The sequence below is a fragment of the Neoarius graeffei genome, chromosome 19, assembly GCF_027579695.1.
Source record: "Neoarius graeffei isolate fNeoGra1 chromosome 19, fNeoGra1.pri, whole genome shotgun sequence".
Classification (NCBI taxonomy): domain Eukaryota; kingdom Metazoa; phylum Chordata; class Actinopteri; order Siluriformes; family Ariidae; genus Neoarius; species Neoarius graeffei.
In genome coordinates this window covers 18965416-19087311 of record NC_083587.1, presented here as the reverse complement: position 1 = coordinate 19087311, position 121896 = coordinate 18965416, and the positions used below count along the sequence as shown (strand labels likewise).

General features: G+C 41.7%; 2 protein-coding genes across 3 annotated transcripts; one reads left to right on the top strand and one right to left on the bottom strand.

Annotated features, from left to right (window-relative positions):
• Positions 1–3674: 3674 nt before the first annotated feature.
• On the bottom strand, positions 3675–33441 carry pdha1b (pyruvate dehydrogenase E1 subunit alpha 1b). Its single transcript, XM_060899786.1, has 11 exons — positions 33302–33441; positions 25275–25343; positions 13738–13911; positions 13430–13556; positions 10099–10190; positions 9915–10007; positions 9653–9808; positions 7506–7577; positions 7352–7419; positions 5215–5323; positions 3675–5049 (listed from the first exon to the last, which is right to left on the bottom strand). The coding sequence occupies exons 1-11, from the start codon at positions 33347–33349 to the stop codon at positions 4885–4887; spliced, it is 1173 nt and encodes a 390-aa protein (XP_060755769.1). The 5' UTR covers positions 33350–33441; the 3' UTR covers positions 3675–4884.
• Positions 33442–49934: 16493 nt separating this feature from the next.
• On the top strand, positions 49935–74122 carry ythdf3 (YTH N6-methyladenosine RNA binding protein F3). 2 transcript variants are annotated; one of them, XM_060899784.1, is made up of 6 exons: positions 49935–50293; positions 50764–50788; positions 52887–52966; positions 53162–54802; positions 71756–71842; positions 72491–74122. In XM_060899784.1, the coding sequence occupies exons 1-5, from the start codon at positions 50270–50272 to the stop codon at positions 71840–71842; spliced, it is 1857 nt and encodes a 618-aa protein (XP_060755767.1). In that variant the 5' UTR covers positions 49935–50269; the 3' UTR covers positions 72491–74122. The 2 variants fall into 2 exon arrangements, with proteins under 2 accessions (XP_060755767.1, XP_060755768.1); XM_060899785.1 differs by lacking the exon at positions 71756–71842.
• The last annotated feature ends 47774 nt before the right edge of the window (positions 74123–121896 follow it).

Below are 121896 nucleotides of genomic sequence, written 5' to 3'. Positions count from 1 at the left end.
TAATTAAGCACTATATAAACAAACTGAAAACTGAAGACGCAAAGGCTACCAAAACTTCATTATATATTCTTCATGCATATTTACAAGAGAAAAACATACCAATGGACATTGAAAAACTGGAAAATAGGTACGTCGGAGATGTAAAACTGCCGCACTCGCGAGTGACTGTGACAGTTTGTAAACAAACATGGCTGTGAGGTTTGCTTCATTAAAAGTGAAAGTTTTGAGAGAATTTTGGCTGCCAGGTCGCTCCATTGTGTGTCGCTGTCAAAGTTGATTTTAAAGGTAACTCAGTAAATTACATCAGGAAATGAATACTTAAGTCTGAGTGAAAAATACTGTAGCGAGCGTGCATGGAAGAAGAGTCCGGAGACAGAAATCTTAGCTTCTCAGCCTGTGCTAGCGGCCTTTGCTAACACTAAGGCCAGATGCTACACCGGCTGGAAGGTAACTGGACCGCCGCGCTAACAGTACTGAGTCACGGGTAAGCTTGTGTTGGCCTTCGAGAATGCCGATATGAAGAATGTGTGTATGTACAATAATAATAATAATAATAATGGCTGACTTTTTTCGTGGTCTATCAGATATATTCCATTCAGCTACTCGTCTTCAACTCGTTCAGTATCATGCTCGCTGAATGGAATATATATCTGATAGACCACTCAAAGCCAGCCAATATTATTTAACGATTAAATGTAATATCACACTCTTACAATTTTTGCATGTTGGAAATGACCTTTCCTCCTACATCTCATCTCATCTCATTATCTCTAGCCGCTTTATCCTGTTCTACAGGGTCGCAGGCAAGCTGGAGCCTATCCCAGCTGACTACGGGCGAAAGGCGGGGTACACCCTGGACAAGTCGCCAGGTCATCACAGGGCTGACACATACAGTAGAGCTGTTAAGGCCCTATAAACATAAGAATTGTGCACAACATGATAAAAGCATGAAACTTTCAGGGTTTGTTCTCCAGGGCATAACAATTAATTTAAGATCTGGAGGCGCTCTCAGTTTGACCTTGGAGGTCATTTAGAGGTCATCGACCCTTGTTATGTGCAATTTCAATGGACAGGATTAAAAATTGGGGCATTTTATCATATAAGTGTGACAAAAATTGTAATTACATGTGGATTTCCATTTTTCTAGGTCATGATGGTCCATTTATAGTGATATTACACTTAGAAGTCAAGGTTAAGATGAAGGTCACTCTAAAATATATGATGTGTTATGTCAATTTCAACAACTTTTATGATTTTGTAGCATATTGCCAAGCAGTATATACTTTTTATTCCTTTTTTTTTTTTTTTTGGGGGGGGGGGGGGGGGTGTTTTTGAGTAGAGTTTTTATTTCGTTCTCGGTTGGTTCAGCAACACGCTCCGCCATTTTGTTTTTCTCTACTTACAATATATGAGCTGATAGCCTAGTGGTAGAGTAGCCAATCAGAGTGCACGATTGCTCATAACTGGTGAATGTGGATAGAATAAATGGATGTGATTTCATCTCATCTCATTATCTGTAGCCGCTTTATCCTGTTCTACAGGGTCGCAGGCAAGCTGGAGCCTATCCCAGCTGACTACGGGCGAAAGGCGGGGTACACCCTGGACAAGTCGCCAGGTCATCACAGGGCTGACACATACAGTAGAGCTGTTAAGGCCCTATAAACATAAGAATTGTGCACAACATGATAAAAGCATGAAACTTTCAGGGTTTGTTCTCCAGGGCATAACAATTAATTTAAGATCTGGAGGCGCTCTCAGTTTGACCTTGGAGGTCATTTAGAGGTCATCGACCCTTGTTATGTGCAATTTCAATGGACAGGATTAAAAATTGGGGCATTTTATCATATAAGTGTGACAAAAATTGTAATTACATGTGGATTTCCATTTTTCTAGGTCATGATGGTCCATTTATAGTGATATTACACTTAGAAGTCAAGGTTAAGATGAAGGTCACTCTAAAATATATGATGTGTTATGTCAATTTCAACAACTTTTATGATTTTGTAGCATATTGCCAAGCAGTATATACTTTTTATTCCTTTTTTTTTTTTTGGGGGGGGGGGGGGGGGGTGTTTTTGAGTAGAGTTTTTATTTCGTTCTCGGTTGGTTCAGCAACACGCTCCGCCATTTTGTTTTTCTCTACTTACAATATATGAGCTGATAGCCTAGTGGTAGAGTAGCCAATCAGAGTGCACGATTGCTCATAACTGGTGAATGTGGATAGAATAAATGGATGTGATTTCATCTCATCTCATTATCTGTAGCCGCTTTATCCTGTTCTACAGGGTCGCAGGCAAGCTGGAGCCTATCCCAGCTGACTACGGGCGAAAGGCGGGGTACACCCTGGACAAGTCGCCAGGTCATCACAGGGCTGACACATAGACAACCATTCACACTCACATTCACACCTACGCTCAATTTAGAGTCACCAGTTAACCTAACCTGCATGTCTTTGGACTGTGGGGGAAACCGGAGCACCCGGAGGAAACCCACGCGGACACGGGGAGAACATGCAAACTCCGCACAGAAAGGCCCTCGCCGGCCACGGGGCTCGAACCCAGACCTTCTTGCTGTGGGGTGACAGCGTTAACCACTACACCACCGTGCCGCCCTCCTACATGTATAATTAATTATGAATTAAAATCTATAATTAATTAAAGCAACATAATTTAGGGAATACACCGTTTTTAACTCACTGTTTATTGCATGCGCCAGTTTCTGGTTATAATGTAGAAAATGTACAAAAATAAAGCACTCTGTAGTGAGTGTGTTAAAGCTTTGGATAATTATTTTTTTTAAATGTAACAGCTTTTTTCTTTTTTAATTATGGTTATTTTGCGCCGACGCAACAGAAGGATGAAAATGGCAAAATTATGATGACCTTTTTATTTCCAGTTTGACGGGAAATAAAACAATAAAGCAGGTCTGCCATGCAAATTAATCACACCATCGTGGTTTTCCAGTTAGCTTTTTTTTTTTTAAACAATGTCATTATAAAACAATTCCACTGCAACTGTTGGGACTGTTTTTCTTGGAATTAAATTTTTTTCGTACTTACATACAATTATATGTCAATTTACAGAATTAGGATTCAACAGACACATTCACTGCTGATAGACTCGGGGATCTTTTACAACACCTACTGACTCCACGCTGAACTTCAGCAACGTGTGTGAGCAATGGAGTACCATAATAATACATCACGTCATACATAAAAGGCAGCTCAAGGCTCTTCAGAAAGAAATTAAACGGATGAAAAAAGTAAATATGAATGAAGTCGAGATATTATGCGCGACAACAGGAATCAACTGAAATACATTTATAGCCTTTTGTCTATAAAGATTCGATACAGATGATAAAGACTAATGGCGTTACTTATAAACAGGACACAGCATGAAGAAAAAAAAGTAAAGAAAAACACATTTTTAAAAAATCCAAGAAAGAACACAAATTAAAGATGTAAAACCCAGTTTGTACTATCACAATATCTGTTTAGGACGTACCAATATTAAATAAAATTAGTTGGGAAAACGTATACACAATGAGAACCTTTGTTAAATTAAAATAACTGTTTGTTCTGAACCAGAGCTTGTTTTTGTAATTCAGACGGTGCACCACCCCTGCGAATGATGCGCTCTTCTTTAATAAATCATTTACACCACTGCAATGGAACGTTATAGTACAAATCGCTCACGTTTATTTATTACAGTACAGTTCCAGCAGTCTACACCCTGCTCCGAGTTAATAAACGACAGGATTTTCACAATCAGCAGATGGTGAGACCTGAAAGCAAAACCAACTCCAGACAGAAAATAAGCAAAGAAGTGCATTTTAATCCTGTTTATAATAGCTGACACATCACTGACACATCACTGACAGATAAACCTCTGCCTCCGATTGACTGCACCCCAGCTGGGTCTATCATAAAGAAAATAAAATGTCATACACAGAGCGAAAACACACACGTACAGGCTGATACTCTGCGTTTTAACAGCAGGAGTCGTTTGGATCGCAGTGTAAAGTGCAGTATTTGTGAAACTCCACAGTCTCAACACTGTGGGGAAATTTATCATTCGGAAAAGTCGCTGATTTAGGAAGAAGGTTGTGTTATTCAGTTATAAGATCACAAGGGTTCCTCGTTTTAATGATCATGCAAAGAAGAAAGACCGGGTTGTGTTCTTAAAAGGGATTCAAAAATTATATTTATTAATTATGTGAAACAAAAATCAACCCAAGGGTGGGGAAAGGAAAGGGAAATAAAAAAAAAATAAAAAAAATCAGAACTGCCTGGGGGGGATTAAATATAATGAAAACAAACAAAAGCACAAAATGAGGCATTTCAAATAAAGTGAAATTTGTGAAACAAGACTTTAAAAAAAAAAAATAGAAGAGGGATATCTAAAGACCCCCCCCACAAAAAAAAAACAACAACTAAAAGGTATATTTAAAAGGCACAAAATATAACATTAAACACAAAACCACAAATGCAGCTGGAAGCTGTTGCCTGCGTATAAACTGTTTAAAGGACTTTGTAAAACTGGGGCTCTGACCCAACACAGCGCTCATTTTGTACTTTTGTAGATATAGATACATTTTTTATTCGCAGTATTTTGCAATCAGGAAAAGGAAAAAAGAAATTTATTTTTCAACAGATGAAAAGCATTTTTTTTGAAAAACGAAGCAATAGAATTAAATTACGTAACAGAATTATGTAATAAAGTACGTAACAGCTGACATTTCAGAAGTGTATAAGGAAACCACATGATGATGATGATGATGTAGTGAACGAGATCTCTGGCACATGTGCGTTTTGAGCTCAGCATCAGTTTGGAGATCGCGGCTGCGGCGTCAGCGTGGCGGTGCTCTCTGTGGAGCTGCTGCTGTTCAGCTGGAGGAGCGGAGCTTGGACCAGGGGTTTGTGCCTCTCACCTCGATGGGCGGCTCGTTGTGGTAGAGATAGTTACACAGGTCCTCCAGCGGGGGCTCGGGGTCGGACGTGGCAAACTGCGTCGCTTCCTCCACCTCCTTACGCACATCCACGTCGATCTCCTGTTCAACATGAGCTCGCTGTTATTTACTCTGCGTTTGTGCAAAGTTACCACGCAACTGTGGTTTAACTGTTAACACACGCCATATATTTTATATATATATATATATATATATAAAAAAAAAATATTCCCCCCCCCTTAGTTTTAGTTTCTCTCTCACACACACCTTAATTTCCTCCACACTGGCCATGTTGTTGTTAATTAGTCGGTCCTTCAGCATGGTGATTGGGTCACTCTTGCTGCGCACTTCCTGGATCTCCTCACGTGTCCGATAACTGGATTTTAAAAAAAGAAAGGAAAAAAACCCAAAACACCCACATCCGTTTAAAAAAAATTTTTTAAAATAAATCAAATAGCTGCATTCAGGACAAAAGCTCAGTATTGTTAACTGATCAAGCGAGCATCACACTCAACTCTCTCTCTCTACTGAGAGCTGGGGTCATTTTCCAGGATCACTCATGCTGTACCCATGGTAACGACCGTTCTCAACTCGTCAGGACTGGACCCCGGGGACGATGGATCACGTCCGGGTTATCAAATAGCCCGAAAATCAAATGTTTGCTTTCTTTTATAAAAAAAAAAAGTGCTCTGGGATTTTATTTTTATCCGGATCAGTGTTGTGTGGTTTTTCTTCTCTCCATCCACATTTCCACAAACTCAAGAATGGAGCACGACATTTTAAAGCTTATTCACTCAACCACCGATGACACTTTATGTGACGCCTTCACAGAACACATTACGACACGTTCACGAGTACGACATTCCGACATCAGAGCTTCTATAAATGCTGGGAAAATGCCGGAACGTCAGAAAGTCGTGAGGACAATTCCTGATTAGAATTACAGTCAGCTGGAAGTGTTCTTCTTCTCTCCCAAATTATTCAGTTGTTTTTAGCTCAGGATACATTCAGGACACTGAGACACACATTTACTCTATCCACATTGACTGGATATGAGCAATCGCGCGCTCTGATTGGCTACTCTACGACTAGGATATCAGCTCATATACCGTGAGTAGAGAAAAACAAAATGGCAGCGCATCTTACTGAACCAACCCCCCCCCCCCCCCCCCAAAAAAAAGGGGTGGAGGGGGGGGGGCAACAAAATATGGAATGAAAGTTTTCCTAGTAAGAACGAATCTTTTTTTTTTTCCCCAAGAATTAATCACATTTTTTCACAAATTGCTCCCGTCATTTCACTGGTTTGTTTATGTTCTAAGCGGAAATGATTTTGTCGGATGTTTTGTATAAAGTCTTTATCAAATTTGCATAATAGAAAAGCAAAAATGCTCCGTTTCTCAAAATCCCGTGAATGAGTGGAATAACGGTTTTATTCTATCCACAATCTCGTCGTACGTGGCGTATCGGCTCATGCACGACTTGATTTTGTGGAATAACTGTTAATTATTTTTTCGTGGTCCAAATCCTGCGCTCTGATTGGCTGGCGAGCGGGTCCGTATCCTACGGTACGGACCCCGGTTACGGACCTCTGGTGACTCGCTCATTCACAACAACAAACATAGTAGCATTTTTTGTCAACATTTATCTTTTTTATAAGATTTATTTATAAAAGATTATCAAAAATCATAAATGTTTGCCAGCATTTCTCAGGAGAATAGCATTAATTTTACAGCATGGATAGTGATAACGACAGTGTTCACAGCGAAAGCGAGTTTTACTACCCTGAGGAAGAAGAAATAAAATAAAACATTTCAGGAGAAAGCTAAAAACCTCTAACATGCTAACAGTTTGATCTCGTTAGTTAATGAGGCCCATTTTGGACCATGTTATCCTAATACATAATATTGCGTTAGCTAAAAACTTTAAACCAGTACAATCTCTTCTTCAAAGTTTCACCAAATGGCTTTATTTATGCAATATAAACGTCATAAAACTGTATAATTTTGGTCGAGCAAAAACACTGAGCAAAAGCATGGCTGAATCCTGAATGACTCCTATTTGTATAAATAGGGGACTACATGGGTGGCAAAATGTAGTTTTTTCCTGCCATGGAAGTGCACTTGTATACCGAGGAGGAAGCCATTTGCATTACAGCCGTGAATGAGGATTCAAAATGGCGGCTCGGCTTGGTTTTCCCTTTTGGGCGCTCTCGTTTTCTGTTAGAATTTGGTAAAGAATAAAACAAATATATTATTTACCAGCTTAAGGTCGGTCCGTATGGTGAAATACCGTGACCTCGGCCCTCGCTCAGTACTTTCAAGACCTCAATAGCGTGTAGTTACAGTGTTATAAAAGCTAATTTGATGGCTATACGAGTTGGAGGTCATGTGGCTTGTTGCCTCACCTGATTCCTGGATCACTCATGCTGTGTCCATGGTAACGATAGGTCTGAAGCTCCATAAGAATTGGACCCTGGAGAATGAATGAATAAATGAATGACATCATAACAGCAAGTGGTAACATGTACTGTATGCGCGTTTGTATTTCTTTATCGTTACCTTTCCGGATCTGCAGTAGTCTGCAGCGAACCTGGTAGCCTCCCTGACGCAAAGCACGTCCATGCCATCCACCTGAACGACACCGAGAGTCAGCGTTACAGATGGGTCAGAATTACTCCTTTTAAAAGAAGATCGCGTTATTTTTCATCGTCGTCACGTCCAGGTGCTAAAATCCGGCATCGTGTATCATTTCAGAAAACCGACACGATTTAGGCTGCAACATGACACTGCAAATGTGCCCTGTGTCCGAAATCACTCACGCATTCACTACTCACTATCTAGGGAATTACTAGATAGAGGACTATACAGTGAGCTCATTGGTAAATTGGAAAAACTCTTTCGGACACTACTCTGCCACACCGGTATTTACATCATTACTGTCGCACCATTAAAACGTGCCAGATCAGTCGGCCGGTGGGTTTTCATTCAAAATAATAAACACATGCGTGCATTTCTGTGATAAATCCATATTGTACTGCGCATGTTTCCTACATTAATAAACACAAAGTACTTTGCGTCTGCTGCATCTTTCAGTTCTTTTAAATCAAGGCTGAATCCTTTCTTTCTTCTTCGCCGCTGCATTTTATTAAATCAAATTTGAGGATTTTGATTAATTCCTCGCTCTGCACTCTAACTTTTATTCTTGCATTTTATCTGTCTTATTCTATTTTAGCTTATTTTCTGTTCTCTTACCATTTTTTATTTCACTCGAATGTCCATTTCTTCCTCGGTCCATTCACCCCAACACACTTTTTTCCCCCCCTCTTTCCCCCAGCATGACCGCAATGCATGATGGGATATATTGCTTGGTTAGTGCACTACTTTTCGTGATGCATTGTGGAATACTTTGAGTGCACTATATACAGAGTGTGATAATATAATTCCCACTATACATTCGGACAGCGCTATATAATGAGCAGGGCTTTGAACCGGTTCAAGGAACGAAAACGAAAACCAGGAACTTTTTCTATTTCACATGGAACAGAAACGAGACCAGAAACTTTATTTTTTATGCTCCGGAACAGAAACGCTTATTAAAAATAATGGTAACCGGTTAATACCGGTTTTTATTTCGTTCCTCAAAGTTTCCGTAGTCTACAAATAAAAAAGTCATTCTTCTCCTGCGCAAGTTTCTATGACCCGCTGGGGTTCACTTCCTGTGTGACGTTCGCTGACTGAATGGAGAGAGCGGGAGGGTGGACTACTATCACGTCTCCACATCTTAAATAAGAGGTAACTATTGCAGTCTATCGTTATTCAAAAACGTCAATTTCAAACACGATATCAATATATTTGTCCACGTTAATGAGAGGCTCGCGAACATTAAATGACGTTAACCTCTGTTAGCCTATCAGTGCATAGGGCCTGACTAGCCTTTGGTAACACACTAAACGAATTCTCTTTCATTTTTGCCACTTTTTCTGTTTGTGTAGATGGGAAGACATACTGAGAATCCAAATCGCCAACGTTTGAAATAATAATTGTTTTGAATTATTTCTTGTCTTATTTAATGAAGGTTGTAATAGAATTAGCCTACATTTGGCTTAAGCTGGATGAGACAGAGACATAATTTTATAGCCATTTGTTAAACAGCTGACAGGGAACGTAATTAACCGTTCCGGGAACGAAATTTTTTTGTTCTAACCGGTTCGGGAACGTCTATTTAATGGTGGAACCCAAAACCGGAAACGTTAAAATTCTGTTTCTGTTTGGAACGAACCAATAGGAAAAAAATTCTGGTTCAAAGCCCTGATAATGAGTGATTTCGGACACAGGGACCGGTGTACGTGTGAGAAAGGATCATCGGTGAAGTGGCGCTAACGGTTACAGAGAAAAAGAAAACGATTGCGAGGGAAACACGATCATGTGAGAAAGGAATAAGACGATAAACCGTGCGGTTATAGGCTAACGGGGTGGTGGGATGCAGCATCACGCGCAAGCTGGAGTGCGCTATTCTACGGATCGCATACAGGAGGATATAACGATGCAGCACAGATCTCTGCTGTCAATCAGACTGACTCGTGTATGTGGAAGAGGGCAGATAGAGGAAAGCGACGAGTGTTACGCTGCCTTGTGACGCATCATAAGCAGCAGTTTGACTGAAATGTCCAAGTCAAAGGTCATCAAGGCGTGACTGTACACGTTACCCTCAGTCCAGGAATGAATTCCCCTCGCTTGTAGTAATCCGTGCTGGCGGCGGCTCGCTCCACTGCCGTGCCCATGCCGTATCTATTGTTCTCGCAGATGAAGATGCACGGCAGCTTCCACAGCGCCGCCATGTTGTATGTCTCAAAGATCTGCCCCTGAGAATCACACGTGCACGTTTAAACAGGGAGCACATCTTATTTAAATCGCTTGTGGAGGGGGGAAAGGAGGAGAAGAAAGAAAAAAAACCAAAAAGCCTCTCACCTGGTTCGCAGCTCCGTCCCCATAGAGCGTGACACACACCTGGTTATTGCCCTGGTACTTACAGGCGAGGGCCACTCCGGCCCCGAGAGGAACCTGTGAGGTGACAAATACTCTAACACACATTCGAGTAAAGAAGGTGTAACGAATGAAGCAGTTCTTCGTTTCGAGGCCCAGCGCTTCTCACCTGAGCTCCCACAATGCCGTTTCCACCGTAGAAATTCTTTGTGTACATGTGCATGGAGCCTCCTTTGCCTTTAGCAACGCCACCCTTTCGACCTGAGACAAGCGGCATTATTAAACATAATAACATCTGTTACAGTCACTGTACTCTCTACACTCCACTCTCATCACAGTCTTCTTCAAAACAGGAACGTTTTTCTTCAAATTCAGACACTTTGGCTACGTTCACACTGCAGGCTGAAGTGACTCAAATCCGATCTTTTCGCCCATATGTGACCTGTATCCGATCTTTTATTGACAATATGAACGACACAGATCCGATTTTTTCAAATCCGACCCAGGCCGTTTGGATATGTGGTCCTAATTCCGATTCCTATCCGCTCTTTTCATATGCGACTTCAGTCTGAACCGCCAGGTCGCATTCATCCGACTTACACGTCATCAACAAGCCACAAACGTCACTATTCTGCGCTGAAGTAGGCGGCGGGTCTCTCAAAAAAAGTTACAACAACATGGCGCATAATCACGGGCGCAGATAGAGGGTGGGACTCGTCCCACCCAGATTTAAATTCACCTCGTTCGGTCCCCCCCACTTATAGGGAGGAAAAAACGTCTATGCTGTCTTTCTTTGCATAAGGCAAACCTCACGGAAAAATCAAAAGACTCATTACCATTCGGTTTATTGAGGGGCACAGCAGTGTATACATAGTTGCAACAACTCACATAAAACAAAGACTGATATTCGGTTGGTTGAGCTGCGCAGACTGCACAGGTTGCGAGCTTGGTTGCTATGGTTACTAACAACAAGTTTGACAGGCATATCGGGGTTGGGGTTGGTTTGCTGGCAGCTTTGTCCCTCCCAGTTCAAAAAACGTATCTGCGCCCCTGCGCATGACATCAATGCGAGGGACGCTTCGGGCTGTGAAGGTTCAGAATCTTCTCAATGGAAGGACGCAGAGGTTAGGGAGCTGATTTCCATTTGGGGGGATGCAGCTATTCAAGCTAGATTGGATGGGTCATACCGCAACCGGGCGGTTTTACTTCCGTAAACACTGGCCATGCTCACTGCGTGTGACGTCGTCGTATCCTGCAATGCGCTTGCGGAACACTTTTAGGTCGCTTTTCGTTCATACTGAGGATCACATACAAGTCGCATATATTTGTTAATGTGAACGACCTCACAAAAAAATCGGAATTGAGCATTAAGCCTTGCAGTGTGAACGTAGCGTTTGAGATTCCTAGCAGCGGTCTTATATTACGTACGGTGGACTTATCCGCCCATCTCGCTTCCTTTTCTCTCTACAGCTTCCAGTTTAAAGCACATTTCTCCTTTACAGTGGCATTGGGCACCCTTGCTGAAAATGTCTGTTACTGTGAATAGTTAAGTGAGCAGAAGATGAACTGATCACCAAAAGGCATAAAGGTAAAGACGAGACATTTCTTTTCAGCGTTTTATGCAGGATGTGTGTATTATTTTTGTTTTGTACAATTGGAGAGTGGAAAAAAAAGAAAAGGAACACCATGCGAAAGTTTGGGCACCCCAATACATTTTAGTTCTCAGGTAACTTTTACCAAGGTTCCAGACCTTAATTAGCTTATTGAGCTGCGGCTTGTTCAAATTCTTCGTTAGGAAAGGTCTTCGTTAGATGCAGATTTCAAAGCTGTATAAATTCTCTGACTCCTCAAACTTGTCCCTAAAATCAACAGCCATGGGCTCCTCTAAGCAACTCCCTCGCATTCTGAATAATAAAATAATTGATGCTCACAAAGCAGGAGAAGGCTACAAGAACGTAGCAAAGTGTTTTCAGGTAGCCGTTTCCTCAGATCGTAATGTTATTAAGAAATGGCAGTTAACAGAAACAGTGGAGATCAAGGTGAGGTCTGGAAGATGAAGAAAACTTTCTGAAAGAGCTGCTCGTTGGATTGCTAGAAAGGCAAATAAACCCCCTGTTTGACTGCAAAAGACCTTCAGAAAGATTTAGCAGACCCTGGAGTGGTGGTGCGCTGTTCTACTATGCAGCGACACCCGAACAAATATGACCTTCATGGAAGAGTCATCAGAAGAAAACCTTTCCTGTGTCCGAGCCACAAAATCCAGCGTCTGAAGTTTGCAAACGAACATCTAAATAAGCCTGATGCATTTTGGAAACAAGTCCTGTGGACTGATGAAATCAAAATAGAACTTTTTGGCCACAATGTGCAAAGGTATGTTTGGAGAAAAAAGGGTGCCAAATTCCAGGAAAAGAAACCTCTCCAACTCTGAAGCATGGGTGTGGATCGATCATGCTTTGGGGTTGTGTTGCAGCCAGTGGCACAGGGCACGTTTCATTGGTCGAGGGAAGCATGGATTTGAATAAATACCAGCAAACTCTGGAAGCAAACATCACACCATCTGTAAAAAAGTTGAAGTTAAAAAGAGGATGGGTCCTACAATAAGACGATGATCCAAAACACACCTCAAAATCTACAATGGAATACCTCAAGAGGCACAAGCTGAAGGTTTTGCCCGGGCCCTCACAGTCCCCTGACCTAAACATCATTGAAAATCTGTGGATAGATCTCAAAAGAGCAGTGCATGCAAGACAGCCCAAGAAACTTGTAGAACTGGAAACCTTTTGCAAGGACGAATGTGTGAAAATCCCCAAAGATTATTAGCTGGCTACAAAAAGTGTTTACAAGCTGTGATACTTGCCAAAGGGGGTGTTACTAGGTACTGACCATGCAGGGTGCCCAAACTTTTGCTTCAGGCCCTTTTCATTTTTTGGTATTTTACACCTGTAAATGATGGAAATAAAAATGTACTCTTGTGGAAAATATTAAAGAAACGTCTCGTCTTTACCTTTATGCCTTTTGGTGATCAGTTCATCTTCTGCTCACTTAACTATTCACAGGAACAGACATTTTCAGCAAGGGTGCCCAAACTTTTGCATGCCATTGGAAGTCTAATAAACGTAGGACGTGCTCTCTTTTCAACACTCGATAAAGAGAAATGTGAAAATAAATAATTAAAACGTTAATTTCCATGATGGGTGCCAACAGTTACGAGGCTCCCTGTATGACGAACGGAATGTTTTCCTTTAAATCTTTCTTTAATATAAATAAAAGCGAAATATCTTCTTCTTATCCAGGTTCAATGAGGAAATCAAATCAAATCAAATCAAATGTTCTGATGCGAGAGCGCCCCCTTGTGTGCACATGCTTTTCAGGATGCTGACTCGTATAAAGAAGCACTAGCTGCAAAAATGATGTGTGTGGGCGCTTACAGACAGTCCTCTACCTTCCCTTCTATGGTGTGTGTGTGTTTTCCTCGACGTGAATCGTGAAGTGAGATGAACCTGTGAGCTCAGCCAGGATCTCCTTGACAGACACTCCTCTGGTGTAAGTGTACCCATGAGCTCGGTACGCTGTGATCAGGTGGTCGGTGAGGTTGATTGCGGCTTCAATGCCCACTGCACAAGCCTCCTAAGAAACACACACACGTACAGAGCCAGTCAACCACACGTGTGCATTTAAATCAGATAATAAAGGACAGGAATTGAATCATATCAGCTGCTGTGCTTTAAACACATCAGGACGGCCCACTATTGTAAAACAATACATTTTCGATCATAAATCAACACCGTGTCCGATCACAGAGCCTCACCTGTCCATCGTAGAGGTGGCAGAAGCCTCGGACGATCTTCTGTTTGTACAGCTGATCCGCTTTCAGCTCCATGCGTCTCATGAGCTGCATGGTGCGATAGTAATTCAGCCCCTCCTCTCGAGTGAGCACGGCTTGTGTCGGAGGACCCTGATCCAGCCGGTGAAGGTCACATGGCTTTACGAGAGAGAGAGAGAGAATCATCATAAACCATTAAAGGTGAAGCAACATCATTCACTTATCTAAATTTATTAACTTGATTGTGACTATTTAAATTACATCACAGAAATCTAAAACTCAGATAACGACACCTTGCTTCGACGTTCTGTTCATAACCACACCCCCAAAACACAAGGCCTGAAAGTTAGTGCAAGAGGTGGAGTTTTATGAACGGAGACATCAGATTGGTTAGATGTTGGTCGTCCGCCCTTTTTTTTTTTTTTTTTTAAAACAGAACCACAGAGATGTGTGCTTCTCTTCTGATCAGATATTTTACTGAAGAAACTTTATCAAATATTATAAAAAAAAAAATCCATGATTACATTATTAAGGATGGAGTGTTTAGTTTGTCCAAGACAATGCGACTACACTGAGAAAGCGATTCGACTCTGAATCGACTCCCCTGCAGGAAATGATTCAAAAATGCTCGACTGCTCTGAGGAAAGGATTCGACTCTGAATAGACTCCCCTGCAGGAAATGATTCAAAAATGCTCGACTGTACCGAAAAAGCGATTCGACTCTGAATCGACTCCCCTGCAGGAAGTGAGTAAAAAATGCTTGACTGTACCGAGAAAGTGAATCGACTCCCCTGCAGGAGATGATTCAAACCATAGACATATAAACAGACGCCGCCTTCTGCGTAGAATCATACGTCATCCTCGCCGCCATATTGGATGTGGCAAAGTGGAGATTCTTCAACCGTCTCTGATATAGCGTCTAGACAGTAGCCGAGAATAAAGATGCCTCATTCATGTGCTGCGTTTAACTGTACCAACAGGTTTACCGTCCAAACGAGATCACATGGGATTACCTTTCACAGGTGAGACTGGAAAAATACTTTTCATTGTATTTGGTCATTATAACGTAATTTTACGAACAGATCTTTCTGACTTTGTGGCTAATATGAAGTCTCGCGCATAATAGTCGCTCGGTGAAACCTGTCTCCAAACAACGAAGTATTTCCTTCGTAACGACGCTGATTGTTGTTAGTTGCTTAGTTAACTTTTCACATACTATGTAGGTTTCCCAAAAATAAAGAGATGAAAAAGCAGTGGGAGACAGCTGTGCGACGGGAAGGGTTTTCTGCTACTCCGTCATCCATGCTCTGCAGTGAACACTTCAGAACGGAGGATTTGGACAGAACAGGTCAGACAGTCAGGATCAGAGAGGGAGCTGTTCTTCAGTCTTCAGTTTCCCAGCTCATCTCCACCGGGTAGGTGTAGAGTTATAAGCAGTGAGAATTAGATAATACAGTGCCACACTATGATGAACGTTTTTGAACGTATGATGAATGTTTTTAACCTTTCTGAATGTGAAGGAATCAGTGATGTATTTTGTTTTGGTATGACGTTAGAACCTGGCCGAACTCAGTTTGGCGGTCATTCAGCTCACTTTATTCAACGAGAGTAGGTCTGTGTGGTGACTCAATAAATAAAACAGTACATTTTTATTTTCAATCACTATTTCCAGTTTTTCCACTATTTCCATCATTTATCATATTCAGTCTTGTAGGTTGGTTTTTGTGGCTTCAGGTTTTGGTAGCTTGCTACGGTATGCTGACTGATTAGCTTACCTGAGCTATCTATCGCGTATCTGTCGCTAGTTTGCAGTGTACAGGGTATTTCGAACACTATTTATAACCATCACATTAAAAGTTATATGTGTTGTTTTGATGCCTGTTTGTTTCCCAAATATATACGTGTGTGTCTTAATGGGTGAATAAAAGGCATCGAGTTAAATATTATTGTAGAAAGGGGCTTTATGAAGTTCAGTCCATTTACTTGCATTGGTTTACGGGGAAGATTTGCCACATCAAATATGGCGGACACTCTGACGTATCCCAGCAACGGGCCACCAGCTCAATGCGGCGTCTATGTTTATATGTCTATGATTCAAACATGCTCGACTGTACCGGGAAATTGATTCGACTCTGAATCGACTCCCTGCAGGAAGTGATTCAAAAATGCTTGACTGTACCGAGAAAGTGAATCGACACTGAATCAACTCCCCTACAGGAGATGATTCAAACATGCTCGACTGTACCGAGAAAGTGATTCGACTCCCCTGCAGCAAATGATTCAAAAAATGCTCGATTGTACCGAGAGATTCGACTCTGAATCGACTCCCTTGCAAGAAAAGATTCAAAAAATGCTCGATTGCATTGTGGAAAGGATTCGACTCTGAATCGACTCCCCCGCAGGAAATGATTCAAATATGCATGACTGCACTGAGGAAAGGATTCGACTCTGAATCGACTCCCCTGCAGGAGATGATTCAAAAATGCTCGACTGTACAGAGAGATTCGACTCCTCCGCAGGAGATGATTCAAGCATGCTCGATTGTACCGAGAAAGTGATTCGACTCTGAATCGAATCCCTGCAGGAAGTGATTCAAAAATGCTTGACTGTACCGAGAAAGTGAATCGACACTGAATCAACTCCCCTACAGGAGATGATTCAAACATGCTCGACTGTACCGAGAAAGTCATTCGACTCCCCTGCAGCAAATGATTCAAAAAATGCTTGATTGTACCGAGAGATTCGACTCTGAATCGACTCCCTTGCAAGAAATGATTCAAAAAATGCTCGATTGCATTGCGGAAAGGATTCGACTCTGAATCGACTCCCCCGCAGGAAATGATTCAAATATGCATGACTGCACTGAGGAAAGGATTCGACTCTGAATCGACTCCCCTGCAGGAGATGATTCAAAAATGCTCGACTGTACAGAGAGATTCGACTCCTCCGCAGGAGATGATTCAAGCATGCTCAATTGTACCGAGAAAGTGATTCGACTCTGAATCGACTCCCTGCAGGAAGTGATTCAAAAATGCTTGACTGTACCGAGAAAGTGAATCGACACTGAATCAACTCCCCTACAGGAGATGATTCAAACATGCTCGACTGTACCGAGAAAGTCATTCGACTCCCCTGCAGCAAATGATTCAAAAAATGCTCGATTGTACCGAGAGATTCGACTCTGAATCGACTCCCTTGCAAGAAATGATTCAAAAAATGCTCGATTGCATTGCGGAAAGGATTCGATTCTGAATCGACTCCCCCGCAGGAAATGATTCAAATATGCATGACTGCACTGAGGAAAGGATTCGACTCTGAATCGACTCCCCTGCAGGAGATGATTCAAAAATGCTCGACTGTACAGAGAGATTCGACTCCTCCGCAGGAGATGATTCAAGCATGCTCGATTGTACCGAGAAAGTGATTCGACTCTGAATCGAATCCCTGCAGGAAGTGATTCAAAAATGCTTGACTGTACCGAGAAAGTGAATCGACACTGAATCAACTCCCCTACAGGAGATGATTCAAACATGCTCGACTGTACCGAGAAAGTCATTCGACTCCCCTGCAGCAAATGATTCAAAAAATGCTCGATTGTACCGAGAGATTCGACTCTGAATCGACTCCCTTGCAAGAAATGATTCAAAAATGCTCGATTGCATTGTGGAAAGGATTCGACTCTGAATCGACTCCCCTGCAGGAAATGATTCAAATATGCATGACTGCACTGAGGAAAGGATTCGACTCTGAATCGACTCCCCTGCAGGAGATGATTCAAAAATGCTCGACTGTACAGAGAGATTCGACTCCTCTGCAGATGATTCAAGCATGCTCGATTGTACCGAGAAAGTGATTCGACTCTGAATCAACTCCCCTGCAGGCGTGCACCTGCACCCCCCCAATGAACAGTTTGTGATGTTACACAGACACCAGACAAGGGAAGAGAAGAAGTGAAGCTTGCTGAGAGCGCCAAATGTGAATTTAACACATGTACATTTTATTTTTACAGACTGGATTATTTTCAGAGAATCATGGAATCAATGACAAAGGCCTCGCTTTTTTGTCGCTTTCTGTCCAATCACCTGGCTGCTTGGTTTTGAGTGTCAGAGGGTTCTAAACCCCACCTTTCTTCATTACTCTCCTGGTGGACTGGTTGAGTGCTGGGACTTTTTGTACCACTAGCTAAACATCATTTTATTGCGTCACACCGACAATAACATTCTTATTCCGTTTCTACACAATCGTGAAGTCTACTTGTATATAATGAAGAGTGTAGACACGTCACACAAAGCAGTTTTGTCAGCTGATGTAATTTTTCAAACCACAAGATGTCGTTGTTTTTGATACGCAGAGACTTCGATACATTTCCCAGCACAATCAGGGAAAAGCCACAAGCAGAGATGCCTACCCCAAATTTTGAATTTCAGTATTCTTGAAAACATTTTTCAGTATTAGTAACATTAATTTATGTGCATTTCCATTATAAAGAGGTGTATACCGTATACCAATATGTTTAACATTTAAATTATTAAAAAGAACTGTTTTGTGTGAATTGAATAAACAAAACACGAGCAGCCATCTCAACTGAATTTCCACTCAACAAATTTCTAGAGCATACAATAGATCACATTTTTATAAATACAATAGTGTTCCCTGTTTGCAGACATTACTGTTGACTACCAATCATTGGTATTGAATGTAACTCCTCAAAAGTATTATATTATATTGCCTGACAAAATGTTCTACCTGTTAACGGATTCTAATAAAATTAAAAAAAATTTCTTATTTCATGCCAAAGAGAGTCCGACATCGTTATCTTAATGTCCCAATATATAAATACTTCAGCATAATGCTTCAGAAGAGACACTGAATAAAATGGCATTTATAATTGTATTTAAAACAGTGGAATGATCAATTTTTTGCCACAATCCCAACAGCACTAATCATAAAATTCTGTTTTTGATCATACTACATGTACATTTGCACTTGCAACACTGAAAAGCCTTTGAATTAAAGAAGTCCAGCCAGTGTTTGATATTTCAGTGAATAAAAATCAGACATGTAAACAGAAACTGAATAAGTTTAACTCACATTTCATGGCACTAATCGGCAAGTTCAACTCCAAGCACAGGTCAACCATCACCGCTTCAGCACGGGTCACGTTCCGTGTCTTTTCATCCACAGATTTCGTAAAAAACTGCTGGATACCCCCAGATTTACTTTCCGCCTGACTCGCCATTTCGGCATACTCCAGATGGTTTTTTTTGTAGTTGACATGCCGTGTGCAGTCATCGCGACCACCATGAGTGATGTTAATGTCAGTCCTACACAGATTGCCCTTTTGACTGGGTGTAATGCACGGCCATTCTACCGTATCGAAAATAGAGCGAGCAAATGTGCGGAATCTGCACACGTCACACACAGCATGTGCGGTTGTCGTAAAAATAAATAGCCGTGAATCGCGCATGGATTGAAAAAGTCGCTTGGACATTTTAAAACAACTCACTGGAATTTTTTAAGACTTTATAATAATTCCGTACAGAATAGCACTGTTTGCCGTAACATCGTATTTACGTAACTTTTCCGTACAAAACACGGCCAATCCGTACTAGTAGGCATCTCTGCACAAGGCTTCGTGAAGCTTCATCCGTCCATCCATCCTGAACAACAGGGCATCGGAGAATTTATCTTCACTAAATAAATAGTGACACTTTATTTACCAGTTACTGACCATTAAGCTACATTTCGATTGCGTATCATGGGTAAGCTACTTATGAATGTGATAATACTAATTTCAGTCTCGCTCACTGACATCAAAACGTAGCTTCATAGTAAGTAACTGGTAAATAAAGTGTGTCACTATTTATTTAAACACACTTTTTTTTTTTGGATGGCATGAAAGAGGCTTCTTCTCAGCAGTTTCAACAGTAATAAGGATGTTCGAACAAACACGAACGCTAGATTTGAGGAGCGGCTGATCCAACTGAAGATCAACTGCATGAGGACGTGTAAATATTTCCAAACATCAGATATGTACAGTTTGTTCGTTCTCTAATAGCACTTCCAGATAAAACCGAGAAAAAAAAAAAAAGCAGCCGTGTTGATGTATCCTGTTCTCGGTCATCTACATCTCCTTCTCTTGCTCCAGGATCCTACAGTCGTCTGCAAATGCTCAACTGATACATCAGTGAGCTAAGGCCAAGTTTACATTAGACCGTATCTGTCTCGTTTTCTTCGCGGATGCACTGTCCGTTTACATTAAAACGCCTGGAAACGCCGGGAAACGGGAATCCGCCAGCGTCCACGTATTCAATCCAGATCGTGTCAGCTCCAGTGCTGTGTAAACATTGAGAATACGCGGATACGCTGTGCTGAGCTCTAGCTGGCGTCTCATTGGACAACGTCACTGTGACATCCACCTTCCTGATTCGCTGGCGTTGGTCATGTGACGCGACTGCTGAAAAACGGCGCGGACTTCCGCCTTGTATCACCTTTCATTAAAGAGTATAAAAGTATGAAAATACTGCAAATACTGATGCAAATACTGCCCATTGTGTAGTTATGATTGTCTTTAGGCTTGCCATCCTTCCACTTGCAAGTGGTAAGTGATATGCGCTGGGATCACACACACAGCGGCTCAGTCCCGAATCACTGCTCGTGCGCTTCACTCGTGCGCTCTGTGAGCTGCGCAGGGCCGGAGTGCGCACCCTCCAGAGGGCACTCGCTGTTCAGGGCGGAGTGATTTGGAGCGCAGGATGCCTGCGGAGCCGAGCGTATCCGTGTATTGGTGTTGCTGTGTGCACGCGAATCGTTTTAAAAACGTTAATCTGATGATCCGCTGATACGGTCTAATGTAAACCCCACCTAAATGGTCCTGAGCTTTTGGCTAATTCTGTGAGGAGCTGGGTGGGGTGGGGCAAGGAACAAAATGAGAGAGACGAATGAATGAGAATCAGTGGACTCGTGCTTTTGGACGTACAAAGGAGGAGTCAGATGAACGAATTGCTGATCAGTTCAGTTGTGGGTCATTCCACGCCAAACGTCCGAATGCTCCCGCTCGACCATCTCAGATTTACCTGAAAAAATTCCACGAGGTTCACACACTTCCCAATAGGAAAAGTCCCAAATTTCAGCTCCCAACTCATTATAGTTTTGTCATAAAAAAAATATTTAGGCAGCTAACCCCAGACACGTTTTCAGCAGAGTTTTCCAGGGAGCCACTTTCACATTGCTGTATCTAGAAAACTATTTGAGCTAAGTCTTTCAAATTTCCAAGGGCTACTATCTGGCTAAAGTACTCGTAGTAGATGGACTTTTACACATGTGCTTTTGGTTTATCATAGCGTTCTGGCAGCTTGAATTTGCTCGAAAATTCAACTCTTCAAATCTGGCAGCATATTTGAAGGACTGTTGAAAGTATAATGTTAAAGACAGAGGCTTGATATTGCACATGCACCTTCCCACAAATGCTGTGTACTTTGTATTCAAAAACTGTCCCTCTGTGAAGCATGGTCTAGAAGATATTAAGGTTTAAAAATTGGAAAAAATAATTTGGTGCCATTTTTGGCATGGTATAGCAAAAAAATGATAGGTCCCACCAACATAAAATTGGCTGTTTTTGAAAGATTAGATATATGTTTCTAACATATCCAAAAATTGTGATGGTGTTTTGCCTTAATGTTGCAAAATGATTTTTTGAAAATGAGGTGTTTGCACACATACACAGCATTCATGGTCTATGAAGGCACTTCCAGATGCTAAGAACATGCCTTAAATTCATTACATACAGCTTAAACTCAATAAAATGCTTCATTTGATTCATCTCATCTCATTATCTGTAGCCGCTTTATCCTGTTCTACAGGGTCGCAGGCAAGCTGGAGCCTATCCCAGCTGACTACGGGCGAAAGGCGGGGTACACCCTGGACAAGTCGCCAGGTCATCACAGGGCTGACACATAGACACAGACAACCATTCACACTCACATTCACACCTACGCTCAATTTAGAGTCACCAGTTAACCTAACCTGCATGTCTTTGGACTGTGGGGGAAACCGGAGCACCCGGAGGAAACCCACGCGGACACGGGGAGAACATGCAAACTCCGCACAGAAAGGCCCTCGCCGGCCCCGGGGCTCGAACCCAGGACCTTCTTGCTGTGAGGCGACAGCGCTAACCACTACACCACCGTGCCGCCCTCATTTGATTCATGATAAACTATATTTGAAGGTCAACTTATATGTAATCATTAGGTATAGAAACAGAAATGTGTCAAATTGAGCATGCACACTGCAGAACATAATGTGGATGCAAGTGTCTCATACCATCCCCACATCAATCAGATTCCAAGGCACTCTAGTAAATGTTCACACCTGTATTTAGAACGAGCCACTTGCAATCAGATTGACTATTTAAATGACTAGAATGAGCAGGCTCACAGTTTTCAAGATGGCATCTTTGGCTCCATGTTTTATTGGAGCTGTGTTGGGATGTACTGAAGACTGCCACAGGTTGGATTACACCAAGAGTTATGCAATGTAAGTCTAACTACTTTAATACTTACTTTACATTAATACTTTTCTTGCAACTTTGCTGATTGACCATCATTTTGACATGTTATGCTTCTATTGTTTCAGACCAAGACAACTGGTATCCATCACTTCTCTGTCAAAAGATGACCAAATGCTCCTGAAGCACAGGTGTAGTCTGCAGGATGATGTACCACCTGATGCAACTATATGTTTGTACCATAAGAAAATAAACCTGGATTGTTACTCTTCTCTACAAAAAAACTGCAGCAACCCATATGGCTTACATGCAAGACCTATGAAAAAAAATCTTCGCATCATCTCTCTGTCCCAAGCAGAGGCCATTGGAAAGACATCTGTAAAGGCTGGAATGAAAGTATGCATGCAGTGCAAGAAGCATATGTATAAAGTGTCAGTCAAAGTTCCATTGCAAGAGCATGTTGATCATGATCATGTTGACTATGTACAACAGGAAGACATAAAAGACCAATTGGATAAGTGCTTCACTGCTATTGGACTTTCCCCATGTAAAATCTCACGAGTCAGTCCCAGGGATAAGGAAGCGTACATTAAGAGAAAGGTTGAAGAAGTTGGCCACAAGACCAAGGAAATGCTACATTGGTGTGCTGCAGTCTCTTCAACGTCATGGGCTGCTCCTATGATGACCACATCATCTGCTGATGTGAGTGATGTTGGCTATCTTGTCACAGCTTTGAAGCAAAAGTTATCAATCACGACTGGAAAGCAGGAGCAGATCAAGTTATTAACTTTGGTACCACAAAGCTGGAGTATTGCAAAGACCATTGATGAATTTGGTGTTCGTGAGCGTCTAGTCAGACGAGCAAGAGATCTGCGCTTAGAACATGGTATTTTGCCTGTCATCACACCCTCAATAGGAAGACCACTGAGTACAGACACTGTAAACAAAGTTATTGCATTTTTTCACCAGGATGATATTTCTAGACCACTGCCTGGTAAAAAAGATTTTAAGAGTGTCAAAGAAGGAGACAAGAGAGTACACAAGCAAAAAAGATTAATTGTAATGAATCTGAATGAAGCCTTCCAGCTATTCAAGCAATCAAACCCTGACCTGAAGATAGGAATCTCCAAATTTTGCTCACTCCGTCCCAAGGAGTGCATAACTGTAGGTGCTAGAGGGACACATTCTGTTTGTGTTTACCACCAGAATGTGAAGCTAATGCTTTCTGCTTTCCCAACTGAAAACCAAGCAGAGAAAATCACCCACACAGATCTCCTGAACCATCTTGTGTGTTCCACACAGAACATGGAATGCATGTTACACAGGTGTGAAGAGTGCCCAGGATCCACAAATCTAGAACACTTTTTGAATGACAAAGTAAGTGATGATGTAGACAACATTAGCTTCAAGCAGTGGGTGACAACTGACAGAACAACTCTTTTGGACTACACCATCTCAACAGAAGACTACCTGGATTTGCTCATGGAAAAAGTAAACCAACTGTCGGTTCATCACTTTATTGCAAAGCATCAAAGTCATCGTTTATGCCAACTGAAGGAAGAACTGCACTCAGATGAATGCATCATACTTCTTGACTTTGCTGAGAATTACTCTTTTATTGTTCAAGACGCCACCCAGGGTTACCACTGGGATAACTCCCAGTGTACCCTGCATCCTTTTGTGATCTACTACACGGAGGATGACCAGCTTAAATGTTCAAGTATGTGCATAGTGAGTGATTGTCTTAAGCATGATACAGAAGCTGTGTACACTTTTCTATGCAGTGTTATACCCGAAGTGAAGAAGTTGCTGCCCACTTTGAAGACCATTCACTATTTCAGTGATGGAGCTGCTGCTCATTATAAAAACCGCAAAAGCTTTATCAGTCTGCTTTATCACTCATCAGACTTCGGTGTTTCTGCGGAATGGAACTTCTTTGGAACATCACACGGTAAGTCACCATGTGATGGAATAGGTGGCACAGTAAAGCGAGAGGCTGCAAGAGCGAGTCTGCAGGCCACTGATACAAACCACATCCTAACCCCTGAAGACCTCTTCAAATGGGTGGAAAAAAACATCCTAGGGGTGAAATTTATGTGGATAAGCAAAGAAAGTGTAAAGTCCATGGCTGACAAGCTGGAAAGCAGATTCGTAAAGGCATTCACGGTGCCAGGTACTAGAGATAATCACTGTTTCAAGCCAGTCAATGCCACAACAATTGAGGTCAGCAGAGTGTCTGGAATTGCTGGATTTTTGGTCAACTATGAGATAGAACATATTGAAGAAGAGTTTTCACATGGCCTCCAGATCAGTGACATGACACCTGGCCAATATATAACCTGTGTTTATGACCATCACTGGTGGGTTGGAAGCATCAGAGAGACATCTGAAGATCAGCAAGATGTTCAGATACAATTTATGCATCCACATGGCCCAGCAAAAAGTTTCTTCTGGCCAATGAGAGAAGATTTGTGCTGGGTACCTGTGCAACACATCATCTAATCTCTACTTTCAACAGTCCTTCAAATATGCTGCCAGATTTGAAGAGTTGAATTTTCGAGCAAATTCAAGCTGCCAGAACGCTATGATAAACCGAAAGCACATGTGTAAAAGTCCATCTACTACAAGTACTTTAGCCAGATAGTAGCCCTTGAAAATTTGAAAGACTTAGCTCAAATAGTTTTCTAGATACAGCAATGTGAAAGTGGCTCCCTGGAAAACTCTGCTGAAAACGTGTCTGGGGTTAGCTGCCTAAATATTTTTTTATGACAAAACTATAATGAGTTGGGAGCTGAAATTTGGGACTTTTCCTATTGGGAAGTGTGTGAACCTCGTGGAATTTTTTCAGGTAAATCTGAGATGGTCGAGCGGGAGCATTCGGACGTTTGGCGTGGAATGACCCTTGTACGTTTGGGCGATTCATTCAAAAATGTTTATTTCTATAGTTGGCTTCTGTATTATAAAACTAAACCAAGACTCAGGAGTGAGAACCATGGCGTCAGAATCGTGAACTGACCTTGATGTCAAACGAGGCCTGAGGAGTGAAGCTGGCGTAGAAGCGGCTGGAGAGCACTGCAGAGGAAACCTGCAAAAGAGGAGGAAGCATCCTCGTCACCCAAACATTACAAACGCGCCAACAAATAATCCTTACTCAGACAACAAGTTCTACTGTTAATGTTCCTAAAATCTTGTCTTGAACATCAGTGACAGAGAAAGATTTAAAAGAGAAAAAAAGAGAGAGCAGCTGGTGCGGGGAATGACTGTTTACAGCTGCTATAATGCAAGTTGTTTTCAGGATGTTCCACAACATTACAATGCAACTCTAAAAACGGATAAAAAGCACGACACAACGTTCAGTTCATAAATTAATATCTGTCGTCATTAAGGAGTTGCTGTTGGACACTAAGAACTACGATGAACTAAATTTTGTTGTACATTTGTGCAGTGATGAAGGCATTCTTCTTCTACACTTCAGGACATGTCGTTATTGGAAATTAATCATATTTCTGGCACATTTCTCTGCTGTTCTGCCACTCGAGTAAACTTCACCCCTTCTGGCAAACACGGCATTTCTCTACTGTTCTGCCACTCGAGTAAACTTCACCCCTTCTGGCAAACACGGCATTTCTCTGCTGTTCTGCCACTCGAGTAAACTTCACCCCTTCTGGCAAACACGGCATTTCTCTACTGTTCTGCCACTCGAGTAAACTTCACCCCTTCTGGCAAACACGGCATTTCTCTGCTGTTCTGCCACTCGAGTAAACTTCACCCCTTCTGGCAAACACGGCATTTCTCTGCTGTTCTGCCACTTGAGTAAACTTCACCCCTTCTGGCAAACACGGCATTTCTCTGCTGTTCTGCCACTCGAGTAAACTTCACCCCTTCTGGCAAACACGACATTTCTCTGCTGCTCTGCCACTCGAGTAAACTTCACCCCTTCTGGCAAACACGGCATTTCTCTACTGTTCTGCCACTCGAGTAAACTTCACCCCTTCTGGCAAACACGGCATTTCTCTGCTGTTCTGCCACTCGAGTAAACTTCACCCCTTCTGGCAAACACGGCATTTCTCTGCTGTTCTGCCACTCGAGTAAACTTCACCCCTTCTGGCAAACACGGCATTTCTCTGCTGTTCTGCCACTCGAGTAAACTTCACCCCTTCTGGCAAACACGGCATTTCTCTGCTGTTCTGCCACTCGAGTAAACTTCACCCCTTCTGGCAAACACGGCATTTCTCTGCTGTTCTGCCACTCGAGTAAACTTCACCCCTTCTGGCAAACACGGCATTTCTCTGCTGTTCTGCCACTCGAGTAAACTTCACCCCTTCTGGCAAACACGGCATTTCTCTGCTGTTCTGCCACTCGAGTAAACTTCACCCCTTCTGGCAAACACGGCATTTCTCTACTGTTCTGCCACTCGAGTAAACTTCACCCCTTCTGGCAAACACGGCATTTCTCTACTGTTCTGCCACTCGAGTAAACTTCACCCCTTCTGGCAAACACGGCATTTCTCTACTGTTCTGCCACTCGAGTAAACTTCACCCCTTCTGGCAAACACGGCATTTCTCTACTGTTCTGCCACTCGAGTAAACTTCACCCCTTCTGGCAAACACGGCATTTCTCTGCTGCTCTGCCACTCGAGTAAACTTCACCCCTTCTGGCAAACACGGCATTTCTCTACTGTTCTGCCACTCGAGTAAACTTCACCCCTTCTGGCAAACACGGCATTTCTCTGCTGTTCTGCCACTCGAGTAAACTTCACCCCTTCTGGCAAACATGGCATTTCTCTGCTGCTCTGCCACTCGAGTAAACTTCACCCCTTCTGGCAAACACGGCATTTCTCTGCTACTCTGTCACTCGAGTAAACTTCACCCCTTCTGGCAAACACGGCATTTCTCTACTGTTCTGCCACTCGAGTAAACTTCACCCCTTCTGGCAAACACGGCATTTCTCTACTGTTCTGCCACTCGAGTAAACTTCACCCCTTCTGGCAAACACGGCATTTCTCTGCTGTTCTGCCACTCGAGTAAACTTCACCCCTTCTGGCAAACATGGCATTTCTCTGCTGCTCTGCCACTCGAGTAAACTTCACCCCTTCTGGCAAACACGGCATTTCTCTGCTACTCTGTCACTCGAGTAAACTTCACCCCTTCTGGCAAACACGACATTTCTCTGCTGTTCTGCCACTTGAGTAAACTTCACCCCTTCTGGCAAACACGGCATTTCTCTGCTGTTCTGCCACTTGAGTAAACTTCACCCCTTCTGGCAAACACGGCATTTCTCTGCTGTTCTGCCACTCGAGTAAACTTCACCCCTTCTGGCAAACACGGCATTTCTCTGCTGTTCTGCCACTCGAGTAAACTTCACCCCTTCTGGCAAATACGGCATTTCTCTGCTGCTCTGCCACTCGAGTAAACTTCACCCCTTCTGGCAAACACGGCATTTCTCTACTGTTCTGCCACTCGAGTAAACTTCACCCCTTCTGGCAAACACGGCATTTCTCTGCTGTTCTGCCACTCGAGTAAACTTCACCCCTTCTGGCAAACATGGCATTTCTCTGCTGCTCTGCCACTCGAGTAAACTTCACCCCTTCTGGCAAACACGGCATTTCTCTGCTACTCTGTCACTCGAGTAAACTTCACCCCTTCTGGCAAACACGACATTTCTCTGCTGTTCTGCCACTTGAGTAAACTTCACCCCTTCTGGCAAACACGGCATTTCTCTGCTGTTCTGCCACTTGAGTAAACTTCACCCCTTCTGGCAAACACGGCATTTCTCTGCTGTTCTGCCACTCGAGTAAACTTCACCCCATCTGGCAAACACGACATTTCTCTGCTGTTCTGCCACTCGAGTAAACTTCACCCCTTCTGGCAAATACGGCATTTCTCTGCTGCTCTGCCACTCGAGTAAACTTCACCCCTTCTGGCAAACACGACATTTCTCTGCTGTTCTGCCACTTGAGTAAACTTCACCCCTTCTGGCAAACACGGCATTTCTCTGCTGTTCTGCCACTTGAGTAAACTTCACCCCTTCTGGCAAACACGGCATTTCTCTGCTGTTCTGCCACTCGAGTAAACTTCACCCCTTCTGGCAAACACGACATTTCTCTGCTGTTCTGCCACTCGAGTAAACTTCACCCCTTCTGGCAAACACGACATTTCTCTGCTGTTCTGCCACTCGAGTAAACTTCACCCCTTCTGGCAAATACGGCATTTCTGTACTGTTCTGCCACTCGAGTAAACTTCACCCCTTCTGGCAAACACGGCATTTCTCTGCTGCTCTGCCACTCGAGTAAACTTCACCCCTTCTGGAAAACACGGCATTTCTCTGCTGTTCTGTCACTCGAGTAAACTTCACCCCTTCTGGCAAATACGGCATTTCTGTACTGTTCTGCCACTCGAGTAAACTTCACCCCTTATGGCAAACACAGCATTTCTCTGCTACTCTGCCACTCCATTAAACTTCACCCCTTCTGGCAAACACGGCATTTCTCTGCTGTTCTGTCACTCGAGTAAACTTCACCCCTTCTGGCAAACACGGCATTTCTGTACTGTTCTGCCACTCGAGTAAACTTCACCCCTTCTGGCAAACACGGCATTTCTGTACTGTTCTGTCACTCGAGTAAACTTCACCCCTTCTGGCAAACACGGCATTTCTCTGCTACTCTGCCACTCGAGTAAACTTCACCCCTTCTGGCAAACACGGCATTTCTCTGCTACTCTGCCACTCGAGTAAACTTCACCCCTTCTGGCAAACACGGCATTTCTCTGCTACTCTGCCACTCGAGTAAACTTCACCCCTTCTGGCAAACACGACATTTCTCTGCTGTTCTGCCACTCGAGTAAACTTCACCCCTTCTGGCAAATACGGCATTTCTCTGCTGCTCTGCCACTCGAGTAAACTTCACCCCTTCTGGCAAACACGGCATTTCTCTACTGTTCTGCCACTCGAGTAAACTTCACCCCTTCTGGCAAACACGGCATTTCTCTACTGTTCTGCCACTCGAGTAAACTTCACCCCTTCTGGCAAACACGGCATTTCTCTGCTGTTCTGCCACTCGAGTAAACTTCACCCCTTCTGGCAAACATGGCATTTCTCTGCTGCTCTGCCACTCGAGTAAACTTCACCCCTTCTGGCAAACACGGCATTTCTCTGCTACTCTGTCACTCGAGTAAACTTCACCCCTTCTGGCAAACACGACATTTCTCTGCTGTTCTGCCACTTGAGTAAACTTCACCCCTTCTGGCAAACACGGCATTTCTCTGCTGTTCTGCCACTCGAGTAAACTTCACCCCTTCTGGCAAATACGGCATTTCTCTGCTGTTCTGCCACTCGAGTAAACTTCACCCCTTCTGGCAAACACGGCATTTCTCTGCTGTTCTGCCACTCGAGTAAACTTCACCCCTTCTGGCAAATACGGCATTTCTCTGCTGCTCTGCCACTCGAGTAAACTTCACCCCTTCTGGCAAACACGACATTTCTCTGCTGTTCTGCCACTTGAGTAAACTTCACCCCTTCTGGCAAACACGACATTTCTCTGCTGTTCTGCCACTCGAGTAAACTTCACCCCTTCTGGCAAACACGGCATTTCTCTGCTGTTCTGCCACTCGAGTAAACTTCACCCCTTCTGGCAAACACGGCATTTCTCTGCTGTTCTGCCACTCCAGTAAACTTCACCCCTTCTGGCAAACACGGCATTTCTCTGCTGTTCTGCCACTCGAGTAAACTTCACCCCTTCTGGCAAACACGGCATTTCTCTGCTGCTCTGCCACTCGAGTAAACTTCACCCCTTCTGGCAAACACGGCATTTCTCTGCTGTTCTGCCACTTGAGTAAACTTCACCCCTTCTGGCAAACACGGCATTTCTCTGCTGCTCTGCCACTCGAGTAAACTTCACCCCTTCTGGCAAACACAGCATTTCTCTGCTGCTCTGCCACTCGAGTAAACTTCACCCCTTCTGGCAAACACGGCATTTCTCTACTGTTCTGCCACTCGAGTAAACTTCACCCCTTCTGGCAAATACGGCATTTCTCTGCTGCTCTGCCACTCGAGTAAACTTCACCCCTTCTGGCAAACACGGCATTTCTCTACTGTTCTGCCACTCGAGTAAACTTCACCCCTTCTGGCAAACACGGCATTTCTCTGCTGTTCTGTCACTCGAGTAAACTTCACCCCTTCTGGCAAATACGGCATTTCTGTACTGTTCTGCCACTCGAGTAAACTTCACCCCTTATGGCAAACACGGCATTTCTCTGCTACTCTGCCACTCCATTAAACTTCACCCCTTCTGGCAAACACGGCATTTCTCTGCTGTTCTGTCACTCGAGTAAACTTCACCCCTTCTGGCAAACACGGCATTTCTGTACTGTTCTGTCACTCGAGTAAACTTCACCCCTTCTGGCAAACACGGCATTTCTCTGCTACTCTGCCACTCGAGTAAACTTCACCCCTTCTGGCAAACACGGCATTTCTCTGCTGTTCTGCCACTCGAGTAAACTTCACCCCTTCTGGCAAATACGGCATTTCTCTGCTGTTCTGCCACTCGAGTAAACTTCACCCCTTCTGGCAAACACGGCATTTCTCTGCTGTTCTGCCACTCGAGTAAACTTCACCCCTTCTGGCAAATACGGCATTTCTCTGCTGCTCTGCCACTCGAGTAAACTTCACCCCTTCTGGCAAACACGACATTTCTCTGCTGTTCTGCCACTTGAGTAAACTTCACCCCTTCTGGCAAACACGACATTTCTCTGCTGTTCTGCCACTCGAGTAAACTTCACCCCTTCTGGCAAACACGGCATTTCTCTGCTGTTCTGCCACTCGAGTAAACTTCACCCCTTCTGGCAAACACGGCATTTCTCTGCTGTTCTGCCACTCCAGTAAACTTCACCCCTTCTGGCAAACACGGCATTTCTCTGCTGTTCTGCCACTCGAGTAAACTTCACCCCTTCTGGCAAACACGGCATTTCTCTGCTGCTCTGCCACTCGAGTAAACTTCACCCCTTCTGGCAAACACGGCATTTCTCTGCTGTTCTGCCACTTGAGTAAACTTCACCCCTTCTGGCAAACACGGCATTTCTCTGCTGCTCTGCCACTCGAGTAAACTTCACCCCTTCTGGCAAACACAGCATTTCTCTGCTGCTCTGCCACTCGAGTAAACTTCACCCCTTCTGGCAAACACGGCATTTCTCTACTGTTCTGCCACTCGAGTAAACTTCACCCCTTCTGGCAAATACGGCATTTCTCTGCTGCTCTGCCACTCGAGTAAACTTCACCCCTTCTGGCAAACACGGCATTTCTCTACTGTTCTGCCACTCGAGTAAACTTCACCCCTTCTGGCAAACACGGCATTTCTCTGCTGTTCTGTCACTCGAGTAAACTTCACCCCTTCTGGCAAATACGGCATTTCTGTACTGTTCTGCCACTCGAGTAAACTTCACCCCTTATGGCAAACACGGCATTTCTCTGCTACTCTGCCACTCCATTAAACTTCACCCCTTCTGGCAAACACGGCATTTCTCTGCTGTTCTGTCACTCGAGTAAACTTCACCCCTTCTGGCAAACACGGCATTTCTGTACTGTTCTGTCACTCGAGTAAACTTCACCCCTTCTGGCAAACACGGCATTTCTCTGCTACTCTGCCACTCGAGTAAACTTCACCCCTTCTGGCAAACACGGCATTTCTTTGCTACTCTGCCACTCCATTAAACTTCACCCCTTCTGGCAAACACGGCATTTCTCTGCTACTCTGCCACTCGAGTAAACTTCACCCCTTCTGGCAAACACGGCATTTCTTTGCTACTCTGCCACTCCATTAAACTTCACCCCTTCTGGCAAACACGGCATTTCTCTGCTACTCTGCCACTCGAGTAAACTTCACCCCTTCTGGCAAACACAGCATTTCTCTGCTGCTCTGCCACTCGAGTAAACTTCACCCCTTCTGGCAAACACGGCATTTCTCTACTGTTCTGCCACTCGAGTAAACTTCACCCCTTCTGGCAAATACGGCATTTCTCTGCTGCTCTGCCACTCGAGTAAACTTCACCCCTTCTGGCAAACACGGCATTTCTCTACTGTTCTGCCACTCGAGTAAACTTCACCCCTTCTGGCAAACACGGCATTTCTCTGCTGTTCTGTCACTCGAGTAAACTTCACCCCTTCTGGCAAATACGGCATTTCTGTACTGTTCTGCCACTCGAGTAAACTTCACCCCTTATGGCAAACACGGCATTTCTCTGCTACTCTGCCACTCCATTAAACTTCACCCCTTCTGGCAAACACGGCATTTCTCTGCTGTTCTGTCACTCGAGTAAACTTCACCCCTTCTGGCAAACACGGCATTTCTGTACTGTTCTGTCACTCGAGTAAACTTCACCCCTTCTGGCAAACACGGCATTTCTCTGCTACTCTGCCACTCGAGTAAACTTCATCCCTTCTGGCAAACACGGCATTTCTCTGCTACTCTGCCACTCGAGTAAACTTCACCCCTTCTGGCAAACACGGCATTTCTGTACTGTTCTGTCACTCGAGTAAACTTCACCCCTTCTGGCAAACACGGCATTTCTCTGCTGTTCTGCCACTCGAGTAAACTTCACCCCTTCTGGCAAACACGGCATTTCTTTGCTACTCTGCCACTCCATTAAACTTCACCCCTTCTGGCAAACACGGCATTTCTCTGCTACTCTGCCACTCGAGTAAACTTCACCCCTTCTGGCAAACACGGCATTTCTTTGCTACTCTGCCACTCCATTAAACTTCACCCCTTCTGGCAAACACGTCATTTCTGTACTGTTCTGTCACTCGAGTAAACACCCCTTCTGGCAAACACGGCATTTCAGAGATGTGATCAATATGAAAGTCCAGGCCATCTCTGGGCCTCGAACCCGTAGATAAAGGAATGGAATGTGTTTAAAGCTGTATTTAGTGAAGAACAGATCAAGGTCAGGGACCCTGGAGTCCGCTAGCTTAGCCGCTAATGTTAGCTCGTTCTGTTCATTCTCTTTCCGCGTCTACAGCCATAAACAGCTTATCAGCAACACCGATACTTACCTTATTCCTTCCTGCACCTCTCAACGCGACTGAAATCAAAGGCAACATGTTTTACTGACTTTCCAGCCGACACTAACAGCGAGCTTCTGTTTCTCCGCTCTTCCGCGCTTTGTTCTTCTTCTGTGGTGGCACAAAGTCCGCGTATCGCCATCTAGTGGCTGTGGAGGGAAATACACAAAACATCCTATGGAGCACTTGCATGTGACGTCACAGCCGATCCAGATTGTGACAGACGCCATCTTGTCGGTCAAACGCCATATTCCGCCTTCTACTTCTACTTCTACTTCCGCTTTTACTTCTACCTTTTCTTCTGGAAAACCCTACTATATACAATTCTACTACAACGGCTGCGGCTACAAGCTCTCCCTACCTGTGCACGTTTTTTATGTTTTTTGTGTGTATTTTTGCGTGTTGTTCGTCTGTACCGGACTTCAATATCCACTACAACCGTATGGACTTACTGGACATTGGTTTCCAGCAGAAAATGACGGTTTGTAGCGATTTCCATCGCATGCACAACATTCCGGACGAGATAGCGAGACCAGCGGGGTCTCCGTGGATTGTTATCGGAAGCAAAGCGAAGGAGGCGGCGCCGGGAGCGGAAGCAAAAGCGAGGCTGCAGGCAGAGCCGGCCTGTTGACTAAGCTCAGAAAACAGCCACTCAAACCTCCACTGCTAAGCCTTTACCTCTCCAACGCCAGATCCATGTAAACAAGACGGACGATTTGGAATTACAGCTGGAATTACCTTATTCTATTCTATAATCGGCTGGTCAGTGCTATACTAGATACTTAAGTGACTTACCCGTCCAATGAGGATTCTTGTTTACAAGATGCCACATCTGAGTCGCTGACAAATCCTGAATTTCTGTAAAGATAACTGTCCAGAGATTTATAGGCACGCAGTGCTTCACCACTGAACAGCGAGGGAAAGTTAATGAGGTAATTATACACGTCTGGGTATTCCGCTGGCAGTTCAAAATCCACTGACGCAGTCGTGAAAACTCCGTCCGGTAAGCCATAAGGGTCACTAATCTGTAGATCGTTTATTTTAGACATATATCTAGTTATCTGTTCATTAGAAAAATGAGCCGTGTAGTCCGTCGGTTGAAATTGATCCATTCTGTACACGAGTGCAGCAGTATTCAGCGGTGTTTTTGACCGACAAGATGGCGGTTGTGTACTTTCCAGTCACGTGACTGCAAGATCTCTATTAAAGGTCGTAGGCAAGGGTCGGAGGTGAAACGTAGAATATCAACTTTATTGTCTAGAAGAACGACCCAAAAAGCGAATTCAGTCTTCCTGGTGTCTAATTTGCACCCTAAAATTGAATAAAACAGTTAAAATATACTGTTTTGCCCAATTTCTGAAGGTTTGTTTCCATCTCACTTATACGCACTTTCACCGCCAGGGGACCGTCGTCGTGACATCATTTAAGCCAAACAGACTGGGAGCAGCTCTGTGTTTACTTGCGAACTGAGCACACGTGTACGGACTTTGGTCGTGAGAGGTTGTGTAAAATGTCTGAAAGCGATAGCGATTTTGAAATAGGAACTCCTCCAAATTGAATATCGAGAAGTGAAACCATATATGTATGAACCTATGGCCGTTGCAAAGCAATCGGTGAATGTGTCTCACTGGTTTGACCGTGCAGCCTCAGAATCGGACAGCGACTCAGCCGACTCTGATCGCGGTGACCCGGACCTCAACAAGACTCGCGCCCAAACGATTTATCCTGGTAGATAAATTCCTACTCTCGTCGTAATACTAAACAAGAGCCCTTTTGAAGATATAGGGAACGATTACTTGACAGTGCGCCGGTAGGCCACATTAGCCTGCCATCCGCGGCATTATACTATTTATAACCGACTCTGAGCGAGGAGATATCCCTTTGTCTCATTTCCACAATGATTGTACAGGATCCCTCAGGTTTCTTGACTTGTCAATTGCAAGCAAAAGTAAAGATGTTTACCTCCAATCTTCTCCTTTTTGCTTGAGCATTGCTGCTCCATTTCTTCTTTGACTGCTTGATTTTGTTTCACGCGCACAATCCACTCTCTCCGCCTCATCTCCTCTTTCGGAAAAAAAAAACCCTCTGGCTTCACGCACACAACCCTCTTGCTCCTCCTCTTCTCCTCTTCCGGAAAAAGCCAATCCACTCTCTCTGCCTTTTCTCCTCTCTCGGTAAAAGGTAAAAACTTCTTCCTGAACCGGTCCTGTTGTTACAGTTCACTGCACAACAATAAGGCATGGTTTTTCTTTGGAAATTCCCGAACGCACGTCTGCACTCAAGCCGAACAGCAGTGTAAGTAAATGGAAGTGGACTCAACTCAAGCGGTTTGTTTGGCTTAAATGACGTCACACGCCGAGCGGTCACGAAAATCGCCGACAGAAATTCGCCACGATCCTCGCTAACTTATTGTAATTATTATTTATTAACAATACTTCTTGGGACCAGAAGAAAATTACAGAGGGGTTTTTTAACATATAAAGTTTCAAATGTGCATAAAATTAAAACCGTTGCCTATGAGCTTTAAAGCCTGGAGGAATAGAGCAGAACAAATCCATCCATCCATCTTGGCATCTCACTACAGTGACGTGGCCGCTCTGACGGCTTCAGCCATTAAAGTCTCAGGAACATTACAGTAGTGGTTCCTGTGTTTTCTCCTCTCAACCATTCTCACACACACAGGGAATTTAGAGCCACCAATTAGCCGAACCTGCATGTCTTTGGACTGTGGGAAAAACCGGAGCACACCCACACGGGGAACATACCAACTCCACACAGACAGGCCCCCATCGACCACTGGGCTTGAACCCAGAACCTTCTTGCTGTGAGGCACCAGTGCTAACCACTACACCACCGTGCTGCCCTAGCATAATAATTAGTGTTTTTAAATTATTTTTTAAATAAATAATAAAAAAACCCTAATTATTATGCTATACTTGTTATTGTTGTGCTATACTAGACCTAAAACTAGGCCTTAATGATAATGGTACCTTTCTAAAACAGCAGAGAGGAAAAAGCTGAACAAACTGATTAGGAAGGCAGGATCTGTCCTGGGCTGTGCACTGGACTCAGTGGACGTAGTGGGGGAGAGGAGGATGTTGGCCAAGTTGTCATCCTTAATGGCGAACACCTCCCATCCACTGCAGGAGACAGTAGCAGCACTGGGCAGCTCCTTCAGTGATCGGCTCCTCCATCTACGGTGTGTTAAAGTGCATATCCTGGACCAATTTCATTTTTTTTATATGAAAGTATGTCCCTTTACACACGCATCCAGAAGGGTAATTTTGCACAAGGCCATCTGTCTACAGCAGAAAAAAATAAAACAACAAAACGTGTCTGGAAAAATCCCAAGGGAGTCTGGAGCCAGATTCGTGACGTCACCTGCGGAAGCGCCAGCAGGCTGCTGCGAGAGCTTTGCACGGTTTCAGTGCACAGCCTGTGTAGACCAAGCGCTCCCATTTCTCTCTCATTGTCCGGTCTTTTGGGAAGCGATGAGTACTAATCCCATCAAGATTGGTGTTGCTACACCCTCCTACGATACAGCTGTTAACCATTTTAATAATTACGTGATAACGTTTGCAGAAAACCACCAGGGCGTTTTCTCATAAACAAACCAGCGCTGACGTAGGATTCAGAAGGAGGTGTCCCGCACGCGACGTCACGAAAATCAATGTTTGCCGGGAAATCCAAATGCCAAGTTTTTTCAGAGGCGGACCAATTCGCCTCAAATGGCTTGATTTCAACTGAATTTTTCTGGTATCGCACAAGGTAAAAAATTGCACAAAATGCAAAATGTGACCGATATTTGACCAAAGTTTAATATAAAATAGGAGAATTACACTGATCTTGCTCCTGAATTTACCCGCGATATGCACTTTAAGGAGAGATATAGCAGCTCCTTCCTCCCTACTGCTGTGAGACTGTACAACTGGCACCTCACCAAGCACAGCACCAGTCACTCCTCACAACAATCAACAATATTGTCCAGATCACTTCTACATCCATAGAAACCCCTCTGAACGTATACTGTGTGCACTGACCACTGTAAAAAAAGAATACTTGAAATTTCAAGGCAACAGTCTGCATTAAGAATTTTATGTTTTGCCAACGATGTATGCCCATGATAATCCAAACTATGATAAAACTGTTATCTTTATTAAGAATTCTTAATTAAGTCAATTTTCAATTCCTCATTCTGCCAACATAGATTTCTCTTTTTGCTGAACAGTGGCATTCACAGTAGTACAAAAAGGCAATTGAGGTTATCAGACTTTTTTCACCTTTATTTGGATAGGACAGTGTAGAGACAGGAAATGAGCGGGACGGGGAGGGATCAGGAAATGATCTCGGGTCGGAATCGAACCCGGGTCCCCGGATTTATGGTATGGCGCCTTATCCACCTGAGCCACGATGCCATACCCACAACGTGGGTTTTAAAAACTTTATTTCAATATTGAAGTTTTGTAATTGTGTAGAACAATGAAAAAAGGCATGTATAGTTTAATGATAAATTGTGATAACCTCAGGGGCGTTGTGGCTCAGGTGGATAAGGCGCCATACCATAAATCCGGGGACCCGGGTTCGGTGCCGAGCCGAGGTCATTTCCCAATCCCTCCCCGTCTCTCCCGCTCATTTCCTGTCTCTATGCTGTCCTATCCAAATAAAGGTAAAAAAAGCCCCCCAAAAATTGTGATAACCTCAATTGCCTTTTTGCACTACTGTGAATGCCACTGTTCAGCAAAAAGAGAAATCTATGTTGGCAGAATGAGGAATTGAAAATTGACTTAATTAAGAATTCTTAATAAAGATAACAGTTTTATCATAGTTTGGCTTATCATGGGCACATCGTTGGCAAAACATAAAATTCTTAATGCAGACGGTTGCCTTGAAATTTCAAGTATTCTCAACTATTTTTTTTTACAGTGTATCAGCATCAGTACTTTACAGCGAACTGCTAGCTACACACTGTTAAAATGGCTCTTGTGCAATATACCGACTTACTTGTGCAATACTACCTGGGTAATACTGGTAATAATAGCTGCGCAATACTTACACGTGCAATACCACCTTTGTAATACACTAATGTTAACTAAATATCTGCAAACTTGTTAATTTATGCAAATTTGTTAATTTTTTTTATCTCGAAATTTATAGTTTTTCTTTGATATATATCCTTTTTTGTATACTTAGTACTTTTGCACTACTCCTTCACTGCCGTATCTTTTTCTCTTTATATATTTTGCTGCTGTAACAATGTAAATTTCCCCTTGTGGGATAATAAATACATGTTATTTACCAGCTGGGACGTCCATATCGTGAAATACCGTGACCGAGGTCTTGAAAGTACTGAGCGAGGCCCTCTGGGCCGAGGTCACGGTATTTCACCATACAGACTGACCTTAAGCTGGAAAATAATATATTTATTTTATTCTTTACCAAATTCTAACAGAAAACGAGAGTGCCCGAAAGGGAAAACCGAGCCGAGCCGCCATTTTGAATCCTCATTCACGGCTGTAATGCAAATGGCTTCCTCCTCGGTATACAAGTGCACTTCCATGGCAGGAAAAAAACTACATTTTGCCGCCTATGTAGTCCCCTATTTATACAAAATTGAGTCATTCAGGATTCAGTCATGTTTTTGCTCGGCGTTAGCAAGTTAGAGGTTTTTAGCTTTCTCCTGAAATGTTTTCTTTTATTTCTTCTTCCTCAGGGTAGTAAAACTCGCTTTCGCTGTGAACACTGTCGTTATCGCTATCCATGCTGTAAAATTAATGCTATTCTCCTGAGAAATGCTGGCAAAAATTTATAAGATTTTTGATAAAAATCTTATAAATAAATCTTATAAAAAAATGTTGACAAAAATTGCTACTATGTTTGTTGTTGTTGTGAACGAGTGAGTCGCCAGGGGTCCTTAACTGGGATCCGTACCATAGTATACGGACCCGCTCGCCAGCCAATCAGAGAGCAGGATTTGATGAAAACCGCACTGTAAAAAATAAAAGGCTCTCTTATTATTTATTTAATAAATGTATCATTATCGTTAAGGTCTAGTTTTAATCTATCTATCCATCCATTATTTGTAGCTGCTTTATCCTGTTCTACAGGGTTGCAGGCAAGCTGGAGCCTATCCCAGCTGACTACGGGCGAAAGGCGGGGTACACCCTGGACAAGTCGCCAGGTCATCACAGGGCTGACACATAGACACAGACAACCATTCACACTCACATTCACACCTACGCTCAATTTAGAGTCACCAGTTAACCTAACCTGCATGTCTTTGGACTGTGGGGGAAACCGGAGCACCCGGAGGAAACCCACGCGGACACGGGGAGAACATGCAAACTCCACACAGAAAGGTCCTCGCCGGCCACGGGGCTCGAACCCGGACCTTCTTGCTGTGAGGCGACAGCGCTAACCACTACACCACCGTGCCGCCCTCATTTTGTTTTTGTTTCACAAATTAAAAAAAGTTAAAAATGATGCCTGAAAAGGCTCTATTTCTTCATTAAATTGTTCAAAATATTCTGTTCAAAATTGAATTGAATCATGAAGCCGGTATCATAAACTGAATCAAATTGTGAAGCCACTATCATGAATTGAATCAAATTGAATATGAAGCCATCCATCTATCTGTTATCTATACCACTTATCCATTAGGATCATGAGGGAAGCTGGAGCCAATCCCATCTGATTCCAGGTGAAAGGTGGGGTTCACCCTGGGCAGGTACACAATCTATCACAGGGCTACACACAGATGATCAACCATCACACTCACATTCACACATATGGTCAAGTCAAGTCAAGTTTATTTTTATAGCACTGTTAACAATAGACATTGTCACAAAGCAGCTTTACAGAATTTTAGTGACTTTAAACATGAGCTAATTTTGTCCCTGATCTATCCCCAGTGAGCAAGCCTGTGGCGACGGTGGCGAGGAAAAACTCCCTCAGACGACACGAGGAAGAAACCTCGAGACGAACCAGACTCAAAAGGGAACCCATCCTCATCTGGGTGATAACAGACAACGTGATTATAACAATATGGGGCAATTCAGAGTGGCCAGTTGAGCGAATCCACATGTCTTTGGACTGTGGAAGGAAACCCACGCAAGCCTGGGGACAAAGGCCCCAGAAAGGCCTCAGTCCATACATGTCAACCTATACGGATTGTCCGGAAATTATACGGATTTTAGCTCATTTCAAGGGCGTACGGGCATATAAACAAAGTCTTACGGATTTTCAGTATTTTCTGACCTAAATTTATTTTGTGTATCTTACTTGAACATCGTCAGCTGATCGTCGCAAAAACATACAAAAGCTCGATTTATAGACAAAGACCAGCGTGTATGCAGGGGCAGATAACCCAGACTATGTGAAACCGGATGTTTATTCCTCAAGCCTCGTGCAGTATCACGACTGTGAGACTTCGCTCGTTCCAGTCATGCGCACGATCTGCATTTAAACGTGCCAAACGGTCATTGTTCGAACGATTTTCTCATTGTGCAGAGCGACATTGTTTCCACCTGAGAGATTTTGAATAGCGTCTGCTGAGTGAAAGAATGGGAACACCGAGAAAGAAAATGAGATACGGCGGGCGGTATCTTCCTGAATGGAAGGAGACATTTAATGGTGTCATTGTTCAGGCGAAAAATGAGGAGTACGCGCACTGCACAGTTTGTGTGCGAGATATAAAAGTTGCGGCGTCTGGAGTTTACGACGTGAGGGAACACATGAGGTCCAAACTACATCAGCGAAATTTGCACCAGAAACAGAATCAACCGCAAATGACGATGTTTGCAAAGCCTAAGACCGATGATCAACCAACAGCAGAAGTTATGATCTGTAATTTTAGTGCTCAGCACAATTTGCCGCTAGCCGTTGCGGACCACCTGACAGAACTGTTGCCGCGAATTTGCACGGACAGTACGATTGCGAAATCTATCAGCTGTAGGTGCACCAAAACAACGCAAATAATCAAAAGGAGCTTGGCCCCCGAAGCTACACTACCGATCATCCAGCACTGCCGGACGTCGCCATTTTCCTTGATGATCGACGAATCCAATGACAAAAAGACAGCCAAGCGACTGGCCGTTTTGGTGCGGATCTGCGACATAAACAGAGGGGAGAAGTCAAGAATCATAGACATGCCTGTGTGCAATATCGGCACGGGCGAGGCGATTTTCGACATGCTGGACGAAGTTCTCAGGCAAGTTATATTTACTTATTTATTTATTAAGTTTGGTGCGATTCGAAGGCTATAAGGATTTTATGTTGATTTTATGGATTTCTTCCTCTGATACTACAGGTGGACGCCCAAAGGGGTTGACATGTACAGTGGTGCTTGAAAGTTTGTGAACCCTTTAGAATTTTCTATATTTCTGCATAAATATGACCTAAAACATCATCAGATTTTCACACAAGTCCTAAAAGTAGATAAAGAGAACCCAGTTAAACAAATGAGACAAAAATATTATACTTGCTCATTTATTTATTGAGGAAAATGATCCAATATTACATATCTGTGAGTGGCAAAAGTATGTGAACCTTTGCTTTCAGTATCTGGTGTGACCCCCTTGTGCAGCAATAACTGCAACTAAACGTTTGCGGTAACTGTTGATCAGTCCTACACACCGGCTTGGAGGAATTTTAGCCCATTCTTCCGTACAGAACAGCTTTAATCCTGGGATGTTGGTGGGTTTCCTCAAATGAACTGCTCGCTTCAGGTCCTTCCACAACATTTCGATTGGATGAAGGTCAGGACTTTGACTTGGCCATTCCAAAACATTAACTTTATTCTTCTTTAACCATTCTTTGGTACAACGACTTGTGTGCTTAGGGTTGTTGTCTTGCTGCATCACCCACCTTCTCTTGAGATTCAGTTCATGGACAGATGTCCTGACATTTTCCTTTAGAATTCGCTGGTGTAATTCAGAATTCATTGTTCCATCAATGATGGCAAGCCGTCCTGGCCCAGATGCAGCAAAACAGGCCCAAAGCATGATACTACCACCACCATGTTTCACAGATGGGATAAGTGTCTTATGCTGGAATGCAGTGTTTTCCTTTCTCCAAACACAACGCTTCTCATTTAAACCAAAAAGTTCTATTTTGGTCTCATCCGTCCACAAAACATTTTTCCAATAGCCTGCTGGCTTGTCCACGTGATCTTTAGCAAACTGCAGAAGAGCAGCAATGTTCTTTTTGGAGAGTAGTGGCTTTCTCCTTGCAACCCTGCCATGCACACCATTGTTGTTCAGTGTTCTCCTGATGATGGACTCATGAACATTAACATTAGCCAATGTGAGAGAGGCCTTCAGTTGCTTAGAAGTTACCCTGGGGTCCTTTGTGACCTCGCCGACTATTATACACCTTGCTCTTGGAGTGATCTTTGTTGGTCGACCACTCCTGGGGAGGGGAACAATGGTCTTGAATTTCCTCCATTTGTACACCCATCTGTCTGACTGTAGATTGGTGGAGTCCAAACTCTTTAGAGATGGTTTTGTAACCTTGTCCAGCCTGATGAGCATCAACAACGCTTTTTCTGAGGTCCTCAGAAATCTGCTTTGTTCGTGCCATGATACACTTCCACAAACATGTGTTGTGAAGATCAGACTTTGATAGATCCCTGTTCTTTAAATAAAACAGGGTGCCCACTCACACCTGATTGTCATCCCATTGATTGAAAACACCTGACTCTAATTTCACCTTCAAATTAACTGCTAATCCTAGAGGTTCACATACTTTTGCCACTCACATATGTAAGATTGGATCATTTTCCCCAATAAATAAATGCCCAAGTATAATATTTTTGTCTCATTTCTTTAACTGGGTTCTCTTTATCTACTTTTAGGACTTGTGTGAAAATCTGATGATGTTTTAGGTCATATTTATGCAGAAATATAGAAAATTCTAAAGGGTTCACAAACTTTCAAGCACCACTGTATGCCAGTCAGCCAGGAGGGTCGAACCCAGAATCTTCTTGCTGTGAGGCGACAGTCATAACCACTGCACCGCTGAATCCTGAATATCATGAATTGAACTGAATCAGATTGTGAAGCCAGTACTGTGAATTGAATCTAATCCAATCGTGACACAAACACTGTGAATCGAATAGAACTGAATCAAGAAGTCAGGACCTTGAATCAATTTTAGCATATTGTGTCTTGTCTATATATCCTGCATATTGTCTGTATATGGTGTACTGTTTATATTGTTGATAGCGTACATTTTTGTAATATATATTGTATATTGTTGATATTATAGATATTTTGATGCTTAATATAGACATTGTATATTATAGCGAGTGTTTGAGATATTTTGTAGATATTTAGATTACAGAGATATTGTATAATACAGATATTTAAAACATTGTGTATAATTTAGGTGTTGTATATGATTTATAATGTATATAATAGTTATACTAGTTATTATTCTATCCACATTCACTGGATATGAGCAATCGTGCGCTCTGATTGGCTACTCTACTACTAGGATATTAGCTCATATACCGTGAGGAGAGAAAAACAAAATGGCGGCGCGTGTTGCTGAACCAACCGAGGACGAAAAGAAAACTCGACTCGAAAACAAAACCCCAAAAAATGTTATCAAGTATTCAAAGGGACAGAAATAGCTAAAAGAATATAGTTTTTTTGTTGTCCTTGTAGGTGCATTACTGCCACTGGGCTGGAGTTTCTTTTTTATTTTTCAAGAATTATTATTGTTATTATCATCGCATTTTTCACAAATTGCTCCCGTCATTTCGCCGGTTTGTTTACATTCTAAGCGGAAATGATTTTGTCAGACGTTTTGTATCAAGTTTTTATTTATCGACTTTGCAAAAAGTAAAAATAAAAATGCTCTGTTTCTCAAAATCCAGTGAACGTGGATAGAATAAAACAGTTATTCCACTCAATCTCGTCGTACACGGCTTATAGCCGCTATCAGCTCAAGTACAGTACGACTCGATTTCATGGAATAACTGTTAAATAATTGCAATTTTTCTTATATTACATATACATATCTTATATATGCATTAAGGCCAATTTATGCTGACAACGCAGTCCTCGCAGATGGCGTCGCAGAAGGCGTCTGCGTAGCCCCCCCCCCTTCGCAGACGCTCTGCGTGCACCTCCCAAAAATTGTGACCACCGCAGAAGCCTCGCAGACAGCGTCGCAGACAAGAGGGCTCTGATTGGTCCACTCTACATCCGCTGTACACGCACTTCCGCTTCCCTACTTTCCCGGTTTGTTTTGTTTTCACGACCGCCATTTTTAAAAACACGAGCGAAGATGGAGCAGCACGAAGAGCGGTTGATCGAGGAAGTGAGGAAGTACGGACATCTATATGACTCCAGTTCTAGTCATTATAAGTAACCGGAGGATAAACACTCCACTAACCACACCCACCAACTACTCCTAGCGATTTCGCGACTTCGCGCCCCCTTGCGTTGTGGCGGTGAATAACATCGCGCACGCCTATTACTCCCCGCTCAACGATAAATTACAACTGTCTGCGAAAAGCTGTCTGCGAAAGCCTTGTCGCAAGAGCATGCAGAGGCCCTTAGGGTGCATCAGTTGCCCCCTAAAAATGAAAAGTTCCTCCAATCATGATGCATTTTTGTTTTTATGTTGCTTTTGGTAAGAAAACACACTGGGTGAAATATTTTGACAAAATTCAAAAGTTTAATGGTGGCACCAGGAGCTCAAAGTTATGGAAAAAGCTGCTATTTTATGACTTTTATGACAAAATTTCGATCACTTTTCATGAAACATTATGGCACCTTATAGAGTATACCAAATATCTTAGATACACATTTTTAGTACATATTCTAAATATATTATCAAGCACAGTTTGAGTTTTAGCTGTTCATTGAATCATTGTTCAACTACTTTTAAACAATACAAATGTATTATGAATCACATTAATGCTTCTCAATCCCTTGCAAAGGTTCTTAACATGATCTCTGGCTCACAAGGAATCAATAAATGGAGTCCAACATTGTGATTCAAACCTTACGCGAAAACATAAAATAAGCGGTTTTTGGCAAAAAATGAACCTCATGGTGCCACCATTAGACTTTTGAATATGGTCAAAACATTTTACAGGATGTCTTTATTGGTGAAAAGGAACACCCAAACAAAAATGCATCAGATTTTATGAAAGTGAGGGCGACTGATGCACCCTAATATGCATGCATGTATATTCACACGTTTTTCCCTCCTCTGTATCGCGAGAGAGACACCAACTGCCGGAACCAAATTCCTTGTGTGTGTCAAAATACTTGGCCAATAAACATGATTCACATGATATAGTGGGGTCCACTGTGATTGGCGCAAGCTGTTGTGGTTTCCAAGCCATAATGTACAGTATGTACATACAGTATATATCTCGCTATGGCAAAAGTTCTCATCTCATCTCATTATCTGTAGCCGCTTTATCCTGTTCTACAGGGTCGCAGGCAAGCTGGAGCCTATCCCAGCTGACTACGGGCGAAAGGCGGGGTACACCCTGGACAAGTCGCCAGGTCATCACAGGGCTGACACACAGACACAGACAACCATTCACACTCACATTCACACCTACGCTCAATTTAGAGTCACCAGTTAACCTAACCTGCATGTCTTTGGACTGTGGGGGAAACCGGAGCACCCGGAGGAAACCCACGCGGACACGGGGAGAACATGCAAACTCCACACAGAAAGGCCCTCGCCGGCCACGGGGCTCGAACCCGGACCTTCTTGCTGTGAGGTGACAGCGCTAACCACTACACCACCGTGCCACCCTATGGCAAAAGCTAATAAATTAAATTAATTAATTCTGATTCTGTTTCTGATTCTGAAATGCAAAGCCAGTATCGTGAATCAAGTTGAATCGTGAAGTCAAAATCATAAACTGAATCGAATTGTGAAGCCAGTATTGTGAATCGAATCGAATCACGAATCGAATCGTGAAGCACACCGTGCTTGAGTGTGCATGTGACAAATAAAAAGCCAGTACCCTGAATCAAATCGTGAAGCCAGTAAGTATCATTAATTAAACTGGTTTCCGAAACAAGTACTGTGAATTGAATCGTGACTGAGGTGTATCATTACACCCCAATTGTAACTTAGAGTGGCAGCTACAATTATCGACAGTCCATAATTATCAACACCTTTTCAGATTTACCAATAAAAAACAAAGGTGGAGTTTCAGTTCCAACAGTTATTATTAGTTAATTAATCAGACCCGCCTCACCCTTTGACCTTGTCGTCTGATGACACAGCTCGTTACCTGAGATGGAACTTTTTTTAATCACAATCAGCAATTTTTCGGAAAACCCGGACGTTCTCATCGCAGGTAAGCATGGTGGAAAGATCATGGTCATGTTTTTACTGATCAAATTCACCGATATTTCATGATCTCCTTGTTGAAACCTACTTTGTTTCATTTGACAGTCGCCATTTTGTATCTAAACGTGCGTTTGAGAAGTCACGTGAGATGTCGATAATAGTGATCACTTTCACCGGTGTCCACCATTATCGACACCCTGCGGAATTAAGGGACATTTACAACTGTTATGGATCGATCTTTGTGTAACATTGTTGAAGTAGATGAAGCACTTAAAAAAAAAAGCGCTGTGATTTATAATTTTTTTCTGATCCATAACAGAATGGAATGTTTATAGAGTATTTGGAATCCGATTGCAATGAATAGAATTAGAGCAGAATTAAATTCCTAGTATATAAAAAAAATTACACGCTTGAAATATTCAGATTTTTCTATTCCATTCAAAACATATTTTTTTAACAGTGATGTAAATATCTCCCACATATTACAATATCAGGAGACATTTTATATTTTGGTTCGAGGAATGAGGTGTGACCTTTGACCTGGATTTTCATGTGGTTACAATCTCAATTTCCTGTTGACATTTATTGGTAAACAACAAAACTAGAAATTCATACAAACAACAACGAATGATTCACAAAATGTGATCTACGAAAATACTTAGAGACTGAAACAGAAAGATTTTCTGACGCAGGTTAAACATTATCAGTTCATTTGTTTACAAACATTAGAATTACGTCCTCATTTACGTAAACACCGACATCCATATATTTATATAAAAGAGATTTTGTAGTAAATATAAGTCTATGGAAAACATTTTAAATAAAAACTATGTTTTGCTAATTTAATACCACATACCATTTTAAAAAAAAATAAATAATCATCTGGGTGTCGATAATTGTGGAATGATGTCACAAATTTGTCACAAAGGTGTCGATAATTGTGGAACGGTGTCGATAACTGTGGACAAAGGTGTCGATAATTGTGGAACGGTGTCGATAACTGTGGACAAAGGTGTCGATAATTGTGGAACGGTGTCGATAACTGTGGACAAAGGTGTCGATAATTGTGGAAAGATGTCGATAACTGTGGACAAAGGTGTCGATAATTGTGGAACGGTGTCGATAACTGTGGACAAAGGTGTTGATAATTGTGGAATGGTGTCGATAACTGCGGACAAAGGTGTTGATAACTGTGGAATGGTGTCAATAACTGTGGACAAAGGTGTCGATAATTGTGGAATGGTGTCGATAACTGTGGACAAAGGTGTCGATAATTGTGGAATGGTGTCGATAACTGTGGACAAAGGTGTCGATAATTGTGGAATGGTGTCGATAACTGTGGACAAAGGTGTCGATAATTGTGGAAAGATGTCGATAACTGTGGACAAAGGTGTCAATAATTGTGGAACGTGTCGATAACTGTGGACAAAGGTGTCGATAATTGTGGAATGGTGTCGATAACTGTGGACAAAGGTGTCGATAATTGTGGAATGGTGTCGATAACTGTGGACAAAGGTGTCGATAATTGTGGAAAGATGTCGATAACTGTGGACAAAGGTGTCAATAATTGTGGAACGTGCCGATAACTGTGGACAAAGGTGTTGATAATTGTGGAATGGTGTCGATAACTGTGGACAAAGGTGTTGATAATTGTGGAATGGTGTCGATAACTGTGGACAAAGGTGTCGATAATTGTGGAATGGTGTCGATAACTGTGGACAAAGGTGTCGATAATTGTGCAACGGTGTCGATAACTGTGGGCAAAGGTGTCGATAATTGTGGAACGGTGTTGATAACTGTGGACAAAGGTGTCGATAATTGTGGAACGGTGTCGATAACTGTGGACAAAGGTGTTGATAATTGTGCAACGGTGTCAATAACTGTGGACAAAGGTGTCGATAATTGTGGAACGGTGTCGATAACTGTGGACAAAGGTGTCGATAATTGTGGAACGGTGTCGATAACTGTGGACAAAGGTGTCGATAATTGTGGAACGGTGTCGATAACTGTGGACAAAGGTGTCGATAATTGTGGAACGGTGTCGATAACTGTGGACAAAGGTGTCGATAATTGTGGAACGGTGTCGATAACTGTGGACAATGGTGTCGATAATTGTGGAACGGTGTCACGTGATCTAATACGCTAAGTAATCGAGAATCGTCTAATTTTTTCCCCCCAGTGTTAGTTTGAGTAATTATTCATGCACAATTTACATATTGAAAGTCTTTTCTACTTTGGCCAAAAGATCAATTAAGGTGTCGATAATTGTGGAACGGTGTCGATAACTGTGGACAAAGGTGTCGATAATTGTGGAACGGTGTCGATAACTGTGGACAAAGGTGTCGATAATTGTGCAACGGTGTCGATAACTGTGGACAAAGGTGTCGATAATTGTGGAACGGTGTCGATAACTGTGAACAAAGGTGTCGATAATTGTGGAACGGTGTCGATAACTGTGGACAAAGGTGTCGATAATTGTGGAATGGTGTCGATAACTGTGGACAAAGGTCTCGATAATTGTGGAATGGTGTCACGTGATCTGATACGCTAAGTAATCGAGAATCGTCTAATTTTTTCCCCCCAGTGTTAGTTTGAGTAATTATTCATGTACAAGTTACATATTGAAAGTCTTTTCTACTTTGGCCAAAAGATCAATTAAGGTGTCGATAATTGTAGCCGCCGCTCTATTTTATATATAACATTTCTCTCAATTTGACTTAAATACAAAAAAAACCCATCTAAACATTTTGTTAGAGAAAAAAACACCAAGAAACTTTTATTCCTCATAAAAACTAATTAAGGCGGCACGGTGGTGTAGTGGTTAGCGCTGTCGCCTCACAGCAAGAAGGTCCTGGGTTCGAGCCCCGGGGCCGGCGAGGGCCTTTCTGTGCGGAGTTTGCATGTTCTCCCCGTGTCCGCATGGGTTTCCTCCGGGTGCTCCGGTTTCCCCCACAGTCCAAAGACATGCAGGTTAGGTTAACTGGTGACTCTAAATTGACCGTAGGTGTGAATGTGAGTGTGAATGGTTGTCTGTGTCTATGTGTCAGCCCTGTGATGACCTGGCGACTTGTCCAGGGTGTACCCCGCCTTTCGCCCATAGTCAGCTGGGATAGGCTCCAGCTTGCCTGCGACCCTGTAGAAGGATAAAGCGGCTACAGATAATGAGATGAGATGAGATGAAAAACTAATTAACGTCTTCATCCATCCCGCTGTCTGACCAGTTTAAACATGGCGGAACGAGGCGCGGAGCGCGTGCGCTGACGTCACAGGCGGAAGGTCAGTGTCGAGCCGGAAGTGAGAGCAGTAACCCATCCGCCATTGTGGCACGGAGCAGCGGGGGGATTTTCTAACCATCTGATGAGCCGTTGAGCGCGTGCGGGGTGAATGTTTCCGGGGAAGTGGAGCTCCGACCAGCCGCCTCGGACCGCGCGTGACCTTAGCGCTCAGGCTAAGTGTGTTTAAAGCTCCGCGCGTGCGTGAAGTCTGATTGGCTGAAAGGAAGGAAGAGGCTTTAAACGTAACTAATAATAATAATAATTATAATTCTAATAAAAACAACAATAAGTGGGAAAAGCTATCAGAGTGAAGTGATAATAGCATCATCACGCAGCTCAGGGCTCGGAGAGGAGGATGTCTGCCACAACTGTTGATCAGGTACACCCGGGAGCGTTGCTCCGCTTCTGCTCTTCAGGCGCTGCTCTTACCTGCTCTTAGCTACATGGCTAACTCGGCTAATCATGTCGTTTCCCTATGGTACTGGTTGCTAGCATGTTAGCTAACTAGCTCACCAGGTGATGGTTTATTACTGAGCTGAACTGAAGTGTTTCTCCACCTGCGCACATCTCTCTCTCTCTGTCCATGAGACAGACTGAGCTCTATATCCAGATGTTAATTAATAGCACGAGGCAGGTTTTAAATAAAATAAAGATTGTGGGTGCCAAAACTTTTGTAACGCAGCCTATGTAAACTCGGACTTGATGTTAAAATGATTGTGAGAGCTGAAGAGCTGAGCTGAGAGATGACACCAGGCCTCGTGTGTCTGCAGCATTTCCAGTAAACATGTAAACTCCCTGTTTCACTTCTCTCTATTAAAACTTGTTTCTCTCCCCACACGGCTGGAGCAGAGACCTAAAGGCCAAGGAAATAAAGGTAAGGCTTCGACTTTATAAAACTCTCTTTATGCAGTTCTGGTTATTATACTGTACATAAGTTTTACTGTCAGTTTTGTGACATTTCCTTTGTAAGGCTGATGGACAGGAAGTCACCAATCCAGTGCTCGGTACTGAGGATTGGTACCAAACGGATATTGAGTATTGGAACTGATCCGATACAGAGTACTGAGCACTGGCAACAATCTGTTATTGAGTCCTGGTACCAGTCTGAGCCTGTGTATTGAGGATCTCTATTGACTAATCCATTACTGAGTGTTGGGTATCGGTGCTGAGTACCAAGCATTGACGCCAACCTGATACTGAGTATTGGTACCAGTTCATTACTGAGTATTGGTACCAATCCATTACTGAGTATCAAGCATTTATACTAACCTATAAGTACTGGAACCAATCCATTATTGAGTATTAATACTAACTTTTTGAGTATTGGTACCAATCCATTATTGGGTGTTGGGTATCGGTGCTGAGTACCAAGCACTGATGCCAACCGGATACTGAGTATTGGTACCAGCTCATTACTGAGTATTGGTACCAATCCATTACTGAGTATCAAGCATTTTATACTAACCTATGAGTACTGGCACCAATCCATTACTGAGTACTGGCACCAATCCATTACTGAGTATTAATACTAACCTGTTGAGTATTGGTACCAGTCCATTACTGAGTATTGGGTATCGGTGCTGAGTAACAAGCATTGATGCCAAGCTGATACTGAGTATTGGTACCAGTTCATTACTGAGTATCAAGCATTTCTACTAACCTATGAGTACTGGCACTAATCCATTACTGAGTATTAATACTAACCTGTTGAGTATTGGTACCAATCCATTACTGAGTATCAAGCATTTATACTAACCTATAAGTACTGGAACCAATCCATTATTGAGTATTAATACTTAATTTTTGAGTATTGGTACCAATCCATTATTGGGTGTTGGGTATTGGTGCTGAGTACCAAGCACTGATGCCAACCTGATACTGAGTATTGGTACCAGCTCATTACTGAGTATTGGTACCAATCCATTACTGAGTATCAAGCATTTTATACTAACCTATGAGTACTGACACCAATCCATTACTGAGTACTGGCACCAATCCATTACTGAGTATTAATACTAACCTGTTGAGTATTGGTACCAGTCCATTACTGAGTGTTGGGTATCGGTGCTGAGTACCAAGCATTGATGCCAAGCTGATACTGAGTATTGGCACCAGTTCATTACTGAGTATCAAGCATTTCTACTAACCTATGAGTACTGGCACTAATCCATTACTGAGTATTAATACTAACCTGTTGAGTACTGGTACCAATCCATTACTGAGTATCAAGCATTTATACTAACCTATGAGTGCTGGTACCAATCCATTACTGAGTACTGGTACTTATCCATTACTGATTACTGGTACCAATCCATTACTGAGTATTAATACTAACCTGTTGAGTACTGGTACCAATCCATTACTGAATATCAAGCATTTATACTAACCTATGAGTGCTGGTACCAATCCATTACTGAGTACTGGCACCAATCCATTATTGAGTATTAATACTAACCTGTTGAGTATTGGTACCAATCCGTTACTGAGTATTGGGTATTGGTGCTGAGTATCAAGCATTGATGCTAACCTGATACTGAGTACTGTGTATTGGTACCAATCCATTACTGAGTATCGAGTGTTAATACTTACCTGATGAGTATCGGTACCAATTCATTATTGAGTATTGAATATTAATACTAACCTGTTGAGTATTGGTACCAATCCATTACTGAATGTTGGATATTGGTGCTGAGTATCAAGCATTGATGCCAACCTGATACTGAGTATTGGTACCAATCGAGTATTAATTCTAAACTGTTGAGTAATGGTACCGGTTAACTCCTGAGTAACGGTACCAGTCCATTACGGAGTATTGGAAAGTACCAGTTTGTCATTGAGTGTTTAACTTTTCACTGAAATTAAAGAATTACTCGAAGGCTCTTTGCCATCAGGTGACTAATCCCGAATAGAAGCAACGAGAGTCTGAAATACTGTCAGTGCTGCTTAAAACTTGACTTTTCTTTTTCCTGCAGTGCAAAACGGTTCGATGCATCAGAAGGATTCTGTAAATGATGATGATTTTGAGAATTACTTAAGCAGCCAGACAAATCAGGTGAGCTGAAAATATTAACCTTCGAATCATTTTACTAAAAAATACTGTGTAATTTTCTAGAACCATTGATTTGATTTGGTGAAGTGGTGGATACACTGTGTTTTAAAGAGACCTGATAACTGATCTTCAACTCCAGAGCAAACACCACGTATAATCACTTTTAATGGATTTTTTTTTTAATGATTCCGCTTGCAGAGTAATAGCTACCCACCAATGTCTGATCCCTACATGCCCAGCTACTATGCCCCATCTATCGGATTTCCCTACTCTCTGGGTGAAGCTGCGTGGTCCACCGCAGGTGACCCCCCTATGCCCTACTTGACCACATATGGACAGATGAGCAACGGCGAACACCATTTCATCCCTGACGGAGTCTTTAGCCAACCTGGTGCTCTAGGCAACACACCTCCCTTTCTTAGTCAACATGGATTTAACTTCTTTCCTGGCAACGCAGACTTTTCCACCTGGGGCACCAGCGGCTCACAGGGCCAGTCGACCCAGAGCTCGGCGTACAGCAGCAGCTATGGCTACGCGCCCAGCTCACTGGGCAGGGCTATAGCAGATGGGCAGGCCGGCTTTGGCAGCGACACACAACTCAGCAAGGTTCCTCCACTGAGCAGCATCGATCAAGGCATGGCCGGGCTCAAGCTCGGATCTGACATGGCAGCTGTCACCAAAACTGTCGGTTCTCCTCTTGGAGGAACAGCTGGGATGAGCAGCCTGGCAGCCAACAGCGTGCCCCCTGTCAGCTCCTCAGCTCCTAAGCCTACATCTTGGGCAGCCATTGCTAGGAAACCAGCTAAACCTCAGCCCAAACTCAAGCCTAAGATCAATCCAGGCATGGGGAGTGGTTCCACCATTCCTCCCCCACCTATAAAGCATAACATGAACATTGGAACTTGGGATGACAAAGGTTCCATCTCAAAACCACCACTTGCTCAGCAGATGTTGCCCCCTCTGGTGCAGCCACAGATTTTAGCTCAACCTCAGCCCTTATTGCCTCCTCAACCCCAACCCCAGCAGCTCCAGCTTCAGTCCCCTCAACCCCCTCCACAGCTTCAGCCAGGTCCACCACATCCTCTCCAGCCCCATCCGTCTCAAGCTGCCCCTCCTCAGCCCCAGCATACTCTCCCTCAGCAGAATGCACCACCCCAGAACCGTTGGGTGGCACCGAGAAACAGGGTGGCCACATTTAATCAGAGCGGGGGGCAGGAGAACTTCATTCTGGGCCCCGGTGTGCCCTTGAGTGCCTCCCCTTCCACCCCTGGTGAGCTCCACCCGGTGCTGGAGAAGCTCAAAGCGCTTAACAGCTACAACCCCAAAGACTTTGACTGGAACGTGAAGAACGGACGCGTGTTCATCATTAAGAGCTACTCCGAGGACGACATCCACCGTTCCATCAAGTACTCGATCTGGTGCAGCACGGAGCACGGCAACAAGCGGCTGGACGCAGCGTACCGTTCGCTGGCTGCCAAGGGCCCGCTCTACCTTCTGTTCAGCGTCAACGGCAGTGGCCACTTCTGTGGCGTAGCCGAGATGAAGTCTCCCGTGGACTACAACGCGTATGCCGGTGTCTGGTCTCAGGATAAGTGGAAGGGCAAGTTCGAGGTCAAGTGGATTTTCGTCAAGGACGTGCCCAACAACCAGCTCCGGCACATCCGCCTGGAGAACAACGACAACAAGCCGGTCACCAACTCCAGGGACACTCAGGAGGTGCCTCTGGAAAAGGCCAAGCAAGTGCTTAAAATTATCGCCACTTTCAAGCATACCACCTCGATCTTTGATGATTTTGCACATTACGAAAAACGGCAGGAGGAAGAAGAAGCCATACGAAGGGTGAGTGAGTTCTAAGAGCGCCGTCAAAGCGTTTTTACTTTCCGAGTGATGGTGCTTTGATTCAGAAAACCAAATTAGTTTCTCCAGTCCACATGCTTCAGAGATGGACGTTAGAAAGTAGTGTCATTTGGTGAAATTAAGATCAGAAAAAGTCCTGGGACTGTCCAGGATGATGCAAGAGAGAATTCAGGGGAGGAGAGAAAAAGTTTTAATGTCTCAGCAGGTCACCGGGTGCAAGCGTCCCTTTAACAAATGAGACAATTATTAATCATGCAAATTATTACCTCACACTCAACCGCTTTTCAGTTTCATCTCTGTTTTGCATGACGGCAAAAAACACTTTATTTTTCCCCCTGAATTTCATGCACACTGAGTCAGACTTAAGCTAAATCACAGATTGCATTACAGAAGTGAGGTTTCAACTTTTAATCATCTTTTGAACTCTGCGGTTAATGAAAAAATGATGATGCTGAATCAATAGTGAAGCTTGTGCAACCGTTTACTGTCTTTGTGTATGAGAGGTCAGCACTTTGGAGAATTGGGTTTCCATCCAGAGTTGATTAAAACTGTGGCTGGATGGTGTGGATAGTAATTAAAGGGCATCCGTTCCACTGGATGGTTCCCCCTCCCCCCAGCGACGATTTGCTTTTTTTCTTTTTTAAGGACTTTGACCTTTTTCTTTTCGTGACAAGGATTTAGGTTGTGTTCCCAAATCAGGACAGACTCCAGCATTGATCAACAAATCACCTGAAATGTAATTTAGTGTCATTGTTTTAGGTTATTTAAAAAAAACCAAACAAACAGTGCTCGGTAAAAGCGGCATTGTTGATCTGCAGTCTAAAGGGGTGTTCACACGGCACATATTTGCGTCGATGCTGCACTGATGTGTTTTGTTGCGATATATCTTACACCGGTGTAAATTTTGTGGAGCGTTCACATGTCACAAACCTGCTTACTAGAGAGAAGCGTGTCAGCACCGGTGCAGCCCCACTTGCGTTCATACGGCAGTTTTTGTGACCGTGCTATACGATAGTAATAATGCGGAAATGAAATATGCGCATGCGTGAAAACGTACTTCCTTTTCCCGGTTGTCATGGCATCACCAAGCGCCGGGAAAACAATGTGCATGAAGACACCAGTGTTGCCAGATACTGCTGATGTTTTCCAGCCCACAATATGTTAAAATCCGCCAAAATGCACTTAAAACTGCCCAATCTGGCAACACTGGAAGACACGCAGTTCTGTTGTTGTTGATATTCGCCATTTTGGAAGCGCAAAATACCAGGATGCAAATTATGCAATGCCCGTATGTAATCAACTCTCCTCACGCGTAGCGAGTCTACCCCTGTAGCGTTCAGACGTCCCATTTTATATCGGTGCTGCCCCGCAAACTAGCATTTACTCCGGAGTAAATTTCTTAAACCACCTCCCGAGCAGGGTTAGATTTGCACCGGTTTAAGCAGCTTTCAGGGGCTACACCGCTATAACTTTGTACCGTGTGAACGCTCTACCGGGGCAGCCCCGGTGCTACACCGGAGTAAAAGTTGCCGTGTGAACACCCCTTATATTATATTTTATTTTTTAGTTGCCAGGAAGCCTAAAAGATGAGGCTAAAATGTGTTCGCTGACATGTATAAGGAATAAAACACTCGCAGGCATGCTGTTACCGGAAAATAATCAGTGACCGGTTGGTGCCGATGAAGCTGAAGTACTGTTACTATCTCAAGGGGTTGATTTTTATTTTCCTATCCAAGTGCGTTAATCCTGTTATATCACACCAAGTTTCCAGTGATGATTCCCCAATCTTGTTAACGTTCTAACAGCTACACTATAAACACTGGTTCTCTCACGAACTTTCAAGTGAATAAGAGAAAAACGCAACTTGTCAACTTTGTTACGGCTTTACCTCTGACTGGGACAAAGCGCTGACGCTGGAGACGTAAATAAATGACTCCGTATAGACAGTGGTTTTAATCCGTTCATGGCAGGGGGATGTGAACTCCAGCCCCGCTACAGCTACAGGCCAAAAAAGCGCAACAGTGAGAAAAGAGCTGTGCATGAGAATCCTGTTTCATTTCAAGCCAGAGCAAACGCGTGCGCCTTGCTTTGTCAAGAGACCGTTGTGGTAATTAAGGAATTTGATCTCATGAGATGTTATGAAACAACTTGTTCCAATGGAAAAGAGGATGAGAGGATGGAGAAACTCAAGCAGCTGGGTGCTGTCCTGGCAGAAACAACTTCTGGATGCAACAAGTACATTTTAAAGCGAGCACTTCAAATTACATTTATTTATTTATAATTGTTCATTTTGGTCCATTAAATAACAGGTACCATGTTAAAAAAAAAAAATAAATTCTGTCATTCCCTTATGACGGTTTCAGTCACGATCTTAACGCTTAGTATTTTGCGCAGTTTGTAAGTAATAATTTGGGGAACTGAACTTGAGGCTTCTTTGTCGCCCATTTTGTAAACATTTGGTTTATGAGGCACTTCCACTGTAGTTTGTTACTATAGAAACGATAATGAATCAGTTCAAGTGTCTTAACGTAACATATAAACCAGTGGTTCGTATGGAATGAATCAACACCTTCTGACCAATCAGGTATCCAGAGTTCAGCAGTGCAGTGGTGTAAAATATATAAATGTTATTTACCAGCTGGGAGGTCCGTATCGTGAAATACCGTGACCAAGGTCTTGAAAGTACTGAGCGAGGCCCTCTGGGCCGAAGTCAGTATTCAAGGCCGAGGTCACGGTATTTCACCATACGGACCGACCTTAAGCTGGTAAATAATATATTTTATTTTTTTTCTTTACCAAATTCTAACAGAAAGCGAGAGCGCCCGAAAGGGAAAACCGAGCCGAGCCGCCATTTTGAATCCTCATTCACGGCTGTAATGCAAATGGCTTCCTCCTCGGTATACAAGTGCACTTCCATGCCAGGAAAAACACTACATTTTGCCGCCTATGTAGTCCCCTATTTATACAAATAGGAGTCATTCAGGATTCAGCCATGTTTTTGCTCGGCGTTAGCAACAGTTAGAGGTTTTTAGCTTTCTCCTGAAATGTTTTCTTTTATTTCTTCTTCCTCAGGGTAGTAAAACTCGCTTTCGCTGTGAACGCTGTCATTAACGCCATCCATGCTGTAAAATTAATGCTATTCTCCTGAGAAATGCTGGCAAAAATTTATAAGATTTTTGATAATCTTATAAATAAATCTTATTTAAAAAAAGATAAATGTTGACAAAAAATGCTGCTATGTTTGTTGTTGTGAACTGAGCGAGTTGCCAGAGGTCCGTAACTGAGGTCCGCATCGTAGGATACAGACCCACCCGCTCGCCAGCCAATCAGAGCGCAGGATTTGACGGAAACCGGGCCGCGAAAAAAATAGAGGATATTACACGGTTCCATGAAGATATGAAGTTTACGTTCGAGTGGTGGATGTGCATATCGAGTGAGTGATGCGTTTTTCAACATGAGAAGATAAACTTCATATCTTCAAGCCAACGTGTGATTTTTCTTTTATTGTATTGATACATTCACAAAAAGTTTCACATTCACAATTCATCGATTTCTTCATGAGTGACGCACAGAGATTTATCCCAGTTTTGGTTCTCCATGTCCCAGATGGAGCTCGGATGAAAAATGAGTGGCGTATTTCCCAGTTAAACACTCGTGTCTGTGTAAATATAATATTTAACAATTATCTGCCTCAGGCTCCGTGAATATCGGTGTATGATAATTGAGCTGAAGTCGAGGTTATTATTCACTGAGCCTGAGGTGGAGAATTGTTTAAAAAAAAAAATACACAGGTGATTTTTATTTTTAAAAAAAATCTATTTCAAATTTCAAAAGCGGTATGTAAATGTAATAACGTTGCGGCACAGATTTGTGTCACTTATCTACGCTGAGTCACATCAAATCCTTTGTTTTGAAATCGATAAAATAAATCCCAACTCCACCTTACCTTCGAATAGTTTTAGACCAAACTTCGTAGCATCTTTAGCGCTTTTAGGAACGGCGTTTTCTTTCATCTGTAATTCTTCCTCACTTACGGTGACGAAGTGATTGGCCGCCGTTTTGCCGAGTCGCTCGAGGTGATCATCGAGAAATAGTCCGAATCTCTCGACCAATCAGCGCACGCGATTTCCTATAATCACCTGTGTATTTATACTAAAACTAATATATATTTGGTTAAATATTAAGTTAGTTAATTGAGTGAATACAGGCTCCACTGCTCATCTCTGCTCGGCTCAGGCTTTGCTAATATTTTGGATTTGACATTTAAAAAAAAAAAAAAAAATATATATATATATATATATATATATATATATATATATATATATATATATATATATATATATTAACTTTGTTCTGCACTTTACTTTGCTTGGAAAAAAGACATTTGTCAGAGTTGTTATTTTTTGTATGTAAAGCTTGTCCACTTCTGCTTTAAAAATAAACGTGTGATGAGTTTTAAATGTTCTTTCAGGGCGTGTTGAGCTGATTTGGTTAAAATGTCACACAGTGAGGAATTCATCATCAGATCATCAGTTAGTTTCCTGTGTCTGATCCGTGAGTGAATTTTGAATAAATCTGGGTATCAGATCTCATCACTGATAACCCGTTGTTTGTCATGTCAGTGCTCTGAGTGGTTTATTCGTCATTACCCAGAGGGCATGATGATCACAAGAACATGCTGAGGTTTTTTTTTTTTTTTTTTAATATAAATACCAATCCAACATGTAAGTTTTCTTTTCCATCATGCATCTCTTAGGCCATCCTTAAAAAAAAATCCGTTTCCTGTCCACCGGGTGAGCAAAAAAATTTTCAGTCGGGAGGGAGGGATTTTTTATTTTTTTTTATTATATATGGATGGATAAGAAATCGCAATGCTGTGTTTGCTTTTTCTTTCAGTACTTTTTTATTACAAAAGCAGACACATTTAATACAATATGACGGTTTAATCAGCTGAAACTTGTACAAAAACTTTGTTAGCATTTTAAATGCTGACTGCAACATTTGCAAAACTTTTACAAAGGCACTTAAAATGTCCGACACACGGACTTTGTGTAGTTCTAAATCGAGCGTTAGGCCGAGTTCGGATGAAATTACACTATTAAAATGATCACTGAATGATTTGTTTTTCTGAATCTTTACTATTTTGTTGTTCGCTAGAATACCATTTTGCGATTTCACACTTAAGCAAATGTTTGAAAACTCCGGATCTCCTTCCTTCATGGTGGCTGCCATTTTTTTGTGCTGCACGGCGCATGCGCAGAGCTGATTCAATTCTATATTAAGCACCGGCTGCCAGCCGTACAGCCGACTACACAATTAAGTCCAGCCGGCTACTTTAATGACTATTATTTTTGTAGCCCACAGGCTCTAAATATTAATTTTCGATTTTAATACAATTAAAATGTTCATCTAACGCACTCATTTAAGTTGTGATTCGCGCTGTTTGTACCGATAATAACCACAAATTCCCCGCCGACTTCGTTGATCAAGGGAGAGTAACTCATCCGCGGCCCTGACATGCGGTGTGTGCGCGCGCACTCGGCGGAGGCAGTAGTGTGTCGGAGGGAACGGAAGCAGAGATCACGCTTATTTTGTCTCCGGTAAACCAGTCTTCTCTCGTTCAATTACGTGCTGGCATCAAAAGACACCGTTGGTTGTAAATGAACCCAAACTGAGTGGTTGGAGTGTATTTTCATACACAAATGGAGAAATGTTGGCTGAGTGTGTAATTGTGTAGCCCCACTGCAGACCGTTGTCGTTGTTAATTTATAGCATGCTCAGCTGCGTGAATGTGTCATGCACCGAAAACAAGAGATTTACAAGCCAGGAACGCCTCATGATGCAATACGCAAGAAAAGAAAGATGATTTACTGCCATTTTACTTTGTATTTGAGTAAAGTGAATAAATAAATGGTCTGTGGAAAATGCATTTAATCCTGGGAACTGCATGCACAGGAGTTTATTGTGTGTTTAACCGACGTTTTTAACCGGCGTTAAAAAAAAATTTCAACCGCACAAACGGCACTCACCCGGCCGGTGGACCGGAAACAGAACATTTTTTAATAATGGCCTTAGTGGAATGGTGTTTGATGCAACTCTATCTCACCACTCTGGTTCCTGAATAATTCCCAGCATTAACCGAGGACTCTGTTTTTATTATTCTGATGAATTGCTTTACCTCACAGTGCTGTTGAATCCTTGATTCTGATTGGTCAGAAGGTCTTGATTTAATGACACTGCACCATTCCAGCTGCGAATCACACTTTGATATAAACATGCTAGTTATCAGTTCTGTAGTTCATTCATTCACACAGACGTTTATGGAAGGAGTCTCCAGTGTCGGTGCTTTGGGACAGAACAGTTTGTGCTTTTATGGTTTTTTTTTTTCGGTAACATGACAAGCTGAAAGAGAAAAATAGAGAGTCTGGAGAGGAAATGTCTGTTCATAACACGAACCAGTTTCATACAGGCTTGTAGTACAAGTCCGACTCGTGACTTGACTTGGACTTGAGCACTGATGACTCGGACTCGTACGTTAACTGCATTCGGACTCGTAAATTGGAGACGAGGACTCTGGATTTTTTTTTCTTTATTTTTTGTAACATGCCATAATAATTTGCCATGAGATATTTATCTCATCTCGTTATCTGTAGCCGCTTTATCCTGTTCTACAGGGTCGCAGGCAAGCTGGAGCCTATCCCAGGTGACTACGGGCGAAAGGCGGGGTACACCCTGGACAAGTCGCCAGGTCATCACAGGGCTATAAGATATTTATATCTACATTAATTTTTTATACTAATTTCATGCAAGTGTTGCACCTGCGCGCCTTGGCGCGTGCATCAGATAGACTCTTGGGCATGTTCCGGACAGCGGGCACGCTGTAAACGACTCGCACCTGCACAGGATTAAGACACAATCGGCGCACCTATATAAAGACTATGAAAACACACTCGCTTTGTGAAGTATTGAGTTGCGTTGCTGATACATTACCGAGCCTTATTTCCTTCCTTGTTTGATTTCCTGTTTCTCGGCTTTGATTCTGCCGTGTCTGATAGCCTGTTTGTTCCTCGCTTGACCTGTTTCACTGTTTTACGATTTTGCCTGCCGTTCTGGATTGTTTACTTGGATTAATAAACACACTTTCTGCACTTACATCCGTCTCCCAACCATCTCTGACAGAATATCTCGCACTCCCTGATAAAGAGAAGCACATTCACCTGTTCAGGAACAAACTAACGTTAATGGCGCTAAAACGCCTGGAGAGACGCCCCTAGGATTGTCCGCTTTACTTATACAGACTTCTCGTGCGGTGGGAAAAATGCACTGCTATGTGTTCCATATGTACAAGAACTATCGAGGAGACGACGGGGACAACCTCGAACTTCAATCCTCATTTGGTAAGACTCCACCCAGAGAAGGAAGTGACCCGCTATGTTCATTGCTCTGTTGATAGTGGGTGGAGCTTGCTGAGCAATGAACTAGCTAGTGTTAACCCTCTCTCATGTTATTGGCCCTGTTGATAGTGGGCGGGGCTTGCTGAGTGATGAACAAGCTTTTTATCTGTAGCTTATTAACTAAAACGGAGCAGTCGAGCAGTAACGTTAATCCAACACAGTAGCAGAGACGCTTTCATATAGGGCCATTTTTAAAAAATGTTCTGTTTCCGGTCCACCGGCCGGGTGAGTGCCGTTTGTGCGGGTAAAATTTTTTTTTTTTTAACGCCGGTTTTTCGACATTTTTTTTCAGGTTCGTAAATCTAAAATCGAACTTGACATTTCCGCATTCCCAGGGCTTTCCATTAAGGCTCATACTAGCCAGCCATGACTAATAAGTAGCTGGCCGGGGGGGGGGAGTAAACACAAAATAAACTCCTGTGCATGCAGTTCCCAGGATTAAATGTATTTTCCACAGACCATTTATTTATTCACTTTACTCAAATACAAAGTAAAATGGCAGTAAATCTTTTTTCTTGCGTATTGCATCATGAGGCGTTCCTGGCTTGTAAATCTCTTATTTTCGGTGCATGACACATTCACGCAGCTGAGCATGCTATGAATTAACAACGACAACGGTCTGCAGTGGGGCGACACAATTACACACTCAGCGACCATTTCTCCATTTGTGTATGAAAATACACTCCAACCACTCAGTTTGGGTTCATTTACAAACAACTAGGGATCGACCGATATGTTTTTTTCAGGGCCGATACCGATTTATTATGGAATTGGGATGCCGATAACCGATACGTGCAACCGATAAATGTAAACATTATAATTCACATGAAATTAAACATAGCACACACTGACACAGACCTTCATATCCATGAAATGTATGTTTAATTGTAAAATTGAACATGAAATTCTGTGCAGGGAGATGCCAGCAGCATTTGTACAATAAAGTTAAACATTAGTTAGAATAAAATGAGAAATAAAATAATAAAATATTCACCAGTGAAAAAATAAAATCACTCCCTACTATATTACAGCTCACCATTTTCAGTGGAAAATAAATGAAAATACACTCTGGATTCTTTTACACTAAGAACTAAGTAAGACTTGCCAACTTCAAGTAGTTTTTAAATAACAAATCAAGTGTAGGGAGCTGCCTGCAGCATTTTTTAAAAAGTCAAATCAAACAGAAAGTCGGCTATCACTCCCTGTTATGTAACAACTTAACAAGTAACCATCTACATTCTAATGCTTTTAATGCCCAAGCCTAATATTTCCAATTTAGGAGGATTATATTGTAGTGAAGGAAGCATTACATGTAGTTTCAGCGAGACTAGTTGGTTGTCGGCTAATTCAAGTGCTTCCTTCCGTAAGCTAAGTTTGCCTGGCTACAGACAATTTTAACGAGTAGTAGATGAAGAATGTAAACATATAATGATGTGCTTTTGCAACTTGTGTGTTTATGACTTATTGCGGCAAAAGCAGCGTGTCCTTACCTTGAAGTGGGATCTGCTTCTGCCCGAGTGCCCGTACGGCCGCCTTGAAACAGTTCACAGCGTTTAGCTATGCGTGTTGATTGGCTGTATCCCTTGTGCCGCTTCTGCCCGAGTGCCCGTATGGCCGCCTTGAAACAGTTCACAGCGTTTAGCTACACGTGTCGATTGGCTATATCTCTTGTGCCAAACAAATCAGATGTTGTGGTGGGCGGGACCGTGTTCTTGAATTCAGAGAGGCGAGTGCAGGAAAGGACGTGCAGTGACAGTCGCGTTAGGAACGAAATGGCTGCAAAAAGGCATGTTATCGGCGGAAATTATGGCTGATACCGATAACCCTAAAAATGCAGAATATCGGCCCGATATATCGGCCAGGCCGATTATCGGTCGACCCCTACAACCAACGGTGTCTTTTGATGCCAGCATGCAATTGAACGAGAGAAGACTGGTTTACCGGAGACAAAAGCGTTATCTCTGCTTCTGTTCCCTCCGAGACACTACTGCCTCCGCCGAGTGCGCGCGCACACACCGCATGTCGGGGCCGCGGATGAGTTACTCTCCCTTGATCAACGAAGTCGGTGGGGAATTTGTGGTTATTGTGCGCGAATCACAACTTAAATGAGTGCGGTTCAGTTTGACATTATTGTCAGTCCGTTAGATAAACATTTAATTTTATTAAAATCGAAAATTAATATTTAGAGCCTGTGGGCTACAAAAATAACAGTCATTAAAGTAGCCGGCTGGACTTGATTGTGTAGTCGGCTGTATGGTCGGCAGCTGGTGCTTAATATAGAACTGAATCAGCTCTGCGCATGCACCGTGCGGCACAAAAAAATGGCAGCCACCATGAAGGAAGGAGATCCGGAGTTTTCAAACATTTGCTTAAGTGTGAAATCGCAAAATGGTATTCTAGCGAACAAGAAAATAGTAAAGATTCAGAAAAACAAATCATTCAGTGATCATTTTAATAGTGTAATTTCATCCGAACTCGGCCTAACGCTCGATTTAGAACTACAAAAAGTCCGTGTGTCGGACATTTTAAGTACCTTTGTAAAAGTTTTGCAAATGTTGCAGTCAGCATTTAAAATGCTAATTTAAAGTTTTTGTACAAGTTTCAGTTGATTAAACTGTCATTTTATTAAATGTGTCTGCTTTTGTAATAAAGTACTGAAAGAAAAAGCAAACGCAGCATTGCGATTTCTTATCCATCCATATATATAAAAAAAAAAAAAATCCCTCCCTCCCTACTGAAAGTTTTTTTGCTCACCCGGTGGACAGGAAACGGATTTTTTTTTTTTAAGGATGGCCTAAAAGCAGCAACAGCCATCATCAAATGGTGTGGGTGGAGTCTTGTTCTCAGACTCGACTCGGATCAATAGTGGACTCGACTCGAAACTTTTCTTTCATGACTCGGACTCGAGGTTTAGTGACTCGTCTACAACACTGGTTTCACTCACGTTCCACAACTATAAACGGATAAAAATCATGTCATCCTTTAGTAAGTTAAGTGTTGTTCGTTAAGTGTTGACAAGTTGCTGTGGTGTAAAAGAGGAATAAACCACTAAGACATGCCTGGTTATTGATTATTTTCCTACGGCAACGTGATACAGTATTCTTTATGTAACACCAGTGAGTATTAAAGGAACGTTCCAGAATGAAATGTGCCCTACTTTTATTTTGAAGGAATTACTTATTTTTGCATTGTTGCTGTGATTCTGTTTACAACTGAAATATATGTACATTAAAAATCAATCTATAAATAAATCCATGCCTCTAGTGAGCCCAAAGACTTCAGACCATAAGTACTGAGGTCTTTATTAGTGGAAATCTTCGTAATAATAATCATCCTTATCATTTAAGGGATTAAATCTCCATAGCTGTGGGTCCGAGAGAGCAAAATCGGCCATGTTGTTGGGTGGGAGGGGCACAAGTTCAACGCGCTTTTTTTTTTTTTTTTTCTTTCTCTCTCTCTCCTGTCAGTCACAGCACCAGCAGCCAATCAGGAGTGGCTTGTGTGAACTCGTGTATGTGGAAGAGGGTAGATAGCGCTTTTCTCCGAGTGTGCTGCGCAGCATGAGGAGCAGTTTGAAAAAGGTTCGCGCCTCACGTGACTGAGAGAGGGCGCTGACTGGTGGGCGGGAATCAGTGAAGAATCTATCCTAAATGTGTCGTGTGAGATATCGCCTCGTTGATGCACATGGTTTACTCCTTACCTGTCAGGTGTTTTTTATCTTAGTTACGAATGTTTTGGATTATAATACATCCGAGTAGGGAAGAACAGCGAGGCGTTTGAATACATGGTGCAGGAATGAATTATAGTGTAGCGTCATTTTTTTTTTTTTTTTTAAAAGATTGATAAACAGGGCTTTGGTGTTGTCCTGCGATTCGTTAGCTGTTGAACGTTGGAGTGAAAAATTCATTATTACGGTTCTGGGTGTGATTTCAGTGCTGACGTCAGAGAAGGAAGAGTGATGAGTGTAGAGCTCCATCTCTCTGTGTGTGTGTGTGTGTGTGTGTGTGTGTGTGTGTGTGTGCGCTGACACAGCTTTTCTTCACACCCCCGAGATGGATAATTTGCCCCGTGTTACTCGCTCATAAATATTTCAGGGTAGTGTAACAGGGAGCCTGAAGCCAAGCTGTCAGAGGGGTTGATGGGTTTTATTCTCAGCTGTCCACTTCATATTAGTGACCTACAGCGTGAGACGGGCAGCCTCGTGTGTGTGTGTGTGTGTGTGTCTCTCTCTCTCTCTCTCTCTCTCTCTCTCTCGTCTGTGTGTATCACACTAATGATCACTATTATCGAGGCTTCCTAACATCCTAGAGTCTTCACTATCTCTGTTTCTCTCTCATTAGTGGCTTTTTCTTTAATTCTAATGAGTTTTTTTTAAATAATAGACTACAGTGTTGCTTGAAAGTTTATGAACCCTTTAGAATTTTCTGTATTTCTGCATTATGATCTAAAACATCGTCTGATTTTCAAACAAGTCCTCTGACTAGACGGAGAGAACAAATATTATACTTGGTCACTTATTTATTGTGGAGAAGGATCCGATATATAAATACCGGTGAGTGGCAGAAGTATGTGAACGTTTGCTTTCAGTATCTGCAGAAATAACCGCAGTTAAACGTTTGTGTAACTGTTGATCAGTGCTGCATATCGGCGTGGAGGAGTTTTATCCTGTTCCTCTGTCCAGAGCAGCTTCAGCTCCGAGATCTTGGTGTGTTTCCTCACATGAACTGCTTACACGACGCTTCTGCTGGATTAAGGTCAGGAGGACTTTGACTTGGCCATTCCAAAACCTTAACTTTATTCTTCTTTAACCATCTTATACCCTGTCCACACTAGGGATTTTGTACCGATACGAAACTACTTTCGTACCGCAACACCTGTCCACACTAGCAACTGTACCGGTACTGTAGCGGTATAACTGTATCGGTACGAAACCCACAAATGTATGGGTTTCGTATCGGTACTGCAGCGCTTCGCTGTAGTGTGGACAGATAAAGTGGCTCTGTATCGATACAAATATAATGCGCATGCGCAATGAACCATTCCTACTTCTTCCGGGTTATTCATACAATACAATACGCCCGTGCTTTCCAGCTGTAAAATGGCTCAAAATGACCGTGGAGCTACATGGAGCAAAGAAAGGGAGGGGGAAAGAGGGAGGAAGAGGGGAAAAGGGAGGGGAAGAGAAGGGAAGAGGGAGAAAGTGAGGGGGGAGAAAGGGAGATTCGTTTTCTTTGTTTCTTTCTCAACTGCCTCGCGTGTTTTATACGATTCGACTGAATAAATGACCACCAGAAATACAGACTGTACACTGACAACAAAAAGCACACACGCGTTGTTTCATCCGCCATATTTTCGGAAGGAAGTTACTCGGTAACCACGGAAACATTTCGCGCACGCGCATTTCAACTACCGTGAAAGAAAACCGCAAACATTTCTCGCTAGTGTGGACAGATGCACTAAACTGTACCGGTATACTTTGTATCGATACAGTTGTACCACTATCGTACCGGTATAAGTGTGAACACAGCATTAGATAGAATGACTTGTGTGCTTAGGGTCGTTGTCTTGCTGCATGACCCACTTTCTGTTGAGATTCAGATCATGGACAGATGTCCTGACCATTTTCCTTTAGAATTCTCTGGAATCCTTCAGAACTCATTGTTCCATCAGTGATGGTAAGCCGTCCTGGCTCAGATGCAGCAAAACAGCCCAAGTCACGGTGCTACTACTACCACCACCATGTTTCACAGACGGGATGAGGTTCTCATGCTGGAATGCAGTGTTCTCCTTACTCTAAACATTCAAAATCTGTTTTGGTTTCATCCGTCTGCAAGTTTTTTCCAGTAGTCTTCTGGTTTGTTCACATGATCTTTAGCAAACTGTATTGAGGCAGCAGTGTTTTTGGAGAGCAGTATCTTTCTCCTCGCAACCCTGCCTTGCACTGTTCATGTTCTCTTGATGGTGGCCTCATGAACATTGGCTAATGTGAGCGAGGTCTTTAGTTGCTCAGGAGTGACCCTGGGTTCCTTTGTGAGCTCGCGGACTGTTGCCCACCTTGCTCTTGGAGTGATCTTTGTTGTTGGTCCGCTCCTTGAGAGACGAACGGACCTGGTGATCTTGAATTTCCTCCGTCTGGGTTGGTGGAGTCCAAACTCTCTGGAGATGCTGCTCTTGTAACCTTTTCCATCCTGATGAGCATCAAAATCATCTGAGGACCTCCAAAATCTCCTCTGATCATTTTCCTCAATAAATACAGGGCTCTACGTTAACTTTGAGACATGGTTGCCCAAATATTACATTTTTTTTTATTTATTATTCAACCTTCTCAGACGCTGTCTGTATCAACAAGCATTGACACTAGCACCCCGTGCGAGTAATGCGGTAATTAGTCATGGAGTGAAGGACATACCAATAGTCAGTCCCCCCAGGATTCCGCAGGCCTTTTTTGTGATTGTTGTGGGCTAAAATGTCTGATGTTGCGGGCGTTTTCCAAAAAATTGCGATGAAAGTTGCGGTGTTTTTTAGGTTTTTGTTGGGATTACATTGCAGGAGGAAGTGAAAGTTGCGAGAAATTGTTGCGATTTTCTCTTTTTGTGATTAAAATTGAGTGATATGTTAAATGTTAAGTTATTACTGAAAAACTATTGATTAAAAAAAACAAACACTGAGAAATGGTCCTATAAACAACTTTACCAATATAAAAGATTACCAGGACTACAAAAATGCAGAAAAATAGGCTTTACTTATCCAAATGCACCTATTGGTTCAAAAGCTAAAGTGCAGAGAACCTCACAGCACAACATGAAGTTACCTTAAAATATAATATAAATGCCTCAGCTTTCATGTAAGAAAAAAAACTAACACTAGTACTGTGTGCAGGCAGTCTCTCCTGAAGACTAAATTAAACAATTATAAACTAATAAAATAAATGGCTCAGTCTTCATAGAAGAAAAAAACAATTTGAACAGAATCTCACAGTATGATGCTGAAGCTGCCTAAACAATGGAAAATAAAATACCATTTTGGCAAAAATGTTGGCATCCATTAATTTCTTGTATTAAGTAAAAAAAAATAATGTAAAGTGCACACAGTCCTTCACTGTAAACATGACACACGTTCAGTAACAGAATTTAAGCCTACATAAACACTGACTCACACATCATGCAGTGTTGCCAGATACTGCTGACGTTTTCCAGCCCAAAATATGTTCAAAACCCGCCAAAATGCACTTAAAACTGCCCAATCTGGCAACACTGCGCACGTGCTGCTTCTCTTGAACGTACACACGGAAGTAAGGTGGAAGGTAGTTTGTCGCCGTCACCTCAAGACGACGCTAACGATTGGTCAAATTTGCGGGAAAGTTGCGGTGATTGGATATAATTGCAACACCGCTGTTGAATTTGCGTTGAAGTTGCAAATCGCAACATCGTGAAATCCTGGAGGGTCTGAATAGAACACTGAATATTCACTATGCGATAATTATTAGCAATGGGAAACTGCATTGCGAGCCCGCGATGTGCAAATGTGAATTCCGCTAGTTGTTGAACATCCCGTAATGATAACATGGACGCGGTCTTTCCGAGTCAAACAATCGCAAATTGTGATGGAATTTCATCGTTTTTCACGTAAGTTGACATATTTGGGTAGTTGCCTGATCGGGCAAGCATTTGTGAGAGTCTGGTTGTCCGAATCTATTGAATGGTTGCCCCGGGCAATCAGGCTACTGTTAAAGGACATGGGACATGGATTTTTTTCTGGGTATAATTATGTATAAAGGACATAAGAAATGCCATCTAAATCACTGCAGGGCGTCAAAAATGTGAAAATCATCGCATTATTCAACTTTTTTTAAACATCAGCGTAAAACAAGGATTCATTAATTAGCTAAGCGGTCACGTGACCCATGACGTCACAAAAACTTTTCAAGGAGCCAGCGCTTGGGTATCTAATGTAAACAGGTTACCGAAATGGACACCATCGACAGTGACATTCCCGATGTTTCACAGAGATGTGAAGTTAGACCCTATCAATTCGAACCGATAGCTGGAAATTCACATGAACATGGATCTTGTCTTTACTCTGACGGGTCAGATGATTCTGAGAGTGAGAGTTCATTCAGTCCCCATGAAACTGAAAGCGGTCGGCTCGATAACACTTCCTGGTAAGTTAAAAACAATTCTGCTCAAAGGCTAATGATCTGTTGAAAGAAGTATTATTTTTGTATCATACATTGAAAGTTCATCATAGATCTAGCTAAAGTCCGTTGCAAGCTAGTTTTTTTTTTTTGCTGATATTTTTCGAGATTGATTGAGATACAATGCTTCCAGAGTCCGAGATGAAAACATTCAAAATGGTGAAACGAGTCAGAATTATGAGAATCAATAATTGATACACCCAAAATTATAATACTAATCCTTACCGCATGAGGCCCATGGTAAAACCACACTTCCAGGAGGGGCTGCTGTCTGCCTCCCAAGCCGGCCGAGAGCGCTCCTCGTCGGGCACGGCCAGGCGGGCGAATGCCCTGGTCCGTCCGCCCTGTCTAAAAAATAATGGTACAACTCCGAGTGAAGGTATCAATGCGCTGCCGAAGCGCGCAGAAGGTGTTAGTACGCCTGTCATTATAGTGCGGACTTTCCATAGCATAGAAAATCGCCACGTTTCAATTTGTGTAACTGAACTTGTTTCATGTCACTGGTCATATAAACCTATGTAAACAGGAAAAACGCGGAAAAGTTTGGTTGCATCTAACTACAGCCCCAAAAAATACCATTGGCCATGCTGAGCCTAGCTACATTGCTAACAGGAGTGACAGCGCGTCTGACTGACTGGGAGGTCGCAATACACCATGATGTTCAATGTACGTTAAACACTCTAAAAACGAAACAATTTTCTTGTCATCCAAGACACAAAAACTATTTTGTCGCATTCGTCATCATCACGATTCACACTTCTCCATATTCATCTACCCGCTTGTGCTGTACCCGAAAGGTTTTGTGACATATGATCACGTGACAGCGGCTCTTCCGGTTGTAAAATATGCATATCGGAGCTCGAGCAGAAATGCCATATAATCATCACGAATATAACCATTTTGTTGAATTTAATAGATAATTTTGTATTTGTTGATGCAATTATTTCATATTTTTAATGGAAAGAAACTGATACAGCGTGCATTTATGTTTCATGTCCCATGTCCTTTAATGCCGAGCCCTGCAATAAATGACCAAGTATAACATTTTGTCTCATTTGTTTAATTGGGTTTGTGTGTATCTGCGTTTTGGACTCGTGTTAAAATCCAGCAACGTTTTAGGTCCTTTTATGTACATATGCAGAAATGTAGAGCATTTTAAAGGGTTCACAAACTTTCATGCATCAGCGTGTCCCCAGCAGAATAAGCAAACTCGTATCGTGTCTCAAATTGATACTTGTATTCTGTACTAAACCCTTATTGTGCACTAATGTTAAGTTTTCTTCTCAGTGTTTCTGGATTCAAGAAACCTACCAAAACGCCGTCCGCTTTGAGGATCCGTCTTCTGGATTGTCCAGATGTGTGAATACCTTTTGAGTGAGTGTGCGGGAGAAAGTTTCACAGAGATGCAGAGCTCATTTCTTGTTCAGAGCGCCGTTGTTCTGCATGAATCACTAAACATGACAGTTCAGCTTGGAAACCAGACGGGCAGATGTTTTGGTTCTGACGTGCTCTCTGGTGGGCGCGTTGTCGCTTTTAGTTCATAAGCGAGGCAGTACAAGGTGTGAACGATGCAGCCGCGTGTGGGCATGTTTCTGTGGTGAAACCGAAGCACTTTTTTAGTGTTGATTTCAAGATCATAGTGGATCTCGTGTCATGATCGTCACAATCTCATCACTCCCTCTTTACTAGATTTGCGTAATGGTGTAGCGCATGGAAGCGCACCATGATTTGCATTTCCTGTTGCCTTTTTTATTTCGGTCAGAAATTTGCTTGGAGTCTGAACAGCACGCCCCCTCTCCTCCTCTTGTTCCTCTCCCCTTTCAATGAGAGGCAGTGATTATGCTGTAGAGTTCCCGTTTGTCACGTTGTGGGCGACGTTGCCGCACTTTCGCCTCGCTTTACAATTCAGAAAGCATTTTATTTTAAGGGGGGGAAACCTCCTGACTTGTGTTGTGTTTTGATGTAAATGTGTCTAACGCTTTTTTTTTCCCCCTCCTGTTCCCCCCCCCATTTGTTTTGCAGGAGAGAACTAGAAATAAACAGTAACCTTCCAGACATCTGTTCTGCTAGAACTTCAACACTAATAATGTAGAACCTTTGAATTATTGCCTAACCACAGAGGAAGAACGAGGGTTCTGCTCTATTTTCTGCTGAAGACGATGTACGAACACTAACACGACGACGACCATGGACTGTCGATTTTTGATGCATCTGCCCTTATTATTATGACAAAAGAAAGCAACATTGATCACATAAACTGTATCTTTAAGCACTTTCAGTCATTTAAAAAAAAAAAAAAAGGAAAAAAAAAAAAAAAAAGCTTCTTACCAACACCCTTAACTCGCACCGGACTCCTGTTTGGTATTAACTGACTAACCTGGCTAGTTGGTTTCAAGGATTTCACCAAACTTGTTTGTATTTGTAAGTCTTTCCGTTTAGTATTTTAAGTTCTTTGGGTTTTGCACAAATGTGTGCTCTCCGAGGAAACGGAAAGTGTGTAACGACAAATCTGTACTTGAATCCGTGATGCTTTCTAATCCTCCACTGTAGTACTGAGGAAAGAAAGCGATTTTTTTTTTTCCTTTTCCCCCCCTCATTTTGTTTCCCTCCCTGACTGAATTAAATTGAAGCACGAGTTGGAATAATGTGCATTTTTGTCACCCCTTCACCCTTCCTCCTTCCATCTGTGTACCACAAGAAAATAAATTATGCAGCTTGGTGGAACGCCACACGTTAAGGTACACCCCCCCCCCCCCCCCCCCCGTTTTTTTTTATTAATTAATTTATTTTTTTAAAACCTGCCTGTCCATTTTTGTTCCTGTAACCATCATCATTATCCAGAAGTGCATTAGTCGAAGGAGAACTGGGTACCTCACTCTGAAGCAGGGCCTCATCCTTGTCGAAACTTCACCGTGGGTTTTGTCCCCAAACACAGCGACGCTTTTCTCCTTCATGCTGAGTGATTCCCTGAATCCCCCCCCCCCCCCCCCAGTTTTCACTTTATTATAAAGTTGGAGGCTGTAATTAAATTTTTTTTTTTTTAATTAGTCCAAAATTATTCGTGTTGCATGAGGGTTTTCATTTAAATTTTTTTTTTTTTTTTGGAAATTTTGAACCTATGAAATATATATTAAGCATTTATATTGAGGACATGCAAAATATTAAGGAAAAAAATCTATTTAGGCCTTGATTATGATGAATTGATTGATTGATTGATTGATTGATTTTTTTAGTTTAAAAATGCATTGCTCTGGGTTGAAGTGAGAGAAGAGTGAAAATGGCCGGTCGCCGGCGGTCCCGATCCTCAGCAGCATCTGCTCACAGGAAATGCATTTCCTGTTTCTTCATTACAAGCTGCCTTCTTTATAGGTCCAGTAGGATTCTGTCTATCTGCCTCTCTGTATTGTAAAACACGGCACCTCAGTCACTTCCACGGCCGGGTTCATGTTCTGGATGGAGCAGAAGGATATCAACCCCTGCAACAAGAAGCAACTCCTCTTCTCTCTCACTCCTCCTCTCCCTCCGTGTGTTTGATTTGTGGCAATATTTGTATGGGTTACTGTAAATCGATGCTTCGTAATGATGCTAATGCTAATTGCATTATGTGATTAATCTGATTTTAAAAATAAATATAGATTTATTGAAAACTGAAAAGTGTCTCCGTGCCATGACTTGAGACACTCATTCATGTCGTCATTATACATTTCATACAGTCCTGATGAAATATCGACCTGGTAGGGCTGCGATGTGAGAATCTGCATTCTTTAGGGTGACATGGTCGCTATAAATGACTGCAGCAGGGACAGGTTTCATTACTGAAGCTCAAAACGTTGCTGGTGGTTTTTCCTCATGCGAGAGATGTGCATCAGGACAAGGATCCTGCAGAATCTGGTAAAAATCCATTCATTCGTCTTCAGGAACTACTTTATCCTGGTCATTATTACTGGTTTAAACTATTAATCTGTTTAAGTTTTGGGATATTTGGGGAAAATTAAGTTTGTTAAATATCAAGGGAAGGTGCAAACAAAAATAAGCAGTGGGCAGGAATTGTCTGCATTTTTTTGTAGGAAAGGGGCAGGATTGGTTGGAAATCATTGGGAGTGGAGAAGATTGGTTGGAATCCCTTCAAGAGTATACAGAATTAGAATTTGTTTGGGAACAAATAGGATTGGTCAGAATTCCGTCAGGGGTGGATGGGATTGGTCAGAATTCTTCTGGGTGCTGGTGTGATGGGTCAGAATTCTGTCAGGGGTGGGTGGGATGGGTTAGAATTCCTCTGGGTGCTGGTGGGATTGGTCAGAATTCTGTCAGGGGTGGGTGGGATTGGACAGAATTCCTCTGAGTGCTGGTGGGATGGGTCAGAATTCTGTCAGGGGTGGGTGGGATTGGACAGAATTCCTCTGAGTGCTGGTGGGATTGGTCTGAATTCCTTCAAGGTCAAGGCAGCATTCCGGGTGGAGAAGATGGGATTTTCAAAATTCCTTCAGAAATGAGCAGGATTAGTCCAGTGCGATTGGTCAGAATTCCTTCAAGGTCAAGTGGGATTGTTGAGGATTCCTTTGGGAGAGAGGGTTGTTGTCCTGCTTGCTCCTCTACACCACACAGCTCAACTTACACAATGTACATCAAGCTGCAGGACCATGACTACCATTAGGTGGCGCTGTGCTTGTAGACTCCTGAATTAATGCAGTACAACTCCAAAACACTAGATGGCGCTATTGTCTTATAGATTTGGATTACAAGTCCAAAGGAACAATTAAACTGATTTTTTTGGTAGTTGGTGTTGAAAAATGAAGTGATATATATATATATATATATATATATATATATATATATATATATATATATATACACACACACACACACTCATTTCATGTTTGTTATTGTCTTATTCTTTGTGCTTATTTCAGAAACATACTTAGCTGCCAATACAATAAGACAATTTTTGTCAAATTTTTTTTTATATGGCAAAGATATATATTTTTTGCAGTGCATAACTTAGACATGGAAACCAAAACACTACTGACGCTTCATAAATCCTAAACCGACTCATTTTTGTTTGTCTCTTAGTGTTGATCAAACATGAATTGTGAGACACTGCATATCGATTACAATTGCATATCGGTTCAGCTGCACTTTTGAATCATTTGTGTCAAGATTCATGACTCGTTCAGTGAATCTGATGATTCAGTGAGTGCGTGTCATTTGAGATTATCTGGACGAAGCTGGAGATGTAGGAACGTGTGTTGGATTGGATGTGAGAAATAATTCTTATAAACATGGACTGCAAGCACTTTATAAAACAACACACTAATTAGTGACCGAATCTGAACGAATCATTTAGCTGAACGACTTGAGTCACTTAAAGGAGTCTAATATTTAATCTCTCCACGTCCTCTCCACGCTGGCTTCAACGCCCATCCCGATTCCACACTGTGTTTTTCCTCTGCTACTTTTTGGGAGCTTGCACAGTGGTGTAGTGGTTAGCGCTGTCGCCTCACAGCAAGAAGGTCCGGGTTCGAGCCCCGGGGCCGGCGAGGGCCTTTCTGTGCGGAGTTTGCATGTTCTCCCCGTGTCCGCGTGGGTTTCCTCCGGGTGCTCCGGTTTCCCCCACAGTCCAAAGACATGCAGGTTAGGTTAACTGGTGACTCTAAATTGAGCGTAGGTGTGAATGTGAGTGTGAATGGTTGTCTGTGTCTATGTGTCAGCCCTGTGATGACCTGGCGACTTGTCCAGGGTGTACCCCGCCTTTCGATAGGCTCCAGCTTGCCTGCGACCCTGTAGAACAGGATAAAGCGGCTACAGATAATGGATGGATGGATGGATGGACGTCATGTGTTACGACTGAATGTGTCACCTGTGGAAATACTGATCTCTAAACTTTACCCATGGACCAGATTCTTGTCCAAGCAGAACATTGTGAAAGTGATTCTGTTCCTCGCAGTGGGAGGAAAGTGTTTTTCTGTGTTTTGGTGTCATACTCGGAGGTTGGAATTGCACTGAGCAAGCTTCAAACTGAGATTAACTCTGTCCTCCTCTCCACGCTGGCTTCAACGCCTATCCCGATTCCACATTCGCAGCCCACACTGTGTTTTTCCTCTGCTACTTTTTTGGAGTTTGAATAACACTGATGGTGTTATTAATAGGCCTCGGAGCACTGCCTCTAAATTACCCGTTTCACTCACAAGACAAAGCTGGAATATGCAAATGGAGATTTAATTTCGGTTGTGTCTCTGCGTTCGCTCGCCTTTCTCACTTACTTTTTGTAAGAGCAAAGAAACTCTTCGTTATTGTAGCTGGGTTTTTTTTTTAATAATTTGCATACATGCCCATGTTCTAGAATGAAAGTGATAAAAATATGCTAATATAACAATAATAACACAAAATATACACTCACACACACACACCTGCTCGTTCATGCAGCCATCAAGAGCTTCAGTTCATGTTCACATCGACATGGTAAACAAGCATTTCATCATGGGTGCTGGGTTTGTATATTTCAGAAATGTCCGAACTCCTGCGATTTTCACACAGGAGAGTCTCTGGAGTTTACTCAGAGTGGTGCAAAAACCAAAAAACATCCAGCGATCAGCACTTCTGCAGACAAAGCTGCCTTTTTAAAAGAGTTCAGACATGAATGACAGGACAGTAACTCGTATAACCACTCTTTACAGCCAGAGGTGGACAGTAACGAAGTACATTTACTTGAGTACTGTAAGAAAGTACACTTTTTGAGTATCTGTACTTTACTTGAGTATTTTTTTTTTTTAGCAACTCATGACTTTAACTTCACTACATTTGAAAGACAAATATCGTACTTTTCACTCCACTACATTTCTGTCAAGGTCATCGTTACTCCAGAGGTGGACAAAGTACCAACTTCATTACTTAAGTCAAAGTACAGATCCTGCTGGTCAAATGTTACTCCGATACCAGTGAAAGTTGTACAGTCAAGTACTGAAGTACTTGCTTTTAAAAATACTTACGTATTAAAAATACATTTTCTGTCAACGCATTGTTGTATTATTGCCACAATGCTTACAAAACCTAACGCCGTTACCAAAGACAGAAATGTGAATTCGCAAAATGAACGCATGCTGTGCATCATGGTGGTTTAATGTTAAGCTAGCTAGTCAGTGAAGGGCCACCTGACATGCTAGCAAACTCTTTTCAAACTCGAAATCATACTGGGTAGCTAACGCGACTAGAAAAGAAACATTTCTAATAAACATTCTGTTTATCTGGCAAGATTATGCTGAAACATATTTCTGAAAGGACTTCAGATAAGTGAACGTTATTCATGTTAGCGTAACTCCGTTTTTACATGCTAACTAACAGTGTCCAAGTTATGTGTTAACGTTAGCTGTGGACAAGGCTACGGCAACTTGGTGGGAAAATCCATAGAAAGTCATTTGACTAATCAGACCGCATAGCTACGTTTGCAACATTATCGCTAGCTCTAAAAGCACAGACAACTTCCTTACAAGCTTTCTCTTGGAATAAAACGTTTACAGACCTTAATATGCTTCCGCAGGTTGGATGGCAATTTTTTGTAGGCCGTGATGTGGTTCATTTTCAGCAAACAAAGCAAACGTTTAAAATGAAACGAATCTTTATTCCTTTCCCCAGAGCATTCTCCAAAAGGACCGCTTCCTTTCATTCTGCCATCAACTGATCGTGTTCAGTCACGCTGCTGAGAAATCATTGATCTTGATTTTATCCAGTCTATGGATGAGACGTGACCCTAGTGATTACTGATCGGCTGTCTCAGTGTCACCTGCGAAAAAACAATCACATTTTAGAAAAGAAAAGAACATCCACTTTCAAAGCTGCTTCATAGTAACGAGGACCTTGACAGAAATGTAGTGGAGTGAAAAGTACGATATTTGTCTTTCAAATGTAGTGAAGTTAAAGTCATAAGTGTCCAAAAAAAATACTCAAGTAAAGTACAGATACTCAAAAAGTGTACTTTATTACAGTACTCAAGTAAATGTACTTCGTTACTGTCCACCTCTGCGTTACTTGTTACTATGAAGCAGCTTTGAAATTGATGTTTTTTTCTTTTTTTTTCTAAAATGTGATTGTTTTTTTCCCAGGTGACACTGAGACAGCCAATCAGTCATCACTAGGGTCACGTCACATCTATAGACTGGATAAAATCAAGATCAATGATTTCTCAGCAGTATTATTGAACATGATGACATACATGTCAACCTTTGGTCAATCAAACCTGTATAACCAACCTCCAAAATCCGTATTTCCCTTATAAAATCCGTATAAGATGCAAATTAAAATAATTTACCTAAAATTTGAATGATAATTAACGATGATATATCCAAGTTACTTTTTATTCAATATTAATAACAATAAACCTTCAGAATGAATACAAAGCTCCAATGTTTGACAAAAACACAAAGTGTCACTCTAATGTTCTGAATTGTACTCCATGACAGCTTTTTTAGCAGTCTGCACCAATACCTCACGAGGCTGCATGTCACAGCAAGTGTCTGTGTTGATCTTGCCGGAGTGCCCATTCAGAATCTTTTCAGTCGCTAGTGAAAGTCGCTCAGGTGGAAATACGCGTTTCAAACAAAATGTTACTTCCCGGTTGGCGGGATTCTCGCAGTGCGGTGTGCGCATGATCAAAAGTGGAACGAAGTCTCGCTACCACAAGATAATGCGCAATTTCATAAGACTCTTTACTGGCTGTCTGTGGTGTACAGTACGTTTGTAAATGTTGTGCGCTCTTTTATCATCGTGGGAATTGATTATAGCTCTAAATAAATATTGAAGTTTTTTTAAAGAATCCGTATCACTTTATTGTACACCCGTATACTACGTTTATTGAATCAAATCCGTATAAAATATGGACATTCCGTATAGGTTGACATGTATGCGATCAGTTGATGGCAGAATGGAAGGAGGTGTTTTTTGCACGCACCCACGGCTATACCTAGAACCCATGTCCCATGTTTCAGTTTTCTGAAAGGATTAAAGATTCATTTCATTTTAAATGTTTGCTTTGTTTGCCTAAAACGGAGCACATCACGGCCTACAAAAACTCGACATCCAACCTGCGGGAGCATATTACGGTCTGTAAACGTTTTATTCCAAGAGAAAGCTTGTAATGAAGTTGTCTGTGCTTTTAGAGCTAGCGATAATGTTGCAAATGTAGCTATGCATTCTGGTTAGTCAAATGACTTTCTATGGATTTTCCCACCAAGTTGCCGCAGCCTTGTCCACGGCTAACGTTAACACACAGCTAGTTAACTTGGACACTGTTAGTTAGCATGTAAAAACGGAGTTACGCTAACATGAATAACATTCACTTATCTGAAGTCCTTTCAGAAATATGTTTTTGCATAATCTTGGTAAATAAACAGAATGTAGAAATCTTTCTTTTCTAGTAGCGTTAGCTACCCAATATGATTTCGAGTTTGAAAAGAGTTTGCTAGCATGTCAGGTGGAGCTTCACTGACTAGCTAGCTTAACGTTAAACCACCATGATGGCACAGCATGCGTTCATTTTGCGAATTCACATTTCTGTCTTTGGTAACGGCGTTAGGTTTTGTAAGCGTTGTGGCAATAATACAACGATGTGTTGACAGAAAATGTACTTTTAATACTTAAGTATTTTTAAAAGCAAGTACTTCAGTACTTTAACTTAAGTAAAAATTTGACTGGACAATTTTCGCTTGTATCGGAGTCACATTTGACCAGTGGGATCTGGACTTTGACTTAAGTAATGAAGTTGGTACTTTGTCCACCTCTGTTTACAGCTGTGGTGAGCAGAAAAGCATCGCAAAAAAACCCCAGGGATTTAAGGCGAGAGTGGGCTCAGACTCACCGATAAATATAATCCTTAATATTTTCATGTTGCTTTCAGAGCTTTAAAACAGCCTCACAAAACACAAACGGTTGGCTTTTAGGCTAACGCTACAACCCAAGCTGGAACTGGAGTTTCTCATAATGTTGATTATGTAATGTTTTGGAGGTGGATCTCTCTGGGTTATCAAAGATATATTAGCATACAATGAGCTTTTAATGGAAGTCATTATCTACATATAGAAAACGCTCTATCATTAGAGCATGTTGGGAAATTTTCATTAATAACAACAGTCAGGGGAGGGAGGGAGGGGCGGTGATATTCTCGAAATGTACGAGGCAATGTATTATTACAACTAACTGAAGTAAACACAGTTATTTCAGAGAGCAGTTGAGGGATTTATCATTTCTGCTTTCCCTCAAGCAAGAAAAAAAAAGTATCCAAAAGTGAAAACTCTTAATAGAGTTGAAAGTCGGGCAACTTTCAGAACTGGCTTTGAGTCGTTGGTCGTAGCAGCAAAGTGTGTGAATTATAAATGTGTTTATTGAGCTACATGTTTCATCAGTGTTGTTTTTACTCTTTCAGAGAGTTCAGACTGACTTCATGTATGAATAATCACGCGATTCATAAATTTTTTACATCATTTTACAAGATTCATTTATTTTCATGCGTGATTTGTACACATGATTCACTTAATTTCACATCTGAGTCTTCAACATGATTCGTTTGACACATCTGATTCTTACATTTCTTTTCAGATCTGATCCTTAGATATGATTTGTTTAATTTAAAATCTGATCATTATACATGATTCATTTTTCAAATTAATCTTACACATGATCTGTTTATTACAGATATGATTCTTAAACATGACTCATTTGTCAAATGTGCTTCTTAAATATGATTTAATTTATTGTCAAACGTGATGCTTATATATGATTCATTTAACATGATTCTTATGATTCATTTGCCAGATGTGATTCTTATATATGGTTCATCTAACATTTGATTCTTACCTAAGATTTCATTTCTTGTCAAATGTGATTCTTATATGATTCATTTAACATGTGATTCTTAAGTGCAATTCATTTGGCAAATGTCATTCTTATATGATTCATTTATCATGATTCTTATGATTCATCTATTGTCAAATATGATTCTTGTATATGATTCATTTAACATGATTCTTATGATTCATTTGTCAAATGTGATTCTTATATATGATTCATCTAACATTTGATTCTTACATAAGATTTCATTTCATGTCAGATGTGATTCTTATATGATTCATTTAACGTGATTCTTATGTGCAATTCATTTGGCAAATGTCATTCTTATATGATTCATTTACCATGATTCTTATGATTCGTTTATTGTCAAATATGATTCTTATATATGATTCATTTAACATATAATTCTTATATATGATTAATTAACATGTGATTCTTATACACGATTCATTTGTCAAATGTGATTCTTATATTTGATTCATTTAACATGTGATTCTTACGCAAGATTATTTTCACATTTGATCCTTACACATGACTCATTTACTTACAGATGTGATTTTTACATGCAATTCATTTATTTACGAATGTGCTTTTTACATATGATTCATTTATTTTTCAGCTGTTTTTATGCAATTTGTTTATTCTCCCATTTGATTTTGACACATTTTTTTCCACGTCTGCTTCTTATACATAATTATCTTAATTCCACATGTATTTATTGCACACAATTCATTTATCTTCACGTGTGATTTTCTCAAGTGAGTCATTCTTTTTCACACGTGATTTCATTTTGTGCAATTTCAGGGCACCATGTTGTAATATGATCACATATTAGTCACATAATCACACGTGTCATTTTTCCTTCAGGGTATTGATGAACTAAGTGCCATAGCAGCGATGTCGCAGATATACGGAGACGAACAGTAAGGACATGGCTAAGATTAGACGATACGAGAGAATCATAATCATGATAAAATTCAGTCCAGGTTACACAGTCAGGTTATATTATTTAAAATATATCGCTGTCCATTGTAGAATTTCAAACTGGCCCCTTTTCTGAGACCATAAAAACGCCCAGAGTGCAATATGTAATCAGCACCAAGTTTAACTCCAGCTGAAATTATGATTAAACCGGGCTTCTGGACATTTACATTTAATGTTTCATTACCCACAAGCTGTGATGGGGCGACACCAGCCCGGAGATGGAGCTGCTCTCCTATCAGACGTGTCAGCGCCTCGTTCAGAGACTGAACATATTGAGGAACACGTTGTCCCTCACTAGAAGCCATGAATCCTCTCAACAGCTCCAGTCCTCTGACTTCCTGTCTGTAATACCTAACGCAGATTAAGGTCCATTAAAGCCGCTTTGCTGCATGCGCAGTTTCTATTGATTGCATTGACTCGACTCGTTTTAGCCAATGAGCCGATTACCGCTCTCATCCCCTGCCATCCTCCTTCTCTTTATGTCACCCTGGATTTAAGGTCCACCTCTGTGCCCCGGGCTCATATGCTGACATGTGCACTTTTTAACACCGTCTTCTTAAGACACAAACTAGGGCTGGTGCAGGGCATCAACAGGACCGCCTTCACCAGGTTAGGTTTACAAAGTGGCATGGTGGTGTAGTGGTTAGCACTGTCACCTCATAGGTTCTGGGTTCGAGCTCAGTAGCCCCCACAGTTCAAAGACATGCAGTTAGGTTAACATGGGCCAGCTATGGCCTGAAGGTTGGGCTGAAGTGCCCTTGAGTAAGGCACCGAACCCCCAGTTGCTCCCTGGGCGCTGTAGCATAGCTGCCCACTGCTCTGGGGATGTGTGTGTGCTCATTGCTCACTTGTGTGTGCATGTGTGTGTTCACTGCTTCAGATGGGGTAAATGCAGAGGAGGAATTTCACTGTGTGCTTAAGTCTGTGCTTGAGTGTACGACAAATAAAGGCTTTTTCTTCTTCTTCTTCTTCTTCTTCTTCTTCTCAAGCCCAGAATTCTGTGAGACAACAAGACACAGACAAATGTTTCAACTAATACTTTGGAGTTTTCACCTTGATTTCTATCCACTGCACCAGTAGCATAGTAGAGAGGTGTAACACAATGCCTGTATCCGTATATGGAGTTAACTCCGAAGTGGGCATGGCCTAATCTGGAAAAGGTGTGTGGTTTTTTTTTTTTTTAAACAAGCGGCCGAAATGAGTTTCCTTCGCAGGGTGGCTGGGCGCTCCCTTAGAGATAGGGTGAGAAGCACAGTCACTCGGGAGGAGCTCGGAGTAGAGCCGCTGCTCCTCCACATCGAGAGGAATCAGCTGAGGTGGCTCAGGCATCTCTTTCGGATGCCTCCTGGATGCCTCCCTGGGGAGGTGTTCCAGGCATGTCCACCCGGGAGGAGGCCCCGGGGAAGACCCAGGACACACTGGAGGGACTATGTCTCTCGGCTGGCCTGGGAACGCCTCGGTGTTCTTCTCGAGGAGCTGGTCGAGGTGTCTGGGGAAAGGGAAGTTTGGGCTTCCATGCTCAGACTGCTGGCTCCGTGACCCGGCCCCAGATAAGCGGACGAAGACGAGACAAGACAAGACTTCACTCCCAGCTCTGAGCCTAACTCCACTCTGCGTCATTTTGAAAAATGGGGGCATAAACTTTTGTGAATGATGAGTCTTGATCAATGTACAGTATATTTGAAAATGAGTGTGGTTTCACAGAATTCCACTCAAGGGCAGGGACTGGGGGAGGTGATCATTTTCACGATATGGATATGTCCCAAACGGTCATCTTTACATCAGCATCAGCCTTGAAAGTTTCGAGATGATTTCAACAGTGTTTTGAGCTTTTGAACCCATAAAATGCTGGTTTTTAGAAAAAAAAATCATTTTGTCAATGATATTCATTTTGTCAGTCTGGGGCTGGGACTCACTCCTACCACAGCGTCCCCAGAAACACTGGAAAACAGACCCCCCCACCCCCCCAAAAAAATCCATCAAGACTGTAGAAATGAATTCTGGTTCTGACAGTTCCTCAAACTCAGCTACATCACTCCAGTTCATAATCGGGCTCAACATGTTTCTTGATGGATCGGTGTGTTTGTTGTTCTATGATAGGGCTGATGTTTTCCTGTTACAGTTAATATCTGAATTTTCAAAACCTCTGAAACGTACTGAAAAGTCTGCCTTGAGTTTTAGTCTTACAGTTGCGGTCAGAAGTTTACATACAGTAACGTGAATGTCATCTTGGATATGAATGTCATGGCAATATTTGGGCTTTCAGTCATTTCTTTGAACTGTTCTTTTTCTGTGGCAGAATGATTGTACAGCATACAGCTTTAATTAAAAAAAAAACACTAGAATTTGGTGCACAAGTTTTAATTTTCTTTGGGTTTTCTGAAATCAACACAGGGTCAAAATTATACATACAGGGTCAAAAATATACATACAGCACACCTGATATTTGGGTAAAATGTCTCTTCGCAAGATTCACCTTGACCAAACATTTTTGTTTACCATGAACAAGCTTCTGGCAGAATTCTGGTTGGATATTTCACAACTCTTCATGGTAGAATTGGTAGAGTTCAATTAAATTTTTTTTATTCTTGGCATGGACTCGACTTATAAGCACCGTCCATATATTTTCAATAGGGTTGAAGTCAGAACTTGTTTTAAGCTTAATGTTAGCCTGCTTTATCTTCCACAACCAGCTCTGATGCGTGTTTGGGTTCATTGTCCTGTTGTAACTCCCAAGTTGTGTTCATGTTTCTGATGGTTTATGCTGAAGAATTCTGAGGTACTCCTCTTCCTTCATTATTCCATCCACTGTGTGCAATGAACCAGTTCCACTGGCAGCAAAACAGCCCCAGAGCATGATGATCCGACCACCACCACCAGCTGGTACAGTGTCCCTCTGTACATGGTGGTCATTGTGGCCAAACAACTCAATCTTTGTCTCATCTGACCATACAGCTTTCCTCCAGAAGGCTTTTTCTTTGTCTGTGTGGTCAGCTTCAAACTTTAGTTAAGCTTGAAGGTGTCAATTTTGGAGCAGGGGGTTATTTCTTGGATAGCAGCCTCTTAGTCCATGGTGATCTGAACTGTAGACAGTGATCCATCAGCTTCCAGTTCATGGCAGGGCTGTGCCATGGTGGTTCCCAGGTTGTTCCTGACCATCCAAACCAACTTCCTTTCAGTTGAGGGTGACAGTTTGGGCTTTCTTGAAACAAAGTGGCTTGGCAAAGTGACTACACCTCACAATAACTTGCATGCAATTGTTTGAACTTATCTTGGAATTTGCAGTTGTTTAGAAATGGCTCCAAGAGACATTCCAGAGTTGTGTACATCTGTGATCCTCTTTCTCAGATCTGCACTGAGCTCCTTGGACTTTCCCATTTTACTGTGTGTTGGTCAATCCAATGAGTGCTGTGAACAAACCCTTTTTATGAAGGCCCAGAGAAGCTACCAGCTGTAGTCAATCATGATCACTAACAGGAAGTTAAAAGACCTCGGCCTTGGCAAGATAAGAGACGTTTTGGGAGTTTCAGCATCTCTGAATTAATGAGCTAAGTGAGTGTATGTATATTTCTGACCCTGTATAATTTTGACCCTGTGTTGATTTCAGAAAACCCAAAGAAAATTAAAACTTGTGCACCAAATTCATGTTTTTTTTTTAATTAAAGCTGTATGCTGTACAATTATTCTGCCACAGAAAAAGAACAGTTCTGAGAAATTACTGAAAGCCCAAATATTGCCATGACATTCATGTCACTGTATGTAAACTTCTGACCACAACTGTATATATTCTCTAGATTTGTAAATATTTCTGAATCTATAGTAAGGGTTTTTGATTTGAGACGCAGAGGACGCATGAACTTGAATGGACCCAACATTCCCAAAATATTCCATAAACTTAAAATTGTTAGCTGTGCACTCCGGTTCTGCTGAGTTTTTATTCTGTTATGCTGACGTGAACCACTGGGACTCCAATGAACATCACATGAGGTAATAAAGTACGGAAATGGCCATTAAGATGGCGATGGGGGATACTTCTGAAGTAAAATGGCGAGGAAGTCGACTCTCTGTAGAATCAAACATTGTAATAAGCAGCAGCCTGGTGTTATTAGGATCATTCGTGCCTCATTAAGCTGGAGCTTGATCAGATTCACTGTTCTGTTGGTTGAAATAATGAAGCATCTACTCGCCGAGCTGGATCTCGTTCAGTGGTGTGATCAGGTAAAGCTGCTAGATGAGTCACTTTATCTTCAAATCGAATCCCAGGAGCCTTGATTAAACAAAGAAGGACTCGTGTGAAGAGTGTGACAGAACTGGGTCTGAGTCCGCACAGCCGCTGGTGTGTATGATTACTGCTCTCTGACTCCCTCAGTTACTTGCAGTTCCTCTAAGTTCCTCCGTCTCTCTCGTTCCTGCTCTCTGATCTGACACACTCCACTCGCTACATGACTGATAGATCCAGGACACGCAAGTAGCAAATAAAACCAAGGGATTCGTCACATGTCACAGAGCGCGAGAGATCTTAGCACAGTGCATATCAACAGCAGTGTATCAACATCTCAGAAAAAAAGCACCCCTAAAATACAATGCTCTCCTACATGTTACTGAGACTGAAATAATTTACTCTTAAATACAGATTAACACACTCTGTGTCATGCTATTATCAGAAAATAATCAATGTCAGGAACAGACTTACTGTTGCAATGTTGATTATTTTCCAAGAGCAGAATGTGAATCTGAATGTGTTATTCTTCTTACGTAATAGCAATTTTTTATTTAAAACCCCCCCATCACACTTTTTATCCATTTATAGTTACACTGGATGCTGTGGAAATGGTAAATATGTAAATATGCCATGCTGAACTCGGGTTTGAGAGAACCTTCAAGCAGGAACTCTGAAGGTTGTGTTTTTTCCTGCTGGATGTCAAAATTTCCAGACACTGGAAGCTTTAATCAAGTGGAGCATCAGGTCCAGGTGGAAGGTTGTGGAGGACTGAGTGGAGAAAGTATATGACATTTCATTTTGTAAAAAAAAAGAGGAAGCGTTGCATTGAAAACAAGATCAGCTGTGAGCTACTGCTCGCTTACGTATCCCCCCGCTCTCGCTTATATCAGAATGCAAGCAATCGAAGGAATAGGACACTTATTATGAATGTTGACTTCAAGAAATAATTAACCCTGAAACAAGTAAGTAAAGAGCAGTGTCTCTCCCCAGGGATTTCAAACAGCATCCTAGTAAACTGTCATTTTGAAATAGAATTTTGCTTCTTGAAATAGCGTCAAAATCCACCCTATGTGTTTCGTAAATATGTTCAGTCGGTAAACAAGAAGTTGATGTGCGACAGACCTGAAAATGGTATACATGGTATAGAACCCCAAGCTGAAGCTCGGTACCAAATATCAAGCAGTTGTGATTTGTAATTGCTGAGAAAAGTATTAGGAACCGTTTGTAAATCCACCATATACGGTATGTTTCGTAAATACATTCAATCGGTAAACAGGAAGTTGATGTGCGACAGACCTGAAAACGGTATACATAGTATAGAACCCCAAGCTGAAGCTCGATACCAAGTACCAAGTGGCTATGATTTGTTGTTGCTGAGAAAAAGGGGTTTTCGGATGGATGGAAATACGGACAGAGGTAAACCAGTATACCCCCCTCGGAGCGGGGGCATAATAATAATTAGCACCTGAAGAAAAATCTGTAGTTTCAAGTCAGATTGCAGTTTCTGTATTTAATTTTATTTCCTGGCAATTTCACAACTTTGGCAATCCATATGATGATAACGTGGTGAATGATGTCATGCATCAAGAAAATAATGTTTAATAACTTAAGAAACAAGAGTCATCAGGAGATGGCTTTAATTAGGCCATTCCAAGACATTTAAATGTTTCCTTTTAAACCACTCCAGTGTAGCTTTAGCAGTATATTTAGGGTCATTGTCCTGCTGGAACGTGAACCTTCATCCCAGTCTCAAACCTTTGGCCGACTCAAACAGATTTTCCTCCAGAATTGCCCTGTATTTAGTGCCATCCATCTTTCCTTCAGTCCTGACCAGCTTTCCTGTCCCTGCAGATGAAAAATATCCCCACAGCATGATGCTGCCACCACCATGCTTCACTGTAGGAATGGTGTTCTCAAGGTGTTGGGTTTGCGCCACACATGACATTCCCCATGATGGCCAAAAAGTTCAGTTTGAGTCTCATTTGACCAGAGAATCTTCTTCCATGTGTTTGAGGAGTCTGCCACATGCAGTTGGGCAAACTCCAAACATGCTTTCTTATTTTTTTTTCTTTAAGCAATGACTTTTTTCTGTCCACTCTTCCATAAAGCTCCACTGTGTGGAGTGTACGGCTTAAAGTGGTCCTATGGACAGATACTCCCATCTCCGCTGTGGATCTTTGCAGCTCCTTCAGTGTTATCTTTGGTGTCTTTGTTGCATCTCTGATTAATGCCCTCCTTGCCTAGTCTGTGAGTTTTGGTGGGCGGCCTTCTCTTGTCAGGTTTGTCGTGGTGCCACATTCTTTCCATTTTGCTATAATGGATTTAATGGTGTTCTGTGGGATATTCAAAGTTTGGGATATTTTTTATGACCCAACCCTGATCTATACTTCTCCACAACTTTGTCTCTGACCTGTTTGGAGGCTCCTTGGTTCTCATGTTGCTTGCTTAGTAGTGTTGCAGAGTCAGGGTCCTTCCAGAACAGGTTGATTTTATACAGACATCATGTGACAGATCATGTGACACTTTGATTGCACACAGGTGGATCTTAATCAACTTATTACACTACCGTTCAAAAGTTTGGGGTCACCCAGACAATTTTGTGTTTTCCATGAAAAGTCACACTTTTATTTCCCACCATAAGTTGTAAAATGAATAGAAAATGTAGTCAAGACATTTTTCTGGCCATTCTGAGCATTTAATCGACCCCACAAATGTGATGCTCCAGAAACTCAATCTGCTCAAAGGAAGGTCAGTTTTATAGCTTCTCTAAAGAGCTCAACTGTTTTCAGCTGTGCTAACATGATTGTACAAGGGTTTTCTAATCATCCATTAGCCTTCTGAGGCAATGAGCAAACACATTGTACCATTAGAACACTGGAGTGAGAGTTGCTGGAAATGGGCCTCTATACACCTATGGAGATATTGCACCAAAAACCACACATTTGCAGCTAGAATAGTCATTTACCACATTAGCAATGTATAGAGTGGATTTCTGATTAGTTTAAAGTGATCTTCATTGAAAAGAACAGTGCTCTTCTTTCAAAAATAAGGACCCCAAAGTGACCCCAAACTTTTGAACGGTAGTGTATGTGACTTATGAAGTGAATTGGTTGGACCAGCTCTTTTTTAGGGGTTTCATACGAAAGGGGGTGAATACTTATGCACTCCAGATTTCTGTTTTATTCATCTTAATTATTGTTTGTGTCACAATAAAACAACAATTTGCACCTTTAAAGTGGTATGTTGTGTAAATCAAATGGTGCTAACCCTCCAAAAAAATCCATTTTAATTCCAGCTTGTAATGCGACAAAACACCAATGGGGATGAATACTTTTGCAAGACACTGTATAAGTGTAATTTAGAGATGCTGTATTCAGCTGGTTAGTGTTAGGATTTAATGCTGTGTTTGACTCGACTCAGGAGAGAAGTCTGAACTCGGAATTATGTTATTCGAGCTGCAAGGTGGGAAAAAATATGAATGCCTCTACGAAAGTGTATTTTGTTAGTGACAAGCTAACATTAATGATTATCTGTGGTTGGTTGAAGAGAGCAACTGGACTTGCTTGAAGATTCTTGAAAACGTTTTGCCTCTCATCCTAAAGGCTTCCTCAGTTCTGTCTGACTGATAGGGAGTATCCAGTATTTATCCTCTCATGGATCATCATAGAATCCGAATCAGAATGCTGATGGCTGCATTGTAGGTGGCCGATAAAAGACGTCCCAGACCCCCACCTCTGTTCAGTGATGGCCGTTCCAGGTTGACAAAAATGAACGATCCTCTCTGGCTAAGATGTCTGCCAGTTTTCTGGAAGTCCTCTCATACTCCTGCACCAGTCGAAGGGATCTCATCCCAAAGTGCGTAGAAACATATCTGTGAAGAATCTCAGTCATCCAGGTACATAGTAATCTGTGGTTGGTTGAAGAGAGCAACTGGACTTGCTTGAAGATTCTTGAAAACGTTTCGCCTCTCATCCGAAAGGCTTCCTCAGATCTGTCTGACTAATAGTCAGCCTTTGGGATGAGATCCCTTCGACTGGTGCGGGAGTATGAGAGGACTTCCAGAAAACTGGCAGACATCTTAGCCAGAGAGGATCATTCATTTTTGTCAACCTGGAACGACCATCATTGAACAGAGGTGGGGGTCTAAGACATCTTTTATCAGCCACCTACAATGCAGCTATCAGGATTCGGATTCTATGATGATCCATGAGAGGATAAATACTGGATACTCCCTTTAGTCAGACAGAACTGAGGAAGCCTTTAGGATGAGAGGCGAAACGTTTTCAAGAATCTTCAAGCAAGTCCAGTTGCTCTCTTCTACCAACCACAGATTACTATGTACCTGGATGACTGAGATTCTTTACAGATATGTAACATTAATGATTGTGAGTTTATGGTATATTTACGTTCCCGTAACAGCGAACTGTACAGTCAGTAATTACACTGCAGCCCTGCTCTAGCGAACTCCCTGGGGGACGTCCAAATAGTTCATTACACTGAAAAGTTCGTAATACTGAAATGGAGCCACTTGTCACACCAAACACTCATTCTTATATAAAACAAGACCAACTGTGTTTAATTTATATTTACGCTTAATTCACTTACATGCTTATGAAGTAAAGGAAATAACTCACACTTGCTTTTGTTTGCTTACTGCATCTTCTTTCTTTTCAGCCCGTCATGCTGATTGCAGTTATGGACGAAGTCTCAGAGCTCTTTCTCTTTAAAAGTTAAAATTGAATTTTTCATGACACCATATTCTTCAGAAAATGAATTCCTTTCTCATGCTTTGGACATTCCAGGATATGAAGTTTGTCTTCAACAGTGTCATGTCTGCATGTGTGCAGCAACATGCCTCAAACTGCTACTCGTGTGCATGCACGGAGTGCCATTAGGACTAATTACCATGCACCTGTTTCCAATTAGAGTGCAATCACAGCGCATGCTGTAAAGTATACATGCTGTACCAGGGTGGCACGGTGGTGTAGTGGTTAGCGCTGTCGCCTCACAGCAAGAAGGTCCGGGTTCGAGCCCCGTGGCCGGCGAGGGCCTTTCTGTGCGGAGTTTGCATGTTCTCCCCGTGTCCGCATGGGTTTCCTCCGGGTGCTCCGGTTTCCCCCACAGTCCAAAGACATCCAGGTTAGGTTAACTGGTGACTCTAAATTGACCGTAGGTGTGAATGTGAGTGTGAATGGTTGTCTGTGACTATGTGTCAGCCCTGTGATGACCTGGCAACTTGTCCAGGGTGTACCCCGCCTTTCGCCCGTAGTCAGCTGGGATAGGCTCCAGAGCTTGCCTGCGACCCTGTAGAACAGGATAAAGCGGCTAGAGATAATGAGATGAGACATGCTGTACCTTGTGTCTGACATTACCAAGCCTTTTGTAGCACTGTATTGATATTCTGGTTTCTGACTCTGTTTTGGATTTTGCCCTTTGTCTCCACCTTTGAGATCCTGTCTGTGCCTCGCCTGACCATTGCCTGTTTCTCGACTCTGATTTTTTATCACTGATTCGGATCCGTTTGCCAGCGTGCTTTTAAATAAAACTCTTTCAGCGATTACATCCATCTATCGCCTGCATTTTCTGACAGACAGAGAGCATCTTACGTTTGCGGGTAGCCATGACAACAATGATTACAGAGTAAAGACTTGAGTAAAACTGGTTATAGCTCATAAAATAAAGTTCTTTTAAGGGATTTTTAAAGTCAGTGATCACCGTTCTCAATAATTGCTCGTGATCGACACCTAAGCGAGGTGAGTTAAGCCTTTGTTTTATGGCATTAACATGTATTTTTAACTTGACTGCAGACTTGATTACTTAACGTATGGCTCAGTGATATTTTTTGAAGACTGACTCATTGTCATTAAATGCAAGGGACATGAACTTAGTTCGTTATGTGCGAAAGTTCATCGTAAAAGAGTTCGTTATAGTGTGGTTGCACTGTACTACTATAAACTCATTTAAAGGAGCGAAGAGATATTTTATTCACAGTTGATGGTGTGAGCGGCCATGTTGTCATAGCATCAAGGTGAACTCGAGGTTGGAGACGCCTGACCTTCTTTACGGATTTTGAGGCGGGCTTAGTTTTCCTTGTCAGAGGTCAGTAATTCCAAATGTCATTCATTTCATTCAGCTGCTTAGCGTCATAGGAATTATGTTTCTATGAGCCATGCCCTTGACAGTGTGTCACTGAGTAAAGCTCAATAAAACAAACAGGGTCTAATGCTCGTAACCCTGTCACACCCTTTTATAATACTGTACCTCCGTAGCGACGCTCCAAACAGCGTTCCTGCTTCGGTATAATCAGTTTAACTGTCTGTGTGAAGCAGCTTTGCTCCTCCTGTGGAAAAAAAACTTAATAAACAAAGCGAGGGCGCTAACTGATTTTTTTTCTAATGATCATTACGTAATTGTTTTATTTTTGCACAAATATTCATCACAATAAATTTCCTATAAAATTTCCTCAGATTTTTCTGTGAACTTCCAGAACTTTATTAACATCCCCCCCCCCAATATTTTACACATTTCCACTGATTCAGTATTCAATAGGTGAAGAGAATCTTGTGCAAATAGCAGTGTGAAATAGTGTGTATTTAACAAAATGCCAGCTTGAAAAATGAAATGGTTTTACAGTTGGAACCTATGAATAATTCATACACTGAGGAAAAGGAGTGTGACGGGGATTGGAGAGATAACACGCAGGATAATTATATACCGCGAGCCGTGTGTGTCCTTTCTCCTGACTTTGCATCGGCGCTGAGAGGTTAACGACAGTCCTTCACCGTCCTTGTCAGACATGTTTGAATGCAGTGCTTTGGTGTGTGTGTGTGTGTGTGTGTGGTGCAGCCAGGCAGATGGTCACTGTGTGAATAACGACTGTCAGACTGTGGCAGGTCCCTCAGTGATGTAGCGGAGCAGGAGGTAGACACAGGGCGGATGGGTAAATCAGCCACTGAATACTAACAGCAGCCTTCTAAACACACACACACACACACACCACAGTCCATGATTTTAGATGTTAGACGAGTGAGATGAGTTTTTTTTTTAAAACGCAGCATCTCTCTTTAGTGTCCACTTCAAAGCCACACCCACTCTGACAATACAAGAGGCGGAGTTTATCTGACTGACAGACACCCACTTGTCCTGCCTGGTTAGTCGAATGCTATATAGTGGTCCACATCTTGTTTCTTTCCCCCATTTCTTCTTCTTCTTCTTCTTCTTCTTCTTCTTCTTCTTCTTCATTTGTTCATTTCTTCTTCATTTCAATTTCTTCTTCTTCTTCTTCTTCTTCTTCTTCTTTTGTTCATTTCTTCTTCATTTCAATTTCTCCTCTTCCACCTCCACCTCCTCCTCCTCCTCCTCCTCCTCCTTCTTCTTCTTCTTCTTCTTCTTCTTCATTTCAATTTCTTCTTCTTCTTCTTCATTTGTTCATTTTTTCTTCATTTCATTTTCTCCTCCTCCACCTCCTCCTCCTTCTTCTTCTTCTTCTTCTTCTTCTTCTTCTTCATTTGTTCATTTCTTCTTCATTTCAATTTCTTCTTCTTCTTCATTTGTTCATTTCTTCTTCATTTCAATTTCTCCTCCTCCTCCTCCTCCTTCTTCTTCTTCTTCTTCATTTGTTCATTTCTTCTTCATTTCATTTTCTCCTCCTCCTCCTCCTCCTCCTCCTTCTTCTTCTTCTTCTTCATTTGTTCATTTCAATTTCTTCTTCTTCTTCTTCTTCTTCTTCTTCTTCTTCTTCTTCATTTGTTCATTTCTTCTTCATTTCAATTTCTTCTTTTTCTTTTTCTTCTTCTTCTTCTTCTTCTTCTTCTTCTTCTTCTTCTTCATTTGTTCATTTCTTCTTCATTTCATTTTCTCCTCCTCCTTCTTCATTTGTTCATTTCTTCTTCATTTCAATTTCTTCTTCTTCTTCTTCTTCTTCTTCTTCTTCTTCTTCTTCTTCTTCATTTGTTCATTTCTTCTTCATTTCAATTTCTTCTTCTTCTTTTTCTTCTTCTTCTTCTTCTTCTTCTTCTTCTTCTTCTTCTTCTTCTTCTTCATTTGTTCATTTCTTCTTCATTTCATTTTCTCCTCCTTCATTTGTTCATTTCTTCTTCATTTCAATTTCTCCTCCTCCTCCTCCTCCTCCTTCTTCTTCTTCTTCTTCTTCATTTGTTCATTTCTTCTTCATTTCATTTTCTCCTCCTCCTCCTCCTCCTCCTCCTCCTTCTTCTTCTTCTTCTTCTTCTTCATTTGTTCATTTCAATTTCTTCTTCTTCTTCTTCTTCTTCTTCTTCTTCATTTGTTCATTTCTTCTTCATTTCAATTTCTTCTTCTTCTTCTTCTTCTTCTTCTTCATTTGTTCATTTCTTCTTCATTTCATTTTCTCCTCCTCCTTCTTCATTTGTTCATTTCTTCTTCATTTCAATTTCTTCTTCTTCTTCTTCTTCTTCTTCTTTTGTTCATTTCTTCTTCATTTCAATTTCTCCTCTTCCACCTCCACCTCCTCCTCCTCCTCCTCCTTCTTCTTCTTCTTCTTCTTCATTTCAATTTCTTCTTCTTCTTCTTCTTCTTCTTCTTCTTCTTCTTCTTCATTTGTTCATTTTTTCTTCATTTCATTTTCTCCTCCTCCACCTCCTCCTCCTCCTCCTTCTTCTTCTTCTTCTTCATTTGTTCATTTCTTCTTCATTTCAATTTCTTCTTCTTCTTCATTTGTTCATTTCTTCTTCATTTCAATTTCTCCTCCTCCTCCTCCTCCTTCTTCTTCTTCTTCATTTGTTCATTTCTTCTTCATTTCATTTTCTCCTCCTCCTCCTCCTCCTCCTCCTTCTTCTTCTTCTTCTTCATTTGTTCATTTCTTCTTCATTTCAATTTCTTCTTCTTTTTCTTCTTCTTCTTCTTCTTCTTCTTCTTCTTCTTCTTCATTTGTTCATTTCTTCTTCATTTCATTTTCTCCTCCTCCTTCTTCATTTGTTCATTTCTTCTTCATTTCAATTTCTTCTTCTTCTTCTTCTTCTTCTTCTTCTTCATTTGTTCATTTCAATTTCTTCTTCTTCTTCTTCTTCTTCTTCTTCTTCTTCTTCTTCATTTGTTCATTTCTTCTTCATTTCATTTTCTCCTCCTCCTTCTTCATTTGTTCATTTCTTCTTCATTTCAATTTCTTCTTCATTTCAATTTCTCCTCCTCCTCCTCCTTCTTCTTCTTCATTTGTTTATTTCTTCTTCATTTCATTTTCTCCTCCTCCTCCTCCTCCTTCTTCTTCTTCATTTGTTCATTTCTTCTTCATTTCAATTTCCTCTTCTTCTTCTTCTTCTTCTTCTTCTTCATTTGTTCATTTCTTCTTCATTTCAATTTCTTCTTCTTCATTTGTTCATTTCTTCTTCATTTCCTCCTCCTTCTTCTTCTTCATTTGTTCATTTCTTCTTCATTTCTTCATTTCAATTTCTTCATTTCTTCTTCATTTGTTAATTTCTTCATTTCTTCTTCATTTCAATTTGCAGCAGTTTGTGGTGAGGTTAAACAGTGGGCTCCAAAACCATTCCCACATGTATTATCAACATTTAATAACATGCTTTAATTAATTTTATTTTAATTCATGGTAAACATTTATGTGGATTTATTAACCCTTGTTACCCACCAGCATATTTAGTTAAACTTTAGACAAACATCAGCTAATGCCTGTGCTAATTTGTGAACAGTTACAGAAATTATATTATATTACTGATTATATTCTGATTGGCCAGAAGATGTTGATTCATTTTCTATAACAGCAGCTCAGAAAGTAGTGCAACAACAATTCACAAGTTTGTATTCACACACTTGTTATATTCATATATTATCATTTCTCTAGTAAATTAGAGACTTCATCTAACCCAGGTCTAATATTATGATTGTCAAGCGGTAGAGAAAGTTGCAGGGAATATTTAATTAAAAATAAAGGTTGACAAGAACAAATCTATGAACAAATAAATCTCAAGGTCAGAATCCAGAATCAGGTAAAGGGTCAGGTGATGTACAGACAGGACGAGACGAGATAACGAACGTGGGAAGGAGCAAACACGAATTCACGGCTTGGGATGTCAGACATGAGCGTGCTTCAGTAGTTTGGTGGTGATTGAGTCTACGTGTCAGTAATCACACGAAATTGAATGTGTGAACTGGGAGCTGGACTCCATGGTTGGAGGTGCATTCTGGGTAATGGACTTCGGCGTCCTTTGGTGCTACCATGACAACAATAAATAGATTCAAAACCTTCTTAACCTTTCTGTAAAGAATTGTTTCACGTTTATGGAAGGAGTCTCCAGTGTCAGTCGGTTTTCCTGCAGGAAAGTCTTCAGTACAGAGGAGTTGATCCTTCTTGTTAACATTCTCAATAAGACAAAAAAATGTAAACAAAGTGAAAGGTCAACATGAACATGTGCTTGTGTAAGGGATAGTGTACAGCAAGGCGGTCATTATTGCATAATAAACCCCCACGGGGCGATGCCCAAGGGTTTAGCATCATCCTGACGGGGTTTACTGAGCAAAAATGACCATCATTCCACTTAGTACATGGCTACTTACTAAAGAAATCAATAACCTGACACAAAATATTGATTTCAAAATGTTTTTTATTGGTTTAAAAATGATTTCATTTAATGCTTCCGTGGTTCATAGCAATAGTTTGTTATAGAATCAAATAATTGACCAATCAGTATAAAGTACTCAACAATCAAGCTGCTTAAACACGTGATAACAAGAAATAACATGTTTTGTGGGCGTTCCAAGAAAGCAAGAAATGTAACTATAAAATGTACAGAAAAGTATGACGTGCCATTATTAAATAAATAGAAAATATAATCTCTGGTGAATTGTATACAAGGAAGAAGAGGAAGAAAACTCTTTGGAACAGTAACAGTAAATCCACTTCATCAAGCCACGCCCTCAAGTGTTTTATTCCTTACAATAATGTTTGTTAAAGAGTTTGTTAACTAATGCAGTAAATGATGCTAGTAATGTTCGATAACCTTCATCTATTTGTACGTATGATTTGTCTAATTACTGTAAAGTGTTTGATTTTCACGTTTATGAACTGGAGTGATGTACATGTGGTTCATCAGTCATCTCAGATCATGCAGAATTATGCATCAGGTTGAAGCGAAAGGAGAATTTCAGCTTTCGTGCGACACCTCGGCCCTGTGTGGCGTATGAAACAACATTCAGAAGAAGATGGAAAGGAAGAGATTCAAAAAAGCTCCAAGTGAAACACCTTTATCTGTGGATTGGTTTTGTTTCGCGTTGTGTGTATACGTCCTGACGTTTTCATCATGCTCTAAATAAGTCAGAGTCTGCCAGCGTAGGTGGATGTGTTCCTGTGCTCCTGATTCTTGAGAGAAGAATTCTCAAAAACCACAAAACCCAAAACATGTCCTGGAAAAGAAAGGTTCTCCCAAGCGTCAGTTTTTGGAAGAAAGAGAACAAAATATTTGAAACCTGTACACTTATTATAAATGCGAGTACATTAACTTTAACATGAACATTATTATAGTGTAATACAGGATCTTACAGGATCTGGTTTAAGTGTATAATTTCTTATAATTAGTCATATTCACGTGCAGGACACATTCAGGAAAGTGGGAAAGTACGATAACGCTTCTTACGGATGTAGTATTTGTAGATATTGAATAAAACCGTGTGAATAAGGCATACGGGCGTGGTGGTTTTGTACAGGGGCTTGGCTCTGTAATGTCGAGCTCTTTGGTATACTGCAATTACATCACAGAACGCCTCTGCCTGCAAAGCACATAAATATTCATGGCAGCACTGGAGGCAGAACGGACACCTTTGATTCGCAGGGATTCGAGGCAGCCAATGCATGACAAGCAGCTGTGGATACGGAGTGCATAATGGATTTCCGCTCAGGGAAAGGACCCCTGTTTATCCAGTAATCTGCCCAGATCAAACAGCCCACACACACACACACACACACACACACATTTCTGGGAAAAAAAAAGCAAAAAAAAAAGCTTGTGATTTCTGCAGGTAGGACGTGTGTGTGTGTGTGTGTGTGTGTGTGTGTGTGTGTGTGTGTGGGCATGCATGAGGAAACTCCACGAGTGAGAATTCTCCACAAACCCAGATATACAATATTTCCTGATGCATTCATTCTGATAAATAAAAAACGTTTGCATACAATTTGTGAATACATATACATTGCAAACTGAGATAAAGGGTTGCCAGAGCTGCATTTTTACTCCAAATTATGAGTTTTGGAACAAAATACCATGGGTCTGTGTCTCTCTCTGTTGAGTTATATGTCCATCTTGAGACACCAGTGATACTGACCTCTTCTGCTCCTCGGACCTGCATGATCCATCCTGATGCCCTACGTCTGGCTGGAGTCTCATCACGTCGCTCCTGTGGAGGACGACCCCATACCATACGGACAGTCGAAAGTCGCACTTGGAAGACGCTCTGGACACTTGCGATGGTATAGGACTACAAATGTCATGATAACTTTCGGCCTGCAGTTGTCATGAACAATTTTGCACTCAAGTTTCCATCAATGAACAGTTTAAAACTTCAACAAAACACACTTCATGTTAAAACGATAATGAATTTCCTGGTTGTACTTTTCCAGTTGTACTTTGTGACTCTATAGGACACTGTTATAGAAGCGAGTTATTTATAATCACGCTATCTGTTATCACCCAGATGAGGATGGGTTCCCTTTTGAGTCTGGTTCCTCTCGAGGTTTCTTCCTCGTGTTGTCTGAGGGAGTTTTTCCTTGCCATCGTCGCCTCAGGCTTGATCGTCAGGGATAAATAAATTTAATAGGGATGAAATTAGCTCATATGTTTAAAGTCTTTAATTTTTCATACAGCTGCTTTGCGACAATGGCTGTTGATAAAAGTGCTATACGGATAAAATGACTTGCGTTTTATTTGAGCTGGATTAAAAAGAGATGTTGTTAATAATAATAATAATAATAATAATAATACAAATTAAGTATAATCAGTTTCTGCAAACGACGTAACCTATAGCAAAGAAAGTGAAAGTGTAAGCAGATTGTGTATCTACAGTAACGTACTGAAGCATGTGTTGTAAGATGTATTGGAAAATAAAATATTAAAAATAGGTACCCTATGGGTACATGTGTCTACTGCTTATAAATAAAATTGTTTTCTGATAACATGTCCATCCAGTAAGTATAGCATATATACAGTGGATATAAAAAGTCTACACACCCCATTACAATGACAGGTTTTTCTGATGTAAAAAAATGAGACCACGATAAATAATTTCAAAACTTTTCCCACCTTTAATGCATACATGTCAACCTTTGGTCAATCAAACCTGTATAACCAACCTCCAAAATCTGTATTTCCCTTATAAAATCCATATAAGATGCAAATTAAAATAATTTACCTAAATGTTGAATGATAATCAACAATGATATATCCCAGTTACTTTTTATTCAATATTAATAACAATAAACCTTCAGAATGAATACAAAGCTCCAATGTTTGACAAAAATACAAAGTGTTATCAGCGTAGTTACGAAGGAAATACTTCGTTGTTTGGAGACAGGTTTCACCGAGTGGCTATTATGCACGAGACTTCATCTTAGCCACAAAGTCAGGAAAATCTGTTCGTAAAATTACGTTATAATGACCAAATACAATGAAAAGTATTTTTCCAGTCTCACCTGTGAAAGGTAATCCCATGTGATCTCGTTTGGACGGTAAACCTGTTGGTACAGTTAAACGCAGCACATGACTGAGGCATCTTTATTCTCGGGCGAGGATGATGTATGATTCTACGCAGAAGCCGGCGTCTATGACTTCACGGTTGGCGGGATTCTCGCAGTGCGGTGTGCGCATGATCAAAAGTGGAACGAAGTCTCGCTACCACAAGATAACGTGCGATTTCATAAGACTCTTTACTGGCTGTCTGTGGTGTACAGTACGTTTGTAAATGTTATGCGTTCTTTTATCATCGTGGGAATTGATTATAGCTCTAAATAAATATTGAAGTTTTTTTTAAGAATCCGTATAACTTTATTTATACTCCTGTATACTACGTTTATTGAATCAAATCCGTATAAAATACGGACATTCCGTATAGGTTGACATGTATGTTAATGTGACCTATAACCTGTACAATTCAATTGAAAAACAAACAAATCTGTTCGGGGGAAAAACATAAAAAATAAAAAATGTACAATAAGCTGGTTGCATAAGTATGCACACCCTTAAACTAATACTTTGTTGAAACGCCTTTTGATTTAATTACAGCGTTCAGTCTTTTTGGGTTCACACCTGCCATCAATTAAAATGACTCTGATTCACCCAAATAAAGTTCAGATGTTTACTCAGTTGCCTCCTCCAGCAAAAGCCAGCATTCACAGAGAGCTTACAAAGCATCAAAGGGATCTCATTGTTGAAAGGTATCAGTCAGGAGAAGGGGACGAAAACATTTCCACAGCATTAGATATACCATGGAGCACAGTGAAGACAGACATCAAGAAGTGGAGAAGGTATGGGACAACAGTGACATTACCGAGAACTGGACATCCCTCCAAAATTGATGAAAAGACAAGACGAAAACTGGTCAGGGAGGCTGCCGAGAGGCCACAGCAACACTGAAGGAGCTGCAGGGATTTCTGCCAAGTACTGGTTGTGTACTACATGTGACAACAATCTCCCATATTCTCCATATGTCTGGACTATGAGGTAGGGTCAAATAAAAACATCCAGGCCCGGCGAAATTTTGCAGAAAAAAAAAATCCATCAACTCTCCCAAAAGCATGTGGGAAAATGTGTTACGGTCTGATGAAACCAAGGTTGAACTTTTTGGCCACAATTCCAAAAGGTATGTTTGGCGCAAAAACAACACTGCGCATCACCAAAAGAACACCATACCCACGGTGAAGCATGGTGGTGGCAACATCATGTTTTGGGGTTGTTTTTCTTCAGCTGGAACAGGGGCTTTAGTCAAGGTGGAGGGAATTATGAACAGTTCGAAATACCAGTCAATTTTGGCCCAAAACCTTCAGGTGTCTGCTAGAAAGCTGAAAATGAAGAGGAATTTCATCTTTCAGCATGACAATGACCCAAAAAAAGTTTTGGAACGGCCCAGCCAGAGCCCAGACCTAAATCCAATTGAAAATCTGTGGGGTGGCCTGAAGAGGGCTGTGCACAAGAGACGCCCTCGCAATCTGACAGATTTGGAGCGCTTTTGCAAGGAAGAGTGGGCAAATATCGCCAAGTCTAGATGTGGCAGGCTGATCGACTCCGACCCAAAAAGACTGAATGCTGTAATTAAATCAAAAGGTGCTTCAGGAAAGTATTAGTTTAAGGGTGTGCACATTTACCCAACCAGCTTATTGTACATTTTTTTATTTTTTATGTTTTTCCCCCGAATAGATTTGTTTGTTCAATTGAATTGTACAGGTTATAGGTCACGTTAAAGGTGTGAAAAGTTTTGAAATTATTTATCGTGGTCTCATTGTTTTTTTTTTTACATCAGAAAAGCCTATCATTTTAATGGGGTGTGTAGACTTTTTATATCCACTGTATTTACTCTATGAGGCAGTAGCTACAAAAATGAAGCGTAATCCAAAAATAAACAATTTAAAAATCACAGAAGTAAAATATACCAAGTGTCTGTACTTTATATTATTCTACTCTTACAGTTTTCGAAACTGAAACCTCCGAACTGAGGCTGACATACACACGCTGTCGCCATGACCCAAACTCTTATTTCCCGGAAATGGCCCGGCGCTAGAGTTCAGTGGAATGCACTTTCCCTCTGTAATAAGCATAAACATGTCTGAAAGTGATTTCTTTAGTCTAGTCCATTTATTTCGAATGGTGAACCGAATTGTATACGCTCACCGGCCATTTTAATCGGAACATGTGTATGTGTATGCGCAGTGCACGATCGTTACACTCATTCTTACATTCTTACAACATGATGACATAGCGGCTACAGCCTCTGTGAGGCGATAGCTATAAAAATGGAGTGAATAATGTCTGGACCAAATGATGAGAACAGGGCGGATTGCATAAACTGATTGATAGATAAATAAATAAATAAATAAATAAATAAATAGCATGCACACTATGGTGAATGTATTATGCAAAAACTGAAAAAAAAAAAGAAGAAACGTATTTCCCTTTACAGGTTTTTGAACTAGGTTCATGTCTTTTTGTGCTGTTTTTAAGGTGTTGAAGGCCTGGAAAGGTAGCATGCAGTTTTTCTTCTTTGGGTCTTCACACAGGAAACAGTTTCACCATTGTGCGCAGACATTTTTATTTTCATATATAGACATATTGGGAGAAGACAAAAAAGGGGATTTATGGAGCGAATAATGTCCGTTACATGTGATGATGATGATAATACAGAAACTGTAAAAAGAAATGCGTGCACACTATGGTGAAATTGTTTCCCATGTAAAGACTGAAAGAAAGAAAGAAAGAAAGAAAGAAAGAAAGAAAGAAAGAAAGAAACGTGTCTGACTTTTCCAGTTTTCTTTTGACCTTAGCTGAGGATTCCTCAGGGTGGATTTTGTTTTGGATTTGATATAAGACACAGTCATAGTCGTACGTTGTAAACAGGTCAAAATCAAACAATTCAGCAATCAAACCAAGGCAAGACTTCGCTAAACGGGAGCAGTGAAGAGACTCAACATGCAAAATAAATAAACATACGCTCTCGGTGGCCATTTTCTCAGGTCTGAGTACCACATGCTGTAGGTATACAATTACTGAGTGCAGCTGTGTGCAGTGTGAGATTAGCACAAGAGCACTGCCAGGTAGGTATTATTTCGCTGGTGATACTGACATGTTCGTGTGCGTGATGCAAGTCCAAGTGGATCAGCTACAGCAGTGATGCGTTTAAAATATACTTGACACACTCCTACCTCATCGGTCACCTTGTAGGTATTCGGTCAGAGACTAAATGTCCTCTAGTCTTCATCTGAGTCAGCTTCTGATTACTGCACTCCTCGTACCTGGCTTTATTGGACTGTTTCTCGACCCACGCGTTACCATGTCAGTGTTACTGCTGTGCTGAGAACAAACCGCCACCCGAATAGCATCTGCTCTGTGGTGCTCATCTCTTTCTGAGCTGCAGTCAGGAAGTAATCGGACACCTAAAAGAGTGACCTAGATTGTAGGTGGACCTGAAACTTGTGCATTTTTTTCCCCCAATGTATTTTGCATGTTAATTATGTTTACTCTTCGTTTAACAAACATGACAGATGCTCATGTGCAGACTCGCAAAAAAAAAATGTGTTTAAAAAGCTGGTTTTCTTTACGTCCATGCATACATTTCCGTTAAGCCACTCAATTTAGTCGCATGTCCAAATCCACTGGGCGCACTCGTTTTCTGCAGTTACGTGGTGCGAATACAACATGGTGTTCCTCCCACTCGCTCCTGACCTCTTCATTTGTCTTCTACACGTCTACATTACATGGTGGAGGAGGAAACCTAACAATGACCTGGCACATTTACGAAAAAAGAAAAGAAAGAATAATACATAACATGCGAATAAGATTATTAGCTTTTTATTCATTACATCACGACATGTCATACTTTTTATCTGTTTATAATTACATTTTAATATTGTGGAACATCCACGAAAACACGTTCCTGTTCTCAATTACTTACCAGTAAACTGTTTAAACAGACCTTCAGTCTTTTTCTTCCTCTCTCCTGAAATTACTGCATGCTGTTGCCATATGGCAACAATTATTTTATGTCTTTTTTTTTGAAAGACATAAAACACCCATGTTTTACTATTTATTGGTTAAAAGGTGGGCTTTTCTTTTGTTATGAAACATAATTACAGTATCAGGTTATATGAGCAGGAAATGCTGTGTTTTAATTTACACTTCGCTTTTCAGCAGATGCTTGACGCCGTCAAGGTCGTCATCCGAGGGCTGTGAAAACCGAAGTATTTTTCAGTATTTAAACAAACAAACAAAAAACCCTCACAGTTTATTTTCAAACTGGATAGATATACAGTGTCTTGCAAAAGTATACCCCCCCCATGTTTGTCCTGTTTTGTTGCATTACAAGCTGGAACATTTGATTTACACAAAATGCCTACAACTTTAAAGGCGAAAAAGAAAAATTATTGTGACACAAACAATAATGAAGATGAAAAAACAGAAATCTGGAGTGTGCATAAGTATTCACCCCCTTTTGTATGAAACTCCTCAATAAGAGCTGCTCCAACCAATTCACTTCATAAGTCACATAATTAGTTGATTAAGATCCATCTGTGTGCAATCAAAGTGTCACATGATCTGTCACATGATGTCTGTATAAATCAGCCTGTTCTGGAAGGACCCTGACTCTGCAACACTACTAAGCAAGCAACATGAGAACCAAGGAGCCTCCAAACAGGTCAGAGACAAAAAGTTGTGGAGAAGTATAGATCAGGGTTGGGTTATTGAAAAATATCCCAAACTTTGAATATCCCACAGAGCACCATTAAATCCATTATAGCAAAATGGAAAGAATGTGGCACCACAACAAACCTGACAAGAGAAGGCCACCCACCAAAACTCACAGACCGGGCAAGGAGGGCATTAATCAGAGATGCAACAAAGACACCAAAGATAACACTGAAGGAGCTGCAAAGATCCACAGCGGAGATGGGAGTATCTGTCCATAGGACCACTTTAACCTGTGCACTCCACAGAGTGGGCGGGGCTTTATGGAAGAGTGGCCAGAAAAAAGCCATTGCTGAAGAAAACATGTTTGTAGTTTGCCCAACAGCATGTGGCACACTCCCCAAACACATGGAAGAAGATTCTCTGGTCAAATGAGACTCAAACTGATCTTTTTGGCCATCATGGGAAATGCCATGTGTGGCGCAAACCCAACACCCTGAGAACACCATTCCTACAGTGAAGCATGGTGGTGGCAGCATCATGCTGTGGGGATGTTTTTCATCTGCAGGGACAGGAAAGCTGGTCAGGACTGAAGGAAAGATGGATGGCACTAAATACAGGGCAATTCTGGAGGAAAACCTGTTTGAGTCGGCCAGAGGTTTGAGACTGGGACGAAGGTTCACATTCCAGCAGGACAATGACCCTAAACATACTGCTAAAGCTACACTGGCGTGGTTTAAAGGGAAACATTTAAATGTCTTGGAATGGTCTAATCAAAGCCCAGACCTCAATCCAATTGAGAATCTGTGGCATAACTTAAAGCTTGCTGTACACTAACACGACCCATCTAACTTGAAGGAGCTGGAGCAGTTTTGCCTTGAGGAATGGGCAAAAATCCCAGTGGCTAGATGTGCTAAGCTAATAGAGACATACCCCAAGAGACTTGCAGCTGTAATTGCAGCAAAAAGTGGCTCTACAAAGTATTGACTTTGGGGAGTGAATACCTATGCACACTCCAGATTTCTGTTTTTTCATCTTAATTATTGTTTGTATCACAATAAAGCAACAATTTTCTCCTTTAAAGTGGTCGGCATGTTGTGTAAATCAAATGGTGCTAACCCTCCAAAAATCCATTTTAATTCCAGTTTGTAATGCGACAAAACAGGACAAATACCAAGGGGGATGAATACTTTTGCAAGCCACTGTATGAAATGTGTTCCAGGTAATTAAAATATGGATTATTTGTAACTTTATTTTTGGAATAATATTTTCAGAATATTTTTTTAATCCATTTTATTGGATTATTTTGTAACTCAATTATTTTAGCAGTGTAAATATTTATGATTATGAAGTTTGTTGAGATTGAGAAGATTAAGATGAAGAAGGAAAGGTACATTTTTAAGGAAAAAATAGATTTTATAGCACTTTCCACCATTGCACATTGTTGCCATATGGCAACAAGAAACCAACTACTCCTGTTTAAATAATAATAATAATAATAATAATAATAATAATAATAATAATAATAATAATTTCCCCTTATTTAATAAGCCATTTTAAGGAAGATAAATACATTATTATTATTATTTTTTAAAAATGTATATGTATTTGAGGCAGTGGAAGGATAAAAAAAAAAACAACCTACAGTTTGTTCATGTTACTGAGAAACTACAAAACACAAACTCTTTTGTCCTGAAGAATTTCACTCTTTTACATCATGGAAAATGTCCTGACGGATACAGAGCGCTGTACAGACACTGACGAAAATCAAATCCTTTTTCTGTTATGAAATAAAAACACCTTTAAAAATATTTAGGAGGCGGCACGGTGGTGGAACGAATCCTAAATCCTAAATGGTTAGCGCTGTCGCCTCACAGCAAGAAGGTCCGGGTTCGAGCCCCGGGGCCAGCGAGGGCCTTTCTGTGTGGAGTTTGCATGTTCTCCCCGTGTCCGCGTGGGTTTCCTCCGGGTGCTCCGGTTTCCCCCACAGTCCAAAGACATGCAGGTTAGGTTAACTGGTGACTCTAAATTGAGCGTAGGTGTGAATGTGAGTGTGAATAGTTGTCTGTGTCTATGTGTCAGCCCTGTGATGACCTGGCGACTTGTCCAGGGTGTACCCCGCCTTTCGCCCGTAGTCAGTTGGGATAGGCTCCAGCTTGCCTGCGACCCTGTAGAACAGGATAAAGTGGCTACAGATAATGAGATGAGATGAAATATTTAGGATTCGTTTTTGACAACATCAGCGAACACTGTCTATTCACGCTAACAAGCATGTTCGAGTGTACGTCTCGTTGTACGTTGCTCTGGATAAGAGTGTTCGCTAAATGCCATGTGATGTAATGAGTGCAGCACGTAGTCGTAGTGTCCTCTACTGTCACGTTCTTGGTGGTCATTGTGTCATTTACCATCATGCTGTATTTCTGCCAACAGAGGTCCTCGTTGCTTTAAAGCCAGTGATGAAGAGGACTGGAGTAAACTACAGCAATGCATTAATACGTGTGCTAATTATTTTTTTAACACAGACCCAGAGGATTCTTTCTGATCCATGCTTTCTGATCTTTATGGATCTCTGACACGACAACGCTATACAGTCTCAGAAGCACAAATCGTTAAAAAAAAGCCCAAACCTTCCACCAGGTGAAAGCAACCTTCTCCACAAAGTGCAGCGTTTTTGTAAATGACCTGTTAGATATGAAAAGCTAATTTTGCACATTGGCTCCGCCAGGCCTCGGCTGATGTCCCACATGTTCACAGCAGCAGCAGCAGCAGCAGCAGCAGCAGCAGGAGTGTGCTCCTCTATTGAACCAGTGTGCAGAAAAAGGCTGTGTGCATTCTGCCTGTGGTCATTAGCAGTGTGTAAAGATGAGTGGGTTTGCACTGTGGGACTGAGAAAGTGGGCTGAATTCAGACTTCATTAGCAAGCAGATGTGGACACACACACGAGAACAAAAAGCAAACCCGTACAGAAAGTTCTGGCACTCCTACACAATTAGAAATGGCATCCAAGTAATAACTGAGTCAGTATCTTATATGTGTATATATAAATAAAATGTATATATAGTAAAAAGTCAACTATCCATCCATCTATCCATTATCTGTAACTGCTTATCCTATACATGGTCATGGGCAAGCTGGAGCCTATCCCAGCTGACTATGGGTGAGAGGCGGGGTATACCCTGGACAACTCACCAGATCATCGCAGGGCCGACACACAACCATTTACACTCACACCGACAGTCAATTTAGAGCCACCAATTAACCTAACCTCCATGTGGGGGAAACTGGAGCACCCGGAGGAAACCCACACAGAAAAGCCTTCGTCGGCCGCTGGGCTCGAACCCAGAACCTTCTTGCTGTGAGGCAACAGTGCTAACCACTACACCACTGTGCTGCCCCCCCTCCAAAAAAAAAATGTCAACGAGAAGGTCAAAATTTCCTCCTGTAACAAGAAAAAAATCATCATGACTATATGTTAAATAACCTCAAGGAATTATGTTTTTTAAAGCGGCAGTTTGTAAGATTCAAACTCTTTCTCGGCCTGTAAAAATCACTTCATTTTAAACATCGTTTTCAGTAACTGTTACCTGCAATGTTGCCAAGCAGTAATTCTCATTCCTTTCCTTATTTCATGATTCAGTTTGCCTTTTTTTTCTGGCCCTGAAATAAGCTCCACCTCCATCTAGAACAGGGCTGCTCATTAGTGCATGTTTTGCGAAACTCACAAAGTGGGTGGAGTCAGTTAAAAGGAATGGAAAGACTTCTCATCAGGTCTGTGTTCATTATCTCTCAGACAGCAGAGGGCGCTGGGAATTACAAACCTCTTCTTTAATTATAATTACATTACAATGACACAGATATCAGGACTATATTACGTTAAACTATATGTTATACTTTTTTAACATGCAGTGATTGAAGACAGGAAACAAGTGCTTCATTACACCACTGTGTCATTGATAAAGTCATTAATGATAATTAACTGTAAATTAACTTTTTAATCAATAAATATCATGGTTGCTTGATACTGTAATTATACACAGGTCCTTATTTGTTCAGTATTTGCTACACCACACGTGCTATTATAATGAACAGTCACACTCACACTTCACTAGTGACGCTTGTGCTACAACACACATGACATCAAGAAAATACTCCAATTATAGAACATTATAATACTTTATGAAACATTATTAATATAACAAACACTCACAAGCTTCCAATCATGACCAGATTAATACTCAGTATTACACGACTCGGTTCTGATTGGTCAATTACAGCGTTCTACAGTCCCTTATTCCTGAATCGCAGACAGTTGCTATGGACACAGTTCTGATCATAGACTCTGGAGGGTCGTGTCCAATCAGATCAATCTGCAGAAAGAAGTCTGGTAAATTTCGCTGCTTTAATAATCAAATTAACAACAACAAACATTACTCCATAAGAAAACACCATGGAAGATTTCTCATCTCATCTCCTCTAGCCGCTTTATCCTGTTCTACAGGGTCGGAGGCGAGCTGGAGCCTATCCCAGCTGACTACGGGCGAGAGGCGGGGTACACCCTGGACAAGTCGCCAGGTCATCACAGGGCTGACACATAGACACAGACAACCATTCACACTCACATTCACACCTACGCTCAATTTAGGCTACATCCACACGACAACGGCAACGAGATGTTATTTAAAAATATATCGCATCCAAATGGGCAACGATCAGTAAAATATCAGGTCCATATGGCAACGCAACGCTTGCTGAAAACGATGCAATACACATGCCACACCTCTAGGGGCGCTGTAAGACGGCCCCTTCGGAGACACCAGAACAATAGAAGAAGTAAGGACGCATGCGCATAAACTATTATGCGCGAGACTTCATATTAGCCACAAAGTCAGGAAAATCTGTTCGTAAAATTACATTATAATGACCAAATAGAATGAAAAGTATTTTTCCAGTCTCACCTGTGAAAGGTAATCCCATGTGATCTCGTTTGGACGGCAAACCTGTTGGTACAGCTAAACGCAGCTAATCTTTATTCTCCGCTTTGACCTATCCAATATGGTGGCGAGGATGACGTATGATTCTACTCGGAAGGCAGCGTCTTTAATGGTCCGGAATAAATTGAATACTACACGTTGATGGATTAATTTGTTGTTTCTCACCTGTGAAAGGTAATCCCATGTGATCTCGTTTGGATGGTAAACCTGTTGGTACAGTTAAAGGCAGCGCATGAATCTTTATTCTCCGCTTTGACCTATCCAATATGGCGGTGAGGATGACGTATGATTCTACGCGGAAGGCGGCGTCTTTAATGGTCCGGAATAAATTGAATGCTACACGTTGATGGATTAATTTGCTCCTCTACGCCCTTTTTGAGGAATGTATTGTAGGACTAAAACCAACATCTGAAGAGGTGAGATCGCTCCTTTTTTTCCCCTATTTTTGCTGGCGGGATTGACTCTGCCCTAAGGGCAGAGTCTCTCTCTCTCTCTCTCTCTCTCACTGTGCACCATTACACAATAAATATTCACAGTGAAATTATTTTGTAAGCGCGTTTCATGAACCAAGTTATAGGATTTGTTGACAACTCGCATCACATCACAATGAGAAGATCATTGGCACTACTGGTGTTAAGAATCAGACCATTTCATAAATGAATATTTTGCTGTAGAGCTGCAGTGTTTGTACAATTGCATGTTTTTGCTTCACTATTACTGTCACTATTCTGCTTCTTGCATTACTACTGTGAACTAACACTGAATATAATAATAATAATAATAATAATAATAATAATAATAATATCCAAGCTTGTGTTTCACTCTCACTAGTGCTCTGTAAGGCTTTTTCCTGGTGATATCCTGGTGATATTCGTTACACTTCTACCCGGCGTGAAGCACTCACAGTCATGTGGTTGTGACATCATCGTAAACAAATCCGTTCTACTCATCCAGGCGACTTCACAACGGCAACGTTGCCAGATCTTTCCACTCTGGAACCCGTTCTCAAAAAGATTGCGTTTTGGGCACCCAAAACGCCGGTGCCATGTGGACGCCAGGCCTAAACGATAAGCAATTGTATCGGAGTCACCTGAATCTGTTGCCGTGTAGACAGGGCCTTAGAGTCACCAGTTAACCTAACCTTAGGGTGACCAGACGTCCCAGTCCCGATTTGGGGTTGTGTGTCCCGAGTCCCGACAAAAAAGTCTGAAGGGACACGGAAATGTCCCGGTTTGCGACTGAGCAGTGTGGGAATCATTAGCGGAGAAATGTCTGCATTTACTATTTTGATGAACTGACAGGAATCACAAACTTTCCTGGTTACTGCCCCCTGGCCCTGTGGCATGGGTGTTTATTTAGCCACATTATTCCAGACAACAGAACGTGTTGCCATGCAACAATAAAATAAACATTAACTGGCGCGAATGTTCTTTGTCTAGCAGCTAGCAGCAGTAATGCCGCAGCAATTATGCTGAAAAGAAAATGTACCTTTTCCAAAGATTTACAGGGCACCTACCCCTTCCTCCGAGAGGTGCAGAACAATGCGCACGAAGCCTACTGCACACACTGTAAGTAAATATACGTAGGCTAATGAATTTTGTTTAGGGTGGGTGGATTGACAGTCGCCTTATCTTTGTTCCTGTGCTTTGTTCTTGTACTGAGTTGGGTAGCCTATGTTGCAAATGCTGTGGGCTCCTGTGGGGGCTTTCCTCGGGCTGTCGCCCCTCTCCTCCTTTACTGCTGTTTTGTTTGAGTGTATATTCTCAAATCACTTGTCTCTTTTTTGTTTCTGTTTAACATACCATTCTGACAGTTTGGCCATATTGCTGTGTTGAACAGCTTGTTGCACCTTCCATTAAAGTGTTCACTTTTGTCCACATCTTCTTGCTTTATTCATTCAGTTGTGGGGAATGGTTAGTAAGGTTGATTCTGACCTAGGCTATGTTGAGGTCACATATCTACTTTTTAAGTTCATGCTATAGTGCATACAATTTTAGAGATATAGCCTACATGTGCATATGCATTCTTCTTGGTGTTCTCACAAACAGGTGAAATAAATCAGTTTAAATGTGGCCTATGGACATAGCCTGGCCTATTCTCAGCCATTACAAAATCTGTTGTCTGACCGTAATTTAACTGATCTGTATACCACTATGCTACTAGATAACAACATGCCTGTTTGTTTTATTTCATGTGAGATGTTGATAAATGTGAGCGTCAACAAAATGATAAGAGCACCTCTCTAAGTGTCACGTTTACGTAAAAAAAAGGTGTGCGTGCACGAGCATGGTCGCGCGCAAAAGTGTCCCAGTTTCAGACTAGGGAAATCTGGTCACCCTACCTAACCTGCATGTCTTTGGACTGTGGGGGAAACCGGAGCACCCGGAGGAAACCCACGTGGACAACATGCAAACTCCGCACAGAAAGGCCCTTGCCGGCCACAGGGCTCGAACCCGGACCTTCTTGCTGTGAGGCGACAGCGCTAACCACTACACCACCGTGCCACCCACCATGGAAGATTTTTATAATATAAATTTTAATGCTCAGTTGAATGTGAATTATAATGCTAAGCTAATCTTAAGAAGGCTAAAGAGTTTACATTGCCGTGGATGCAGCTCCAATGGACTATTTTTTTAAGCGGAAGCAATGAAATCATTTTTTTTTTTTTTTTTTTTGGGCTTTTTGCACCTTTATTGGATAGGACAGTGTAGAGACAGGAAATGAGCGGGAGAGACGGGAAGGGATCGGGAAATGACCTCGGGCCGGAATCGAACCCGGGTCGCCCGCATTCATGGTATGGCGCCTTAACCACCTGAGCCACGACGCCCCGCAATGAAATCATTTTTAAATCAATATTTTGTGCCAGATTATTGATTTCTCTAGTAAGTAGCTGTGTAATAGCGGAACTCCAAACTTAAGAGAATATGGGAACGCATCAACCTGATTTCTGCAACCGTACGACGTCCATACATACGAACGACGTCCGTGTACCACCACAGGGAACCTGATCGCAAGCGAAAGACAACGTAATTCATAAATACCCGACCATCGGACAACAAAATGTGTATCTTTAATTACACAAGATAGATGGGTTTTTATCCAGAACGTATTTTTAATTTGCTTTTTTTAAAAAAATAACGTAGGATTATTTACTAAGATCAACAGCAGAGAGACTGTGACAGGTGCAGATGTGTTTTATTCCTCTTGAACACAAGTATAGTATCAAACACCGGACATCAAACACTGTACACCATACACCGAGACAACTAAAGAAAACAAAACAAAAATAATGAATGTAACCTGGTTGTAAACAAATACAAACACACAGTTTTGCAGAGTGATGTGTAGAGACTGAACGTTACACACCTCGCTCCGCTCAAACAAGGACCAGCCGAACCTCTGCAAGTTCACCAGACGTGCACCGTTAGCCCCTGTGCTCACAGTCTCGTACTAAACCACAATTCAACCAATGCACCGAACACAAACAAAACACACGCCATAAACAGCACACAAACTTCACACTGTGCATGAATGAACTATCAGGATGACAGACAGACAGCAGAGCTTTATAACATACCACATTAAACCTCTGACGGAGGCACACGGGGAATATAAACACAGCAGCGAGTGTCTCTGTTATAACAAATACAACTTCCTGGGCTGACAGCTCCGCACGGAACAGGAGTAATGAATGACAGCTCTGGCTGCCATTTACAAACACATTTTACACTCATCAGGAGCTCAACTTTTAGGCAGTGACTATATATATATATATATATATATATATATATATATATATATATATATATAAAAAAAAAAATCTCCTTCTCACCCCCGGCGGGGGGGTGGTATCCATGTCATCCTCAAGCTCGGGTCCTCTACCAGAGGCCTGGGAGTTTGAGGGTTCTGCGCAGTATCTTCGATGTTCCTAGTACTGCACTCTTCTGGACTGAGGCTTCAGATGTTGTTCCTGGGATTTGCTGGAGCCACTCTCCCAGTTTGGGGGTTACTGCCCCAAGTGCCCCCACTACCACGGGGACCATGCAACCCTTGACCTTCCACATCCATTCCAGCTGCTCTTTCAACCCTTTATACTTCTCAAGTTTCTCATGTTCCTTCTTCTTGATGTTGGCGTCAGCTGGGATCGCCACATCTATCACCACTATCACCACTATATATATATATATATATATATATATATATATATATATATATATATATATATATATATACTACCGTTCAAAAGTTTGGGGTCACCCAGACAATTTTGTGTTTTCCATGAAAAGTCACACTTTTATTTACCACCATAAGTTGTAAAATGAATAGAAAATAAACTCAAGACATTTTTCTGGCCATTTTGAGCATTTAATCGACCCCACAAATGTGATGCTCCAGAAACTCAATCTGCTCAAAGGAAGGTCAGTTTTATAGCTTCTCTAAAGAGCTCAACTGTTTTCAGCTGTGCTAACATGATTGTACAAGGGTTTTCTAATCATCCATTAGCCTTCTGAGGCAATGAGCAAACACATTGTACCATTAGAACACTGGAGTGAGAGTTGCTGGAAATGGGCCTCTATACACCTATGGAGATATTGCACCAAAAACCAGACATTTGCAGCTAGAATAGTCATTTAGCACATTAGCAATGTATAGAGTGCATTTCTGATTAGTTTAAAGTGATCTTCAGTGAAAAGAACAGTGCTTTTCTTTCAAAAATAAGGACATTTCAAAGTGACCCCAAACTTTTGAACGGTTTTATATATATATATATATATATATATATAAACTGGGAAAATGTACAGTGAGCCAGTCATCGGTGTGAAAGAAACCACTTCAGGGTGATTCAAGGCTTCAAGTCGTGATGCTTCATGTCAGGTGTGTACACACACACTCCATTACATAATGCATAATAAATGCAGACGTAGTGATTTATGAATATGGGTTTCATAGAAAGCGTATAAAGTGTCTCAACACACACACACACACACACATTGAAAGCAAGTTTACACTCTCATTACATTTGACATTAATATGTAAAATAAGAATAAAGCAGGTTGCACATAATTACTGAAAATTACAACCTATAATTATGGCTGTTGTTATCAACTTTGTGTTACAGGGAATAAAATCACCCCAGTCCCCCAAACCATACAATCTCTCTCTCTCTCTCTCTCTCTCTCTCTCACACACACACACACACACACACACACACACACACACAGTACCATTTACATATCATCTCCAGCCATCTGCTGTAAATGATGAGTAATTAACTCGCCGCCTTTGTCTTTCTCTCGGTCTTGTGCTCACGTGGACGGACTTTTAAGGGAATATATTTAACCGAGGTAATGAGCTGGAGGAAAAGATGGAGGAGGGGAGAAAAGAGGAAGGGAGGGAGAAAGAAAAGAAGTGAAAGAGAGAGAGAGAGAGAACAGAGAATGGATGGAATAACAGACACGTATCCTGATGATGATGGACAGTTAACCTGACAGGTTACGGAGTGAATGATAGAGGAAGTGTCTTCTCCGTGTGTGTGCTCAAGACAAGAACTTCAGCACTTTTTTCTGAACTGAGAAACAACACAAGCTTCACTTCACTTAGCTAAGTTATTGAATTCGGTCAATAATCTGATCAGTTTGGAAATGAAACTTTAAAAAATTGGTCGAATTATTTTTTTCAACATCTCATCTCATCTCATTATCTCTAGCCGCTTTATCCTGTTCTACAGGGTCGCAGGCAAGCTGGAGCCTATCCCAGCTGACTACGGGTGAAAGGCGGGGTACACTCTGGACAAGTCGCCAGGTCATCACAGGGCTGACACATAGACACAGACAACCATTCACACTCACATTCACACCTACGCTCAATTTAGAGTCACCAGTTAACCTAACCTGCATGTCTTTGGACTGTGGGGGAAACCGGAGCACCCGGAGGAAACCCACGCGGAGAACATGCAAACTCCGCACAGAAAGGCCCTCGCCGGCCACGGGGCTCGAACCCGGACCTTCTTGCTGTGAGGCGACAGCGCTAACCACTACACCACCGTGCCGCCCTTTTTTCAACATGGCACTACTTTTTTTTTTTAAATACCAAAATTCTTACTATATTGCTGTAAAGCAGAATAAAAGGCCTTGATCATGGTTCTGAAAAATGTACAATTGTTAATGTTTTTTTTTTTGTCTCAAGTGTCGGTGCTTTATAACAGGCTCAGTGCTTTGTAGCGTTTACAGCATGGGAGAGAGGACTTTATGATTCCCACTCTCTCACCAAAATGACATTTTTATCTCATGAACTTCAAGAGAGAGAACAAAAGAAAGGCACTCACAAGAAGGTACAGAGGTGCTTGAAAGTTTGTGAACCCTTTAGAATTGTCTAAATTTCTGCATAAATATGACCTAAAACAGCATCAGATTTTCACACAAGTCCTAAAAGTAGATAAAGAGAACCCAGTTAAACAAATGAGACAAAATTATTATACTTGGTCATTTATTTATTGAGGAAAATGATCCAATATTACATATCTGTGAGTGGCAAAAGTATGTGAACCTTTGCTTTCAGTATCTGGTGTGACCCCCTTGTGCAGCAATAACTGCAAATAAACGTTTCCAGTAACTGTTGATCAGTCCTGCACACCGGCTTGGAGGAATTTTAGCCCATTCCTCCGTAGAGAACAGCTTCAACTCTGGGATGTTGGTGGGTTTCCTCACATGAACTGCTCGCTTCAGGTCCTTCCACAACATTTCCATTGGATTAAGGTCAGGACTTTGACTTGGCCATTCCAAAACATTAACTTTATTCTTCTTCAACCATTCTTTGGTAGAACGACTTGTGTGCTTAGGGTCGTTGTCTTGCTGCATGACCCACCTTCTCTTGAGATTCAGTTCGTGGACAGATGTCCTGACATTTTCCTTTAGAATTCGCTGGTATAATTCAGAATTCATTGTTCCATCAATGATGGCAAGCCGTCCTGGCCCAGATGCAACAAAACAGGCCCAAACCACGATACTACCACCACCATGTTTCACAGACGGGATAAGGTTCTTATGCTGGAATGCAGTGTTTTCGTTTCTCCAAACATAACGCTTATCATTTAAACCAAAAAGTTCTATTTTGGTCTCATCCGTCCACAAAACATTTTTCCAATAGCCTTCTGGCTTGTCCACGTGATCTTGAGCAAACAGCAGATGAGCAGCAATGTTCTTTTTGGAGAGCAGCAGCTTTCTCCTTGCAACCCTGCCATGAACACCATTGTTGTTCAGTGTTCTCCTGATGGTGGACTCATGAACATTAACATTAGCCAATGTGAGAGTGGCCTTCAGTTGCTTAGAAGTTACCCTGGGGTCCTTTGTGACCTCGCCGACTATTACACGCCTTGCTCTTGGAGTGATCTTTGTTGGTCGACCACTCATGGGGAGGGTAACAATGGTCTTGAATTTCCTCCATTTGTACACAATCTATCTGACTGTGGATTGGTGGAGTCCAAACTCTTTAGAGATGGTTTTGTAAACTTTTCCAGCCTGATGAGCATCAACAATGTCCTCAGAAATCTCCTTTGTTCGTGCCATGACGCACTTCCACAAACATGTGTTGTGAAGATCAGACTTCGAAAGATCCCTGTTCTTTAAATAAAACAGGGTGCCCACTCACACCTGATTGTCATCCCATTGATTGAAAACACCTGACTCTCATTTCACCTTCAAATTAACTGCTAATCCTAGAGGTTCACATACTTTTGCCACTCACAGATATTGGTAATATTGGATCATTTTCCTCAATAAATAAATGACCAAGTATAATATTTTGTCTCATTTGTTTAACTGGGTTCTCTTTATCTACTTTTAGGACTTGTGTGAAAATCTGATGATGTTTTAGGTCATATTTATGCAGAAATATAGAAAATTCTAAAGGGTTCACAAACTTTCAAGCACCACTGTAAGCCATAACAGGAACCAAGTTGTCTTGTGGATGTTCTAGTACATTGAACATAGTTATGTATAAACCATTAAAAAGCATGATGTGCGAGTTAAAAATTGTAATCAGTGGCAAATCGGTGCGGTTTAAGCAAAACAACACACTTCCGAGTTTGCTGTTATATGAAAATAATACATTTTCATAATTACCTGTGTGCCCATCTCACATCAGGCCATATCACACCACCCAGATGTGTATCCTTTTGGTCGTGCGTTATTCCTTATGTAACGACAGCTCATCCTCTCACATCTCAGGGCCGTTCAATCCCTGGAACACACTTCATTTTTTTTTAAATCAAGAAATCTATCTTTCATATGTTGTAAAGCAATGCCAAAAAGAAGACAGAGTCATCTATATCCCCCGCCCTATATACCAACTATATACCAAGTTTCAAGATATTATTTGTCACATTTTTTAAGTTGTGCTGCAGGAAACCAACCCTACCGCTTTACACTGACCTCAGCAGCCCATGGTATAAACCCATCAGACCTTTGGTCCAGGTGAGCTAAAAATCAAAACTTCTCACATTTCTAAGTATCAAAAGGAACATATACATTACTTAACCAACACATGTACCAACTTTCAAGACCATACCACTCATAGTTTTCAAGTTCTGCTCTGGAAACAAAACCTACCCCGAAGACTAACCTGAGAGACTCAGTCTGAAATTGTTTCCATGGAAACATGAAAAATTAAAACTTCTCAAATTTCTTAGTATGAAACGGCACATCTACACCACCTTGTTAACATGTACAGTAGTGCTTGAAAGTTTGTGAACCCTTTAGAATTTTCTATATTTCTGCATAAATATGACCTAAAACATCATCAGATTTTCACACAAGTCCTAAAAGTAGATAAAGAGAACCCAGTTAAAGAAATGAGACAACAATATAATACTTGGTCATTTATTTATTGAGGAAAATGATCCAATATTACATATCTGTGAGTGGCAAAAGTATGTGAACCTCTAGGGTTAGCAGTTAATTTGAAGGAGAAATGAGAGTCAGGTGTTTTCAATCAATGGGATGACAATCAGGTGTGAGTGGGCACCCTGTTTTATTTAAAGAACAGGGATCTATCAAAGTCCGATCTTCACAACACATGTTTGTGGAAGTGTATCATGGCACGAACAAAGGAGATTTCTGAGGACCTCAGAAAAAGCGTTGTGGATGCACATCAGGCTGGAAAAGGTTACAGAACCATCTCTAAAGAGTTTGGACTCCACCAATCCACAGTCAGACAGAGTGTGTACAAATGGAGGAAATTCAAGACCATTGTTACCCTCCCCATGAGTGGTTGACCAACAAAGATCACTCCAAGAGCAAGGCGTGTAATAGTCAGTGAGGTCACAAAGGACCCCAGGGTAACTTCTAAGCAACTGAAGGCCTCTATCATATTGTCTAATGTTAATGTTCATGAGTCCACCATCAGGAGAACACTGAACAACAATGGTGTTCATGGCAGGGTTGCAAGGAGAAAGCTGCTGCTCTCCAAAAAGAACACTGTTGCTCATCTGCAGTTTGCTAAAGATCATGTGGACAAGCCAGAAGGCTATTGGAAAAATGTTTTGTGGACGGATGAGACCAAAATAGAACTTTTTGGTTTAAATGATAAGCATTATGTTTGGAGAAAGGAAAACACTGCATTCCAGCATAAGAACCTTATCCCATCTGTGAAACATGGTGGTGGTAGTATCATGGTTTGGGCCTGTTTTGCTGCATCTGGGCCAGGACAGCTTGCCATCATTGATGGAACAACGAATTCTGAATTATACCAGTGAATTCTAAAGGAAAATGTCAGGACATCTGTCCACGAACTGAATCTCAAGAGAAGGTGGGTCATGCAGCAAGACAACGACCCTAAGCACACAAGTCGTTCTACCAAAGAATGGTTAAAGAAGAATAAAGTTAATGTTTTGGAATGGCCAAGTCAAAGTCCTGACCTTAATCCAATGGAAATGTTGTGGAAGGACCTGAAGCGAGCAGTTCATGTGAGGAAACCCACCAACATCCCAGAGTTGAAGCTGTTCTGTACGGAGGAACGGGCTAAAATTCCTCCAAGCCGGTGTGCAGGACTGATCAACAGTTACCGGAAACGTTTAGTTGCAGTTATTGCTGCACAAGGGGGTCACACCAAATACTGAAAGCAAAGGTTTGCATACTTTTGCCACTCACAGATATTTGATAATTTGATAAATCTGACAATTTGATAAATACATTTTTTTCAAAAATTCAAAATAGCAAAAGGCATCAGTTCCCATTTTGCTTGATATGTATACAACGTGGGCGGCACGGTGGTGTAGTGGTTAGCGCTGTCACCTCACAGCAAGAAGGTCCTGGGTTCGAGCCCCGGGGCCGGCGAGGGCCTTTCTGTGTGGAGTTTGCATGTTCTCTCCGTGTCCGTGTGGGTTTCCTCCGGGTGCTCCGGTTTCCCCCACAGTCCAAAGACATGCAGGTTAGGTTAACTGGTGACTCTAAATTGAGCGTAGGTGTGAATGTGAGTGTGAATGGTTGTCTGTGTCTATGTGTCAGCCCTGTGATGACCTGGCGACTTGTCCAGGGTGTACCCCGCCTTTCGCCCGTAGTCAGCTGGGATAGGCTCCAGCTTGCCTGCGACCCTGTAGAAGGATAAAGCGGCTACAGATAATGAGATGAGATGAGATGTATACAACGTTTCATGAAGATATCTTCAGTAGTTTTAAAGATACGGCCCAGAAATGAAAATGTGACCGGACGGACGGACAGACAGCTGGACGGACAGAACCCGTTTCTATATCCCCTGCTAAACTTCGTTTGGGTGGGGGATAATTAAACATTGAGGATGGAAATTACAATTACAGCACAGGTCAATACAACTGGAATTAGTCGCAGTAAGCAGCAGCAGTATTAGTAGCAACTAGTCATTAAGACTAGAGGTTTATAAATTTTAAGTAATTGACCATTTGGCCAGAAAAATCACATTTTTCATATTATAAGTATGCCCCATTTACCTTTAAAACAACAACAACAACAACAACAACAACAAAACAAATACTGATTAATACAATAAAAAAAAACTAAAAATTGTCACCGTGTTGCAAAATTATTCTTCTTGAAATTTTGGAAAAACTGAAATAAAATTACACCATATCAATATTTTTCCAACTGAGAAAAAAAAACCCAATTACCTGCAACTACTTTATGTATTATTATTATTTTTTAGTTTATTCCAAAGTTTTTTTTTTCCACTGTAGAGAAAATGATATTTTGTGGGTGGAAGTTTCAGTCAATTGCAATATGATGCAATATGAAGCACAAAAGTGTGAGAAAATTGTCATTTTAGTGCTGTTTCATCTTCACATCCTCTTCAGCCATTTTCTCTGCACAGCATGGAACCATGTCCACTCTTTTCCCCGTGTGTGTTTGTGTGTGTGAGAGACAGTGTGTGTCTCAAGGGCTGTCGACTTTAGCGTTCGATGGTCACGGTCTCAGTCCCTCGGTCTCTGCATGGAACTCACAGCAGGAAGCGAGCAAACAAACAAACACTCTAATACAACCGATGCCCAGCAAACAAACAGAGCGACTCGGTGGCGTAATTGCTGCGATTAGGTGATAAAGAAAGAGTGAGGGTGAGAGGACGACCCTCAGCGCTGACCTTAAAACGTGCAATCAACATCTCATGGGCTCCTGACATCCTTATAAAGGAGCCACTGGATTGTTGGAAGATCACAGATCAGATATCGTACCTGTATTCAGAAGGTCAAATTTCTTACTAGGTTCAGCTTTAAGTGCTTTAACACACAGCCTGAGGCTACAGACGCAAAGAAACAGCATGGCTGTGGACAATAGGGCTGTTATAGAGTTATCGTTTCTATCGAAACAACAAATTCACAGGGACTTGATTGGTGGATGCCCAGCATTATTTCCTGTAGTTTTATAAAAACTAAGGAATAAAGCACTGAGGGTCTCATGGCATGGTGTTGCTGTAACTGTAGTAGTCATGATAGCAACAATAGATGACTTGCAACTATGTGATCAAAATGTGCTACGTCATGAGCGTCTGCCATGATGGTGGATT

Bases quoted from the DNA above. Each gene is read 5' to 3' on its own strand.
- pdha1b (XM_060899786.1), bottom strand. From the start codon at position 33,349: ATGTTGCCTTTGATTTCAGTCGCGTTGAGAGGTGCAGGAAGGAATAAG. The intron at 9,809-9,914 runs GTGAGAGGCTTT...TGTGATTCTCAG, and splicing joins GGGACGGAGCTGCGAACCAG to GGGCAGATCTTTGAGACATA. The intron at 7,578-9,652 runs GTAACGTGTACA...GGTGTCGTTCAG, and splicing joins AATTCATTCCTGGACTGAGG to GTGGATGGCATGGACGTGCT.
- ythdf3 (XM_060899784.1), top strand. From the start codon at position 50,270: ATGTCTGCCACAACTGTTGATCAG. The intron at 50,294-50,763 runs GTACACCCGGGA...CGGCTGGAGCAG, and splicing joins CTGCCACAACTGTTGATCAG to AGACCTAAAGGCCAAGGAAA. The intron at 54,803-71,755 runs GTGAGTGAGTTC...TTTTCTTCTCAG, and splicing joins AAGAAGAAGCCATACGAAGG to TGTTTCTGGATTCAAGAAAC.